General features: G+C 39.9%; 4 protein-coding genes across 6 annotated transcripts; 3 read left to right on the top strand and 1 right to left on the bottom strand.

The window, feature by feature from the left end:
* The first annotated feature begins 56,615 nt into the window (after positions 1-56,615).
* Positions 56,616-62,033, top strand: LOC119695394 (molybdopterin synthase sulfur carrier subunit-like). Its single transcript, XM_038123799.1, has 6 exons — positions 56,616-56,771; positions 57,111-57,232; positions 59,759-59,905; positions 60,005-60,080; positions 61,013-61,148; positions 62,010-62,033. The coding sequence occupies exons 1-3, from the start codon at positions 56,760-56,762 to the stop codon at positions 59,883-59,885; spliced, it is 261 nt and encodes an 86-aa protein (XP_037979727.1). The 5' UTR covers positions 56,616-56,759; the 3' UTR covers positions 59,886-59,905; positions 60,005-60,080; positions 61,013-61,148; positions 62,010-62,033.
* On the top strand, positions 56,692-64,914 carry LOC119695393 (molybdopterin synthase catalytic subunit). Its single transcript, XM_038123798.1, has 8 exons — positions 56,692-56,771; positions 57,111-57,232; positions 59,759-59,905; positions 60,005-60,080; positions 61,013-61,148; positions 62,010-62,163; positions 63,559-63,682; positions 64,797-64,914. Exons 5-8 carry the CDS (start codon positions 61,028-61,030, stop codon positions 64,857-64,859), a joined length of 462 nt encoding a protein of 153 aa, XP_037979726.1. The 5' UTR covers positions 56,692-56,771; positions 57,111-57,232; positions 59,759-59,905; positions 60,005-60,080; positions 61,013-61,027; the 3' UTR covers positions 64,860-64,914.
* A 6,581-nt stretch (positions 64,915-71,495) lies between these two features.
* ITGA2 (integrin subunit alpha 2) lies at positions 71,496-139,431 on the bottom strand. 3 transcript variants are annotated; one of them, XM_038123794.1, is made up of 30 exons: positions 139,285-139,431; positions 120,473-120,596; positions 112,435-112,544; positions 111,418-111,509; positions 107,386-107,500; positions 106,862-106,989; positions 105,570-105,718; positions 104,414-104,564; positions 103,817-103,982; positions 102,415-102,488; positions 100,950-101,088; positions 98,212-98,357; positions 97,378-97,521; positions 95,290-95,493; positions 94,374-94,510; positions 92,795-92,934; positions 91,686-91,837; positions 90,531-90,641; positions 89,877-89,959; positions 88,938-89,079; positions 87,226-87,318; positions 86,121-86,197; positions 85,939-86,022; positions 82,978-83,080; positions 82,044-82,154; positions 81,477-81,581; positions 81,053-81,166; positions 78,661-78,750; positions 75,229-75,345; positions 71,496-74,481 (listed from the first exon to the last, which is right to left on the bottom strand). In XM_038123794.1, exons 1-30 carry the CDS (start codon positions 139,319-139,321, stop codon positions 74,392-74,394), a joined length of 3,528 nt encoding a protein of 1,175 aa, XP_037979722.1. In that variant the 5' UTR covers positions 139,322-139,431; the 3' UTR covers positions 71,496-74,391. The 3 variants fall into 3 exon arrangements, with proteins under 3 accessions (XP_037979722.1, XP_037979723.1, XP_037979724.1); XM_038123795.1 differs by lacking the exons at positions 106,862-106,989; positions 107,386-107,500; positions 111,418-111,509; ... (1 more) ...; positions 120,473-120,596; positions 139,285-139,431 and adding an exon at positions 106,246-106,834; XM_038123796.1 differs by lacking the exons at positions 71,496-74,481; positions 75,229-75,345; positions 78,661-78,750; ... (1 more) ...; positions 81,477-81,581; positions 82,978-83,080.
* LOC119695392 (translation initiation factor IF-2-like) lies at positions 107,532-118,729 on the top strand. The gene is made up of 2 exons (XM_038123797.1): positions 107,532-108,852; positions 114,533-118,729. Exon 1 carries the CDS (start codon positions 107,622-107,624, stop codon positions 108,213-108,215), a length of 594 nt encoding a protein of 197 aa, XP_037979725.1. The 5' UTR covers positions 107,532-107,621; the 3' UTR covers positions 108,216-108,852; positions 114,533-118,729.
* Positions 139,432-144,179: the final 4,748 nt, after the last annotated feature.

Genomic DNA, 144,179 nt, shown 5'->3' with positions numbered 1-144,179 from the left:
CAGTAATAGATCTGTTGTCAAGTTCTAACATCCCTATTTTTTTTTCTAAGTTGTTGTGCCTGAAACCAACAAATTCAAAAAAAAAAAAAAAAAAAAAAAAAAAAAAAAATCCAAGTAGGATAATATATAACTTTATTTAAATTATTCAAAATAATTCTTTGGAAAGCTTCACCCTAGACATTCTTAATTTAAGCAGACAACTAGGAGAAAAAAGAAAAGAAAAAAAAAAAAAGAGAAGTGTCTACATAAGGCTCTCCTGTTCTTAATTTTGGTTGAAACCATGCATACCCCTTTGAAGTATTGGCTGTAGTAATACACACCTTATTCCTCTCTGTGCCAGCCATATGAACCTATTTACATTGTAAGATTCAGCCAGAGGCCAGGAAAGAGATATGTACTGTAATTCCAAACACAGTCTATAAGGAAGTGCCTCAAAGATTTTCATAAAAGTCAGTGACACCTATCAAATGGCATTAAAAACATGTAAGCAGGCATGGCCATGATTACCTCAAACTGACATGATAGTACCTGTCTTAAAGAAATTGCACTTTATTGAATTGTCTTTAAACATTTATATAAAGTAACAAAGCCAGTGAAGTAGTTTAAACTTCCACCAAAACAGATGTCTAAGAGTGACTGTGCTTTGAAATATAAATGAAGTCAAGGGTCTTCTGTTGCTTTTGAGTAAGACAAGCTGACTGAAAAGCAAAACAATTTAAATGAAAAACATTGTTTTTCTGTTGTGGTAGTTTTAGCCATAACTATCTGTCTGTCTGTCTGTCTGTCTGCCTATGTAATAAAAGTAATCTGTGCTCTTAGAGGTAAAGAAACAACATTGAAAATGCACTCCAAAGACAGCCTCTAGTTCTTTGGAATTACCGGAGTTATCATTTTCCATCTCTGGATCCTTCTGCAGTACCAGGAACCACATACCCTTATGAGGAATAACATAAATTTCAGCAAAACTCACTGAGTACCATCAACACTTATTCTAGGTATGATGCTAAATATTTTGGAGATTACTTCAGCTACCTAACTAGAAAGAATGACAGTCTGGTGTATGTCATGAATCTACAGTAAATCATAAATCTGACACAAATTATCATAGTAGAAGGGAAACTGAGATAAAGCCATACACTTTCAGTGGTAACAGCTTTGGATCACCACAGAACATATGTGTGTGTTTGACTTTAAGTATTGAAACCATCTACATTCTTCAAGGGAAATATGTGCTTGAGGGACGTTTTTGCTTATATTATCAAACCTTTGGAAAGGTTTTCCAAAAAACCTGTGTTTTTTGCAATTTTCCAGGATAGAATTTTCTGAGACTGAATTTTCTGGTAGGATTTTTTTTTTTCACAGTATACAATATTGACAGCATTTGTCACTCTGTCATTGTCAACAACTGATTGGGCGTAGATCCCTGGATACTCACACTGCAGCACTTTTCTATCGTGATCTCAGTCTGTGTACGAGCATGTGTTGAACACATTAAAATGAATCATCAAAAGGCACCAGGTGCATGGAGTGAACAGAGACATATAAAAAAGCACGAAAGTCATAAGTAAGTGCTATCATGCCTTGTTTTCCATGGAACAAACAAGGGAATGCTGCACCATTCCATATTTATTATGGCTAACGGTTTATTTAGCTCCCATAGTAATCCAGACCATCCATAGGTCAAAGAGCTTCATGTACTTAGGTGGGAGAGATGATGGAATTAACTTCAAAAGTACTAAATATCTGTCAAATAGTTTTGCTGTTGGCTATGTCCTCATGCACTTTGTAACACTTTCCCAAATGCCAGAATTATTTAATAGTGTTTCTGCTTACACTATAATGTCTCCAATTGAGATGACAATTTTTGCTCTGAACCTTGATCTCTGGTGTTTGGTGATATTTGGGTTTTCCAAGGTTGATGCTGTTACCCAAATTCTGGCATTCCTGAACATTTATATGGAACTGAATTTGCTAGACTTCAAATTCCAGCCAGGGTGTCGCTTGGTTTTGCTCTGTGTATTTCGCTGTGTCACAAAGAAGTATACAGGGCTCTTGGGTCCTTCTCTGGATCTCCATTCTTGTCTGTTCAGCCTCACCTTTGGATTTAATCTGTGAAGTGATTGTGGTGAGAGGATGCTTTGTGGATTCTCTACAGTCCTGGCCAAACCTCTGTCCTTTCACAGGGGCAGATGACCTCCCTCTGGTACCTCACCTTGTCTAATGCTGGTATCTCATGTAGAAGAGACATCAGGCTCTGTGCTAACTTTGTGCCAGAAGCTCTGGAACTGGTTTTCAAGTGGTTTCTTAATAACTTTCCTGTTTACTACTTCCAGCATTACTAAGAGGTCTCAAATGCCTAATCAAAGTCAAAATTAGAAGTGCAAGGTTATTTGCTTTCTGAACCTATTCTCCAAGTGTAAATAGTAAAGCATTTGGGAATGAACAGCAGATTGGCCTCCCATTTGCATTAAGTTAATATGCAAAACTGCTAAAAGCAACCAAAGAAAATGTTCCAGCATTACTTCTGGAAGATTAGGTCATATCCTATTCACTTTGTTGAAGGCACAGTGAAAATCTCTGTATCTTCACACCGAGCAGTGGTTCTGAGAATTCTGTTGGAAGAAATACTGTTCTTTAGTATTACCATATTATTCCTACTGTTCATGCAAGATGTTGTCATTGATAGCTGATACCATGGGCCTACCATCCAAGCTCAGAGTATCAATTCCAGAACACAGAAGTGGCCAATACACTTCTGGAAATTCCCTCAAAGTGTCCACTTTTCACATATACACTCGCCACAGAGGAACTGTGTTGGTGGTCTCCAGCCTGAAATGAGCTGGATGGTGTGCCACCCTTGCTGGAGAGATGGGCAGCAAATACCAGCTGGAAATTCACATATCAGCCACTCCTATCAAGAGCTTTTCTGGAGCTACGTCTTGTCTACATCATTCCTTTTTCTCTTTCCAGCTTTATGCTGCCAGGTTATGCTGTTACTGAAATGTTGTCAGTGTGGTGGATTTGCTGGGAAATGCTTTAAAAAAGTTAACCAAGTCATGCTCCCACAAAGTGGTACCTGAAATCCTAGAAGTTAGAAGTCTTGCCTTTCTGCTGGCAGGCAAGCTAAGGTCCCAGCCCTGGGGCAGGAAGGGCAGTGGCCATCATCCTAGTGTTGTGGTAGCATAGCCAGCTTCTTGCCAACCTCCTTGCCAGCCTCTCAAGCTTTGTGTGCCCCATGCAATGGAGGGATTTGGCAGCCCTGTCTCGTCTATCCACTCCTCCAGTGCCACATTGAGAGGATAACAAACAGCCTTAGGAATGAGGCACTAGCTGAAAATACAAGGTTTCAGTTTACCACTGCAAAGGGCTGACAACAATCCTGTGTACATCACTAACCGTATTTTTGACACTTCAATTTTTTTTTATGTCCCTGCTGGCAGAAATCTATTGTTCTGACCCTTCTCCTTTGCTATGGATTGCACAAGATCATCCCACCCACTGTGGGGAGCAGGTCCCAAGTGTGACATATCTAGTCCTTGGCCCCATTGCTTCTCAGAAGGAATCAGCCAAATTCAGAGCTCTGCTTGCTCCATGCACATTAACAGATGGGGTCTAAATGGAAACATCCGGATAGAGATGTGGCTGTGTCACAAACAGCCCTACAAACTAGCAGTATATTCTGGGTCCAAGACCTGAAAGTGGTAGGATGCCAAGGAAAAAAGCCTTCTTTTGCTTTCCTCTGTAGGGCTGTATTGTGTTCTGTGTGATGCATCTTCATATCTGGGATTTCAGGGGACAACATTTGTAATCTGATGAAAGAAGAATAATAATAGACTGCAATTGTAATGGACCACTGTTGCACAGCAGTCTTTCCCCAGATCTGAACCAATTTTCTTAAAGCTTAAGCAAGTCAGCAATCATAAAAATTAGCTCATTAAAAAATGGCTTCAAAATCAGACAGGGAACTGCACAAATCTGTGGCCGCTAGACACTATCTCTGCATGATCCCATCAGATGGCAGGCAAGGCTGAAGCAAGCTTGCTACAGCCCAATGTTAAACAAAAAAAGAAATAGTTTTGTTGCACTAGGGTGCACTTTGGAAAGAGAGAATGTGAAAAAGGAGTATTATTTGACATATTTCATTTAAACAGGCTTCAGTGGAAATTTAAAGAATTCCTTGCATGTCGGTGGCAGAAATATATGAGTGGTGTATTCAGTCATATACCTCTCATTACGTTTCTATTTTATTTCTATTCCTATCACTTCATTGTTTCTCAGACAAAGCATTAGCATTTCTTTCATTTGTGTAATAAGAAAATATGATATTTATTACTAAGAGGTAGAGACTAGAGACAGAAGGTGGGGAGCTTTCATCCAGGGAGACAAGTGCTCTGTATGAGTATTACTTAATGTGGAGCCATGACTCACACACAATGTCATTTTAACAACTTTCTGTATTTAATTTCCTTTTCTTTAACCAGTAGCCTAACAGAACAGCATTCCGACTGTGGTCTATGGACCACCAGTGGTTTGTAGGGCTCTCCCAGGTGGTCTCGGAAGTTCAGTGTTTTGGGAACTACACTACACCCAACAGATCTCAGGGAAAGGAACCAAGTGGTCCAAAAGGTGATTTCTTTCTTGCTGTGTGAACGGTCTCCAGAGGGAAAAAAAAAGCTGGAAGGCCATTGGCAGAGAGACCTCTTTAATTTTTGGGGGAAAATTGCTAACAGTTGAATTTTGGACACTGTCTTACATTCTTAGAGCCTATAGCAGTCAGAAAGTTTTAGACCTCTGCAAGTGGAGACAAAACAAAGCTGCAGATGATACAGAACAACATGGCCAAATTGCTGCAGAGAGTCCTGAAAGCCAGGGAAGTTTAATGCACCTGACATTTCAGGGAGATTTTGAACAGTTGAGTCTCATTACTTAGGCACAATTTAATTTGGCTTATATTTCCCAGGTCCTGCTAGGTCACAACATCCTCAAGGGAGAACTGCCCTGGGATTCCTCTCCCCCTGATCCTTAAGAGGTTTGTTTGGCAGGTGGCAGGTAGGAAGTGATGGAGCAGATGGTATTGTCATTTCTAAGGCCACATGGTGAATCTCTCCCAGAGGGATTGCATGGTAGCATGTGTCAGCGATTGTCCTGGTGCCTATGTGGGACTCAGCAGACATAAATGCTGACCATGTAAAATGGAGGGGACACTTGGCACTCTGCTCATGAGCTTCATGGACCTGTGGGGTGACTTGAACTTGGGTTGCACTTGTGGATCCATCCAGCACATGGCAGTGTTATTTTGGGGTGATCTCCAAAGCAAAGGATGCCACCTACTGAAATGATTCCTGCACCACCCAACCTCTGCATGGGCAGGAGACCCTCTCCAGTACTCGCTGACCTAGACTAACCCTGCCACAGCTTATGAGATCCAGTGAGCTCATTGCCTGAGGGGGGAGGCTGCAGGCCAGATGGGAGAAATGTAATACTGCATAGTGTGTGTGCTTCAGTGCTCAAAAATGCAACAGTTTCCAGAGGGTAGAGAGAATGGGGGAAAACTGAAAAGCTCTTTGCATGTCTCAAATTAGACCTTGCACTGGAAGAAAGGAGGACAGTATAACTAGTGTACAGGGAAAGAACACTTCCAGTAAGTATTGTTTAGCCTATTTCTAGCAATGAAGTATGTCCTGGGAAATTTCCATTGCATTATAATGGGCTTAATTAGAATTGTTATAATCAAATAAGTGCATTTGGCAGAGGAGTGGGAAAGGAGAACGCTACCATTGCAAGGTTAACTGTGTTGCCTGTCATTTGCTCATCTGCTCAAACGGTACCTGCTCAGATCCGGGGCTTCAATTTTCCTCAGGTACAAGTGCAGTGGTTTCCCAGGATCAGAATCAATTTGGGGATGCTCAGTTCTAAGCATTAATCCCAAATGACCAACATGTCCAAGTAGACCTGGGGCACGCAGGTGTTGTATAGACTCATTAGAGAAGAAATATTAAACACAGAAATACATTCTGGTTAAATTATTGGGTCATAGGAGCCTGTTATCTACAGTCTAAATATTTTTGCTGTCCCTAAATGCTAGATTGACTTCCATTAGTTTGGACCTAAATTACTTCAGTGGGATTAAATTTAAACCTCATGTAGCAATTTCAAGTCTTGCAGTACTCCTGGGAGTCTCACAACTGCTCAAAATTGCTAGATTAGATTCTGGTGTGATCCTATCTGGCATCCTCACTCTTGGTTTCTCTCTTGCTTCAGAGATATTTGGGGAATGCTGGAGATCAGAGGGAAGATTAAATGGGAGCTGCAGGAGGATGCCATAAAAGGGTTTAGTCTTTTTGAGAAGAAACCTTCACATGACTATTGTATAATACTATTTTGTCCTTCTATGTTATGTGAAGTTTGACAGGAGAGCTAAGGCTTTTTTTGACTCTTAGTCAAGTCTTCACTCTGAAAATATTTTTAGAGCCACAGATCCTATCTATATTACTGGCATGTTTTACCTGGAAATATGTACTAAAATATTAACTCTACTTTCACAAAACAATTTTTTGTAACATCTAAGAAATTCTTCATAAATTCTTCAGAATAATTTTCTTCTTCAAAGTGACTAAAGAATTGCACTCTGTAAGACATGAAAAGACCCCAAGGGAAAGAACCAAGGGCCAGTATTAGAAAATATACAAACATTAACGTATCAAAACAATCAGCTCTAAAAAAACTTCCCTAAAAATTAAATTTTGATATTTCTTGTAACTTGGCCCAGAGAAGTTCCAAAACTTGCAATAATTTTAGAGCAAAATTGGGCTAAAAAAGGACAGTTAGGAGCATGATATACCCCAGGGACTCAGGAAGTTCCAGTTTCCTTTCAATACAATATTTACCATACTTGCACTCATACTAAATGCCATGGATGCCTTCAGAATTTCAATCATTAGCAGTAAACCATTTAAATACAAAAATTACTTAAAAAAAAAATGTACCACAACATGAGAGCAAATTCATGCTTCTCTATAGTCAGGAGATTAGAAGATAACTAGCCAAGGAAACGTAGATATATATCACATTTGGCTTCTAGGCTGAGAACGAATACTTTTTTTTGCCAGATTTTAAACAATTTTATTGTAGTTATTAAAACAATACACCACTAAGACACCAAAATGATATTTTTGGAATAAAATGAACATTCAGTAGAATTTGATACTTCCAAAGTACTGTTTGTAGTCACTTGAGAGAGAAAATGTTGCTTTTTTTTTTTTTTTTTTTTTTTTTTTAAATCTTCCTGTGAAGTGAAAGGAATGTGCAAACCAGTATGGGCTAGTAAAGCATATGACACAAAGCTTGGCTGTACTGAAGTCATAATTGGATGAGACTATGATCCACCCACAGAAATAATACAAATCCTTTAACAAGAGACTTAAGAACTGTTAACTAAAGCCAACATAGCAACAAGCTTCCCCTGAAAACACACCTTATCTCAGGAAGTGAAAACTATTCACTGCCTAAATTTCAATTAACTTTGTCACGCTTTTCAGAACCACAGCAGTTCAAGCTTGATTCATGTTATGATGACTGATAATTGCTTTTACAGGTCTGATTTGGTGGAACTGTGGAAAATGTCTTGCCAAACTGTATTACATGGGTGAAAAACATTAAATAGACAGCTAACATGTCTCATATCTTCCTCTTCTCTCTTTTTCTTCCCAATATTTTGTAACCTCCCATGGAGGTTTATGTGTGTGCATCTGTGTGTGTCTTTGTGTCTGTGTCAGTAAAAGCCCAAACATTAGATCACAAGTTCTTGTTTATATAAGCTTCAATTTACCCTTCAGGCAGAAATTTAGAGATTTCCAAACACACAGATGCTTGCCACTATCCAAATTCAATTTGAAATGCTCTGCACAACGTCTCCTTTAACTTAACTAACCTTGTATTGTTCAAATACTTCATAATGGGGTTTGATTGCCAAATAGCATTACTAACTTTGCCATTGTTAACAAAGTTAATTGAAACACAAATAAATAGAATTCTATAAAATGTCAAATCTTCTGAAAAAAATTGTACTCATTTTATTAAACACACAAATCTCATTTTATTAAACACACAAATCTCATTTTACAAATAATTAGTGTGTTAAGTTATTATGGAAAGAGAAACTATCAAAAAAAAACCAAAAGAAAATGTTTCTACCTGGTATGATCTAGACCCTACGAAAGACCCTAGAGGACATGAAGGAATGGACCATTATCTGTCAAGATTCTCAGGAATACAACTCATTCATTTAAAGCAAATCTATGAAAGGGAGGCTGTAACACCAGGAAACAAAGCAAGGTTTTTAGAGAATAGGTGAAGAATGCTCCCCTTAGGGGAAGATTTGGAAGTCTCTGGAAGACAGAGCGAGAAGGGCCAAACCTAGCATGCTCTGGTAAAGACCACGACAAACTGCAGTTTCTTTTGATGAGCACAGTGTGAAGGGAGCAGTTCTGCACTATAGAAACTATGGAAATAGGAGAGATTCAGGAAGAGAGAATCAGTATCACTAACCTCCAAAAAAGCTCATGCTGAAAATAACACACAGAAGTCTTAAAGTTCTCACTCTTTATGGATTAATTTCAAGAGAATACACAAAATAATACACAAAGAAAATGTAACTTAGTTACAGACATCATTAATCTCCACTTTGCCCATGTTGCTGGAAAGTAATGCTGCTTTTAACTGCAGAGGTTTTTCCCAGACACGACATGAATTAGAAACTGGATACATATAACTCCCCTAAATATCATGAAAATCTGAGTCTGTAGCAATGTCACTGTCCGCTAGATTCATCCTGTGTTGAATCAGGAAGTGGTATTCTGCTTGAAGGTCCTTCTTCAGGAGGTTCTCCTGCTCCTGCTTCTCCCTAGTTGTCCTGTGTCTGCCAGAAAAGGAATGAGGGATCAAAGTCTGCAATTTCCATCCTATGAAACAGACATGGATGAACTCTTAATGACAATTAACTGACCCATTAATTTACTGTCTGTAATTTTTCCCTAATGAATGTGTTGCTGCAGACTAAATCTGCAGCAGGACTTGGAGCGGCTTGTAACTCTGCCACGTCTCCTCCCAGAGATGATGCTGTTTACATCCCAATGAAAGGCAGACAGGATGCTCTGGGCACAGTGCAAGGTACAGTAGGTAATAATGTGTGCATGGGATGATGTCTCAAACAGCTGAAATGCTGAAAGCTTACTTCCAAATTTAGTCAGTAGTAACTTGCTCATTTACCTATACACATTTGATGTGCATTGAAAATATATTGCTCATGCCCACAGGATATCCAAATACTGTCCTTTTCCTTATTGCTGAAATTGTTGGATAGTTTGAAAAATGTAAGCACAGCATGTTCTCCAAGATTCATAGCAGCATATGTCTGTGTATCTTGTTCAGAGTTATGCCTGAAAAATGTTAATGTTCATGTATAAGTAACAGCACGTAAAAAGGTTTTTGTTTTAGGCATGTTTTACCCCTGGATTTATATGGGCATGAGGTAACACCTACTTTTTTTTTTTCTTCAAAAGCTAATCCACATGCATAATTGAAACAAGTCCTTATTTTGCTCACGATAAATATGTACCATATGTATCTCTTATAAATGTTATATTTTGTAGCTTGGTGGGATTTGCTAGTACCTGTGAGTTATGTCAACCTTCATCCAAAGGAAAATAAAAATTAAGAACATTGCATTGTGTGATATTATGTGTCCTAGACATAGTCACAGGCAAGTCTATAAGTACAGTAAACAGCTACATTAGCACCCTATTGATTTACTTTGTTTAATATGATGGTTTGATTGCTGTAAACAGGAATCATGCCACTAAAACAACAAACAAAATTGATTGTACTGAAGCACACACATTGTAATTTCCACTGACTTTTAGGCTTGCTCTGGTATGCACCCACTGATTATGAGGTTATGATTAGCTGTTCTTCATAATCTAAGAAAAGAGTAAAGATGTGAAAATGCTGTGAATCCACTGCATTGCACCCTTAAGAATTAACTTTATGTATTGGGCTATTCACAGTTTGAAGGCTGTGAGTTTTAAAGAACTAATCACATGACAGCACCTTGGCTTTAGCTAAATAAACACTCTGGAACTTCCTTTAGAACCTTTCTGATACAATACAAGTTAACACTTTTAAAACCAGAGACATACCACAGAAGAAGGTGCTACTACTTTGGGTGCAATCTTATGTCTTTGAAAAATGCTATTACAGGATGTCAGATATGGGCCCCCTGCTCACTGGGTCCAAGTGACCCAATAAAAAGCCTTTCACCCATGTTCACCAGCAGAAAACCCTGTGTGTAGCCCTAGAGATATAAAACAAACTAGAAAAAAAAAACATAACACAGCTTCAAAGCTTTCTGAGATGTTTATCCTCTCATTTGTACATCTGCTTAAAGTCTCTGTTTTCATTTAATATATTAAAAAATACAACAACAACAACAAAAAATAGAAATGCAGCTTGTGAACCAATTACTAACGAGTAAAAGTATAACAGATGCAAACAAAGAACTGCAGTATTTTTCACCATATGTTTCAAATCAATCTTACTCCTTCATCAGTTGGAAACAAAGCATAATGTGGTTCTAACAGTAACTAACCTTGATCTATCAAACCATAGAAAAATTAGCAGTACTTTGACAAACCACTTGTTCTATTTATTGTAAATAGTTAATAGGATTAACTAAGATTCACTCTTCATTTAGAATTATATTATCTAACTACTCCCATTTCCACTCCTTTTCTAATTGCCCTCTTGTGTTCAAATTCCTTTATTGCTCATTTACTAGTTTCTGTTCTATTCAGTTGGCATTTTGTTTAACGACCTCAAGTCTGGAATTTCAGGTACAGAGGTCTGGAAGCGAATGGGGTGGTGATGGAGAGGAAGACCTGGGGAAAGGGCTGTGCAGGACTGCAGCTGCTTCCCCCTCACATGCCACAGACGGTGCAGAGCACTGGGGAGCACCAATGCTGTGGCTACAGTCCCTGACGTCCTCCTGAGAAATCCACCCACACATAGAGGCACCTGCACAACATGGTGTTTTTACTGTCTTTAAAACAAGCCATTCATCTTGAGGTTAATGGCAAAAAAGCTCCACGCATTCCAGTTGCAACATGACTACCCATGGACTTTGACATGTGTTGTAAAAAAGAGGCTCTTTCCTGACTTTCCTGACTTCTCTTTTCTTCTCTCCCTTTTTTTTTTCATTTAAGCTTTTATTTGACTTTTGTATTATAGAGCCCAAAATGCTCCACATCTTTGAATCTGTCAGCACGCAAGGGGCCTGAGAAGACAGTGAGGCACTGAAAAGAACCCCACAGTTTCAAGCTTCAGGTGGGAGGCATGACTGAAAAATCTCTAGAGATCCCTTCCCACTGCTGTTTCTGTCATTCTCACTTGGAACTTCCCTGTAAATGCACAGAGATATGTTAGTAAGGACTGCAGATGCATTTTTGTCACCTGTCTCCAATGTGTGCTGCAGTGGCTAACATTGCGTAAAGGTGCTTTCAGCATGGATGTCAGGGTCTCTTTCACCACCTGTAAGCAATCAGCCACAGTGCCAGGATATTACATGCTGTGCTCACAAACAACTTGCAGGCTTGTTAAGTACAGCTCCCTGTGCACACGGTGCTTTAAGCAGTGCTAGCAGGGGGATCTTCACAATGTCACAGCTTTTACAGGCACAATGGTACCAGATCAGACTCTCTGCTCTCTCCCAGCCTACTGCACTGAGCGCTAGTGAGGCTGGTGCCTGGGAGGGTAAATTTAATCTCTCTTGCTTTGAGGATGTAGAATCTGAATGCTGTAGGTCTGCCAGATTCCCAGCTCTCTGAACCACCTTTTCTTGTGTTTGCCAAACTTTCAGGATCACTGGCTTATATTCATGAACTCAGTGAACTTTGCACCTAAAAGCAAGATGAGAAAGCAGTGATTTTTAATGTAAATGCTGTATTCAGATCTACACAGGGTTTTGGGCCAGGTTCAAAAGAGGACTTAAGCACTTGATTTGGGATGTAGAAGCTAGAAGTCCAAAACATTATACTGGAATTGCCTGCCTATCCCTGAAGACACCTGGGTTTAATAGGAGTTAACCTTTGTCAGCTTAAATTTTCCTCCAGAGTTGCTTAGTTTGTTTATCTAAATGTATCCACCTTGGCATAGTCAACCAAATTTAGTTCCCTCTTTTTTTATGAGATGATTCAGAGTTATATGTCCTCCCTTTGAGAGACATGTCCTGCTACCAGACTAAACCAATCTGGGTAAATGTACAATGCACTGATAAGACTTCAAAGTTCATGGAGCGAAACACAGTTCAGTAGTTGAAGTGGGTAAGTGGCTTAGCTTGGTAGGAGTTCTGAGTTCTGGATTTTGCTCCCATTACAGTATCTGTATTTTAGGTGACATAGCTAAAATGCTGGAATGACCATGGAAACTGGCGCCTAAACAGTGTCTCTCAGCCCTAAGCCTAACCACTAGACCAGGAACTCATGCTCTGCCTCTGTCACTCAGTCTTTCATGTTTTGTGCATAGCAGCCCCATTTTCCCAAAGGGGTGAGAAGAGTCCTCTTCTACTTCCCAAAAAAGCCTATGAGGAATAGGCCTCCTCCTGCTGATCGCCATCTTCTGAAAAGCAGTAAAAGGGGGATTAAAATATTCTGAGATGAGGAAAGAATTGAGTCTGTTTCCTCTTGAACATTCTCACTACTTTTGAAGGGGGTGGAACTTGTTCTAACAATATTTTTAAAGAAACAAGTGAGCTCTGCCTAGCTCTTTAGGAACATATATCTTCCAGAAAGAGTCCTGGCTGTATATATCAGGTGTGTAAAAGCAATTTTTTTGCAGCCTGTAGCAAAGGCTAAGATCTAAGACAAACGATATCCTTGGAGTTTATTTTTTGTCTAGCTCCTTGCAGCTGTGTGCTCACTGACATAAGGTAGCTCCTGGCTTAGTTTGCTCTCAGGTTTTAGATTTGGGCATTCTAATGTACATAATTATGCATGGACCATTTATAGACAAGTAATTTTGGGGCCTAGTTTTCATGTGGAGGTACCAGACATCTGAATGAGTTTGAAAACTTGACTGGGTATGTAAAATGAATTAATTCTATAGGATGGGAGTAGTAAAATTTTGTGTGTTTTCAGCCTTTCCTGTCCCTCCCCTGCCATGTGGCAATGAGAGAGATACATAGGCAAGGCCATGGCTCCAGAATTAGTCCCTTGGTCTCTGCCCCATTACTTTAGCCTTCATTTTCATGTTTATCTTCTCCCTTCCTCCCAGGTAGAGCAGCTGAGATCATGTCATCTGAGGAAAACCCCCTTTCTCTTCTCCTCATTTACCCTTCCCACTGATTAAAATACAATGGTGCCACAATGACGTCACCCAGACAAGGTCCCAGCCTCACTGGATGCGTGCATTGGCTGGTGCAGAGCCAGAGCCTTTGTTATAGTAAATATCCACAGACAGATGGATTTGCTGTGCCTGCCCTTGCAGACAGCAGCAGCACTCATGCCTTGATTCTTGTGGCCAAGACTTACTAGAAAAGCCCTTTGCCCCTGTTCAGCTGAATAGTGAAGGGGCAGAGAGACACAATGAACTGAAATGAAACTGGTCAATACATGCATGGGGAGAGTCTGAATTACAACCTTCTTTTCCTTTTGCTGTCAAGCCAGTATTAGCTACGCAAAGGTCCAGCAAGAGTGCCATATCTAATTACTGATTATGAAATGGGGTAACAGAGCATTTCTGACTCTACCTACTGGCATACTCTGTGAACTGAGGGCCAACATAATATTTTACATTTAAAAAATCCAGTAGCAGTATTGTCTATGTCTGGGTTTCTTTTCTTATGTAAACGCAAAAGGAGGGGACATTATAATAATCCCACTTGTGACTGTACATAACTACTTGCTTAAGTTGAAAATGGGGCACATATTCATAATTTTTGCTCCTGCTAAATGCATGGATATTCCTTCCAAGGAGAGAATGCTGGAGCTTAACTCCATATGCCTACTCCATGCTGCTCTTATCCAGTGGACTTATTACTTCAAATTCTCTTCTGATTCAGCAAGATGTAACCAGGCCTCCAATACTTAGTTTCCTTCATGGCATTGGTTTTCCTGAAATAAAAATCCCAAATGTAATAACACGGCAGGAGTTATTGTCTCTTACACTAATTTTGACAGACAGTGTTATGGACAGCTGTCAGGGTTTAACCCCATGACAGCTAAGCCCCATGCAGCCACTCACTCACTCCTCCCATGCTGGACTAAAAGTAGGTTTTGATACAAGGAATTAATTCACTGCTTCCCATGGGCAGCCAGGTGTTCAGTCACTCACAGGAAAGCAGAGCTCCACTATGTGCAGCAGTGGCTTGGAAAGACAAATGCCATTAACCACCAACATCCTCCCCATTCCTCTTTCTTCCCCCAGCTTTACATGCTGAGCTTGATGCCATATGGGGTGGAATATTGTTGTGGTCAGCTGAAAGCGGCTGCCCTGGCTGCGTACCCTCATGACTCCTTGTGCCATCCCAGCCTCCTTGCTGTTGGGGTTCAGTGAGGAACTCAAGATGATGTGTGGGTGTTGCTCAGTGATAGGTAAAACATCCCTGTGTTATCAATATTGTTTCCAGCATAAATTCAAAACACATCCCCATGTCAATGAAGAAAACTAACTCTACCCCAGCTAAAACCAGCTCAACAGTTCACAGAATAGTGTCACTATCTTTGAATGTCTGGTCTGCCTTGATTCTCTCACTGATTATTAATTACAGGCTGTGACACTGTTTTTATGAAACAGAGATCTCCATAGTCAAACGAAGGACAGTGCCAGGTCAAAAAGGTTTTGACTTTTTTTTCCACATGAAATGATCTTACACACATAGAAGTTGTCCATTCTCAAAGCACTTCACTTGACTTTCTCTCTGATTTAATATTCCCATGTTTAGCACAATTCATGTGGTACAAAAAAGAGCATACGTCCTACAGTGTATTCAGAGGAAAAGTACCCCAGCCAAGGGACCTGCACCCCACCTCTGAGTGGCCAAATCCTGCACAGAACTCTGGGAGTCGACCCTGGATAGATGCCAGACATCCACAGAAGCATGTCCATCAGTCCTCTCCATAGCTAGACAGGGGAGAAAGAAGGATTCATGGGTTGAGATAAGGTCCAGGACAAATCACTCCCCAAGTACCAACTTGAATTAGAGATATTAATTGAATTTATTATCAACAAAATCAGAGCAGGATAATGACAAGTAAAATAAGACCTTAAAAAAACCTTCCCCACCCCCCTCCACCTTCCCAGCTGTACCTCATCCCTCATAGCAGCTCAGGGAAACAAGGGAATGGGGATTACATGTTCATCGCATGTTGCTCCTGCCACTACTCAGGAAGAGGAGTTGTTCTCCCTGTTCCAGCACATGGTCTCTCACGCAGGAGAAAACCCTCTATGAACTTCTCCAGTGTGAGTATATCCCACGGGCAACAGTTCTGCACAAACTGCTGCAAGGTAGGACACTTTTCCATGGGGTGCAGTCCTTCAGGCAGTTTGCTCTAGCGTGGGTCCCTCCAGCAAACCTGCTCCAAGCATGGGCTCCTCTTTGCACAGGTCTACCTGGAGCCTGCTCCAGATTGGACCTCCCACAGGTTCACAGTCTTGTTTCAGGCATGCCCCTGCTCCAGCCATGGGCTCCTCCGTGAGCTGCAGGTGGATCTCTACATCCCTGTGGTCTTCCACGAGCTGCAGGGGCATAGCTGCCTCACCACGGACTCACCACAGGTTGCAGGGGAATCTCAGCTCCAGTACCTGAAGCACCTCCTGCCCCTCATTCTCCATCGACCTTGGTGTCTGCAGAGCTGTTCCTGTCTATATTCTCACCCCACTCTTCTCTGGCTGCAACTGTGCAATAACTTTTCTTCTTTAATATATTATCATAGAAGTGTTACCACCACTTCTGATTGGCCCAGCCTTGACCAGCAGCACATCCATCTTGGAGGCTTCTGGAATTGGCTCTGTTGGACATGGGGGAGCTCCTGGCAGCCTCTCAAAGAAACCATCCCTGTAGCCTCATAGCTACCAAAACTTGGTCATGCAAACTCAATATATACAAAGATTAGGGTGATGGCTGCAGGCAAAAAAAATTATATAGACGAAGTAGTCATTTTCAAAAATGGGTTTGGAGTCAAGTTATTCTTACCTATCACCTTGCTATAACATAGTAAAAGCCATGCTATGACTTTAATGAAGAAAAGGAATAATTTTTGAACATAATGGGCGTTGAAGATACAAAATCATGCACTATCCCAGAGTAATGGATAGGCAATTTCCCACTTAATTTAGAAGATAATAATTTGTATTGGTCATTCCTTGTAGCCATGCAGGATATATTGTACTCATTAAATATGCTGCTGTCCTGACATCATACTGCCAAGAAGTTATAGCTGTTGAGAAAGGGTAAAGCCCACAAACAGTGATCAGAACACATATTCCAGGCAGCAACATAGCCACATATTAAAGCAACATTATATGGATGGTTTAAAGCAGAAATGGCAGTAGCCAATGTATGGTTTCACTTCTAGAACTTCACTTCTAGTGGTGGGAATTGATATTTATAGTGTCATTTTCAAATACTGCCTACAGACAGCATGGCTTCACAATGTCTGAAATCTTGCTTGTTAAACCTCATTTCTTTTTATAAAAAGGTAACCTATCCAGCTGATCAAGGGATGCCAATTGGTGTGATCTTTTTGGATTTCAGTAAAGCTTCCATTGCTCTCTCACTCTATTCTTCTGGACAAAATGTCCAGCTCACAGCTGGACAAACACACCATGGGATGGGTGAGACCTGGCTCATGGGCAGGTTTTACTGAAGGGGGTGACATCAGACTGGGGGCCTGTCACTAGGGGGGTTCTATAGGTCTCTATCCTTGGTCCAGTGCCCTTCAACATCTTCATTAACCACTTCAATGCAGAAGTCTAAGGAATGCTAAGTGCATTTGCCAACAACATTAAACTAGGAAGAGCTGTTGACTCCCTTGAAGACAGGAAGGTCCTGCAGAAAGACCTAAACAAATTGGAGGGCCACAATCAACAACAGTATAAAGTTTAACAAGGGACAGTGGTGGATCCTGCACCTGGATGGGGCAACCCTGAGTGTATGGACAGAATTAAGAATGAGAGGCTGGACAGCAGTGCCATGGAAAGGGCCCTGGGGCTCTGGTCCATGGCAAGTTGAACATGAGCCAGCAGTGCCCTGGCAGTCAGGAGGGCCAAGCGTGTCCTGGGGGCATCAGGGACAGCATCACCAGCTGGGCAAGGGAGGGGATTGTCCTGCTCTGCTCCGAACTGGGGCAGCCTCACCTCGAGTGCTGGGGGCACTTTTGGGAGCCCCAATATAAAAAAAGACATTTAACTATAAGAGTCTGTCCAAAGGAAGGCCATGAGTGTGGTGAAAGTTCTGGAGGAAAGGCTTTATGAGGAATAGATGAAGTCACTTGGTCTGTTCAGCCTGGAGAAGAGAGACTGAGGGGAGACCTCCTTGTGGCCTTCAACATCTTCATGAGGGGAAGTACAGGGGCAGGTACTGATGCCTTCACTCTCTTGACCAGCAACAGGACCCAAAGGAATGACCTAAAGTTGTGTCAGGGAGGGTGAAGATCTGATATCAGTGTTTTTCACCCAGAGATTGGTTGGGCAAAGTGGTCACAGCAGCAAGCCTGATAGAGTTTGGACTGAGCTTGGACAACACTCTCAGACACGTGGTGTGATTATTGGGGATGTCCCGTGCAGGGCCAGGAGTTGGACTTGATGATCCTGGCTGGTCCCTCCCATCTCAGCATATTTTATAATTCTATGATAATAATTTCAGAATTACAAGGAAAACTGAAGCACAAGCACAAGCCCAGATTGTCCCACTGTAGGTGAGAAGACATCAATTTCCTGAAAACATAAATATTTTTTACTTTCTGTGTTTCCTTCAAGGTAAAGGTCTGTAGCTTTTGTATCCTTTGGACAAGAATCATGTTACTTAGAGATACTTGTGCCTCAATTCAGCAAATAGTAGATGCACACTGGAATTACTATTCTCATTAATAAACTCATTAATTTGAAAAACCGTGGAGGTTTAGGCTTTTTAAAAAAAAACACCCTAGTTCATTTTCTCCATTCAGCAGCATAAAAAGAACAAAAACTTCTAGGAAAAGTCTGTACCACTGCAAAGGTAGAAAATGGTTATATGGTGCTTCTCTATTATGAAAATTGTTTTGTTCTTAACTGTTAACACTACCACAACACAAAAATCTTAGTGAAGAAAAGGCAGAATATAGTTTTCACACACTTTGGGAGGCCCTGCAGATAGGAGGAAAATGTGAGGCCATAGGTAAGCTACCTCGTGCTAGGAACAGAAGCATAGCTGTCTTCAGCAGGGTTTTATTCCATGTTTTTTCCAGTTCATGCCAGAGAAGCAAGTCACTGCAGGCATGGTATAGGCATAGGGCTGCTTGTGAAAACTATCCTGGTGTCTTTTTTTCATGGAATTGACTCCTTCATGGCAGCAGGAGTAGCATAGTCTGTACTTTCTACAGAATATGATATGCAAGGAACAAATACAGAGCAATCAAGTTAATGCATGGCTATTTGGTAACAAGTTTGTGTGATAAAGTCCTAGCATAGATGAACTCAGTGAACTTGGATCCTTCCTAATGAAGACAAAGCAACTGCCTAAGTGCACAGCACGTCTATCCATCTTCCAGGATGACTTTCCTGCCACAAATCACTCCTGTGACTGAAGGACATGCCCACTAAGCAATCAGACACCACCTTTTACAAACAGTATCTCATTATATCAATGCCTGCTACATGGCTTATCTTCCTTTTAACTGTTGAAACTGTAAACTTAAAGAAACTTTCCTTAGCCAGTGAAGTCTTCTTATTTTAGGAGATATAGGAGAGGTCTTTTACAGCTGCTGAGGGTGAGAAGAAGGTGGCAGCTCCACCTCTTCTACTGTTGAGATTTTCACTGAAATCTCACAAGCCTTACCTGATTTAGAGAAAATTGGATATTCGCAGTCGCAGGAATAAGTACTTGCAGGTAACACTCAAACACTGTGACTACTGCTAATAATGTTTTTTCAAAATCTTTTCAGAAAATATCAGTCAATTTTCAAGTATACTTCCTACTCCTTAGTTCAAATCATGTTGTTACTGGAAAAAGCTATGCTTTAAATTAATGTTTTAATTCTAAAGTGAATTCAGTGGTGTTCTCAGTGTAATACAATAATTGGATGCCAAAGCAAGAAGGATATTAATGGTATGACTCAGAAACTAATAAATACTCTAACCCAAAGGATTGCTGCTTCTATATTTCTGACCATGGTATGACATTGTAATATTTTACATAGTTTGGTTCTTTAATTTCCAGAACCCAAAACTCAGGCATAGTGTCACTTGTTTCCTGTGGACAGGTGTTTTGAGGTTTTATAGATGTCCTATACTGAAAAAAATATAAGCACTATAAAATGTAGGAAGATGGACTGTCAAACCAAAGAAGATCAAATCAAACTGCCCATTCTCTTTCAAGAATTAAGGATGCCAACAGCTACTGCAAACTACAGTGCAACTGTAGCTCTTGTTAAAAATGGAAGGACTTCCAAAGTTAAGACTGCTAATTCAGATTACAGTTTTCAAATTCATAGAGACTTGAAAATGCAGAGATTATATTATCAAATTTTTATATAGATACACATTGCTATGCATAAATATTTAGATACATATGTGATCAATAATTTGTGCATTTTGCACCTCCATGTCCCTATTTCAGAAATTCTCTTTCCTCCAGGATTGCTTTGCAGGTGGATGTAGCCTTCTTGAGAGCAGACAGTAACATTATTACAAGCACACTGCATGATGGTTAGCTTGAAGCTGGACTGATGTTCACCACTGAAGCTCTGAAGCATCCTTCTGCCCTTCCATCCTGTCATTACTTTTACAGGTCTCGTCCTTGGGCCCTTTCTAGGATCCTTTCCTGGTTTCAGCTTGCACTAATGAGCTTTTTTATACACAAGTTTATTCTACTGCAGATGGTATTTGTCCACAGCCAGAAACACTTCCCAAGAAGCATCACAGCTCAATAAATAAGTTCAAAAAACATCTTAGTGAAAATAAACAGTCCAATGAAATATTGCTCGTATCAAAACAGAGATTAGCAAGTATCGACCCCTATGAGCACCATAGCTGATTCCTTTACGTGTCCCTCCTCGTAATTTTAACAGTCTGATCTAGCACACTAGTATTGGAAATAGAAATTAATATATATATATATATATATATATATATATATATGAGATTTAATGAGACTTAATATTTTGATCTGCCAACACCTGTGCTGCATTAAAAACAAGATATTGTGTGCTTCTCTAAACTGTACCAGACAGAACTGTTCATTCAGAGTGTAGTGTACTTTGCACTGCAGGAGTGTGGTAACACATGCCTTCTACCTCAGAAAGTCCTGGACATGTTTTTTTATCATATAGCTGGAATTTATTCTTTCTGTGCAGGCTGTTAATTTTATTTATTTTGTCTTCATTTTAATTTCCATGTAAGTGAAAAAAGCAATCCTGGCATACTGTTGATATTTCATTATAAGCATAATTTCTGAGAAAATATGTCACACGTAGAAGAAACAATGGTAGGAAGCAAAAGGAACAGTTTTGTCATAGGTGAAGACTTACTATGAAATGTTAATGAGCACCATTTTCTTCATATCAATACCTGTTTCTCTTAGTGAGCTTTAAGAACCGGCATTCACCCCTCAGCATTGCAGACTTTATATGAAGATTTGGCTCCTGCACTTGACACATTTGAGACGAACAAATTTGAGATAAAACCATAATGAATAATACATTATCATCCAAAAAGTGAGGCTAACATGTACTGCCACCAAATGGTCAACTAAATGAAAAGCACATTTCTCCTATACACCAGACAAAATTACTTTATAAGTATACACCAGAAATTACTTATGTTGTCTGTTCAAAAAACATGGCTTTATTTATAAAATAATAAAATTTTTACAGTACTTAGTATTTCAAGAACAGAAAATAGAAAGATAGGTTTTTCAGATCCAAAGGGAAATTATTATTGTATTAAATAAAAATACCTAACTTTTTGTAATCCCTTTCGTCTTCTTCATTCTCTCTGTCCCAGCCTTTATTACATCATTTTCTCACTGAGGTTTGACCATCACCCCTCTGTACTGAGATTCGTCTCTTCACTGCTGCATGAGGGAGCCTTTTTTCCCCTTTAGTACTTTTCTACAGCTTTTGTTCCACAAGCCTACACATCATTATCTTGTCAGGGATTTGCTGTCCCCTCATTGGGACAATAAAGTAAAAAACCTAACCATGCCACATGTTCCCCCATCACTCTGCGTGGTTTTGTATACTAAATTCATCTTATTGGCTTCAAGTTCTGTTCCAGGACTTGCTCCTAACACCATCTGATGGCTGATGACAGAGCCACAGTGGGTCAGTGGCCAGTGCTGTCTAACGCCATAGAAGTCCCAGTGCATGATGTAGCACTGTTCTTCGGTGACCTGTACCAGCCTACAGCAACTAGTCACCCTGATGCCTATCTCACCTTGTTTACAATGCTACATTTGTTTCCTAAATTAAATTTTAAGTTTTCCAGAGCAAAGCCTGTTTCTTCTTATATGTTTCTATGGTGTTGAACACAGCAGGACCCTGACTGGGACATCTGGCTACTATTATAAAACAAAAAATGAATCATGCCAATAGTAGCTGGGACTTGAAGAAAAGGCAGCAAAACTTACAGTCAGATTTTAGTGTTTGCAGCATAGGAATGTAAAACAGGCATCTCCTTTCTCCTGGTCTCAGGCACTGTCCTAATAATGGTACTCGGGCTAAAATAAAAATAAAATCAACAAAAAACCAAAGTGATGTATTTGGGGTGAGGACTACTCTAGTGCAGTACTTAGTACATGGGAACTCAGGAGGACTTTCAGACATTGTCCTAGTACACAAGTGCTACCCTAGCTTTAACTCCACGATGAGATGGAAATGTCAATCCTTATCCAAGATACCATTTTGCAACAGATGTCGAAGTGGGTGCTGAGCAGTGTGGAAGAGCAGCATGACCCAACTAGAAAAACAGTTAAAGCCTTTAGTCTGTGTAGTCCTTGGGGCAGCACTGTGCCTTCCATCTGCCTGAAGAGGTTTATTTATTTACCAGCACCCACATTTGTGCTAGAGATAGAGCTGAGGGAGAAAGCTGACTCTGACACGAACCTCTCCCTCTCTGAGTTTCAATGGGATGAGACAAAAAAAGGAGAAGTAGAAGCTGTGAATTAACAAAATATGAAGGACAAGATAAAGTGCTGAGACGGGTGGTAGTTACAGAAGGCATGTGACCAGCTTGGGATAACATATTTTTTATTTCCCAGCCCTAGTCTTTACAGAAATAAAGTTGTCTCTCTAGTCCAAGTTTCTTGGCCTGAGAGACCCAATGTTAAGGACAAAAAAAGGCATAGTGGAGGAAAAGGTGCAGGTGAAATCTGAAACAATGTGTAAAAGTACATTTGTGAGACAAATGGGGCATTGAAGCTGTAATTGCAAGAATGATAGAGATATAGAAATGCCAAAAGAGCAAATTTAAGTGCTCAACAGATGATTAAAATGGCAAGAATACAAGAAAGTATTTATAAATCCTGTTAGTCATTATGCACAAAATAATTTGTAAATATTAAGCTAATTTTTTATTGAAAGAGGTACTAGAATATAAGCACCTGCAGCCAGAAGACGTGCTCCAGTACACCAAACCAAGCCCTGGTATGCTCTTCTAGACAGCACAGTCACAAAACTAGACTGGGTTAACACAATGTTAATGCTTGTATTTAGGCATCTGAGTATACCTTATATTTTGTAGACTTATAAAGGAAAGTTAATTCCATTCAATTAAAGATAGTTAGGAAAAATTATATCCTGTAGGGCAAGACATAACAAATACAGAGATCTTATCCTATGCTTGTCTGTGGCAACAGCTTGGGCTCAAAAAAGAAATAAAGTAAAGGAGAGACATTAAAAAACCATGGAAAAATCAGTCTCAGTTCACATATCCTCTGGAAAATGTGTCACTGTGATGGTTCAGGATTAATTAGAGTTCTGACTCTGCTTTAAGGATAGAAAGCCAAGTATCAGCCACAATAAAACAATACGCATTGTACATAATGTGATTACCTCAAATACTCACAACTACTGTAATGTTCTGAGAGGACTCTTCCAGACTTTTGGTAACTATCCTACTACACATATAACCCCTCTGCAACTGTAGCTAGCAACAGAGGCTTGAGCACCAGGACTTCCAGTCCATACTGATTTATGGGACAAAGAAGTGTTGCCTAAAAAGCTCGGGAAATAAAGCCTCCCAGAGAGGACAATAGGTTTTCTTTACAAAACATATGTGCTGCATTTCCATGTTTTTACTCTTCTCTGTGGGTCTACTCAAGATGTATTGAAAGTTAATCACTTTATCATTTTTCACATATGAATATCAACCATTCTGGAAAAGAATATCTTCTAGATTTCTTGTAATAACAATGTGCTTTTGCCCTAATTGAAAGGGAGGAGACAGGGGGTGGGGAACAGGAGAATAAAAAAAGAAGCCTGAAAATGAAAGACTTGTGCCAGACATGCTGGATCTGTATTTGCAATACCCTTGCTTCAGGGTATTTGGATGTATCCTGAATTTTGATTCAGACCATTAGAGAGACAGAATCCAACTGCAAAAGTCTGAGATCTGAGCTTAGCATGTGTTTGGATGTAGAGTTTTGGCTGACCTATTTAAAGGATGATGTTGTGCAACATACAGATTACTCCATAATCTAGGCAAGTGCCAAGACGTATTTAATAGTAAAAAAGTAGCCAAGACCTAAAAGTTTTCTCCTTTTTATTTTTTAAATAAAAACTGAAAAAAAACCAAGTATATATCACACTGTAGAGTTTCACAGATATTTTCCTGTAGAAGAAGTCAACATTTCTCCTAGATGAAAACAGTGTTCAAATTAAAAAGGGACAATTTAGCCTTATTTCTGTAAAATAAGACAGATTTGCTGGGGTTATGAAACAACTGTGAGGTTTCTTTTCCAGTAAATTGGAAGAGGTTAGTTAGCTACCACCTAGTGCCATCGGTTTGGGCAGCCTTACCTAACAATCTTCAAAACCAAGCCCCATTCCCACAGCTGTACTTTATTTCAGCTCTTCTCTTGGACTGCACAAAACCCAAGAGGGTTCAGCCACTATTACTGTCATTTCTATGTTTTTCTGAAACACTGGATCAAAATATGAGTGTTCTAAGAAGCACTGTGTTGAGTTAGTGTGCTGAACAGCAGGGGAACTTTGCAAGAGAAACGCATCATCTTAATAATGGACAAGGAGTCAGGATTTTAATCTGTTTTCTGCTAATGATTTCTTTGTGGCCTGGAGGAATATTATGTATTCCATCAGCCTTTGCTTCCACATGTGAGCAGCCCAGTAAGCGGATAATGATCTAAAAGCTTGCTTTAAGAATTAGTTAATAAGGGTGTTGACAATGTCAACTAGCAGTTTTGTGTAACAAGAACGTGATCTTGAGCCTGAATGAGTCTTTTCCTGATGAAAAGCTGATGTACAAAACCCTGATTTAATCAAGAAAAAAAATGTCTTTTGGTTAAACCTGGGTGTTGAAAACATAGAAAGTCTACTACTGAAAAAAGCATCTCCAGGTTAGAAATGCAGACAGAGTATTCACCACTAAAAAGCAAGGCCCTATTTGTAAATATTTGTAAATATTTACACCATACCCAAATTTACTGAAATACAGATGCTGTGTAGTCACAAAAAACAGGTCAAGTTTATAGATGTAGTAGCTAACGTACAGAGAAACACTACCACACACAGAGTATTACTGATAAAATACATTAGGTGGGCTGGCTGATGCTGAGATTCTTCTTGTTGAGTGATGACATATTCACTAAATTCCATCCATATTTGCAACAGCTTGATAGTAACGGGTTCACTTTGGTTTCTCTTCTGAGAAAAACATCCCATCATTTCTGTTGGGGTATTCACCTCTCTAGTGAGCCTCAGAGCATACCTCAAAACATCAAACAATTAAAAAAAAAAGTGGGGAGTAAAACAATGAACTGAACAACATCTATCAAAACCCACTAAATGTGGACATCAGAGTTGCACAGATGGTGGAGAGCTGGGAGGCTGGTCCTGGGGGATGCTGTGTGCTGCTTGCCCTGCTGCAGTGCCACAATGCCCACCTTCTATTAAACTCTCCTCCTGATGGGGTGGGAATTCTTATGCTCCTAAACCACTTACGGACAATTTATAGGAATAAGGGAAATTTAATTAATTGAATAAAATATGTGCTGTAAGTTAGGCAATTGTGTCTAGCATGTTCTCTGAAAGATTTTTGCACTCAATTTCAAATTATTCCGAAGTCAGAGACAAGGATATGATTTTTGAATTTCTCTGGCTCTCAGGACTTTAATGTCTAAGTACTTTACCATCTGTGGCATATTTACTCTTACAAGACTCCTATGATATATAAAGGGACTATTAAATCCATTTTAAGAATGAGAAATGAGAGCCAGAACAACTCTGGGATCAAACTGGTGACTCAGGCCTCAGTAGGGTATGAACTGAAGCCTTCCTTATCATTAACTAAAGCCTTAATTACTGCATGCTCCACCCTCCCAGTATTACCTTTGCTGTGACCTTTTTCAGGCTGGGGAATTCTGTGGAGTTGGCAAACATTCTATGAAAATTATTTATTTCCCTTTTTTAAAATCTGGACGGATTTTCCTAGAATGAAGGATATTGGAATGAGAGTGAAATCTGAGATAAGGGATCTAGATTTACAATCATAACTTGAAGGTAAATTTTGTGATATCAGTGAGATAGTTATTCAAGTGAGGCCTGGAGGAGGGAGGTAATGGGAGAATTCCCTTGTAGAACTGAGAAAAAAAATACATAAAAGCAATACCTTACACTTTCTAGATGGGTACAAAACTTAAGAGCCCTACATGGCTCTTACCTAGCAGTGCTGGTTCCCTTGTCAGAACTGCAGATAGGTTTAATTTTCCAAGCTGACTTGTAACTCCACCCCTGCTACCCCTTACTGCCTTTTCCTATGTGTGTTGAGCCCTGAAACATACCTTTTAGGCACTAGATGATATTACAGATGTCTAAACTGCTGTCCATCATTATTACCTTTCATTCTTCTGATATCCACAAGTTCTAGATTCTTTAGTTACATTAGGGTGCATTTTTTCGTACTGAATCACAGTATAATACTTCCAATTCATATTCTTTACCTTTAAGTGTGAACTTTAATATTACTTCTGGCCTTCTTCATGTTTATTTCATTTTCCAAACCTCATTGCTGTAGTTTTGATATCCTTTTCCACTGAATCAATAATTACATGCAATGAGACTTATCCCTATGATACTGTATGGATAATTCACCACCAGCTTAACCTGCTGTCTTGAACTGTTATTTTCATTTTTAACCCTTCAGCTCACTCTCTTCCAGTGAATTTACTATAATTTTTTAAGTTTTTGAGAAGCATCAAGAAAATTCCTCTCTTACATTTGGCTAGATTTCCAATATATACAATGTCATAAATGTCACTGATGCTGATTTACATGCTGCAATGAGTATCAAGAAAAAGAGGATGCTATGATGCTATCTCTCTCTATCTTGATATGATAATTTCTATTTTTTGTAATTGTTTGCTGCAAAAACAATGATCAGGCTGCTGAGCTTATTGATGGTGAGTGCTGTTAGCCCAAAGGAAATAGACTTAATGTTTAAAGGAAAATGTTTGTTCTTTTCCATGACTTCGTAACTAGTAAAGGCTAAAAACCCCACACAGCTACCACACATTGAATAACTTATGACGTTTTTATTGCATTTTAAAATCAAGAGTCATAAATCTGCATTGTAAATGCTTATGGCTCACAGTTACATTTCCTCTGATATTCCCAGTATCAATATATTCATGTTGTATCATGAACCATTGAGAGCAAACATAGCACCAGTCTTGCCATTGCCAGTATTGTATTGCACTGAATGGCACTGGAACTCAGATTCTGGTATGACAGAATTCTAGCTGGATATACCTGTGAGAGACTGTTAAGGTTAACTGTTAAAGGTTAACAACTCAAAACTTTTCCCCAATTTGTGGAGATGCCAGGGTGCTTTGCTGAGGTGGAGGAGGTGAGCTTTTGGGTGTACAGTGGCTAAACCTGCAATGTGAAAAGACAGAGGGTGAAGGATGGGCTATGAGTGAGACAGGAGAGGGTCCTGTGGAGTCAGGCAGCTTGCCTCTTAGCAAGCTCCGTTGTCCTGCCTTGCACAAAACACTGCTATGGGGCTCCCTCCCCTCCCCTCCCCACCCCACCCCACCCCAGGGAAGTACTGGGACATTGGCTGTGGCCTGAGAGTGTTCATCTTGTTAATGGCCATAATGGGCCATAATTGACTCCATTGTGCAGGTGTGATGGCAGCTCTGCTGTCTTAGAAGGTGTCAGGGACTCCCAAAGTGTCCCCACCCCAGGGGAGGTACCTGGGCATTCCCACCTGAACCAGAGTGGATATACACCCAGTGGATTTTGTGTTTCATGGATTTCCCTAGGGATTTCTCCCCACTACATCTTTGGGACTTCACCCATGACCCAACGGATTCAGTTTTAACCAAGACTGTGAAGCAACCAAGTCTCGTTGTGGAGCCTACAGGTGGTGAGATCTTCATTCTCTTGTCCTTTCTCTCTCTTTCTTTTGCCTTGTGCATGTTCTTGGGAGATGTTGTGCTTTCATATTGAAATGCTTTCAGATTGTTGTATTACTGATAGGAAAGATGGATCTCTAATGTCTTTACTCGGCTGGTGAGGGCCTTTAGGAGAAAAGGGTATTAATGTCTTTGAAATGGGTCTTAATGTCTCTGTCAACCTCAAGCCATGCAAGATTTTACAGAAATCAGACAGTTTGACTACAGTTTGAACTACTGAACTTTGGGGCAATAGACAAACTGGTCTGCACTAAGTCCATTGCAGGACCCAGATAGCCTGGATTTCTGACCTTTGGAGGAAAATGTCTTGTTCAAGGGGGAAATATATGGTAGGCAGTTTGGGAAGGTTGTACCTTCCTCAGCCAATTGGGAAAGGAAAAGGGCAACACGTGGCCAGGAGTTTAGGATCAAAGGAGGCTGCGTCCTCCAAAACCTTGAGAAACTGCATGAGTGTATGCCCTAGTGGACTCGCCTTTTATTCAAATAAAGTTGCAGGACTCCTCTGTCTCCTTTATGGACACCGGCTTTTCATAGCATGATTTTGTGCACATAACTATATGCAATAATAACCAAAATGCCTACATACCTGCTTTTCTTTGCAACCCAGTTTTTCCATAATAAACCCTACACGTGTATATTTACGAACACAAATCATTCAGTGTTGCTCACTCTAATCTGCCCCAAGGGATCTACTAAAAAAACCTGGGTTACCCTTATGTTCTGCAGCAGCTCACAACAATACCCAAAATGGTTTTTTTTGTTGAATTACACCTCATGGAAGAATTAGAATTGCCCAGTATTTTGTGCAAAAATTTGAACATTTTCGAGCCAACTTTTCATGACTAACTGCCATTTCCTTCTTTGAGTAAATTTTGAAGCAATTCTTAAATATATGTGGTTTTTTCTTCCTTTTTTGCTGCTTAAGGTGCTGTTTCTGAGAAAAGGCAAAATAAAGTCACAAGAATTTGCGGCAAATTAAATATTTACGGATATCCCTATTCCTATTACTGATTAATGTATTTACAAGAAGTTCTTTAAACACGTTGACCAAATGCAAATGCTAGTAATTAGATCCAGCGTCCCTAAGCATTCCCATTATTGTTTCATATGAAGACATTTTTCTTAATTTCCCTTACTCGAAAAAGCTGTTATTCCTGGCATGGCATGGTTACCCTATTCTTCTGTAACAGTAACTGCATTTCAGTGGTGGGTGAAGAATGATTTTTATATGTACAGTCTAAGTAAAACGTTTTGCGATCTGTCATGATGAAAGGTGCTCTGTGTACAGCACTATTATTAACTTACTGTATTTCATCAGGTTATTCTATTTCACATCATGCTACTCTAGTGAAAAAGGCTTGACAAAAATAAATGTTGTGCAATGTCATCAATTGAGAAAACAGACTCCTTCAAGAGGCAATGTAGCATGGAGATAGCAGGCATCCCCACCAGCTGAAGCTGCCATTGCTGGAGTGTGCAGGGATGCCTGTGGTTTCAGTGTGTTTTAGATGTAAGACATGGTGTTCTTTATGTGAAATGAGATGTAAAATAGGAACAGAATTAGATTTTGAAGAATGATTAGTACATCAGCTTTTGAAGTAATACCTTTTCAGAACTACTGAAAACAAATATTTTATTAGTCATTGCAGTTGGATGTAATTTGACAAATTATGCAACATTTTTTAAAGCATTTTAGCAGTCCTAATAAAAAACATCTGAGTTCTAAAATAGAAAACTTCCATTAAATTATTAATTACTTCAAGAGATAAAGTAAATACTTCCATTTATTTTACTGGAAAGTCAGTGCCTATTCCTTTAATAATCCTTCTTTCTTTTTTCCCCTAGCTAGATCTTTGTAATAATATAAATTTTAGCATGGGGTTTTTAAAAAATGTATAGATTACTATTGTAGCTAAAGAAGAAATATAACAAAAATTAAACTTAAAATCTGCTGATAACTCCTGAAATCCTAATCACATTCAACCAGTTCATGACTCCTAGATGTATTCTATAACAGCTCATTTTAATGAAAACTAGACTCAGAACAATATCTAATGGATTTTGAAGTAAAAAAAAAAAATCACATAAACACTTTATTACTTGTTTTGCAAACCTTTATAAAAACAAACAAGTACTACTGTGATTAATTCATTGTATTCCCAAGGCCTCATAAATCTACAGGCATTCTGTGACAATATAATAAAAGTTTTGTTTTGAAGGTTGTAGCTAATACTCTAGCTAACAAACTTGTCTTTCCTTAAGGCTGAATAGCAGATTTGTTCCAAGCCTGGAGGAGGAGGCAGATCATTGTGCTCTGCCACCAGCAAAGACCAGGGCTGTGCTCCAGTTTTGGGAACCACTGTCTGCTTTGGCCACCTCAGTGAGATGATGAGCCAGTGATTACACCAGGTCTCTGCCCTTTAAAGGGTGTGTTTCAAGGGAGACCAGCCAGCACAGCATGCTTTGCACTTCCACACTTCCAAGCTATCAGATAACACTAAAATAATTTTCTTATTTTATTGAAAAGAAAAAAAATTGTTAAAGATGGATCAGGTTCTCTGGTAAACAAACACTGTTCTTAAACAGGAGAGTTAAAAATGAGCAAAGATGATTTTTCTCTTCACCTTCCTAATTCTGCCCTATACCAGAAAGTCTTTCTTTAGCACAACTTAAAACAGCCTGAACATCGCTCAGAATTAGACTAGACTGAAATAGATCTTCATAGGCTGCATTCTGGTAAAAGAACTAACTAGTACCATGCCATAACCATGGCCATAACTTCAGCATAATGCACCATAATGCACCATAATGCACCATGGCCATAACTTCTGCATCCATGGCCCCTCATCACCTGCACTGGAATAAGTGGTATCCAGGTTACAACTAACTTTGCAGTATGCTAAGGAATAGTCTGCACTTCATCCACAGCACTTCTTTAAATGCACAATGATGCAGTGTCAACACAGAAATAAAAACCTATGTCCAAGTAGGTAGTATAAATTAAAGTAAAAACTAAGGTCTCTCATTTCAGAAAGACAGGCAGCTATACCAGAATATTTTTACCACACTTCTGGTAAAATCTCATAGGGTACTATTCTCAGCCCCCTGTGGCTGTAAGCACAATGGGTGGACTAAGCATTCGCCCTGCATATGCTGCTTGGCATTAAGTCAGACTTCTTAACAGTATCTCAGTGGCATTTTCCCCAGGCCAATTTCCTTTGTTGGGTTTTCTTTTCTTTTTTCTTTTTTTTTTCTTTTTAACAGGAAAAAATATATGTCACTGAGGAACCACATGAGAAACAGTCTTAAAATTCTGACATATCCTTCATCTCAATGGAAATACCCCCAATGTTTCATCCTAATGAAATTATTGTAGGGTTGCATAAAAATGTAACTTCTTAATAGTAAATGCAAGCAAAACAAGAAAAAATATACTTGCTACCCTAGAGTGTATAGGGTATATTAAACTCCACTGCATCAATTTGTTAGAAATGACTGATGAAAGAGAAGAATATCAGCCATGTAAAACATCAAGGATGAAGATGAGGAGGTTTCAGCAGGAGGGAGAAGGAAGTGCTGGAAGAGGTTGGGGAACAGCTGCCTGCCCAAAGGCCTTGGAATTAAATAAAGGTGGATTTAAGGTATCTGTCCATTCAAGTCCAGTGAAAGAAAAATCATGTATGGTACAATTCAGCAGCCTTATGTCTAACCCAAAAAGTTGCATTAAGCTAACACAACACAAGGTTTTGCAAATTGCTCTGACTGGGATTGTTTTGGCAAAAATTTGGGTTCTACAGCATTGCAGAACTGCCATAGAAGTTAACAAACATTTTACCTTCAAATAAAATGAATCTACAAGTAACTGATACTTAGTAAATATAACTGGTTGGTAAAGAGAATGCATAATTGCAATAAATGCTAAATAAATTCCATGCATTTCATATATATTCCATATAAAGAGCCTCTCTCAGGCCTTGAATACACTCTTAGCTTAAGGCTTTCATACTCCACCTACTTCCTACAACACTCTAATCTTCCATTAATGGTCAAAAGTTTATTTTTTTATTACAATTACATGGTTTTTATGGGTCAAGCACGAGGCCTTAGGAAAAATGCTGGGATAGAAAGGAGGGGAAAGCAGTTTGAATGCTGATGAAGAATTAATTTAGCAGTTCATCCAGGCTTTTAAGGATGTTTTCTTTCTGGAAAGACATTAGAGGTATTCAATTCATGTGACCTCCATGCCATTTAGGACAATGCTTTGATTTTTTTTTTTTTTTTACTATGCTTTCTGTTTTATCTTTTTTATTTGTTTAATTTAGAGCTCTTTGTTACTTATCAGATGTAATGTTTAAACTCTGCTGTAATTACTGGCTTTTCTTCTTTCTCACATTTAGTTTATTAATGTTGTTACTTAGAGCAGATTGTTAAAATATTTTGAGAACCCTTCAGGGATTGATAAAGGGCAATTAATATCAACTGTTGATATTGTCTTTTCTTTTTCCTGTGCTCCCTAGATCTTATCTTCAATTTAGATCAAAGGGAGGAGAGAAGGAAAGGAATTCTAGTCATTTGGACCAGGATTTAGAATGTAAATGTCTTCAAAGTTGTGCTCAGCTGCTTTGGCTTAGCCTTCTGCAATGACAGGGACCATCTGAGGACTTTGGACTTGAATCCAGGTTTGGATTCCTTGGAAATGAACCTCATACACAGAGGCAAAGATAAACACACAAACATACACACAAATGTTCAGGCTGAACTGGGCCCACCTCTAATTGCATATTTATAAAATTATTCTGGTATCATAACAAGGTTTGTAGTAGAATAATCATACATAAAGACAGATGGTCAGAGAAAAACTGGGAAACCCCTAAGACAAAAAATGAAACACCCTTATTTGCTAGACACCCTTCCCTCTTCTGTTTGCCAGTCTGGCATATAAATCCAGGCTATTAATTCCTTGCATATTATGAATGAAGTAAAATATTTTTTAGAAAACACAGAAATTTTAAATGCTAAAATATTCTATGTGTCTAATGATACACAAAATGTCTCCAAATGTTGGCTCAGCAGTGAAAATGAGTGCACCAGATCTACTGCCCTTACTCATGCACACAAGCTTCAGTGAGATAGAAGGAGTCCCAAACCACTGCAGGACATGCTTTGCAGCAGATTGAAGTCTTTTCCCAGAAAAAAAGTGGGTAACAACTGAGAAAACTGAAAGGAGGCAGAGAAAGCTCTCTGATCCCAGAAGTGTGGCAGGCTAGCAAGATGCACCTGATATTGACTAGTGGACAATTATTGAGTATTTACAAAATGACAGCTAGATATACAAACTGGAAATATTTAACCAATAGAGGAAAAAGAAATTGCTACAGAATCTAAGCATTTCAGCCATAATTCACCTTTCTGATTTTAGCCAGCTTTGCATTTCTCCTTTCTTTTAAGTTTCTATTTTTTTTTCTGTACTTCCAAACTACCTTGTCACTTCATATTTGCAGGGCAGAATAAAATCCAAATCAGACTCTGAATCTCTTGGATGATTTTTCAACTACTGCTGGATTCCATTCTGTAACAGGGTGGACGGGCTGGAGTACAGGGTGATATGGAGATCAACTTACTTGCACCAAGGCAGACTTCACATAGCTCTGGACTTTGCCCGGAATTAGGGGTTCCACATTTCTCGCAAAGACCCAGATGTATAGTCTCATAACTGAAGACTTTCTATCAGCCCTCATCTTCCTCTCTTCTTCCTATCTTTCACCTCCTCAGTTCAGCATCTCTTTTTTTCTCTTCTCTGTCTGTCTGTTGTTCTGCCGCCAAAAACTGTTCCATGCATCTGTTCATCTGAGGTCCATGGCTCCTGCCTGTGGGCAGGTTTGGACCTTGAGACATGCCAGGTAGCTTGCTATTGTTAACTTCTGCGCGAAAGAAAAATTAATTAGTGTGAAGTAGGAACCCACACATTGCTAGTAAGAACAATGTCACTGACATATGAAAATTGAAGGACAGAAGCACAGAAAAAAAGGTTAAACAGGCTGGGTCTGTGTGACTCCTAGGAAAATTAAACTGTGGATTCAGACTGTTTGGATTAGGGCTGGCCTTGTTAGCATTTGTCCTCTGTCTGGTTTCATCCCGCCTAACTCTGGATAGCTAGCCAGGTACCTTAATCAGGAATGTATTCATTATTAGCTCCCTCTTGAAGGAGAGGGGGATGTGTCCTATTCAACTCAACCCTAACACTCCCTGAAAAAGCCTGTTTCTTAACAGACTACTATGATAGCCTAGTGCAAATATGATCCTAATTTCAGTCCCTCAAACCAAGAGAATTAGATCTTTGCATTCAGTTATGCCCTACTAACTTTAACTCTGAATGGATCAAATTGAGGAAGAATGAGAATGTAGACCTGCAGGCAAGAAAGTGGTGCAGCTGAATCCTGTGTGACACTTCTATTCAGCCAGTAGCATGGCGCATGTCATTGCATCATCTGGCACTCCACATTTGCTTTTTGGGACATACGGTAACCAGAGAAGCCACAGCGCTGTTCAGCGCTAAAGGCATACAAACGTGCCGGTCTTTGTTTCTTATATCCCCAGAGACTCAGCCAGCAAGAAACAAATGTTGAGAGGTCTGAAAGAAACCCACAAAAATGAGTCAAATAACGGAACCAGGTCTCCTACTCTCCAAGGAATATACACAAACAATGACATTTTCTGCAATTTAGCAGTTTACAACCCAATGGGTTGAGAAAAAAATCTGGATAGGAAGAGTCCTACAGGTTGGGCTAGTTCTTTCTGTGGATCACCATTTTGTGGTCCAAATCCATTACCTGAACAGAATGAAAGATAGAGACCATGCTTCAACTAAAGAAAAAACATGAACTTTTTTGGGTATTTTTTCTATATCAGGGCTGATTTCAAATTTCTGATACCTCTGGCCATGTGAAATTGTAGTCAGAACAGTGAGTACACAAAATTATTTTGGCATTAAAGACAATGCTATTAAGAGACAATGGCCAGCTTTTGCTTTCAAGAGTATGTAGATCAGGGCTAACCCTTTTCAAGAAACTTGTGTTAGGCTGCTATAAAAGTAGTTTTTTGTAAAAAGAATTTAATTACTAATTAATTAATTAATTAATTAATTAAATTTAATTAATCTTAGTTATTATTCATAATTAAGATTATTCAGTACTTACCTAAGGTCAAAAGAAAATTGCCACACTTTTAAAATCACATTTATTTCATAAAAATCCTCATTTCCTCCTTCTCAGTCAGCTATTTTATTTTACTAATTAATAAAGGCCCAAGTCTGAGTAGACAATAAATGTCCCTGAGCACAGGTATCTGCTGTCAATTGAAGTGCGGGAGTTGAAGAAGTTAGCACTTTCTGTGAGTGTGCTCATCTTGAGATGTGAGTCCTCAAAATAGTTGGCTAATAGAACTGAATTTAGAACGGAGAATGGGATATCACCCAATCCAAGAACCTGCTCAGAGCAGGACTACCTGCAACATCAGCTCAGGCTGCTTAATGCCTTGCTCAGATGAGCTGAATGGAGGCTGCACATCCCTTGTGGCAGCCTGTTCTAGTGCCTGCTTGATCCCACTTGGAAAATATTTTCCTTAGCATCTTGAAGGGGTAATTCCCAGAGTAACAGCAGGTATCCAATTATCTTGAACTGATGAAAATGTTTGCATTACAAAAAACATTTCCTGGAAGAGATAAAAAAAGTAGTTTGTCTCTGGAAACTGTAAAAATTCATGTTACAGATATATTGTTTTTCCATTTATCCCTTAAGAAAATTGTTCTTGGAAGAATAGCCCCTTCAGAAATTGTTATAGCTGGAAACCCTGGAGATGCTATAGAAAAATGAAAATAAATGGGGCAGATAACGGAGTTACTAAGATTTTTATTTTCTTTTCATAAATCTGTCACAGAGTAACCTATACTTTTCTGCCTTATACTCAGTGGAATTAGAAAAACATCGAAAGAGATGTCATTGACATCTACAAATACACTTCTGGCAGTTCATTCTATTTCAATGCTGACTAAATTTCAGTGTCTCAAAAACAAACAGGAAAAAACACCCGATTACTTTAATGGGCCCTGGCTGCAGAGTCCCGTAATGATACCACTTCATTGTCAGGGTCAGTTTAAATCAATTATGCCCTTGATCCCTGTTTTGAGAGACTGTTTACAACAACTTCTTTCCCCATGACTAAATGTAACACTGATGTAATGACCAATACCGTTGATAAATGCCAAGAGCCAAAGGCCAGTCACATGAGAATTACCTAGTTGCAAATTTTCCTTCAGGAAAGGTACCAAACATGGAATAGTTGCAAAGTTTATAATGTATAATTGCATACTGTCAATTTCTAACAGTTTCCTGTTACATACTCTGTAAATTTGTCTGTCTCACCAGAAGTATTCTAGCTGCCTGGGATTGCAGGGTAAAATAAAGCTGAGGAGCTCCACAGTCATGGCCCGCTCTGGGGATGTGTACTGAATTCCCAGCACATCAGTGACCCATCCTCCCTTATACAAACTGCCTCAGCTGTAAAACCTCCCACCCATGAAGGCCACATCCATGGGACATGCACATGGATGAGGGGCACTGAGGAGGTGTCATAATCCACGAAAGATCCACGAAGCTCTCCCCAGACTCATTGCTGAGGCCTTGTAGCAGAACACTGCACATGATACAAAGTGATGCAACAGATTCAGAGAGATCTACAAGAGACCATGTCAAACTTGTCCCCCTCCCCTGGGGAGGTACCTAGGCCTTCCCACGCAGCCCAAGTGTATATCAATCCACTGAACGATGTTTCTTTTCACCATCAAGAAGCCCTCATGGAGACCGTCAACGGGACATCATTGGGATCAACAGTGTGGTGATATTTTCTACTTAATCTGTTTCTGTCAGTCTCTTTCTTGCCCCCACCTCTTTTCTTTCTCTTTCTTTATTTCTCTCTCTCTGTCTCTCTCTGTCTCTCTCTGCCTTTCTCTCTCTCTCATTTACTGTTAAGTAAAACCCACACTATTCACTTTGGCATATGGTGTCATTTGCACCTTATTTCAGGCAGAGGCATTTCTGAAAATTTTAATAGCTGGTATTTTAATAGTTATGAGGGGGCTAGAAACCCACATAGAACCCAGTTCCAGCAAGTTCGGCTGTTGAAGAGGTGCGGGATGTGGCCCTTTGTGACACAGGACACAGGTGTGTTGTGTCAGGACCCTCAGTGACTTGGGAACATTGTGGTGCCCAGAGGTTCTTGTGATGCAGCAGAGCCCCGCCCTGCCAGGGGGGTATCTCAGGAGGAAGCAGCTCCCAGGATCCCCCTGCATTAAAGGACATCTGAGATGGAAGAGGACAAGGTACACCCCAGCTCCCAGCCCCCAAGTCCCTTGACCAGGTTTCAGGAAGACCAGGCCCTCAGCAGGCAGTGGCTGGGAGCAGAGGGCAGCTCAGTCCTGCCTGTGTCAGAGACTGAGAAGGAGGGGGCCTTTGTCAACGTGGATGAAGAGCGGAAAGATGATGCAGGTCAAGAACTTTCCCCAAGGGGGAATATCAGTGGCCGAGAGCTTTGTCTGTGGGAAGAAGTGACAGTCCAAGAATTTTACCAACAGCAAGAAGAAATGACATTCCAGTGTGAGGTAGGTGTGACAGTGCAGTGGGGAGATGGAACACAGCAAGGGCTGTACCACTGGGAAGAAAACATGTACCCATGTCCGGTCCAGTACCCATGGCATGAAGATGATGACAGATGCCAAGAGTGCTCCCAGTGGGAAGAAGATCCAACATACCAAGAGCTGTCCCAGCATGAAGAAAAGGGATACCAGGATCTGTCTCTTTTGCAAGATGTGCAAGGCCATCCACACATGTACCAGTTGGAATTGGACAAGAGAGACCCAGAGTTATCCCAAGTAGGAGACAACAGTGACAAGGAGTTATCCCAAGGAAAAGGCTACAATGTCGAAGAGCTGACCCAATGGGAAAAAAACAAGAGTGACCAAAGGCAGTCCCAACAGGAAGAAAGTGTGAGCAGCCAGAGGCTGTCCCAATGGGAAGAAGGAGTCAGATACAAGACCTGGGACAAACCCTTGCACACAAATGCCCAAATTTGTGCCCAGCAGAGGCAAAGCTCTTCTGGCAGCATAGACACTAAGGTATCAGGAGAGGCAGCCTGTGAGCTGCCCAGCACTTCTCCTGCCCTGGGAAGTCCCACAGAGGCTGAGCCAGCAGCTGTTGCTGTTGTGGCTGGAGATGCTGAGGAGAAGCCCCCTGAGCCTCTGGCTCCCCAGGAGGAAAAAGCACCAGATTCTCCTGTACTCAGTGATGAGGTGCCATTGTCAGGGACAGAGAGACCAGAGACAGAGACAGAAAGCCCAGAGAGCCCAGGGACAGAGAGCCCTGCCTCACACAGCACCTCAGACTGCAGCCAGGCTCTGCTGGACTTAGCAGGGCACATCAGCTCTGAGGTGGTGTGTAAGGCTGTGCTTGAGGTCCAGGCATCTGGCCAGCAGCCAGAGGAACAGAGGGACCTGGAGCAAAGCATGGCTTCAGAACGGGAAGCAGCAGCTCCAGCAGAAAGGAAAGAGAGACTGATCTCTGCCCCACTCAGCCCCTGCTGCCTGTCCAGCCCCTCACCCAGATTGCTGGGAGCCCAGGCACTCAGTAAGCAGGAAGAAGAGGCAGACAGGGAGTCATCCCTGTCAGGACAGGGATTGCAAGGTGGAGAGGAGAGAGAGAAGAGCACCTTAGCTGGGGAGCTTGAGCTTTTCCAGTATGATGATGAAGAAGACCCAGAGCTCTCCCAAGGAGAAATGAACAAACACCAAGAAGTGTCCCAAGGGCAAGCCTGCACGGAGCATGAGCTGTCCCCAGGAGAAGCTGGTAGCGACAGAGAATTGTCCCCAGGGGAAGCCTGCACAGAGCAAGAGCTATCCCCAGGAGAAATTGGTAGCAACAGGGAATTGTCCCCAGGGGAAGCCTGCACAGAGCAAGAGCTGTCCCCAGGAGAAATTGGTAGCTACCAGGAATTGTCTACCTACCAAGGGGAAGACTGCATAGAACAAGAGATGTACCCAGAAGAATTCAGGAGCTACCTAAAATTTTCTGATTGGGAAGAATGTACAGAGAAAGGGCTTTCCCAAGAAGTTGGGAACTCCCAAAAACTGTCTAACTGCGAAGAATACAGCGAGCAAGAGCTGTCCCCCCAAGTCAGTAGCTACCAAGAACTCTCTGACTGGGAAGAGTCCATTGGCCAAGAACTTTCAGAAGAGGAAGATTCCATTGACCAGAAGGCGTCCAAAGGGAATATTAACAGATCTTCCATGCAGTCCAACTGGGAAAATGACAGTGATAAAGAGCTCATGCAGGACAGCTGGGAACACACGAGTGTTCACAGCACTGGGGTTAAGCCCTTGCTGCAGAACAAGGATGAGTGGGACAATCTGAGCGTCCTTGAGCTGTCTGAAGAAGAAGACAGAGACAGAAGACTGGGACACTTTGCAGGGGACGGGCTCCCAGTGCCTGTCCCTCAGGAGGCTTGGGTTGAGCCATGCCCCCAAGTGCCACTCCGTACCTTGCCTCCCCATGTGAAAGCCCAAGCCCCCAGAAGATCTGCAGTTTTTCCTGCCTTCAAGAAGCAGGTGCCAGAGACAGGCCCTGCTCCATGCAGCTTCCCCAGCTGCTCAGGTCCCCAGCTGGGAGCCCAAGCCTTCAGGTGGCAGCCAGCTCCCCACAAGAAACATCCCTCCTATCTCAGACCGGCGCTGTGGGTGCTGTGCAGGCAGTTTTGCTGCCCCTGCATGGCACCGCAGCCTGAGGATTAGGGCCCCCTGTTGATGCCGGCCTGGGCCCCACAAGTGGCAGCAGGCACACAACCTGTCCCATGTCCTGAGGGAGCCACATGGTCTGCTGCTGCCTCCCAAGACATGGAAGGGGATGCTGAGGCAGGGATGTCCTGGGAAGAGGCACCCTTTTAAGTTAGAGTGACACAAATAAATGTTCTGCCACAGTTCCTTGTGCCTTTATATTAATAAGCCAAGTTACATCACCTCTTTTCCTCTCCCCAGTTCTAGAATGTTCCTCACTTCTGCTATTCCTATTGGTCCTCATTCCTTACAGCTCCTCCCCTGAATCCTGGTTGGTTGTTACCCTCTAATCCCTCCTCTGTACCACCCCTATTCCCTCAACCTATTGGCCCTCAGACCTGAGGCTCCACCTCCCTTGTCCCATATATGACCCTGGACCCTCTTTTGTTCTTGGTTCTTTGTCCCTGGTTCCCTTTAGTGTGCTGCTAATAAAAGCCACTGGAATACCACAAAAAGAACCCCTTCTGTCTGCTTTTCTCTCTGTTGACCTTTGAGTGACAACGTGTGGTGTGAGTGTCTGGTGCGCAGAGATAGCCCTTCTTGAAGAGGACGCTCTCATGAAGGCAGTAGTTTCGGCAGCTCCTGCCACACCGCCGCAGGTAGCAGCCAGCTCCCCACAAGAAACATCCCTCCAGTCTCAGACAGGCGCTGTGGGTGCTGTGCAGACAGTTCTGCTGCCCCTGCCTGGCGCCACAACCTGAGGATTAGGGCGTGCTGCTGAGCCCAGCCCGGGCCTTGCAAGTGGTGGCTGGTGCGCAGCCTGCCCCACATCCTGAGGGAGACACGCGAGCTACCTTTGCCTGGACATGGCCCTGCAACCTCAGCAGTACCCAGCTGCTTTGGAGCATCCCAAGTGAGTGTTCTGAAGACCAAATATTACTAGTGTGGCCAGCCACAAACCAGCACGCCTGTGGGACATTTGGTGGCAGGTGGCTCAGCGATGAATCACAGAGAATCATCAAGATGGGAAGAGATCTTGAAAGTCACCCAGTCCCATCATCACCCTGAAACCATGTCCCCAAGTGCCACATTTGGACAACTCTTGAACGCTTCCAGAGACAGTGACTCTACCACCTCCCTGAGCAACTTCTTCCAATGCCTGACAACTCTGTCAGGGAAAAATTGTTTCTAATATTTAATCTGAACCTTCCCTGGTGGAACCTTCCCTGAAGGAAAGGCTGTTTTCTCTCATCTTGAAAGGATTACCTGCTGATCCTTTGGGATTTTATCCATGAAGAATGGGCACAGACAGGAGGCATTGCTCTCAGGGCTTCACTGCACACTGCTAGATTGCACCACACACGGCTCATTCAAAACAAATGAAAGGTGGGTTTAAGAAATTGTAGTAGTAAAAAAAAGAAAACTCACACCAAAAAACCCCACACAAAAAAACCACAGAGAAAGAATAGGAATAGAAATAGAAATAGAAATAGAAATAGAAATAGAAATAGAAATAGAAATAGAAATAGAAATAGAAATAGAAATAGAAATAAAATAGGATGAAGAAGATGAAGAATTACTAGTACTAAATAATAATAATAATAATAATAATAATAATAATAAGAAGAAGAAGAAGAAGAAGAAGGATAGGAATAAGAAGAATAGGATGATGGAAAAGTAGAAATAGTAATAGTAGTAAAAATAATAATAAGGAAAAGAAGAAAAATAATAAGAATAATAAGATGAAGAAATAGTAGAAGTAAATAATAATTATTATTGATTATAATATTCTATGTATGATAACAATTATATTGGTGATAATAATAATATCAAGTTAAAATACACATATTCTGGAATTACAGAATGCTTTGGATTGGGAAGGGCCTTCAAGATCCTCTAATTCCATCTGATTATCTTCTACTCTCTTTCTCTTGAGACCTCTTTCCTATTTCTTTCTATCCCTCTGCTTCACATTTCTTGTAAAATAAAATCCATGTTAAATAAAATCTGCATGTTGTTGTCTGCATATGGTCTCATTTGTGTGCCTTGGTTCGGGCAGAGGCAGATCCCCCAGTTGGATTGGAACATATTCTCTGCTCCACCTGTCATAAAAGCAGAGGTGCTCCAGCTCTCTGAGGACCTCCATCACTCTCCTCTGAACTCTATTCTGTTCTATTCTATTCTATTCTATTCTGTTCTATTTGACATCCTTCTTATGCTTGGGCCCCCAGACACAGATGTAGTGTTCCAGGTTGGGTCTCACAAAAATGGACTAGAGGACAACAATCACCTCCCTTGACCTGCTGCTCTTCGCTCCTTTCCTTGCAGCCCAGCATGTGGCCGACTTTCTGGGCTATGAGCGCTGATTGCCAGCTCATGCTGAGCTTCTCCTCCATCTGCATCCCTAAGTCCTTCTCCTCAGCCTCTGCCCCACTCAGCTGCCTGTCCACTGCAAACCCTGTGCTGAGGGTAAGGTCCATACAATCTCTGTGTCATTGGCAAAACCACTAAAGAGCCCTTGTACCAAGGCAGAGCCCTGAGGGACACCTCTCATTCTTCATCTCCACCTGGACATGGAGCCACTGACCAAAATTCCCTGCCAGCATCCATCTACCCAACTTTCCATGCCCTGTATAGTCCACCCTCCAAAGCCAGACGTCTGCACTGTGGGGCTTGGGGTGTCATGTGGCACTGTGTCCAAAGCCTCACAGTGGCTCTGGGTATACCAGTGATGTCAGAGACTGAAATGCTATGGGTAATGGCTTAAGCATTGCTATGAAGCAAGCATTTTCCCATTACAGCAAAACTGTATAAAGAAGCTATGACCACCAAGTTCCACCCATCCTTGACGTGACTGGAGCTTTGGACTGTGATTTAAGCTGCCCAACAAAACTTGAGACACAATAGTGACACTACTGTTTAATTACCTGAGGATGAGGGACAAGTAAACAAGACTGAGGGAGAAGAATGTATCCACAAGAAAGCTGCAGCTGTCCTGAAAATTACCTCTGGCTGGGTTTGGACTGGAGGAGGCCAGAGCCCACAGGCTCATCTGCTGAGACCAGGTTTGCACACACTCCTCACCAACTAAAAAAGAAGGAGAAAAGTTTTGGGGGTGTGGCATAACCTCGGGTCCAAGGCAGTAACCAAGATGCACCAGTTCTGGGAGACATCCGTGACAAGCATACATCAGTGAACATCCATCTATATTTCTCATCTAGCGAGAGAGAGTGGTGCTAGGTTTCTCCTGTATATATATATATATATATATATATATATATATATATATATATATATATAAATATATAAAATATGTGTGTATATAAATGTGCGTATATATATTTATATATGTAGTATCCCTTAGTATCACACCCTCCATGAATGTTAAGAGGTTCTGTTAGGATCTTTGTGCTCTTTCCATCTTGACATGTGTTTAAGATTGTGGTGATCTAGGCTGCTTTCGTCTGCATGACAGTGAAATTAAATAAACAGGTCTTAAAAAGGATACTGAATTGCATAATTTTACTGGATGATATTTGAATTTTCCTCTTGGGGTAGCACCACTGTGAAAACCCTTATAGCCTGGGAAATATCATAGTTTTAAAGGTTTTTACTGCACTTTAGCTCCTAAAGAATGATATTCAATGTGTACTTCATATTTTACACTATTTTCTCCCAATATATGCTTATAACTAAAGCTGTGACATTTTCTTCTGCATTTACTAAACTGTAGCAAAATCTCTGAAGCACCAGTAGTCTGACTTTAACAATAGAATGTCTTTGACAGTGGTGAAGCTAGAACTGAAGAAGCTCCAAGATCAAAATTTAGAAACAGTAGTTATGTAAAGTCTTTGAGAGAAAGATATTCTACTTTTCCTTTCCAGCACTTCTTGACAGTGTTGCTCTGTCTCATTCATGTGATGGAAATATGTGGCTCATCTATATACAGTCCTTTCAAATATTGGCCTTTGAATGTGAGGAACATTAATTTTCTGTCATAGCTGCCAAAACCAATGTGCTATAATTTGCTCTATCCACATGAAAGAACTGTAAAAAAAAGAAAAAGAGAAAAAAAAAAAAAAGAAAAAAAAAGAAAAAAAAAAGTTAAAAAAAATAAAAAAGAAAGAAAATAGATTCTTTGTTGGAAGAGACAGAAGACAAATCTCAACCAGAAACATACAAATACAACACCCAGGTGAAAATTTTTCACAGTTTTCATGTGTATCTGAAGTGGTGCTGTGCTCTGCATAAAGTATTACATTTTCTTATCTGTGCTGTTGTTCCTTTTAAAGGGAATTGTGACAGGCTGAAACAGGTACAGAAGGTATAAATAATATTGAGACTCATCAGAAATAACTTAAATTTAATTAATGTCCTGTTACTTTCAGTTTCTCAGTCTCTGACATGGCAAGAGAATTTACAAGCCAGGATTACCACATATCAACAGAGAGAAAAATAGACAACACAGTAATAGTGATTCACAAAGTGCTGCTGCTCATGTACACTATATGACTTGTCACATATATGTTGTATTATAAACTCAAGTCTTTTAACTAACAACTCCTGCTCATCTTGCTGCAAAGAAAAAGCATCACTAAACTGAGCAACAACTTTTTGAAAAAGAAAAACCAAACATCTCCATTCTATATGTATTTGAATGCAAAAGAAAGATCTACAGTAAAAAAAAAATAGGTTTTTAAGGTACAGGCTTCCACTAAACATTTTCATTTATGTGTGGATAACTGTGTGCATTATTCAGTCTTAGTAATAAAGAGGCTACAACTGCACATGACCAGTTTTAAATTGGTCTAATGCCAGTGCTGTGTGCAAATAAGATAGGAGCTTAGAAGGTACTGTCTAAAAAGAGACATTTTCCCCTCAGTCCTGAGAAGCATTCTCAAGATGTAGCAACAGAAGCACTGAGGAAAAGAATAATTACCTTGGGGTCACTGGAGGAGGCTGTGTAGTATTTGACCTCCTATTAGGTTTGTTACAGATCACATTTATTTCCCAGGTGTGAGATCTGAGTACTGAGCCCAAAGGAAATTCCATATCATTTTCTACTTTGGAGAGTTTAATTTTACAGAGAAAGCTTTATCCCAGATTAGTTGAGTAATCCATAGTCTCTAGTGTAATGCTAGGAGCTTACTTAATACTCTAGCAATTTCTCATTGTAACTTCAAATATATATATATATATATATATATATATATATATATATATATATATATATATATATATTAGTTTAGCTAATCACTTGTGAGTCTTTAATTTGACAAACCAATCACAGAGTCACAGAGTCTAGATTTATTCTTAAAATATAGGGCCATTTTACTTTTCAGGAACCTCTCCTAGGTCTGCACAAAACCATGACCTGTGTCTTGGAGCTACCAGCAGCCTGATTCCAGCTGCACAGGGCAGCTGATGATGTGCATGGACAGCAAAATGAAAGGCACTCAACTCCATTAATTTAAACCTTCATTTCTTTGAGAACAGCATGCCCATCTTCATGCACAAGTTTCTGACCAGTTTCTTCTTTGAAATTATTTTGAGAGAATGATTACATTCTGGTGTCAGACATCTGGAGTTCTTTTTAAATCTGGGTTCAGTTTTCTATTCTTAAATTTATGGATGACTAACAAAAGACTTTATCAGTAGTGAGTTTCAACTTACATATCATTGTTATTTGGTAACCCTTAGTTTGCAGACCCATCAGCAGTTTATTTTGGCATATACAGATGAAATAAATGATTCTACTTTCCAGCTGCTAGTTCCTACCCATACCTTCTCTCTGGAGCTGGCATCAATGTCCATGCAGCTGCACGGTGAACTGATACACTTTCTCTGCAAAGTTTCTTTTGGCAGAGCCTAGACATCTTTCAGCAGTTACCACATTTGATCATGACGCTGGCCACCAACCAGAAGTACTCCCAGAATTAAAAATGCTACATGTGTATCTACTCTGTGTTAGAGAGTATCTACTCCAGCAACAAATGCTTTAGTTAGTCTCTTAATACAAGGCCAGTAATCATTAGCATCAGGTTGAACGAAGTGTATCAGTGCATTATCACAAAAAGGGGTAATTACTAGCAGGTTATCTACAATACTTTCAGGGTATTCTGAATTTTGAAAAGACTTGTAGGTTAAAATTCTTCAAAAGAGACATTAAATGTCCTTGTTGCAGAAAGCACACAAAGGCGTGCGAAACTCAAGCCCACAGATACCATGCTGCATAAAACAAGCTGTGTGTATGTTCTTGCTGTTTAGATGTGTAAGCTTAAGAGGAAGTGACAAAATTATTCTTAAGATTAGCTGTAAATTCTGGCCAGCCAGGAAAAAAAAAAAAAAAAAAGAAATTCAGTAGTAGTTTTACTTTTGGAAAGGCAAAGAGACATTATTTTAATTTAATCAATATTTACTTGCCATTGCTACTAGTCCTGCAGAATTTGACTGAGGGTCACGAGGTCTTTATAAAAGAGCAGGTTTTGCAGTTCCCAGAGCCCTATAAAACTGCTGTACATGAGCACAGAGTAAGCTTCTCTCAGGCTGCTACAGGTACCATTTTTTGCACACACTTGAAACATTCTGTAGCAGATCCACACTCTGCAAAGGTGGGGAAAAACGGGCTACTGCCATCTGTCCTTCAAAGCAAACACCAGCCAGAAGCAAGTATTGTTCAGGTCCTGCTGCTGCCTGGAAAAAGAGGTTGCACGTCCCTGACAGTGTATATATTTATTAAATACAACTGCTTAAATATTAATAAAAAGTAAAAAATATGAGGTGTCCAGGAGAAGTCCAGACTGAGGAAGTGGACACCAAAAGTCTGCCTTGAAGCTGTGCTGGGGAAAAAATGTGGGACATTAAAAAAAAAAAAAAAGGTAGCAGAGCACCATAATTCTACTGGAATACTTAGATATAACTTATACTAGCAAATGTTTGCTCTAGCAGGCAGTTTGATAAAAGTTGCTTTACCAATCATACCAGTACCTTACCTGATCTCCATGGTAGGGATATCTGGTAAATCAATCAGAGTTAACCCATGGAAAACATGTTAGGGCTTTTGCTCATAGAAAGATTACTCTTTTAATTAACATACTGTTGAGTTTGGGGGTTTTTCTATTAATTTTAATATTAATAATTATTTCCAATATGACACTGGAAAATCAGAAGCCTTTTAGGAAACTTTAGTTCCTTTATCACAGAATCTTCATGTTGTTAGAACAGTTGGATTTAGTCTGGGAAATAAACTATTTGAACCCACTTACTGTTATTTGGGTATCGATGTGCCAAGGAAGAGGAGCTCTTAAGTATACAGAAAGATCCATGCTCTCATTGAATACTTATTGGCAAAAGAGAAGAGTAGAGGAAAACACCACACATGATTCCTATCATTACTTCTAAATTTTTTGAAAGGTGCCATTTCCCAGTACAAGGGTGTCTTGTGTCTTCAAAACCTACATGAATCTGGACTCCTGTCTACATCGCCTCTTTCTCCTGTGCCACACTGGTGTCATTATTTGTGTGTTCCTTTTAGCACCTGGGTCTTCACATACCAAATAGGAAACAGGTCAACTATTGTTTCTTATGTAGAATTACAAGTCATGTAGCAGGTGGGTCCTGCTTCATTGACCTCTACAGCCTTTCCCTCATCCACAAGTGGGTCACCTTGTTAGAGAAGGAGATGTCCAATGTCTAGATATGGCACCTGGGGACATGGTCTAGCAGTGAAAATGTCACTATTAGGTTAATTGTTGCTGTCAATGGTTTGAGAGGTATCTTCCAATCTTAATGATTCTATGATTCTGTGCAGAAGACATCATTACTCAGACACTAGTTATAAATGTGCACCACCACTTAGAAATCAATGGGACTATTTCAATTAACTTTGTCTGTCTAAAAGTTTTGTGTCTAATCTTGTCCCAGATGATCCTTCTACAGTCAGTGAAACTGTGCAGTTGCCTATAGAAAAGCAGATATCTTACTCAGGATAAGTATTTAAAGTTAGATTGATATAAAAAAGCTGAACTGTTACCTGCAGGTATCTCTATCTCTTCAGCAACTGTAAGAAAAACCTAGGCAACAAATTAAGGCTCATTATAGTGGACAGCTAAAAGTATATCACACTACTCCTAAATTTTCTGACACATCCCTGCTCAGAACCTTCCTACAGAAAGCACTGCTACACTAGCCAGAGTTGCTAATGCTCTGTGCTACAGCTTCAGTTTACAGTCTTTTGTTTTTCATCTTTTTCTTAGTTCTTGTTATTCCTGCAATGACTTTGAAAGTTTCTCTAAGTTGTTTGTACCACTCAGGTGCAAGAGGCTGTGACTCACATGTGCCAAAAATCCTGGCACACAGGTATTATCAGCTTTACGATTCCCCTCAGGTATGAACATTCCCACAGTGCTACTGACCCTCTCAGGGTTTTACTCATCAATAAAGCTACATTTTCTGCCTTATTCCTCTTGGCTCAGTGTGCATGCTGAAATCTCAGGTCCTCTCTTACGCATCATTAGATTTGTCTTCTTCTCTAAGGACATAGAATTTTTCTCCTGTATTATCAGCTACATTGAGATAAATTAACGTCAGACTTCTGCTAAAAGTGATCCAGAATCTTAGAAATCTTCTGGTGTTTCCAAGGCATCAGGCTTTTCAGATAATGAATATATATTCAGCTAATCCAGACTTCTAGATAGTTGATCAACTATGTTATGGATCAAGCAGAACTTTTTCTATTGTAACACTTGAAACACTTACTGGCTATTTTTTTCCTTTTAGTTTTTTAGAAAAAAAAAATAGACTATTAAGGCAACATTTTGCATCGGGATTTTCAGCAGATTCACATTTTCTCAATTTTTTAGTACCTGTTCCCATGCTCAGTTTACTTCTCATGCTACAAAACACGCTTGTGTCTGTATCTGTGCTTCAATAAAGACTGAGGGTAGTTTAACACCTTCTCTGATTATTCCAGTCCTATGGGGTTTCTGCTGAGAAGAAATTTTCCTAGGCTTTCTCCACTCCACTCAGAGAACTTTGCTCTACCATGATCACTTTAATATCTAAAAAATGGCATTTTGTTTCTCTGGGGAGTATATATACCAGGGGAGTATATTCCCCAAGAACAAGATCAGCCCCAAAACCCTGTTTTCTCCAGTTCACACCAACAGTCAATGGAGAAACAGGCTTAGCCAGGGGAAACCAAGAGAAATCAAAATCAGTCTTTGGAAAAGCCTGTGTGTTTCCACTTTCTTAGAGTCTAGAAAGATTAGCTTCTCTAAGCTAAAACATTTTGTAAATGTTTTGAAGTCCCTGACTTCAAAAGAAAAAGGAAATTTTTCTTCAAAAAGCTGTCAAATTGTTTTCAAAGAAACATAGCCTTTGCATATCTTCATGTTGTGTTCACTTGTCTCTATCAAATAACCCTGCAGCCTGCTTGGGTACCCTTCCCTAAGTAGGTAACAGGCTGATACCTCCTCCTTACAGCATGCAGTCTGCTGGTCCCTGAAGAAAGCCTCAGGCCTTTGTGGTTTTGATTGCCTGAAACTTTAGGAGATGAGAGAGGAGATGAGATTGTTCCTGTAGTATATATTGGTCAATGTTCTTAATATTCAGCAGGGAAAGGAAGTGGACAAGCTTAGTCTTGGATCCTCAGCCTAACCCAGAGTACAGTCATTGGTACTCTGTACATGTACAGAGTACATTACTCTTTGCTTTTTTTAAGATTGTATAACTTTTATTATATATAAAAATAAAATAGTAAAAATAACCTGATCACATGCTTGTCTACATGCTTGTCTAAATGGAATGGGTTGTGGTGGGTTTAATAAGAATGAAGCAAAACTTTGGGATATTTATTCTGTTTCCAAAGCTAAGAAATACTATAGTTTACCAATTTTAATGAATGTTCCCTCAGATTCTATTATTATAAACAAATTAAAAAATAATTTTGATTTTATTTATTTTAAAAACTTAACATCCCCACATCTCTATGTGATCATAGTACATTTCAAGATTTCTGTTGCATGTAGAGTTTAGGGAAAATGAAAATGTTGCTGCCCTAAGAATGGAAAAAAACAAACCAAAAATTGGAGAACTGTAACATTTAACAGCTTAATATTTACACCAGCTCTGTAAAGATGGAACAGCCATTGATAAACATGATCATTTCAGAAACAGATTTCACACCAGTCTGAGAATAAGATGTCAGATGGTGCCCTCATGTGGATAAGTGTGCCATTATATATAATAGAAAATGAAACTTTTAGTCAAAACAAAGCCATGGAAACTTTAACATCTCAGATTTGTACACAGAATTTGGACTGATGGTTTAAGAGTCTTTCATTATCCACTTGCAGTGCAGGCAATGACATTTACTTAGGTGTAAGCAGAATTTGTTACCTGGATGCCAGTGTACAGCACAGCTCTAAATGTAAATTTTAAGTATGAAACTGAACTCATTCTTATCTGCAGAACCACAATCTCTCTCTCTCAAAAAAACCCTATGGATTCATACTAAAATGTAAAAGTGTCAAGAGACTGGCTTTCAGAACTAACCACACCACCCTTTTCCAGGGTTTGGAAAAAATTTCAACAGAATATAATATTTTAAAGAAACGCTTTTCCTATTTACAAAGGAAGCATTCCAGTTGTCAGCCATCACAGAGAAGACTTGAATATGACCAGGGCATATGGGCTGGTAGAAATAATGCCTTTCTGATCAGCCTCATTGGAAGACACTATCAGTCAAGATCTAGGCGTGATTTCCTGGAAGTGTGCAAAACAGGTGAGTGAAAAGCATAGCTCCCTCTCAATAAGAATACTGATTCAGTTTCATACATGGACTGTGTGGTGATGAACATCTGCAGACTGTCAGCAGGGATCCTGTGGATGGCAAGTAGGCAGGTATGAGAGCAGGCAGGATGCAAGCAACAGCCCCACCCACCCCACCCCCCCCCCCCGCTGAAGCCAGAGCAGGTACACTTCTACTGTTTACTGTACAACTGTTCCTTTAGAGTGCTTATAAAAGTGTATGCATTTTTAACTCTATTACTTGAAAATATTAAACTCTATGTGTAGAATTAATCAAGTTGTGCAGCATTTTACAGAATCAGTTATATGATATTTACATCTTAAAATGTAAGGGAAAGATTGAAGGCAAACCTTCTACAATACATTAACAGATATCAAAAGAATCACCATGTAATATAGCCAGAATCTAAACCAAAGACAGACTGCCATTTGCAGAATATTCTATTACAATTGTGCTGTGTGTGCCCCCAGTGGCAGCTGAAGACGCTGACTTGCAATAAAGATACTAAACTAAAATACTAATATGAAATAATAGTAAGTAAAAACTTAATCAAAACTTCCCCATTCAAGCTGAGTAAAGCAGCTACAATGATTATAAAGAATGGAAAGACAAGGTAACTGTGATCTGTAATTTGACATTACAAATTATGAACTGGTAGAGGTTGTCTTCATTTTCATTGTCACCCACAGATCTGAGTAGTTCCTGGGGAATTCTACTTCCTTCAGAAAACTGGATATTCTGAAATGCTTCTTACTTTGTACAGTGTTTCAAATTCTTACACATTATGATAATTAGAGTGCTATCAATGTAATCTGGGAATGCAAACCAACAACTACTATTTATCTGCCAGCCTTTTATGCCTCCCTGTTCTAGGTGCTTTACAAAAGGACAGAAGGGCATGCAAGCCTACTGAAATATAAGAGCAATTTTACCTTTCGAAACATTATTTCAGACATCTAATTTGATAGTATTCCAAATTCCTTGCTCTATAACCACTTTGTTACACAAATCCAAGACCTTTGCAGGAAGCAGTGCATTTTTGACAACATATTTTTTTTTCTAAGGCAAACAACACATTTAATCTTTTAAATATTTAGGTAATCCAAATCAAATATTATCTAGGCAGTTCACTGCAAAGCAGTTTCGAATATAAGGTTCTATGGGTTAAAACTTGCACTTTCCTTTGGCATTGAAGTTTGCAGAAACAGATTTTATGCTAGCATCAACCCTGAATGCCCTAATACCCATTCCCATCATTCTTCAGAGCATGTGTTATATGACTTAATAATCATCAAAAACTCCATAACTGGCTTTACTTGAATGATGATTGAGTGCCTTCTAGTTTAATACAACCTCAAGCTACCTTTTTGGGCAAAGGACATTATAAAAATGAAAGAAGAATATTCTTCTCTCTAAGAATACTGCAGTTGCCAACAGAAAAGAAAAATACTTTATACAACCCCTGAAAACTTGTGGATTTTAAAAATCTCATTGAAGAAGTTACACATTTCACTTACTGCTGTTGCTCAATAAAAATAAATTCTTGTAGAAAAGACTTGCCCATAAATGAGACAGTTGAACAGAAAGACTTGTGTGCCTATGAATTATAGTTCCAGACTTCTTATACTCTGCCTTAAAGCTGTGTATTCTTTCTCTGTACTTGTGCAATGCAATTATATTAGAAGGCCCTCTTAAAACTGGGTGATCTATTGGTTTAGGAGCTAAAGATTGATTCCAGATGTAGTCATGCTCTTCTAGCCCTTCAAAAAGTAACTACTGCACCATCTGTTTTGAAATAGAGAATTTCAAAGAGTGCCAAGGGAAATGCTAAATACATTGGTCAAACGGCCACATATACCTCACACACAGGAATCCTAGAGGTCACAGTATCTCAGACAGAATCGTATTTTCAAGTTTTTCTCTCAAATGTTCCACTATGGAAACTCAAGGAACAGCTCTCCTTCCTTCCAAAATAGGAAGATGTTTTCCAGATTATTACCAGTGTTGACATGGATGATGCCAAATTCAGACCTGAATTCAGCGGAATTACAGGAATTCACCGTGACATGTCTCCTATACCTGCCTGACTTCTGACTTCTGAATCCTTGTGGATCCAGTAGCCATTCCAAATGGTTTTTGGGGTTGTTTGGGTTAGGTTGTTTGTTTGTTTGTTTGTTTTTTTGAGGGGTTGGAGTGTTTGTTTTTCCCTTCTTTTCCTCTGTGTTCTTTTTTCTTTTTTTTTTTTTTTTCAAATAAACTTGGTAGCAAAAAATGTAACGCTAAAATGACTTCCGATTTGGCTGGTTGCCCAAGGAATATGAAAGGTGTGTGAGGTAAAGAAGGGTTATTCCATGTCATGAGTGATAATTTTTTCTTTTCCCTAGTTATTTCAGGAAGCTTGAAGTAAAGGAATTTTCTTTGTTCTTCTAAATAAAATCTTATGCATCAACATCTCAAAAAAAAAAAAAAAAAGCACTCAAGTCTGACATCAACATGGCCTAAATTCTTCAACACAACAAAAGTGGAGTAAAAAATATTCTCTGAAGATTTCCCAAGTATAAATCTGAACTTCAGAGCAGCAACTCATGATTTATACCAAACTGTCCTGAGAAAATGTTTAAAATGAAAACAAAAGGAAACAGAAAATCTGCTAGAAATTGCACAATCACAATCTTGTGCAGTCCTAGAGAGACTTTTTTTTTCTGCAGCGACCTTAGGTAAATCATTGGCAAAAAGAATTAAAGATTAACAACATGTCTCCAGTTCAATCCTCTTTGGTTTTCCCAGTGAACCCAGTCATATTTTGTACCAATTCTTGTAATAAGTTGTTACAAAATTAGCTTAGGACTAGCAGACAGACTACTATACCTATTTAAGTATTGCTGACTTTGCTGTGGCTCTCTCTACTCACCATCACATGAAGAATCAGTGCTTTAGACTGTAAGCATAGTGTCTGGGCATACACCAGCTACATCTAAAAGTTCAAAGTTTCCTGGTAAGTAAGAAAGAAGTTAGTAAGTAAAACATCCCTATCTAGAATACTCTTTAGAACTGAACTTCTTTAAGCTGCTATTTGGGAAGCATAAGGATATCCCACATATACAGGAAAATTTGCATTTTCAGTATTAAACACTGTTAAAACAAAGAAAGGTTGTGAAGTGGAATAGGAAACACTTGTTTTGGAGGACTTCATAACGTAACTTTTTTGAAATTGAAGACACCTGAAAAAAATAAATTCTGAAAATGTACATACACTACATTCTGGCTAAAGTACATATTGGCATGGGAGAATACATTCACACCTTTCTACTACAGCAATGGCTCCCTTACTTAGGACAAGATTTAATTGAAAGTAATGGACTTAAGAAGTAACAGAACTAGATATTATAAATTTCAGATACCCATATTCCAACCCAAAAGCTCCAAGAAGAAAATAGTGCCTGAAAGAAGGAAACAGAACAGGAAATATTTTAAGGGAACATCATATACAGGTAGTCTATATAATACTGGATATTTTTGAATCCTGGTCTCTACAGAGCTAACATATCTCCTCCAGAGCTATAAAATTATCTCATTAAATCTTAGGTATGTATCTATACTCTCCCCTCCAAAAACACCAAACAAGCCAAAAAACCAAACAATCAAACAAAATCAATCTGGAAAAAACTCATTCTTGCAAACCAAGCAGTGCACTTGTCCCATCTCTTGCAGAGGCTGATGTTCCTGGAAGATAAGACTTCTAGAATAAAGAGGTATTTAGGAAGAATTTTGTTTTAGCCACTAATACTATGCCTCATCTTAATTCCTGGTTTTGATTAAGAACTTTTAACTACTTCTTAGCTGTTCAAGAACATAGATAATGGATCATAAGAGTCACAAATCATACTCTATTCCTCTGCTTTCTGGGCACATAATCTGCCTTTAACTAAATCATTCAATGCAGAGCTGAAGACTGATCCATCCTTTCAAAAATACTCAAGAATTGGTTTAGGTGAGTTATTTCTTGGAGGTCAAAGAAAGAAAATCCAGAAATTCACTGTCAGTGACCCATCTCTCCTTATTCCATAGTTGTTTCCTAAATGTACAGATAAATTCTTTAAAGCTCACTGTTTTCTGGGCTGAGAGGCTAATTTTCTCCAGCTGAGGCCAGTACTCCTCCACTTTACTCTAAGAACACCTATGATGATACACCTTTTGCATGGGAAAAATGTGCCAGCCACTTGCTAGCTACTGGCTGGGTCATACCCACCATGTCAAAGTGATCTATTCCATCTAAGATGTATAGATCCAAAATTACTCAGCCTGGAGAAAAAAAGAAAGCAATTATTTTATTCACTTGACACATGCTGTGTTTAGGAGAGTTCAATTTGTAACACTAGTTAATCATTCACAAAAGAACAGTTTTAAAAAGTAACTTATTTGTTCCTCGCAGCAGAGGATTAAGACACAATGTACTGAATAACTGGTGCAATACAATTGCTCTGCAGAAATGATTGTGTTTCTATCACACTCTTTTTGGAAAACGTAATCACTTTAACTTTCATTGTGTTTGTAACTCAGAGGCAAGAATTATTATGCAAAAAAGTCTGCTTCCTTTCTCAGCCATCTTTTTAGTTTTTTTAGTTCTTGGAGGCCCTTAGTTTTTTTGTTGATGGTGGATTTTTGGGTTTTGTTTTGTTTTTGTTTTTGTTTTTACTGACAGTGTTGCATCCAGCAAGGATTGATGTTCTTGTACAGAGAAAGGCAACAGAGCTGCTGATGGGTCTGGAGCACAAGTCCTGTGAGGAGCAGCTGAGAGAGCTGGGGGTGTTTATCCTGGGGAAAGGGAGGCTCAGGGGTGACCTTATCACTCTCTACAACTGCCTGAAAGGAGGCTGTGGCCAGGTGGGAGTCAGTCTCTTCTCCCAAGTAACAAGCAACAGAACAAGAGCAAATAGCCTGAAGCTGCACCAGAAGAGGTTTAGCTTGCATACGAGGAACAATTACTTTACTGAAAGGGTGTTCAGGCATTGGAACAGGCTGCTTAGGAATGTGGTAGAATCACTGGCCCTGGAAGGGTTAAAAAAACCTGTGGATATGGCACCCAGGGATATGGTCTAGTAGTGAACACAGTGGTGCTGGGCTAACAACTGGACTTAATGATCTTAGAAGTCTTTTCTAGCCTTAACAATTCAATGACCACCAGCCCAAATCACAATTACTGATAGTGCCATAAACTCTTTGGCACTGATGATAGGAGAAATGGGTGTGCACACCTTTACAAACAGCTAGATAACCTGAAAGAACCAATCAGGGTCTGGAAGAATGGGTGTGGGGGTATATGCTGAATGGATATGTAGTATGCGGATCTCTGAAAGGCTGTATCTTCCTAGTACCTCTCCCTATGGGAGGAGTGTGCTTAGAATAAATGGAGGCTGTGTCTGCTAAAAACTGGAGATATTCCAGATGGTTATGCCCCAGTGGGATCTCTCTAGTTTTCAGTAAAGTTGATTTTTGCAGGACTCCTCTGTCTCATTGTGGACCCTGAGCTTTGGCAGCATGATTTTCTGCACACTGTTAATGGCTGTGGATTTGCCCTCGGTTTGTCTGCCTGGAGGAGCTCCTCCATTACTGTTGTGAGGTTACGAGTGTCACCAGACAAACACCACGGATATAACCCTGGCCACCCACAAGGAGTAGTTCTGGCGCACAGTTATCTCGTGAGGAGCAACTGCTGTGGGTCTCTCGGCAGAACTTTCTACACACTCTGGTGAGAGCCAGCTCTCTCCCACCCTGCTGTCCTTCCATGCTCAGTTGCTGCAGGCAGAAGTGAAACAGGCCCTAACCCTGAAGTCCTTTGTTAGCATTGAAACAGATCCGTGGCTTTTACACGCCAACTATACCTGTTCTGTGCATTTAGTGCATGTTTAACACGTAAGGCTGTGGACGCGTAATGTTTGCGAACATCTGCAATCCCGATATGCGCGAGGCTGCGAGTCCCCCTGAAAATCCGGCTTGTAAAGTGCCGTCCCCAAAACTGTACCCTGAGTTTTGGGACAAAGCCGCGACATCTCCCACTTTCCCCAGCACCCGTGAGAGGAAGGAACCGGCGGTGCTCGGCCCCACAGCGGGAGCCGGCCCGCGGCGCTCCCGGCCAGGCCGCAGGGGGCGGTCCGGGCCCGGCGCCTCTCGCCCCGGCGCAGGCGCCGCCGTGGGCCGCGGCGGAGGGCAGCTCGCCCTGGGACGGCGGCTTCATGCGCTGCCAGGTAGGTGCCACCAGCTGGCGACCCCAGCGCCGGTCCGGCCGGAGGCTCGGCCGGTGCCGGGCAGGGCGGCGGGGCTCCCGCTGCCCCTGGCCCCGATGGGCAGCGGGAGAGGCCTGGGCGGCGGGCGCGGGGCGCGGATCCGCTGCCGCTCACCGCCCTTCCGCCTTTCCCCGGCTGTCCTGACAGCCGGGGCAGGAGAGACGCGGCTGAGCCGGTTGGCATCGAGACAAGCTTGGGAAAGCTTTTCTTGGCGCTCTGGTTGCGGTTGTGTGCTGGTGTTTTGGGAGCGGATTTCTGGGCAGGCCCCGCGGCCCTGAGCGCTGTTTGTTCCCCGGGCAGGTGTCGGTGCTGTATTTCGCCAGGAGCGCAGAGCTGGCGGGGCTGCGCTGCGAGACCCTCTCGGTGCCGCGGGAGATCACCTCTCTGCAGCTCTGGGAGGAGATCGTCAAGGTCCACCCCAGGTATGCAGCAAGTTACCCTTGAGATGCACAAAGAGACGTGGATTTAAAAAATAAAAATTTGTAATACTGATTCGGTGTTTAGCATTGGGCTGGAACATATAGTAGTACTTCAACATCACAAAACCAGTGGTGTTACCTTATTTTGGTAACCCTAAGCACTTAATGTTTTCTGTTTTGCACAGCTAGAAGTGTTGTAGCTTTTTATACAGACAAGGAAAACCCAGGTGCAGGAGATGTACCCAAAACTGGGCCTGAGAGTACACGTGGCCCATTGTCCAGGAGGGCTGTGGTGTGGTAACCTGAAAACTACCATGTTATTAGTCTGCGGAGAAGGTGAGATGTTGCAAGGAGGGATCAAGCACAGCCAGGGCAACAAATAAGAAATAAATGATAATATGTGGGTGTTTCCAATGGCTTAGGTTAGACATTAGGAAGAAGTTCTTCATTGAAAGGATGCAAAGACATTGGAGTCGGCTGCCCAGGGAGGTAGTGGAGTCACTGTCCTTAAAGGTTTTTAAGGAAAGATTGGACTTTGTGCCATGGTCACAGAGTGCTTCTGAAAGTTAATTAATTTTGTGATTAAGTGTACTGTGAGCCATTGGTCTGAGCCTATGGCATTCTCTGCAAGGCAGGTCAGGAAGGGAACTGAAGCCCCCACAGGCTTCCAGCCACTCAGCCCTGACACAGCAAATATGGTCAGCTACTTCAACGCTCTGAGAAAGACCTACACCACTGCTGTTTGCATTTCATAAGGAGTCTGGTCCTGAGAAAGTGTGTATGCTGTAGGGATCTCAGCAGCATTGGTGCTCTTGGGGGTGTTAATAGAAACGTCCCCTCTGTTTAAAGCTGAGGGAGCTGAGCAAAGGTGCTCAGTCCTGTCAGGAATGAGTCTGATGGACAAAGGTGCAACACCATTTTGGAGGGATAGAAGGGAGTGAAAAAAAAAGTAAGGTATAAAAGAGGTTGTGGTCCTCAGGATTTAGCGCTTAGTGCTCTGGAATTTCCATAACTTTGGACTTGGGTGTCCAAGTCTTTCTTTAGGCACAAGCTTTCTTTAGTAAAATGCTCTCAAACACTGTGAAAAAAATGAACTATTTCACATTGGTATCTGTTTCCAAGTGAGAAACTCTTCACAAAACACTGGACCAGGGACCTTTTCTTCACAGAGAATTGAAATAAAGTGTGTTTGGGTGCTAGAGGCAGTAGGGAACACGTATATTTTACTTTGCAGCCTTTTCGTCTATGTCAGAAGCAGCAGCAGCACTATTGGTCGTTTTGATGTAATTTGTCAACTTTGTCCTTTTATAAATGATGACTTGGGGCAGTAGAGTTTTCTGGAAAAACTCAATATAATTGTAGGGCATTGACCACAGACTTCTATTCACATTGCTAATGGATATTCAAATTGCAGCTTGAGCGTACTTGACAGTGCTTTTCTGTTCCACACATTTTCCCCAACTAATTAGCTTGCAAGGGACTTTAATTAGAACCCATCCATCTAATGGGCATTTCAGTTTCATGGTAGTGCACAGTTCTTTAGTGACTGCTTTGCTTTCGTACAATCCCTCCCTTCAGTCTGTTCTCTGAATCAGTGCTACTGTGTTTTGCTCAGCCTGTGCCTTGACTACTTTTGTCTGTCTGGTTGGTAGGAAACAAGATAATTTTTACTTGTACTCCTTTGGTCTGCTTACTTGTTTCTAGGCAATACAGCTGAGCTGATTATGCCAGATTTTGTAGTCTCAAAGAAGAGCTGTTATCATGGCTGTGCTGTCTGAAGTAAAATGCAATTCTTTTTTCTCCTGTCTTGCTGCTAGGCCCTCATGCTTGCTATGTAATTGCACCTAGTCATAGAAATTATTCCCTGCCTCATGATATCCAGAGCTATGGGCTTTTACAGCAGTATCTTACATAAGAAATATGTAGAAGATCTGCCAGAACACACATCACATTTGCTGTCTTAGTTCTGTGGCCACTCCTTATCACTAGCAGATTTCAGACCTGTAAGTATAAAAGACCCAAAGCCTCACAAAGTCTGAGCACACACAACAAGAGCAACACTCTGACTACTGAATCTTCATGAGATCTCATGAACAGCATGCCACTATGCTTCTTGATGTGTAAGAAAATTGCTCCAGTTCTGCCAGACTGCATTAAGACAATATTTCCTTCTAATCCCAAATTGGATAGTTGCTGCCTCTTGAGTTACCAGCTTTTTTATTGTAAGCGTCTGAAGTGGGTCTGGTATGGTATTGGTTTGTTCTGTCATAGGCCTAAGACAAATCCAATTCCTGATTTCTGAAAATTATCTAATTTCTGATCTAATTTCTTCTTAGCCATTACAAGAAAATCCAAGATTAGGAGGTGTGTGTTTGTTGTTTTTTTGACAGTGTCTTGGAAGTGGTAAGTCTCAGTGATTTTTACCTCAGCTGCCCTATATTCTGCATCAGTTTGCTGTTTAATTAAATCTCATGGTTAAATGCAAACATTGTTTGGAAACCTATTTGTGCTCTTGCCAATCCCCCTCAGGCTTGCTCTCATCCGGGATCAAGTGATATTTGCCGTTCGGCAGGAGTACGTGCTTCTTGGAGATCAGCTCCTGGTCCTGCAGCCTGGAGACGAGGTTGCCATCATCCCACCAATTAGTGGAGGCTGATGCTGCCCAGGTTCTGTTAGGTAGGTATCACTTGCTGCCTAGTTTCCTGTGGAGTGTAATTCTGTGCTAAAATACCTCATGAGTTCTGTCTGATGTTACAAGAACCCTTTCTTGTTTAGGTCTGAAGATGTGATTGCAATTCTCTCCCTCCACCCCAGTATTCTTTTGTGAAAACTCAACTTGTGTTTCTGTCTGGTGAGTGCAGTTGTGCTGAGCAGAAACTATAAACCAGTGCACCAGTAAATGATTAACATGTATGCAGTAAATGGAAGACACTTGCCAGAAAGGTCAGGCATTGCTTTGAATCTGGGTTTTAGGTCTTGTTACTCTTTCCTGGTTGTTTCTTCCTACCAGTGGAAACTTGGCTTGCTTAAACAAGATAATAATGAAAAATTTCCTGCCACTTTTTAACAGAAAAAATAATAAAGTAAAAATAATTGACTGCTGCTTAGAAATTTTGTTAGTTTGTTGCTGTTAAAAAGGTGTCCTTAGAATAGCTTCATTTCTTTGCTTGCTTCCAAGTGCCAGTCCATCTGTGCACTGCAGCTTGTTCCATTGCCGCTGATCAAATTACTTCTCATTCTTAGGTGGTCTGATGACTGGCTTCTACTCAGAAAAGTTAGAACTGTCTCCTGTGTGTCTGTAACAGACTGATAGTATGAGGTCCTGAATGTCCTGGAGAGCATACTCAACTTCAGGATTAGAACTCTAATCCATGTTCATCAGAAATCTCTGTTTTAAACTGTTTGATTTGATGAGTAGGAGGGATTGACAATATCACCACAGATTTACCAGCACTACACAGTGGTTTGTGCTGGTTGAATGTACTGTTAAACCAGGGCCTTGGGCTAATTATGGTTTCATCCCACTGTACCAGACTTTGCTATCAGAAAGAAATATGTATGCAATAAAACCAAGTAATTGCTTGTTATTTGCAGTTAATATTCTTTCAGTGAGGGAGAAGTGAATTCACTTCTGCTGAGAAGTGAATTTCACATGTAGACTAGTCTCTTGGGCAGATAGACAGTGCCTGTGTTGTACATAAACTGGGGCATGAGCACTGGATAAAAAGCAGTTGGCTGATGCCAGTATCTCCAGGAACAACAACAGAGTCTGTTTGGTTTCAGTTTTTCTATTGTGATATGGAAGAAAACGAAGATGTGCCAAAAGATTTTATCAAGCTCAAGTCTGAAAAGCTCTCTGTAGATGAAGTGTCAGAACTGGTTGTTTCACCATACTGTGGGGCAGTGTCTCTGTTCATTGGTGAGTTTAATATCTGTGAGCTACGTCACTAGAAATGTTTCTAGTCTATAATAAATGTAACTTAGGTTGTCCTTATCCCAGACTTGTAGTTCTCAAATAAATCACTTCCTGGTCTGAGTTCATTATGTTTAGAAAACAGGTTCTGAATTATTAGAGCAAGACCATGGCAGCTCTTAAATAGCTGCCATGGGCTAAAGTGGTGTGGACCTTTCTGGCTGGTATGGCTATCATATGACTAAACAGAGCAGTAGCTCTGGAGTGGAGAACTGCCTGGGAGTTAGTTCCCCTGTCCCTTGGGATACAACTTGTTCAGGGTGGGAAATGGTGGGAATATTGTGGCTGTGACAACCACATGTACACACACCTGTATGTGAGGTTCTGTAACTCAGGTCTTAGTTGAAAGTGAAGTACTATTCTACCAGTGGGCTGGTGAAGGTCAGGCTGGTAGCTCTGTATAGTGCTTAATGTACATGGCACACATATGAAACTGCTTTGTGCTTAAACCTTAGTGCTACTAGGCCCTAAATACTGGGAATTTTAAAATTACATGGGCAAATGCCATTATAACCTTATATAACCTTACCATTGAAGTTGTCCCAGCCTTGGGCATTGTGGGCTGCAGATCTGTGTAATGTCTAAACTGAATTCTCCCTTTTATAGTAAAGATTTATCTTGTTCAAATAATCTGATTATGCAGCCATGGTTAGGGAGGTTGTTTATATTTGCACAGTGCTGACCTTGACCATAGCAAAGGATTCTGGCTTTTTACTCTGTATTAATATAGTATATAATGTGTATTATAAAGATACAATATATATTCATCTACTGTGTGCTTTTAGTTGATAAATCATTTTTGTTTAGGTACTACAAGAAATAATTTTGAAGGAAAAAAAGTGATTCACTTAGAATATGAAGCGTATACTTCAATGGCAGAGACTGAAATAAAGAAAATCTGCAGAGATGTTAGACAGAAATGGCCTTCAGTCAAACATATTGCAGTGCACCATAGACTTGGGTATGTATGTCCAGATCCCATTCTTCTGCAACTGGAATATCCTTGTCTGCTGCATGGCTGTGCTTATGTAGTTGCAGAACCCGCAGGAGTGTTTAGAAACCATAGTGCAGCAAAGCTGGCTGCAGGATCAAGCTCTTGCTCTGGAGCGAAGTTTCAAAAACTTTGTTTTCAAAAATGTGTTTATCGGTAGGGTTTACTGGAGTCCACACTTAGCCTGGCAGGATCTTTGATGCTGATGTGATGTTTTGAAACTGGGGAGATAGATCACTCCAGGGAAGGGGAGGCTATTGATTTATTTTGTTCTTTATTTTTTAAAGGTGTGAAGTTGGCAGCACTTTATTTTTTTTCTTCTCTCTCCTGTTGAGGGGCTGCAGAATGTTCCTATTGTCAGATTTTAGTCTATTTATGCTATAAAAAGTCTGGAAGCTTAGGCTGTGTGGCATAGTAATTGCCAGCCATGCTTGTGGGAGAGCCTCCTGTGGTTCCTTGAGTCTTGGATAAGCATTTTCCTTTTGATTCCAAACGTGGAATACTAATGTCTGACATATTCTGGGACCTTCCCAGTTCAGGGAAGATTTCTCACTGAAACTAGCAGGATTTGCAGAAATCCTGAAGGAACCTGGAATGTGATTGCAAAGGGTAAGTAAGATAAAAGGCCTGAGGGGTAGTTTCTCTGGATTTCCTCTATAGTCAACAGAGAGGGTGGCTGTCATGAGGGCAGCTCAAAGCATTTAGGCTGAGATTTCTTCCTATGGACTGTGCTGAAGGAGTCTTACTATAGAGGGAGGATTGGGAGGCAGATTTTGGGAGTGCTACAACTGCAAGGAGAAACACAGAACCATGTGCTTCTTTAACACAGTTTTCCAAGTAGGAAACTTGAGAATCTAAAATCAGAATTCATTAAAAAATTTGGTTTAATTGCAAAATCTGCATAGTGTGAGGTAATTATTTTCTTCTTTCACAAATTCTTGTGCAAACTGAGATGCTTTCTTAGGTTTTTAGGTAAGAACTGGCTGTTCTAACTTGTTATTGTTCATTATTGAGCCAGCTTCCAGTGAGTTTCCTATGCATTGTTACAAGTTAACAATTTCCCTCTCTTAATTCCATAGGCTTAATTAAAAAAAAAAAAAAAAGAAAGAATGGAAGAAAAAAGCCTATGTCTGGTGGGTTTATTTATTCTAAAGTGTGGAATTCCAGCATCTGGTACTGATTTTGGTTGTGGTTTTCTTTCTTTTAAAAAGTGTATAATCTTTTGGATGTGGTTTGACACTTGCTTAGTGTGAATGAGTCAGGAGAGCATGTGGCCAGAATACTGACGTGACATGGCTACAACTTTTGGGTGCTCTTGATGTTAAGTGTTAGCTAAAGCTGCTGTTGTTCCTCTTCTCTCCCTAGTGTGGTTCCAATAACTGAAGCAAGTGTAATTATTGCAGTCTCCTCTCCACACAGAGCAGAATCCCTTGAAGCTGTAATGTACTGCATCAATACCTTAAAAGCTTCTGTCCCAATATGGAAAAAGGTACGTTTGGGGACAAAATCAAATTTAGGCTATGCTAGTCTTAGACTTCTGGGCTGCCTTAGCAGCATTCCAGGCAGTAGCAGCTGCTCCTGATGGGATGTCAGTGTCTAGCACTAGGTTCCTCTACTGCAGCCAGGCCCCTATGTGGCAGGTAGAGCGTCTGGAGGTTCTGTACCTGTACCATCTAGCTCCTCTTTATTTTGAAGCCATCCTAGGGTGAAAGCAAAGGAGGCCTGAGCTGTCCTCTTTTGAGTAGCAAAACTCAGTTCTGCACAGGCTTGTGGAAGAATTTGCGTCAGCTTTGCTTTGGACAGCATTGCATTTTGGAAGTAACAGGAGCATTTATTGCCTGTGTCTTTCCCCGTCATTGCTGTGGCCATGAGAAAGCACAAAGCACTAAGCAACAGTGGACAATGAAGGGATGAGCAGAAGTCCCAAAGCTACTATAGGCACACAACAGTGTGTGGAGAAACCAACCCCGAGTCTAGAAAGAGCCTCATTGTATAAGCTCAGTGATGCATGCAATTAATGAGCATTATCTCTGCCTCCTCTCCCTGGCAGAACTTGGCATGTGGTTAACAGTGATATTCCCCACATTACTTCACTTTTCTGATACCTCCTTGAGGAGATGGAAGTTCTCTCAGAATAAATAATCAGGGACTCAGAATTTGCTGCTTAGGACTGGACTGCAGCTGGGTAATCCAGTCTGTTGTTAAGATCTATTAGTACTGTATTTAGTGTATCAATGTAATTTTTATTGTAATATTGACATTTTGTTACATCTAAATTCTTGTCTCAAAACCATGGTACAGTAGGTTAATGTAGCAGCATGAATGCCATGTATCTACAGCTATTACATAATTTCTTCTAGATCTCTTTGTTGAATTGACTTCAGCATAGGTAAGCCCTTTTAAATTCAGTGAGGATCAGCCTGGGGTTCAGCCAAGTCCCTGTGTTCTAGGGGTGTTGCGCTCTCTTCTGCTTGCCAGCCAAGTGCTGTGCAGTCCTGATGTGATCGGTAAATAATCGTGGGATGGCTATTGAGTTGTTTGGCCTGGTTTGTAGCTGTATGTATTAGACTCACAACATTTCCCATTCTTTGTTTGTATTACAGGAGATTTATGAGGATGAATATTCTTGGAAAGAAAACAAAGAATGCTTTTGGGCAAATTCATAAAATTAATTGTACTCTTTTGAAAATAAAGTGTTACTCTTCCTAATGAGCATATCTACCTTTGAGTTTTTACAGACAATCTCTATGTTTCTAAACGTTTCTAACAGATATTTCAATTTCAATAATTTAGTTTTGACTGAGTGAAATGAATGAGGATTAATTAGGGGTTTTAGGTGTCTTGACTCTCCTTTGGAATTGCCTTTTTGTGCATTTTTAACATGGAGTCAGTTTTTAAAAGATCTTCCCTAAAATTCTTTGTTACAAGGTTAGACTACTTTGTGATATATACTGTTCTAATTCTTTCACCTTGGTAATCTGTGTTCTCTTGTCTGCATGGGAGGTCACCACAGGACAACTGCATTTTTTTAAATCTAAAAGTTCAGAGATGTTTAATTTTATATGACTGCAGACTTAGTTTGCAAGCTTTATGGTATTATGACATTCTTGTATCATGATAGCTACTTGAAGTAGATGAACTATTTTAGTGCAGACAGAGAAGAAAATGCAAACTATACCCCAGAGTTATTAACTTTTTAGTAGTGCTTATGTTCCAGTAGCTCTTTCCCACAGAAAGATTTTTACTGTGCAGCTAATATTACGAGTCCATTGCATTAAAAAAATATGGATATTGATTCAAAGTTAAAGCTAGTACTCTACCACAAAAAGAATTGCCTTAGCAGTAACATGCCAATGTGTAACTACTTAATGATGTCTAGACAAAATTTTGAAGGTGACTTTTTGGTTGAGTAGTTGTGTGGTGCTGCAGGAAGAAAAACCCAAACCAGCTATAATTACAGATACACAACTGTAGTGTAATTAGGTTCAGTAATTTGACTTCATATGTGTGGGGATTAAAAGTCATCAAATTGAATAGTTTTTCAAAGAAAGGGGAGTTTATCTAACTTACTGCAATTCATATATGCATTTATATTCACATTTAAGGTTTAATCTTATTACAGCTTTTCTCTTGTTACTGTTTTGAAAACTAGTTAAATGAATGGACATAATATGCCTGGGTTTCACAGGAAATATTGGGTTACCTGTCCAAGCAAGGTAATTTTGTTATTCTGCTGTGCCATGGTAGTATTTATATGCTGAGTTTGAAGTTGCATTGTGTATGGCATTTCTGCTAATGCTGGGAGGCAGTGTTACCTAGTCATCATTATCTGTGTAGACAAGGTACAAGTGAAGGAAAATAAGGTAATGCAGAATTATTTGCTCAGTTGCTCATATATATGTTCCTACATCATATATAGTTATTTATAATCCAGGTGCAAGGTCATACTCCTGTGTCAGGGCAATCCCAATCACAGGTACAAGCTGGAGGGAGAATAGATCAAGACTAGCACTGGGGAGAAACACTTGAGGGTATTTGTGAACAAAAAGCTCAATATGAGCTGGCAATGTGCACTTGCAGCCCAGAAATCTGGCTGTGTCCTGGGCTGCATCAAAAGCAGTAGGGCCAGCAGGTCAAAGGGTTTGATTCTGCTCCTCTGCTGTGCCTTCAAGAGACCCCACTGGAGCACTGCATCTGGTTCTGGAGCCCCCAGTCTAAGAAGTTTTGTTGGAATGAGTCCAGAGGAGGACCACTAAGTTCATCAGAGGACTAGAATACCTTTCCTGTGAAGACAGGCTGAGAGCTGGTGTTTTTCAGCTTGCAGAAGGCTCCAGGGAAACTTATATCACCTTTCAGTACCTAAACGGGGCTTACGAGAAGTTGGGAGGGGGAATTTTCACAACAACATGTAGTGATAGGACAAGGGGGAATGGCTTTAAGCTGAAATGACGGTAGGTTTAGATCAGATAATAGGTAGAAATTCTTTGCTGTGAGGGTGGTGAGGCACTGGCACAGTTTGCCCAGATGAGCTGTGGATGCCCCATCCCTGGAAGTATTCAGGGTCAGGCTGGACAGGGCTCTGAGTAACTTAGTCTAGTGGAAGGTGTCCCAGCCTATATCAGGATGGCTGCAACTAGATGATCTGTAAGGTCCCTTCCAACCCAAACCAGTCTTTGATTCTGTAATCATTACATCACACACTAGTGAAGCCTCAGCTGTATATTCTATTTTATTGTGTCTGCAAAAATCTACTAACAATTTCTAGCTGCATGAAGTAAAATGAGGAAAATAGGTGATTATATTTTTTTTTTTCCCAGGGATTTTAATCACTTTTAATACTTAGTTACTGTATCTGAATTAAATAAATTGTAAGGAAACATACAGCTTCAGGCAGAAACATCATTAAACTATGCTTATTAAATTATTGATGTACTTTCCCAGTGGAAGTCAGTCCTTCATCTGCAGGACAGCAGTTGCTCCTTGCGTGTTTACAGATACACTCTACAAACCATGTGGGCCCTATTATCTAGGCAGAGCTGGTCAAGTACAAGACTGAGTTTTCCTTTTTTTTTGGAGATTGGAGAGAAGCCCTCTGCTGTTTGAATGTAATTTTTCCTGGGAATTGTACAGAATAATGAGCACAATCACTTGCTTTTTGAAAGAATTATTTTTTCACTTTAGAAGGGGAATGAACTTTTTCATATTTGGTGTTCATTTTTCCATGTTTATGTTTGCTGTTACCGTGCAACTAATTAGTGTATTAATTTCACAAAAATAAATGTTTAGCTTGTTTTTCAGTAGATATTTTATGAATGAAGTAAAACTTATGCAGTGGTTACGTACTAGTGTTGTGCTCTGATACAGAAAATCAATGGTATATCTTAGTTACCATTGTTAAATTTTACTTGGGACCCCATGATCAGGGGCAATTCCTGAGTTTCAGTAGTGTCTCTTTAGTGCCTTTCTAGCACTGGAGTCTCCTGGAAGATTTTTCCAGGGTGACCTTAAGTGCACCTTCCCCATCAGCAATGCAGCTGGGAAGGAGGGTGCAGAAAAGAAGAGAGAATAATTGTGTACTTCCCCACAGTGACCAGGAACAATGAATGGAAGAGATGTTGTACTGAGTCACAGCTGAGTGTTACAATGTGTGTATGCTGCCATGGTAAAGACAATGAAATGTCATTTTTTGTCCCTAGCTGTGCATGAGGCAAGTACTGCTTTGTTCTGGAACAATGATATATCAGTCTTGTGTAACTTTGGGTTCTTCATCTGGCATGTAAAAGAGAAATGGAAATGTTTCTGGGAGGGATGGTGTGCTAATTAGAGGTAAAATGTATCTCACTGAAATTTAAGTCCATGCTCTGAACTCAGTATTCTGTCTCCCTCTGTAGGGCTACCCTCTCTGCTAGGGCAGTAAGTATTATCATAAGAGGGCAGATAACTGTGTTCTAAGATAAATGCTTAAGCTGTGTCTGAAGTGACCCAGAAGCATTTCCAAATTGCCAGGTCAGGGGATGAATCCCAGCAGTGTCTCAGTGTGTGTTAGGAAAGGATGTGTTTGCACTTCTTGCTGTCTACACATCTGGAACTACAGTGCTGGATCAGGGCTACTCTGTGTTATGGTGAGGTCCATTGAGTGGGATGATAGACAGTTGCAGATTTGTCCATCTACAAGGAAAACCCAGCTTTCTGGAGTGAGTCCAGGTGTTTCTCTTCCTTGTCCATAGTGAAGGCTAATCCCACCTCTCCATGAGAGCAGCTGTATTGAGTTGGTGGCTCTGGTACATAGAGCAATGTTCCCAGACACAAATGCTGCAGACCCAGAGGGTCACCATGTGATTCCTGTAGAGATCTGCCAGATGAGGGCTGTCTGTGGAAGTGCATGTCTTCAGAGCGATAATTTGTCCTTCTGGAAAGATGCTTTAGTCTTGGCTGGCAAAACTTGAATACACTGATCCATCCCTTTGTCTGGCCAAACATCCATATACCAGCACTGATTGATTTTAAGAGTTTCCTTTCCTGATTTTGAGCATTGTGCTCTGTTCTCAAGAGAAACTCAGCCTGATGCATACGATGAAAACAGCAACTGATGGATTGTTATGGAATAACCGGGCAGGGGAGGAAGGGTATTGTTTTATGAGGGGCCTACCCAGGAGATGGCAGCCGAGAGATGGCTGAGCAGGAGCAGTGGCTCCTGGCCTGCTGCTCAGGTGATGGCTGTGCTGGGAAATACAGGCCCTCTCTTTGGCTGTTGCTTGTGAAAGTGGCACTGCTGCACTCAGGAATGAAGCCTTTAGATTGCTCAACTTTGAAATAGATTTTTGGCCTTTCTCTCTGCTCACTTTATGCACAGCTATTCCAAGTAAGTTGTAGTTTTATAGGGTAACACATTAATTTGTTGCTTCAGAAGCATTAAAAAGAAAGAACTGCTAAATCTAATTATTAACAAATTGTATGTTAAAGCAGACAGTGCTGCCCTTTCCCTTTTAAAATGCTGTGAAAAATAGTCTTGAGCATTAAGTGCCATTAAGTACTGTAGCAGGCACAGGCCCTGCAAACCTGCCTTGGCGTTCTGAGGCCTAGGACAGGCAAAATGCTGAGTCATGACAACCAGATGTTAGGAGCCCCTCTCTCCTGCTCTCGGACCCTTGCTTATCTCTCTGTAAGGCTATAGGTCACTTTCCTTTAACCCTTATCACTGGACAATTCTCAATCCCCTCTTGCCCTGTATAAACCCCTGTTCCTGCCCGGCTCATCAGAGAAGAGCTGTCACTGAACCCCTTCGCAGAAAGATGATAATAAAGGACATCACTGCAGAATATTTCACACAGCCTCTCTCCTCTCTTTCCTGGTCTTCCGAATGCCTGCTGCATGCCCCAGCCGAGCCTAGCAAGCCCAAGAGTTGAAATCATGAGCTGAGAATCACTAAAGCTGAATATCACTAAAGGCTTGCTAAGGTGCAGGCTGGAGGCGCTGCTAGAGGTTGGGCTGAATAGCCCCCCTCAGAGTTGAGCTATCTGGCTTTGATGCAGCTCCTGGGTACACCCGTAGCCCAGCCAGCGGCATTAAAGTACAATTAACTGTCCTGTGGAGGTGATTGAAAAGTGTTCAGAATAGATTGATGACTATAAATTACCAGTTTCTTTGAGTATCTTAGGCCAGTTTTTTGAAAAACGCACCATTAAGTTTGATCGTATCAACTTACCAAAAATTAGCATCCTGATGTATCTTTATAGCAGTTCTTTTTATAAAAAGTTCCATTTTGACTATTTTAAGAGGCAAGTACATTTTAAAAACTGCTAGCATACTAAAACCTGTGATTGCATACAAATAATTGACCAATTAACTGCGAACAGAAAGATTTACTTTAAAATGTAGGACTCAAGTTTTCTAAAGCTGTGAAAATGTACACTTTATTTACTTTCACGGGCAGTAAAAAAATTGAAGTAATTAGCTATAGATTTTGAGATGCATTTTCATACCTTTATTTTTCTAGTCTTTAATTTGCAGGCTTTTGTTGTAGTTCAGTTTTGGATGTGCTTTAACCCCAGTCAGCAACTCAGCCCCACCGAGCCATTCACTCACTCTGCCACTTGTGGAATGGGGGAGAGAATAGGAAAAGTGAGAAGTCTTGTGGGTTGAGATGGAAGACAGTTTAATAGGGAAAGTAAAAACTGCTCTTGCAAGCAAAGTGAAACAAGGAATGCATTCACCACTTCCCATTGGCAGGCAGGTTGAGTCAACCCCAGGAAAGCAGAGCTCCATTGCATGTGACAGTGGCTTGGGAAGACAAACACCAAACACTCCGAATGCCTGTGGTCAGTTGTGGGCAGTTGTCACATCTCTGTCCCTTTCCTTCTTTCCTATGCACCCCCATCCTCCTTGCTTGGTGAGATGGGGTGAAGAGCAGCAAAGGCCTTGAACCTGTGAGCGCTGCTTAGTGCCAGATAAAACATCCCTGAGTTATCAACAGTTTCCAGCACAAATCCAAAACACAGCCCCATACTAGCTACTGTCAAGAAATGTATCTCTGCCCCAGTCAAAACCAGCACATACATAAGTCAGTACTATAAGGAATCTGGCTTGTAATTCTGCAAAACACTTAAGACTTGCTGAAAGACAGAACTTTGTGCCTTAAGATTAGGTTCATCTGATATTGTGTGACGGAAGTGTTAAAATTGGTAGCCTACCTGAATGTTTATGTACCACTGTTAAAAGTATGGAGAAATTGAAAGTGGAAATTAAAAGCTCTGTGAAAGTGTGTAGTGTTCAGGTGGTATTTTCTGACAATAGTCTTCCTGTCATCTTTCTGTTCGTAGCCAAGTTCCTCCCTCTCTTCTTTTGCCACATTGTTCCTCCTGAAAAGTTGAACTCAGCTTTTCCAACATATGGTGGGGTGTAGCCAGAGCCAGAGTCATGACATGCTACTGCTGACCAATTCTGTAAATAGATAAAGTGCGGAGACTAGCAGAATGGGATGTAATTTTAGATAGCAGTGATGATAAGCCCATGTTAATAGGAAGGCCTGGCCATGGTAATGTTTTAACACCATCTACTCAGCTAGAGCTTTCCAAATATTTTGCATTTACGTGAGCTGGGTTATGGTACAGTACAGCTTACTGGCTATGTTATACTCTGGACTGTGATCTGGAAGACGTCAGGTGCGGTGTCTTTTTCTACCTACCCTTAGGTTATCACTGTGTACTATTGGTACAAAGCCACATTTGGCCTCATTTTATGCAGTGCTTTTTCAGTAGCATTGCTTCTCTTAAGGGTGCTGTCTAAAAATAAATGAGTCTGCATTCAGCAGTAGTCTTGGGTTTTATTGCAGTAATGCTGTTAGGCCCTCAGACAGGCCACCACAGTGATACAGTCCCTGCTCCCATAGAGCTTACATGCTAGCTTTTAGAAGTCAATTGTATTATAAACGCTTTTGTATAGTCCAAGTTTATACATAGGCTCATATGAAACCAACTCAGATTTTGGACTTGATTCTAGTACGTCAGGAAATCAGCAGCTAGATTTCAAGACCAGAATCAGATATAGCTTGAGTTTGCTGAAGGTATTGCTGACTTTTCTTGCTGCAAGCACAAACAGAAGTACATGCTGATGCTCAAAATTTCAGGGTACTTAAAACATGCTGCTTTAAAAAAGTAAAAGTAAAAGAAAAATAAACAAACCAAACCCTTGCACACAATACAAAATATACATAATATTTCCAGTATTATTTGCAGCTGTGCCAACTTAAAAGTGCAATAGACTTACCCATTACAAAAACTGAATTATCCATTTAAGTATTAATTGTAAAAGAAAAATGAACTAATAACTTGAAGTGGTTAGGATACAAAAACCTTACCCATTGCTATGTCTCCCCTTTATTTTGGAAAAACAGTATTGTATCCAGGCTGGGAAGGAGAATTACATTGTCCATGTCAAAATATAACCCAGTGAAGGCTAGTGAATTGAATCATTGCTACCTGATTGATAAACTGTTAAATCCCCAAAGAAGTTGCATATTGGATATTGACCTGTACCTCCCACTGAAGGTGGAAGAAGGAAATCTGGGTCAAGGCCTGAATTGCCTGGTAGGCAGCACCAGAAATTGAAAATTCAACCATCTGGTGTATTGTGAAATTCCCCCTCTGCTCTGGAGTGCATGACCCTGATTATGTAGGAGCTTCCCACATACATGGCTGTAGGGGTTATTTTTTTCTGCACAAGTTTATATGAGAATTGAGGCAGACAAATTTTTTCTTTCTACTCTCAGAGCATTTGCCCTCAAAGTTTATAATTACAAATCAGGAGCTTATTCTTTAGATTTATGCAATTGCTATTTTTTTCCCCGCTTTTAAAATATTTTTTTTTGGTCACAGACTCAGCTGATGGCAAGAATCTTGTTTGATAATTGATATAAGAATCTGAATTGTTTTTCAGAATGTTAGAAAAACCGCAACAAAATGTCCCAAAACATAACATTTCATAGATACAAAATAAATTCAAAACACATATAAAACTACACTGAGCATAATCCAGCTGTTGCTGCAAATGAAGCTGTTATTTGCCAAAGAGATGGCTGGCTTTTGACTGATTAGCTATTATAAAAGACCGAGTAAAACTTTCAAACGTGCTTAAGCCTAGTCCCTCAGAAAATAATGGAAAAGTGCCTAAGCATAATTACAATCCAGCTTTGGGGGGAAGAAACCATGACTTTGTGTTCTCAATCAGGCACATTTGCATGTTTTACTCTTCAAGTAAATTACCTCAAGTTGGAAACAATCTCACTTGCATGGCAGCCTACATACGAAAAACGCAAACATCTTCTCTCACAATCAATTGTAAGTGTAACTGCCAGGCATGAGAGAGAAAGGCAGCCAAAAGGCCAATTCCCCTGACTGTTACCAGTCTTACAGCACGGGCCTTTGTAAGACGGAGCTTTCATTATAACCAGGCATCATAACAGCATGTGATAAACTTGAGGTGTGTAACCAACACAAAGTCAACCAAGTGTTGTGCTTAGAGCTCATTCCAGAGCACGACAGTACTTCACCATATAAAACATAAATTAACTTCGTCAAGACATGAACAGGTAGGACCAAAAAAAACCGTGACAGGTAAGGAGGTTGTACTGAACTTTGGTCTCCTGGAGGGCACTGAGATGCTAAAGAAGTAAGTGCAGTAAACTTTTTACAGAGCTTAGATCTTCATTATCCCCTTTTGTAACGTGCATAATTCCTCAGTCAGCTATCCCCTTTAGTTCACTCTATGCTCTTAGTCTTGCAAAATCTTTCAGGACAGAATTAAAGGCAAGATCTTGACTGTCTTTTCTATTTATATCAAAAGACAAACTGATATCGGAGGGACCGAGAGTATAAAGGCCAGAATAACAGTAGTAGTGCTTCTCAAGATGAAAATGAGTAATAACGTTGCAGAGAACATGCTGTAAGTGATTATGAAATTCATATTTTCTTCTCAGGGAGAAAGTATGCAGAAGACAGTTATACATACCATTTGACAACACTTCCCCAAAACAATATCCTTCAGTAATTTAGTTGTGACCTTAGTGCAAGAAATATGGTGAACTTTTGGAAGACTTTGCCCAACCAGTTGTCCTGTAGCATCCAGACAGACATCTTCATACACAGTTCCCAGTTTATAGATTAGTTAAAGCAAAGGTTTGCTGGTGGAAATTATTTTTCTAAAACAATAAGGATGGAGCTAGTCAATGAAAAAATGACTTTTCTTCTCCCAGTCTGGAAGCAGTATTCACCACACATTCATCATCAACTTAATAGAAAATGTCCTTTAACACATGTGGTACTTGTCAACTGAATTACCAACCAATGCTGTTCCACAATAATCTGAAATAAATTCTTCTGTTTCACTCTGCAGTGGATCAAGAGAAGGGCTGCTGGAACAGTATGTTACTGTATACTCCGGACCTGCCAGTTCTAAGGGTTAAGTTTGTTTGAAAGGCAAAAATTTACAAGAAAAGGCATTATAAATCATTTCTGAAAAAACCAAACTGTCCTGCAGTTACTCTTACAATAGAGTAGAATCTGTAAAATATTTCATCTATAAAGACACTTTCATTAAAAATGTTTAAATGTTACTAAGCTTTAAGGCACTCCAGCTGAAGAACTGACTGATCACAACTAGTATTGGTGGCTCAGATCTCCTCTTTATCCATGTAACTCATCTTCAGTCTTTGTCCTTTGTGAGTTCTGCAATTTCATCAACATCTTCTATATCCTGTGTCATTTTCTCATACTGTCTCTTGAAGAAGCCAAGCTGTGAGAAGTATTAAAATAACACCACATTGCAGTCAGTCATTGACAATTCATTACTCAGCAAAACTAAACACTGTGATGGTAAAAATGCACATACATGTAGGTATACACTATAGAGTTTGATTTGTACACAATTCCTGCCTCTAAAATGAAAGGAGGTGGGCCCTAAATCCTATCTGGTGCAACTGAATGTTAGAGCAGCAGTGCTGATTAGTCAGTTTTCTCCATCCTGAGATATAGACATTTCCATGATCCTTTGGTATGCCAAGGAGCACTTCAAACACCGATGCCCTGGCACACAGAAAAACTTTCCTCTTTTTCTATGTAACCTTTGTAATTTACTTTTTGTCCCTGCCCTTTCTTTTGTCTGTTTTTGTCCAATATATATCCTCTCACACCCTGTTTGTAATCCCCACTCTTGTCCACAGGGAATATCATGGGCATTCAGAGCCCAGACAGGATATTATGGAAGGAGGCAGACAGTCTTGAAAAGAAGAAAAAGTAAATGCCACAGCCCCTGTTTTGAATGATTGGCAGCTCATTTAACATCTTCATCTTGCCGGTTTCTATAAGGACTCATTTCATAAACCCTTCTAAAATATGTCAAGAGTGTAATGTCAATGCAATATTGTTCATACCACCAAACTGCAGATGTGGTTTTGTTTCACAATAGAGAAGAGATATTTCAATGAAAATAGCCCACATATATTTATCTCTTTCTGGTTTTAAGATATAAATACCTACTTACTTTCCACAAAACAGCAACCAGTACCAACAGCAAGAGGAGTCCAGCCAATATGCTTCCAATCACAACACCTACTGGAACCTCAGCTTTCTCATCCGGCTTCATTATTGTAACTGGGATCTGAAAGCAGAGAGATTGTGTCTCAGGGGCTAATATCAACTGCAAATAAGGTAGGATTTGTAAACCAAAGATCAAGAGTGTCTGGACTGCACATATTCCAGGACCAATGACTGGAAAACCCCAAGCAATTACAGCCCTGTCACTGTGTCCATGGGTGCCTGATTGCACTGTGGCACACGGCAGTGCCAGCTAAGGACTAGAGGCCCTCATCACCCTTGGTCATGCATAACAGACAGAGGACCAATCTCTCCTGCCAGCTGCCTCTCCATTAACAGCAGCCTTTCAGAGGCTCCACACACCATCACTGTGTAAACCAGCCATGTTTACATGAAGGTGGGGAATAGCCTAGTGTACAGCCCCAAAACAGACTGCTGGAGAAGCACTCCTTTTCACCAAGTGTTGTCAGAGCCTGTTATCTGTGCTCAGCCGCTGTAGGAGGCAGTACTAATCACTGAGGGCAGACACCATCACATCTGCTGAAATTCCAATCCTCCTGCTGGGCAGGTGCCTCAGTCTCCTTTGCCTGCTGTTCCTACCTTCTATGAAACCACTAATAACTTGACAGATCTCATGGTGATCGGTGTTCTCCTAGGTCAACTGCATGAATTTGCTGCAAGATGTATAGGTCAAACAGGAGCACCTCTAGCACACCTACATCTCCTGAACCACAAGCAATACCAGAGAGCTCCCAGAAGAGCATAGAGTGTCTGGAAGTTAAGTTTTCAGGTGATACCCTATGTATCCGTATTAGGTATAACTAAATATATAATTACATATAACAGAATTTCTTGGGGAGACATTACTGTAATATTTATGAACTGTCAAATTTTTGGACTTAATCTTGGAACGACATGCAGTTAGCTGAAAGATTTTTCTTTCCTGAAACATGATAAAACAAGTCACACTGGTTTATTTTCTTGGGGTGGTTGTTCAGTGCATTTGTCTGGAGTAATTTAATCTTAAGCTTTCTGGGAAAATTGCACTGGACTGACATTTCAGTGATTTAAGTAATTTCTGTTGGAAGGCTCCAGTGTTGTGCTAGGTGTGGTTATGCGTATTCATTTCACCAAGGCAGGATGGCCTTGTGTATTTTCTAACTGAATGGCCACAGTGATGATTCTAGCAGGTTAACATTCTGGCCTCCAGCTGGCAGTCCTTCCAAACTTGGAAAAAATGTGAAAGCTTTTACGTAAAAATACCAGAGCAGCTTCCCCACATAGCATCACAAGGCAATATTTATTTATTTGGCTAAACAACAACCCAGTTCATCCAATGTAAAAAGCCAATTTCATATATGCAGTTTGCCTAGTAATGCATTCTGCATTAGATTAACAGTGAAGTGGCACTATTGGAAAGGAAAACTGATCCCTAAGAACAAATTATCTTTCCTGAAGTTAAACTGTGGTCAATAAGACACCATGAGACTGGGATTCAATTCATCAGGTGTTTATCGACAACACGGTTCCTTGACTCCCAAAGGAGGATACGCTTTTTTAAGAGCCTAATTCACGCTAGTTATTTTCAGGATCAAATTTAGGATGAGATGAACTGCATTTCAGAAATACCTGTTCTTCCCAGGGACTAGGTATATAGAATATGGATGACTAATGCAGATATTAAATTGGTTGAATCCTACCACATCCATCTAAATTAACTGGGTAAATAGGGAAATAAGCTCTGTTTGCTTCTGTACTGTCCTGTTCCCAAGGAAGTGTGAAGTGCAGACTGGGTATCCCTGTTGGCCTGACAGGAAGTACAGTGCTAGGTACTGACTCCAAGTGTCAAACTGTCTGCTCTAGGGAGAATGTACCTCCACAACCTGGCACATTTACCAAGACTTCTCACAGGGCAATAGGTCGTTGAGTAAAGGTCTGGCTGGAAGTCACCAAAAGCCATTTTGTTTCCAAGGAACCCTGTGGATAACTTTCAGGGTCTGTTCAGCTACTGCCTCAAAGGTGTAGAAGTCCAAGCTGCACATGTGCCAATGGCTGGGGGAAGAAGTGACTTTCATTTGTCAACTATCATTTGAAAAATTAAATTCTAGTTCTCCTGAAATTGCCAGAAGAACTTCTGGTAATGTAGATTTGGCAGTACCATGCTTCAAATGTGGAAAAATACTTACTAATACATGGTTTATGAGTTACCTAAAAAGCCTTTTCAATTACCTGGAATATTTGCATTGTATAGTAATGAGCTTCATCTCCTAATAAAAATAATAGCACGCCAAACTGAAGCACTTAGAATGCTTCAAATACTAGCATGTAATTTTTCTGTGAAAACATAATCCCTTTGTTCTTCAGGCACTGGAGGTTTTACTGATTACAAAATGGCTTACTTAGAGGTTCTTCACAAAAAATAGAGTGATCCATGAGAAACCAATGATTAAAAATGGTACTGGATGATGATCGTATCACACAGAGAGAGAGACCAATCTGTAACTGCTTTTATATACATTTAGTTGAATTCACTATTGCCTGTGAATGGGCTATGCTGCACATTCTTACAGATATTTGACTCATTTACTAATTTGCATTTTGCTTTTTAATGGTTTTGTTCATTTTATGGATAAAACAGGCTATTAAGTCCTGTAAAAATAAATCTGAAATTAGTACTGCAAATGGAAGAGTGTTTGTCTCAAGACAGACAAAGAGAATAAGGTGTCCTCTTTTATTACAACAGTACCACATACTACTATATTCTTCCAGAGTTTTTTGTGTTTGTGTACAGCAAATAGAAAGCTTGGAAGAAGAATTCAGTACTAATAAAACAGTGGTATGGAGACTTCTCTTGAGATTAACTGTGTCCACATTGTCCATATGACAGCTATTCCAAATGCTAAAAATATTCCACATTCCTTTACAAATGAGATTATTTTCTGGAGACCTTTGCCAAACATTTATGTAGAAACCTCAAACCATACTCTTATAGAAGTAAGTAAGACTATAAGTCAGATTTGTGAACATGTTTCCCAGAGCTCATTTATCTATAAAAATTAATTCCATTGCAGCAAGAAAGCCAAATCTTGACCTTTTCATGAACAGAAAGCTATCTGAATTTCAGAAGTTTCTAGCTGATTTTTTTCTCCAAGTTCTACAATTTATTTGAGACCTACAGGTTTTAACTATGTCTGGTTTATATAACAGTGGGCTGAAATAAAAACATTTTAATAATGCAAGGGACTTGTATATAGTCAAATGATACATTATTTCAACATAATCAAGTTGCTATGTACTCCTAAAGGACACTGAAAATGAAATACTATCATTTTAATACAGTCAAAGAGAAGTTGAAAAAATATACTTGACTATCACTTACAGTTAGGGTATTCTCTCCGATGATAAATAACTCAGGGTTATTTGTATCAATTTTTGCTTCTGCAGAGAGTTGTAATGTCTGGAAAATTAACTGAAAGAGAAGATTGAAAGAACTGTAAAGCTCTGTTATATGGCAACTCAATTAAAATGTAGATATTCTAAAAGTCCTTAAAGTCTGAAGTCCTTGAAATCAGGACTTCACAGCCAGAAAAGAAAATCATGGTATTAAGTAAATTAAAATTATTTTAATATTTTTCCCCAGCCAACATATCAATCAAGTAATAATATATCAGTAATCCACTTAGCAATGACATTGAGGAACTGTTTTTTCTTTTTCTTTTTGTTTAATGTACAGTTCAAGCAAAACAGAAGGAAATATTTATGTAACCCTTTTTATAGTTACTTCAAAGCTGCCACTGCTGCTAGCAGGGAAGAGATGGGGGAAATAGCAGTGAGAAAAGGAGACACAGCAACAAAAGACAGATGGGAATATATCTCTGGCCTTTGAAAGAAATGGAAACTGGACGTTCTTTTACTTCCCCCCGCCCTCACTTCTATCCAATGCTTCTGTTTTTCCCCATTTATTTTTTCCTTTCACTATGTGTTCCTCTCCACGTCTCAAATTCTGACATAGCTCTCTCAGCTTAAACAGAGAAGATGACAAAAATCTTAAGCCAATTCCTATTTGAAAAGGGACCTAGTGCCAGATCCCACTTCTCTCTGTGGATGTACTTGGAGGAAAGGTGCCTGGCTGTGTAGATGCTGACAGTTCACTGCTGCTCTTCCACAGCACCACAAGGAATAGCCTCAGGTTCATGGGAGCACAGGACCACTCTCTCCAGCTGACCCAAAGGCAACGCCTGCTCTGCCATTTTGCCTTCTCAGTCATTTCTCTGTGGCAGGGCCAGGTACCCTGGGGAGCTGTGGATCTGCAGTGGCCAACACCAAACTGACTGACACTGCAGTGTGAGTTATTGCATCCCTGCACTGTGGCCATCTGCCCAAGTGGTGTGTCCTGCACACCTAAAGGTTTAGAAACACACCTGAGCACTATTCAAAGCACCTCAATTCCTAAACACATAATTTCTTTGCTTAGCAGGTACTGGCAAGCCTGCCATGCCCTTCTGGGACAATGACTGATTGCCACTAAATAAAAAAGTTGATAATGTCCATAACTGAGTGAGTGCTTGCAAGATTATTTGTGCTGAATATTGACAACCAAATAGAAAATTACACAATGGGAGATGCGAGGAGAACTGTGGCATATGAACTTTTCTTCCCATCAGCCAGTGATGGTAAACAAACCATTTCCACTCACTTTTTTGTGAGGATAGTAACCTTTTGTTCAGGTTTTCACCTTCTGCGTACCTAACAGCACTAACAAATGGTCTCGACCCAGCTGATTAGAAAAATACAAACGCTAAAGACAGACAGATGCTTTTTGTCGCACACTTCCATAACACATTTAACAATATCAACCTGACCTTTTGCTTTTAAGAGTTGAATGCTGGAGCTGACAACAGCCCTGCTGTTAAATGTCAGTACCTGCCAGAAGAATCACTAGACACACTAAGGGGACTGCGTCATGTTCCTGAGCGTTAGGCAAACCCAGGACTCCAAGATCATTTGGTTGGTTGCCTAGCTATGAAGTAAACATGGTCCAACTTCAAAAGTCTGGTAACTCATGATGAGGTATATCCTGGAGGACACATGGTGATTGAAAATAGGCTGAGATATTGATGGTTTTTTTTAAGCATCCTGTAAGTCTCTAAGCAAGGACTGTTTCTTTGACACCTACTCTAATAAACACAAAAAATCAATTAAAGATGTTTTCCACACTTCCTCTATCAAATAAAACTGGCAGCATTAACAGGGTTTTGGTATTTTGATGTGATCTAAAATGATCATGATGTAGGCTGTGATGTTCAAAAGCTAAAAAGCATGATTATTTTACAGGCTATGATGATACTGTGCTCTGCTGTCCTATGATGAGTTTTGTGGAAACTGTAGTTCCCCAAGACTGAATCTAACAGATGTAGGAAACATTTTTTTCAGCTGTGAATGTTGCATTATCATAGCATTTTCTTAGATTCTGTGCTGGACTGGAGTTTTATCAGCTCCATTATGTGGCCTCATTACTTTCAGGTTCAAGTTTTCAATCTGGAAAAATACAAACCAATATAAAGAAAAGGAAGGTCTTTCTAGACTGAGGTCTCTGTACTCAGTAAGTACTCAGAGTACTTTGAGAGTACTCTGTACTCTCTCAGTAAGGTCTCTGCACTGGACTTTGAAAAATATCAGGAGTTTGAAAATACTTGAGCAGTATATATACATATATATATATATACATATAAATATATATATATATATATAAAGATGCAGCTGATACTCACAGCAGCAAAGGTTCCGTTCCAGATCTGGGTGGACACATTCACAAAGTACTCTGCCTTCAGTGCAATGTCTTCCAGTTTGCATGTGATGGTACTGCACTTCATGTTCTTACAGTTCTTCCAGGGGAAACAGCAAGAAGAGGCAATAGCATGCATTAAAAATACACTTTAAAAAGTATTCTTGCAACATCCAGAATTTTTGCCCTTGCCTTTGCCATTCTGTGCATACAAATTAAGTGCTTGCAGGCTCTGCTAAAGCAGATGCAGTATCTGTGAGAAACATCCATAGGCTAAGCTCCTGATCTGTAAATGAGGAATGCCACCCCATCACAGCTTTCCTCACAAGTACAGCAATGGGCTCAGAAGGCCAGCTCTGCTTCCCTCAGCTCAGAAGGTCCTGCTTACTGCAGCCCTGGGTTTTACTCACCAGTTCTTTGGAAGCCCTGAAGTTCTCTTTCATGAAAGATGGAGAATAAGGTCTTTTCCCTATTTGCAGTGGATTTACCTGAGCATCACAAGTAACACCTCTGACCTAGAAAGGATGGCAGGAATGAGACTGGATGACATGCTACTCAGGAGTTTATACTCATCGTAATAATATATTTTTCTGGGCTTAGATGGGGGCTGTTAAATGCTGAAGTGTGAACACTGCATTCTTCAGGAAACTAGGAGCATGTGGTTTTGGTGAGAAGTAAATAATTCTTATGACACTTCCTTTTTTGTCCCTAGATTGACCGGAAGGGTTTTTCCTCATCTAAAAATTTCATTTTTACAATAACTTTCTCAGGAACTTGGAGAAGGACCTAATTGAAGAGATCCAGATACTCCACATCTGCCAAGTAATAGCCTAGTGTACTGCTGGCATTGTGGTTCCCCCTTTATGAGGAAGGGACAAGGAGAAAGAGCATGGGTTTTCTTAAACTAAGCCATAATATTGGGGAGATAGTTGATATTTATAGTACTGATAAGCCCCCAAGACAGTTCAGTTCTGTACCTCATCTGTGGTGACTGCAGTTAGGTACATCAGTGGGTTGCCTTTGCTGGTCAGTTCAGGAAGATTGATTGTTACAGATGCCATCTTTACTGGAATATTTCCTGTTGTTACCTGCAAAGCAAAAAACACAAGAGTTAAATCAGGTAGCTATGCATAAATTATTTGATACAGCAAGAAAATTAGAAATAATGGATGAGTATGGAAGAACTGGACTTCTTTTTTCAAAATCTTTTTTTTTTTTTTTTTTTTTTTTTTTTTTTTTTTTTTACTAAAACACTGGGGTAGTAATTTTGTGAATAGTAAAGCAAAAAGTATATTGTATAGCTCCAGGTTCCTGTCTGTTTTCTTAGCAAAGTTCATATTAACTGCATGAAATACGTTTTGAAAAGCAAATATTCTGCCACAGCCAATAGGCCTGTTTAGTCCTTTGGAGTAGCAGTCACAGGAATGGAAATGGAACATAATTTAACTTTCTTCCACGTCGCATATTTGGATCTAAATTTTTTTCTGTGTTATGTAATAAGCACTGTGATTTGGCTAGTTCTTGCATCAGGTTTGAGCCCTTAACCCTTGCCAAACTTCAAGTTTCAAGGTCCAAGCCTGCAAACACTTGTTTTTCTTTATCAAGTTGTCAGGAAACTCTGTGAAAAAACAGTCTAAGTTGGCCTAAAGTTAAGCATTAACCATCTCTTAAATATGTACACAGTGCAGGACCAATCCCTCCCCCATTCTACTTGTGCAAATGTCATCCTTAACCTTATTAAGACTCCAAGAACTTAGGCTATTTGCAATTTTTTTTTTCTTACTTGATCTATTCAAAAGCCTCAAAATCAGACAATGAAAGCAGGAGTGTTTTTTTAAACAAGGTTTTGGGAGCAGGCTACACAGGGAGCTAAGGCAACTTCTTGAACCAGAACAAAACAGACTTACTAACCTTAACTGAGAAGTTGAACATGGGGCCAATATCTTCAAAATTATTCACAGTGGAAGGAATGTTATGACCAGAGTATACTTCATAAAAGTTGATATTGGCAAGCCTGGTTAACAACCATAAAACAATACATTTCAATTTGGCAGCTGCTTTGAAAACATATGTTACTGGATATGTCTTTGTGAAACAGGTCAGAAGTACAGAGAGAAGTCAGTCACTTAGATTGTTGTTTGAATTTTACAAAGTTGGTTAAGAAAATGGTGTGCTGAAGCTCAGAGCTGGAACAAACGTGAAATTAAGACAAGAGAATGGTACAGGATACAGGTTCTCTCAGGCTTCTAGACCCTGCATTTTTTAAGGGCCATACTGCAAACTCCTTCTCTGAGCATAAACTGCAACATTCACTCTTGCGGTCACCTTTTTACTCAGGAAGGGCCTTCCTGGCTATCTTCGTTGGTGCATCTGTAACTGGCTGGGTGTGGAAACACAGGCATCGCCCTGCTTATGTAGATGGTACATATTGCATAGCCCTCATAGTCCTCCTTGGGTCACATTGTTTAGGAATTCTGGGGTTTAAAATCCAGAATTTCTGAAGTAACACATGGGTGGTTTCAACCCACTGCAGCATGGAATGGCAGGTGTGTGACAGAAGGGCACGGTGCAAGGAACTGTGGGTGCTTGAGGAGCTCAGTTAGTTGGAATCATGCTCAAAGGCAAGGAAAACATCCCTGTGCAGTGCATCACACCCACTACTTGCTACCTGTTAGCAGCTCCTCTACTAAACCATGGCAGAACTGTGTCTGCTCTTCATCATTAGCTTTCATTAGAAGGCTAATTTATGCAGTTGGAAAGCAAGCTGGTGAGTGAGTTAACAAGAAATAGAGGCTACATCAGCTACATCCTACATCAGCTCTTCCTCTGTTCTCTTCCACAAGGAATCTATCATCTTTACCGCTCTCCCTGTTTAAACTGGGTAACATCTGTGGGTACCATCCCAACTTAATGTTTGTGCAGTTTCATAGATGCGCTTCCTGATCAGTGGTGGTCCTCCATACTGCACTGTGGAACCTTTTTGAACCTCCATACTTTCTCCCATGGGCCCTTTCTTTGAAGGACTTGCTCACAAAGACTCCAAGGAAAACACACATGACATATTTTCTGCTTTCTTATTCCTGAAGAATCCAGTCCTTCCAAGATGTGGAGTATCAGCTTCCTTGTCCTTTCAAAAGTCTCTGGGACGACATAGTGCTACATCTTCTCCTAGAAACTCAGGAAATTATCCCTAGGAAGACTTCACTTCAGCAAAACAATACTCTTGTATTTTAAGGGATTACTTCTTGGATGCATTACCTGCCTCAGGAAAGAACTAATTCCAGGTAAATACTTCCTAAGCCAAGTTATGCCATGGCTTAATATGCATTTTATTTAATTCTTTTAAATTTATTATCTCCAAGAATAACTAACCATTTTCTGGCAGTAGGTGTGAATTTTCTAAGAAGCTAGCCCTCCACACAGATGCTCCTGCAGTCTCTGCTGCTGCTGGCAAGGTCTCATGAAACTTTCTCAAGGAGCTGAAAGAACTTGCACCACTGACTTAAATGCTTTTCAGCACTTAAATTTATCTCAGAAATTCTGCATGACTCCAGGACTGGTGCACCTATTCATGATGCAGGGCCTCAAATATTTTGAAACCGCTTCTGCAAAGAAGATTGTCACACTAATCTTCTGTACTGTGGTCCCTAGTTCACCTCATCCTACACAGCAGCCAACAGTTCTTGTAGCTATGGTGATCTCTGAATATTAATGTCCTGGACCCTGTGCATTTTGAAGCAGCTCCCTCTTTTTAAAGTTTCTGTTATTCTCTGAATATCTCCTGGATTTTTTATATCCATTTATATTTACTAATTTTTGAACACTTTGGGATGCAAAAGCATTTTTTCACCAAGAATTGGTGACCAAGTGCATGAAGTGTAATTACATGTTGATCCTAGAAATTCAGTATTTGGGGGAGATAATTAAATCTATTCTTTGATGAAAATTCAAATATCCTAACTTGATCTGAGAGTGATACTCATGTATTTTTGTTTCAGTTGCAATCTAAGTTAAACTGCAACTGAAATCATTCTTGTTTGGAACAGTAACAGACTAATTACTGTTTGAGTGCATCCCAAATCACCAAGTGTTTCCAGGGCTCAAGATAAGGACTTTTAAGAGCACTATATGAAGATAAAAGGTCTTAAAAGGCTTTTTGTTGGTCTCTCTCCCCCTGCCTGCCCAGCTGCCTCTCTTTACCTTCCCAGGGTAAAGGTCTCTCTTGCAACAGCCCTGACTTGCCTTCTACATGGAGAAGAAAGGGCTGGCACCAGGTAGGTTTGAGCCAGAATCTGGATGGGTGCATGGGAAAGCAAGGTGTCTGCTTCCAGTGCCAGTGCAGCTGCAGCAAGGTGTACCTCAGGTTTCAGTTCAAACCATTATCTCAAACTGCTAAAAATTTTATATTCTTGCTCCAGGTTCAGCAGATACGTCCATAATTTTTTTCTTTTTTTTCTTTCCCTCCTTTACTGGGGGGGGCATATTTTTCCTTTTGTTTAGTTTTGATCACTGTAACTCCAGATTTGATCCCATGTTATTACATCTGAGCCAAAAAGCCCAATGTAATTATTATACAGTATATACTATTTATGTTATCAAAACCACATACACTGTTTGGCCTTTATATCACTTCTGTTCACAGGAGCATCTGTAACAAGCGTTTGGAGGTAAACACGGGTCCACAATTTTTCTAGTTTTTTACATATAAGTTTGGTTGGAAGGATGGACAAATCTGCTACTAGTGATGAAGAGGGAATTTCTTATGACTTCCAAACCAAAAGCAAAGCTTCACTATATTTTAGTGGCCTTTCAAGACTGTTACTTCAAGTAGCTTGGCAAAATGACCATGTCTGTTTACATAAATCAGCATACCTTGTGAAGTGAATTTCTGCATCATATCGCAAAGGAATTGATAAGGTGACCTGGTTGTCCGAGTCTTGCTGTTCCTTACTTTCACTGTTCATCAAAACACATTTGAGTCAGGTGTAATAATATTGTTTTATACAAATAAACTTTTAATACCTAACTTGCTTTCATATCATTATGTACTTTACCTCCATGCATGAAAACTTAGAACTGCCACATTCTGAAGATTTTTAAGGTTAAAATCAAAGCTTATATCAAAGGATACCTATGGAAGAGACACGGAACACATAGTAAACAAGTTGGTACAACATCCCATAAGACATTATTCATGTGTGTAACAATCTAGAACTGCCCTCTGTATCTGAATTCTCTACAGATTTCTGTGTAATATTTCAGTAATTTCTTAATACTCAGAATTAATTTGTTCTTACATTCCCCTACAAGTTGGCATTCTTACATAAACATAAGTTATTTGCATTTTAAAATTGTGTACAGCTAGCTGTAAGCTGCAACAAAAGGTGCTCACAATTCCTTCATTTTAAACTCTAGCATTGACACAAGCTTTGTATTCACTCTTTTCTTCCATTTGTTCCAGCAGGTCCACTTTGAGCAATTTCATTAACATTCAGAACAAGTAAGCTTAACTTTCTATATATATTTTTTTTTATTATTCTACATGTCCCGCCACAGGACATCATGTTTCTGCTCTTTCAAGCAAGTTTCTTATTGCTCTAGCTGATTATGTTAGAGCTAGAACACTGTTTCTGCTCTGCTCTTGAGGAATAAGAGATTTCATGAAACTGGGGATATCCTGAGGTTTATGGTATATATGAAAAAAAAAGGTATACAATTAATCTTAGGGCTGCGTGGGCTTCCCATCTCCCATCTCCTCCCAAAACAATACTGCTTTCTTGGAGAGATGAGATTCACAGAGCAGGTGAGGGACTTACCCCAGGTTCATACTTCAGGAGGGATTTGATGGAAATTGTGCTCAGTTCTTAGGAGTCTGCACATGATGCTCTATGCTTCTCTGCCCCCAGCTTTCACTCTCCAAAAGTTACATAACTGCAGCAGCATTTGGAAGCTGTGGGTTATGACAAATGAGCTTTGAGAGCCCTTTGTCCTTTAATCTAACAGGAAGTCACATATTTTAAGCCCTAGTTTGCTTATTTTAATGCCTCTGTTGTAAAATCTAAGAAACCTTTATCAGCAATAAAAGCAGAGTTAGGAAAAAAACAACAGCAGAAAAGGTTTTGGGTATCATTCAAGGTTATTTAAGCATGCTAGCTGTACCTGTTGTCCTGTTCTGAAAACAGGATAGCTTATTTGGCAAATGACTGTACTTAGTGCTGTTCCTGTTTGACAGGAGACTTCAGTCCCATCACTCTGCAAAGAAAACAGACAGAAACACCAGGTTTTGATAAGGCAGAGAGGTGTGTACCTTCAACAGCATATGTATTATAATAAGGAGGAGTGAAAATAGGTGTTGTGGCAGTAAATCCTAGAGATGAAGCAGACAGGTGGGCATAGGCAGGGCCAGGAGGAAGTCACAAGGAAGGTGGGACAAGGACCATTCCCACTTGATTTCTTGTGGGCTGCAATGATCTTATAGAACTTTGTGCTCAGCTTGGAAGAAGGAATACAGGCCAGAGAGTAGAGGTCAGCTCTACCACTAACTTCTGTAAGTCCTTTTTTTACAGAATTTTTACAGAACTTTTGCAGACATATTTACACAGTCTTAGAGCTGGAAGAAATGAAGCTTTCTGTAGGAAAATCTGCCATACATAATAGTTTGTTTACTACTTTCCAGAATATTGGCTTGTCATCATCCTTGATTCAAAGACAAATTCACAGACCAGAGCCAGTTATCAACCCTTGGAGAATAATTTATTAAAAAGTACTGTCTTTTGTAAAAAACATTCCTACTAGACATTTACCATTCATGAATTGTGCTAAAAAAAAAAAAAAAAAAAAAAAAAACCAAAACAAAAAAAACCACAAACCAAACCTCAAAACAAGACCTCCAAAAAAGACCCATACATACTCAGTTTATGTTTTCCTTCCTGCCTTGAAGCAGGCACATTTTTGGTCCAAGCTTCACTTGCAGGCTGAAGTGCTTCTAAGCAAAAGGGCTTTTAAAGCAAAAGAAAATTCTAGCTCCAGTGTGGTCTTTTGGCAGGAGTGAAATGAACAATCTTGCAGCACAACAGGATGGGGAGGTAGAGGGGCACCCCCAGCGCTGTGTGCAGTACTTTTGCCAATTCATTGTTCAGAATAATGCTGCTGTTGGGCAGGAATGAATGCTATCCCTACTCTCACTTCAGTACAGGGATTGCTCTGGATTTCACCCCCAGGATTATCACGCACCTCTCCAGTAGGAGCCTGACAATATAAGCCAAGCACTGCAATCTGCATTTCATTCTTCGTGAATTGGGAGCAACAATTTGAATTATAGGTATACTGCATTCCCCAGAATAGTATGCATATTTCCTCTCTTTTGCTTTCTCTAAGATAAAATTTGTTGGAAGAAGAGCTTTTGGTATAGCCATCATGTCAATCTGATTAACTGTCTAGCAGGAACACATGGCCTTGGAAGTAACACCATTTCTAGATCCAAAGTCTGTGCTTTAAGGATTCATCATCAGTGCTGCATGTCTGATTTATCAAATACAAACTCCCTGTGGCACAGCAACTGCTTCAGGCATGCTGCTGGGAGTTAAGAAGATGTGGGTGCCAAGGCCTAAAGTGAGGAAAAGATATCTGAGGTGAGGTCAAACTCAAAAAGTTGCCAGCTTTTATGCTGAGTTGGAAATATCTCTCCTTGACCTAAATAAACTGATCTGCTAGGGGAATAATTCTGGTATCCAAGAAAACAAATTGTAGAGAGTTTTGTACACACATTCTTTTCTGGAATAGGCACTTCTAGAAAGGAAAAAAGAAAATTCCTCTGAGAACCTCAAAAATCAGGGGCAATAACAGAAACAGAGAAGTTGGGTATTACGCACCGGTAAAGAAGATGAAGCAAAAAACAAGTTGTCTGAAAATGTAGCCTGGATTCTGGTGTTATATGCATTTTCCTTTTTATTTCTCAATTTCACATTGAATGTTAGTCTTCTGTTTTTGCTGCTGACAATAAACTGTTGTTTGCTGTTGGAAAATAAAGTCCATTGTTGTAAATAGAGGTACTAGAACAGCTGTGGATCAGGAAAATGTGTTGCCTGAAGCCAACAACAAATAACAAGCACAGCGAGACATTTCCTACATTGTACACACTTAAACACTCTGCTTTCTAAACCCTTTGGCATAAGAAATTCTGTGATGGTGTTTCCTAAAACCAGATAGAATTATTGTATTCCAAAAGTGCAGGACTTTGATTATGTGTTGTCAGAATGACTGCTGAATTTTCAAGGGGTCTACCCTGGTGGGAAGATGGACAGAGTGGGCAGCACACATGGGCAGCCTTATCTCTGTGATGCATATATATGCATATACATCTGACATGGACTTAGAATACGTGCTGCCCAAATAGCTGACCACAGCTCCCCACTGGCACAGCTCCTGCAGAATCCTCGCTGTTCCCTGTAGGAGGGATGAAGACAGCTGCTGCAGCTGCTGCTGCTCTCCCATTGTGCTCCCCTTCCCAACAGCAGCCAGTCAGACACAATTTGTCCAAATACTCACTCACGATGTCCTCATCTCTAAGGTACCAAAACTTGGGTCGGTCTAAGCTGACAAGAGTCCTACTTCTGTGTTTATGTCCCTATCCTACCTCTTTTTCCTTGATTAAATTTAGATTAAAATGCCATTGCTTTTTTTATCCATGTTGTTTCTAAGTAGAGGTTGAACTGGAAAGACATTCTCCTCTAGAAATTAATCCAAAGCCCACAGACAAACCAACTGTTGAAAACATTAGGCCTTAACAGTTCCACTGATTCAGCTCTTACCCGTCTTCTGCCTTCTGCTGAACATTTAGAACAAGATCACAAATACAAAGTTCATCTTCACCACAGTCTTTAATAAAAGGAATCTAGGAAAAACAAAAACATTTCCTGAATGACAAGGCTCAACCTTTAACATGATCTGAAGACACTAGAGTACAAACACTTCAAGCTGAAGCACATTCTTGGTTTGCTGACAAGAAAATCCCTCTGAAGGACATTAAAAATCTTGACAAGTGAACGAGTGAACTGAATAATGTGTTGCTACATGTCAACTGATCCAAGAACAGTACAGCCAGGTTACTCTTCAATGACAACAAAGGTGATGTAGTCAAATTAGTTCCGTCTCTCTTCTGTGCACCTTTTTACTGTAGAATAAACTGAAAGAATTAATCTTTGCCATCAACTAAAAGTTCACATCAATGGTGACATGGCTGAACTAACATGGTTGTTATGTGCTACGGTGGCTGATGTGTGTGTGTGTGTGAGCAAGCTCACATAATACAGGCAGAGGTATGAAAGGAACCAGGGGACACCCCTCCATGTGACTTACATGGAGCACTAGTTTTCACTTGCATGTACCTCTTTGGTGTTTGTGGGGGCCATGAATTATGGTTGTGCATGTCCATGCATTTCTGAATAGTAAAGCTGCATACTTACGCTATAGGCCACAGATGCTGGAGAAGATATGTCCAGGACAGGGCTCGAGCCAGGATTTGCAAGGCCAATATCAATGCGCAAACTAAGGGAATTCACGGCATCTGAAGGCTCCTGTAAAACACATATGATTCAGATGATGGCTGCCAGCACAGAAAACAGAGTAAAACTGGTAATTTCTTTTGTGAATTGAGAATGTACAGTAAAATAATACTTGCTCTTAACAAGGAGAAGCAACAGTTCAAAGCTTCATTTCTTAAAGAAAATAATTTTGTGATATTGACTAGTGTGGGCTCCTCTAGATTAACAGATTTCAGTGCGATTTCCATGATAAAACTGATTTTCCTAGGATTCCTGGAGACTGTGCACATCACAGTAACTACCAGGGCTAAGGAACATGCAGATTGTCTGCAGCTGTAGGAGCTGGTCCTCAAAGCTATCACCAGGTAGCTTTCATTATCATCTAGCTGCAGAAGTCAAATTCCTATTCCACTCTGCCTTACCATCACAAAGATCATCTGAGTGACACTAAAACACAGTAATGCCATGTTTCCTCTTTTTTCAGTCCTGGAAGAATCACCTTCTTGCTCTGTAGCTCACTGCTCCACATGGCACTAAATGTGATCAGTAGGTCACTGCAAACCAGAGCAGGGACTGAAGTCCTCTACCTGACCTAGTATCATGCAACAGAGCTTAAGGCAAGTCTCAGGGTCTGTTCAGTCATTGGTTCTGGAGAAAAATGGAGACCTGCTTATTTTTATTTACTTCCTTGGTGTGTACCAGGGGTTAGGATGCATGCAAATTCTGCCTGAATGTTAGTTTGAAGAAAACATTTGCATGTATGTTTTAGTTCTTACAAAACAGTCTGCTCAGAGGGAAATTAAAATCTATTTAAACTATAGACCATGGGCTCCATATTACACCAAAGCTGAATAACACAATTAAGAACCCTCTTTCCTATCCTAAAAATCTGTACTGAATGTGACAGTTACTAGTTTCTATGAAATCATAATCTTACTAAGTATTTTTCAGCTGGGGGGATTTGGGAAGCATAAATAATTCAGTACACCATGTATAAAATTCACATTATGGACAAAAAATTAATCCATGCCTTCCTCTGATCTTTTGTTATGCAAGAGTACTTGCAATTGCACTTACTTGTACAATGAAGACATCATGAACACAATTCTCTTTATGATGCACCACAAGGTCCCTCTGCATGTATCTTTCATTATTTTCTTTGAAAAATCCTCTAGAAGTCACTCTGGAGGACTGGAGATCTGCATCCAGTGTTGCATTGTACTTTATAGCTACAAGAAGAATAACAGTACATTTTTTGACTGAGCATGGTTACCTGTGATCTCATTACTATGCTCAATATTATAGGGACCAGGCTTTCCAAACCACACTAAGTATTTAATGTTTTTCACAGCTAAACACAGAGCAGATTCAAAATGAAAATACTTTCTCTTGTGCTTTCCAAAGCAGTCAAACAGGTTTAGGTCCTGATCTGCAAGGGGCACATTAAATGGCAATCAATCCAGCCTCCACTGCAGATGTCTGAGCCTGCAGCTCAGGCAGGAAGCCAGTCAGCAGGGCCAGGGTTACTCTAGGTAAAGGGGCCTAACAACAATATCACTGAACTCAGAGGTGACTTTAAACAATCTGCATCTTCTCTTCAATCACATAATAATTTCTGCCACCTCCTATTTGTTTTATGACTATTCTATTGTGAAAGTTCATTGTTATTTTATAGCTTAAAATCATGAGCTCCTAAAGGCACTTTATGTAGCATTGAAGCAGTCCAACTGGTGTTGTCTGTGAGACTGAACTTAAAAACTTCATGGGAGCCCACTGCTGGTCACAGAAATATTCATTGTGCTCTGAAAAGAAGAGCTTCCTCCCACTAAAAACTGCTCTGACCCTCTGAAAACTATTTAATTTTCTTTTTCTGAAGAGGAAAAGTATGCAGTCTGCTGTTGAAAACAGAAGGTTGGATGAACCTAGCTCCTAATGAATTACCTTTTTGGGCATTATTGAACAACAAGGACACAGCTGCCCTCTATACTGTTAATTCCCCACTTTTCAAAGAGTATGGAGCCAGTGATGAAGTAGGTCTTAAAAACACTTTCTCAAGCACTTAAGTTTTACATTGATTTTGTGATTCTTGACATTCAATCTAATACATATTTAGACTTTCCATTACTCATTTAAATAGCGGACTTTTGCAGAAATTAATAGAAGACAAATCACTGAAATACTCTTACCCACTTGATTATTTTTCTTAGCAGGTCTAAATGAAGCCTGAAAACATATTTTGACAGTTATATCTGTGTTCTTGTTCAGCAGACTGATTTTCTCAGGTTTAAATGAAGCAGTTATGGACACATTTGCAATGCCTCTTGACCTGAAAAATATATTTTAAAAGTTACGTGGGGTTTTGAAGAACACTAGGTAACACAGAAGCTGTTGTATAATACATCTGTAAATGTTAGTATTGATTTGTTTTGGTTCCCAACGTAAACTTCATTTAATGGCATTGGTAAAATTATTTTTCCTTATACATCTATTTGTTGATATCATTGCTTACAGCAATAACAATATGTATTTTCATGTCAAATTAATGGCTGCTTGATGGCTTCATCCTATGATCTAATCAATCCCTCAAGGTATCAGAGAATGAAGCTCTTGGCCTATTTTCCAAATAAGTAAACTTCTACTCCTTTGGAGCTCTTCTGGGAAGGTGAGGATAGGTAATTCTTCATTTTATTTATTAATCTAATTTTTCTGAAAAACAACTGTGATGTAATTAATCAAAATTTTGAAGAAGACTTTCAAAGGAACCCTACATGTAAAAACAAACACTTCAATCAAAATAAAATGCATTAATCAGCCCAAATGTCAGAGTGAAAGAAGAATGAGTATCTTCATTAATCAAATCTAAATAAATGCTGGTACTTCAAGGAGCATAATTTTCTTTAATGAAATTCCCAGCAGCAGCAGCAGCAGTCAAAGGTCCAAACTGACCATTCATTTTTAATTATCTTGATATTTTTCTTACAATGCGAAGCCTCAGGCATGAAGACATGTGAAAGATAGGAAGGGAAACAGCATTTGAATTTAGATTCTCAAGCAAGGAGTGGAAATCACAGCCCACTTAGGCAGGCAGATTATTTGGGTTTTGTGAAACCTTTTTATATATGTTATGAAAGTACTCTGACTTCTGTGGCAAAGGCTGTGTGCCATTAAAAACATGTTTCTTGCCAGAACTAGCTGTCAACTCTCTGTTACTGCTCTCTGTCCTTACCCTGCAGGATAACACTGCTCCCATACCAGCCTATCAGCCAGTAAATGTCATGCAGGTTGAGTGAGACGTGGTTTCATCTGTCTCAGGCTCAGCTATCAAAATTATACTGTGGCTACTGAGGTACATAGCCTGCTGTTACAAACATCCTCCATCAAGCCCAATTCCCTGCTGCTGTCCCTTCCCTCCGGACCACGTGTCTGCACAGCAGTAGCAGGAAGATGTCTCCTGGCCCTCTCATTCCTCGTCAGGTCCCTCCCACGCAGGCTCTGCCACCTGGCTTCCTCCCACATGCCCTGGCTCTGCCCTGTGTACTGCCTTGGCTTTCTGTGGTTTAATGATAAATGGCTAAAAGAGATTTAGTCTAATGCTCTTTTTTTAGCTAGTTTTTATAGCAGTGATTAGGCAGTAAGTGTGCTAGCATTGAACACGTGGAACAAAAGAGCTTTTTAATTTGCTTATTTTTTTGTTTAATTAACTTCATGTTCAACTGCTGCATCTGAAGCACTAACTGCTTCCTTTCTGAGAAAGAGTATACTAACCATAGCACAGCCACATTTCCATCAGCACCAACTGATACGTCAGTAATGCCATCGTCATCTAAGTCTCTATGGCCATCTACTGATCTTCCAAAGAACTGGAGCTTTTTTCCAAAAGCAGAATCCGATCCTAAGATTTTCTGGGAAAGAGAGTTTGGTTACTGAGTTTGTCAAAGCATGCTTAAGTCTCTAGATAGTAGTCTGATTAATAGATTTTCACTGATACTCCCTGTATATGCAATGTATTGTTTAAACAAAATGCATTTGTGGGTGTTTTCTCAGATGCTTTTGAAGCACTTCTTTCTCCTCTATTGGAGCAGACAAAAGACTAGATTTTTTCTGTCTTGGGAGCAGATCAACTAACTGACTGCTGTATGCCAGATACAGCTGGAAACTTTTTCCATCTCACATTGAGCAACCCAAAGACTATGAAGCTTAATATGAGTTCTAACAAATACTTGCTGCAACCAGAAAATCTGCATAGAAAGTGACAATAAGATTACCATTATAGTATATATGAAGACCAGTGAAAGACTTCCCCTTTAATACTATGTATTTGTAATTTGCAGAGCTTGGATTTATCTAATCTTCATTGCTGTACATCAACACCAAAAACCTGAAAAAATTGGGTGCCAGTTTTAGAATAGTAGTTGACTTTACACTCAGGCATCAAAAATGGCTCAGAATGAGCATCCTGCACATCCTTTTCCCCTATATGGTTCATTTATAAGCACCACAACATCAGCGTGGATATGCTGACAGCTGAAAGGAGAGGCTCAAAATGTGAAATAAACCATGAGAATAACAGTAGTCCTTTAAGAGGTTGAAACAGTAGCCAATTAAAGCACAGAAAACCTTCTGTTTTCCTCTAGCAGATTTAAAGGCGCCAAGTACAGCATTACGCAACACAGTTATTTACCTGAGAATATTTGGTACGTATAGTCTTTTGAAATCCATTATAAATGTAAATTGCTCCTGAGTTTTGGTTTTCCAGTGGTGCACCTATCACAACATCATTAGAACCATCCAAATCAATGTCTGCAAGTGCTGCAATTGCTGATCCAAAGCGTGCATTTTCTGACCCCTGTGGACCTTCCAAGAGTTCTTGTTGATCCAAGATTCTCTTTAAAAATTGAAAAATAAGAAAAAGCAGAAACACAGCTATCATTGCACCAGATTAGACCTAGGAGCAGTATCTATGTGCATTGTTTTTTGTTTCTGTTTTCCAGTACATTCCCCTCAGATAGCTCAACACTGAATTCCTTCCCTATTGTATTGCCCATTCAGTTTGCATTATGTCTCAAAGTCTTGGCAAGAATTACACAGCAAAATCAAAGCATGCTATGCAAAGTACTAACAGCAAATATAACCATATGTACAAAGCTTAAATGCCCTCTCTGTCCTCATCTGACTGTTCTGAAGTTTCACAATACATTGAAAAATACAGTTTCCAGTTTTGGATTACTGGTTTTTATGCAGAGGGAATGGAAATTATGTAACTGGACATAATTCTTTGAAACAGAAATGGAATTTCCTTACTAAACTAATGCAAAAAACATGTGTCCAAATGGTAAACTCCTGACCTCTCCAATGCCAATGAAGAAAGGAAGACTAGAGACCTTCATAGTTAAATAATCCCATTTACACTAGATTAAATGCAACTCTAGCAAATAGCATTCTCACCTTTAACTTCAGTTACCATACTGTTCTTAAAATTTTAGAAATAACAGCCAAGTTATTTGTTAAAAATGACTAGAAAAGTATTACTTGCGCAACAGGGACAACTTGCACAAATCCAGATTATTTTAAAAAAATTAAAAGTACCTTTCATTATTCTTTCTTATTTAAAATTTAAACCCAACATTTGACAACAACTAAAAATTGTAACATAGTCATCCAATTTATTTGGTTTTCAAAAGCAAAAAAAAAAACCAAAAAAACCTTTCATATTTTTTTTTCTTTCATGTCTCATGTGTGATACCACGGGCAGAAAGACCAATGTCAGCTGCCAAGTTTCAGCTCCTCCATCTATGGTGAAATTGTTTTAGGGTAGTTTCTTGTTGCATCGGGATACTCTGACTGAGGTCCTGCTGAGGAGCATGGTCCTTCCTCTCTATTTATTTGGTTGCAATTTACCAAGTAAAGAGACCATTTTCTGTTTTCTCTGATGGACGTCAGATATTAATTTACTTTGCAGACATCCAGTGAATGAAAGACTGTTCAAAAATGCCAGAAGGGTCAGTATGGTTGATACATATATTCTGAAAACTCCTACTACGGGTCTGAATAAAAAGCAGTCAGTCAAGCATCAGACAAATAATGAAGCTTTACTGAACAGAGGGGACAACAAGAGTTATGGTAACCATCCAGTGTTAGAGTCTATGAAACAATGCAGAAAGCTGGTAGAAGAGCATTTCTTAGAACTGCTTTGGGAATGCTGTCAGGCATTGAATACATTCACCAAAAACAAATGGCAAATTACTTAGCAAAAGCCTTGAGCTAGGTTTTTCAGAGATACAGCCAGCCCATGCTATATTAGCATGAAGCACACTGCCTGGCAGCAGGACCAGGGAGACACTGAGAGCACCAGGCCCCTGACCACTAACAGCGCTTAGCTACTGCCTTGCTCATTGGCTCCATTTTGGTCTGTTCCAGCTGCCTAATTCCCAGATTACATGCACAGGCAGTTCTGGGGCAAGTTTGCAGCTGCTACTGAAAAGCAGAACATGTAAGGCAGCATTGGAAAGGCCTCCACACACAACCCTCTAACCAGGAAGGCACGGCACCCTTCATCCCCATCCTTATACCACATCCCACGGTAAGCATGCACTCTGTTTCTTGTTTAAAAAAAAAAAAAAGGCACTTGAAATATTTCTAATGCTTTGAAAAGATTCACTAAATAGTGACTTCAAGGATCTGGAGAGGCCAAAGGCCTTTTAGCATCCATGTGGCCAATCTGATTTGAAGGAAATTAGCCCTAAGTAATGCTGGCTTGAGCCATTTTTACCTTTGTGATGGAAAACATGTATACTCTCCCTTCTTCCTTCTTCAGGTCATTCATAAACATTGGTGCACCCACAAGCAGCACATCTGTCACAGAATCCCTGTCGACATCTACTGAACACACCACACTGCCAAAGTAGGAGCCAATCTGAAATCAGACGCAAATGGGTCAATGCTGTATATGATTTTTGTAAATCATGTTTTAGCACCTGATTCAGAAAACTTATATCCAGTAATATTCCAATGCTACTGAATGTTGATGAATTAAATTGCTCTGTAGCATGCTCCATTGTTGGAAGAATCATATCCTTACACATATTTCACTATTTCTGTCCCATAGTCGCTGCTATGGCTTTACCACTCAGCAATATAAATGCCAACAGAAAGTAAGATATAGGAGGTATATATTTTTTATCACTGGACATGAAACTACCCAGCCTCTGATCTACTCTCAGATTTGTCTTACAGGTGATACTAAAACCAGCTAAAACCAAATGGAGAAAAAGAGATTGAGCTTCCATATCTGTCTTCTGATGTCATCTACTTCATAACTACTCAGGCAGAGCAGCGTTTACTGTCTCCTGATTTGAATTGTTGACAGAAGGATACATTAGTTAGATTTGTATATTATCTTTTGACACTAATTGGATGACTTCCTAAAATACTGTTTAAGAGTAACAGCTAACCTCATTGAAATAGTCTAGTGGCAGAGAAAAGTTCAAGTGGATTCTAAATGCTTTGAGACAAAGAGGAATTTTCAAAACCAATTGCAATTTACTGCTGGGTCAATAAAAAAAAGATCCCTGAAAGTCTGTATTCATGACCAAAACATACTTGCCTGCTCGCCTCTCTGTGACTGCACAATTGCAACATTACCATCACTGTCAACATTATAAACCACCACTCTGCCAGTGTAGTTGGATCTTGGTGCGCCAGCAACAAAATAGACAGAGCTCACAGTTGAGAGAACAGCAACAGAATAGCCTGGGTATAGAAGTAAATATTTCACATATGTGAGAGACCTTTAATCACAACTTATCAGTTGGTTATCCATAAAGGCACAGAGGAGGAGTCAATCTGGTATGTTAATTGCACAGAGTGATGATTCCAGATGGGAAGTTATGCTGTCACATATGCATAAAATTTGCAATATTCTCCTAGAGAGAACAATGACACACAGATCAAGTTGAAGCAGGTTTACAGAACAACACAATAGCTTAGCCTATTCAGTAAAATGTAGACCACAAAAATGTGATGCTTGTGGAGGAAACAGGAAAAAAAAACAAAAACAAAACGTGCAAAGAGTATCCTTGGAAAGAAGAAATAAAGAGAAATATGAGATGAACGTTTGAACCAGTCTTCAGACTAGGGAGGAACACCTAGCTTCTGCAAAGTTTACAGTGCATTTTCCCACAGCTCACTAAACCACAGACCAGTGGTTTGTCTGAATAGAAGAGGCTACACTAACAGCTTGTCAGCTGAAGGGTTGATTGAACTTCTCTGAACATTTTATTCTCCATGACCATTATTCTAGCATTTATTTGCTTTCAGGAAATGTCATTTAATACCTGCAAAAATGTAAACATGCATTAGCAGTATAAATCTAGCATTAGTACATACTTTAGATTTCTGTGGTTTAGTTCCAGCAAATTTATTTTAAGCAAAGAAAACAAAGTCATCTTTTATAAAGTCTATAGCTAAACTCAATAAGAAAATGCCAGTGATGGGACAGAATACGTAGATCTTTAGCAAGCTGCAGAACAATATGAGGAGCACAGTCTAATAGGATTATGCCTTGATCTTTACATCACACCAGTCTAATTCAGATTTTTTGTTCAGATACAGAGTGAGAACAACTTTTGTGACTGGGGGTTCAATGAGCAACAAAATGAGATTTTATTTTGCAAGTTAAGTACACACGTTACTAATCAATACAGAATACAATAATTTGAAGTGAGTGGGTGGCGTGCAGAGGAAAGTTGCAGAACTATTGAGCAGCCTGTGATGTTCCAGCAGCTCTTTAACTTATGCTCTCCCAAGCTGGTGAGAAAGAGCTGGTATGGGGAGCTCCTACTGGAGGACAGAAAGTGGAAGGGAAAGAAAGGGACAGAAAAGGCAACAACATTAAAGTAAATACAATGAAAGTGCCTTGTAGAGAAAGGAAATTACCTGAGTTTTTAAAAATTATTAAGAAAATGAAGTAAGAGGAAGTCCGGAGAGGTCATACATGCAAAAGAGCTACTGCTCATTTGCTTGGGTTTAGATTTATTCATTTTGTTGGATCTAAGTAATGCTGAGCCGTAGGGGGAAAAAAAGAGTATGTTAGTTGCAAAGAGACCATATTTTTAAATACCTTTAAGAATGAGAAAGTCATGGATGCTTAATGTAGTAGCATTATTCAGGGATGAAACAGCAGAGCAGGCATGTTGAAGGTTTACAGAAGCAGTTCAATAAACTGAGAATACAGACTGGCTTTACTGGGTCACAAAAGCATGTCAAAAGTATATATGAAGTTTATAAGTAGACTCTCTATTAAGTGGTAGTAATATTCAAAATCTATGAACTGAACTGGAAAAGGCTAAGAAAACAGCAGGCACATATGAAACAATAGAAAGTCAACCAGCTTCTCATCCACATCGAACTGCGGAAGAACACTCAAATATTGGAACAGAAGCAACTTATAATGATCAGTATGATTCACTAAGCAGCCTTTTCAAATCCCATTATTTATTATGTCTTTGTGACTGCGCTGGTTTTGGCTGGAATACAGTTAATTTTCTTCACAGCAGCTGCTGTGGAGCTGTGATTTGGATTTATGCTGGAAACAGTGTTGATAACACAGGGATGTTTCAGATACTACTGAGCAGTGCTCACACAGTGTCAAGGCCTTTTCTGCTCCTCACTGCGTCCCACCAGCGAGGAGGCTGGGAGGGGTCACAGGGAGCTGGGAGGGGACACAGCCAGGGCAGCTGCCCAAGAATGACTACAGGGGTGTCCCATTCCATATGGTGGCATGCTCAGCAAATAAAGCTGCAGGAGGAAGGAGGAAGGAGGGGATGTTCAGAGTGATGGCATTTGTCTTCCCAAGTCAGAGTTGTGTGTGCTGGAGCTCTGCTGTCCTGGGGATGGCTGAACACACCTGTCTGCCCATGGAAAGTGGTGAATAAATCCTTTTATTTGCTTTGCTTGAATGACTGACTTCCACTTTTCTCTGTCTGTTTCTCAGCCCAAGAGTTCATTCACTTTGACCCTTCCGACTCTCCTGCGTTCTCACTCCCCTTCAGAGGACTGACTGAGTGGCTGCTTAGCTGCCAGCTGGGGTTAAACCACAGCAGTGACAAAGACTGACTTTTTTTCAGCTTACTACTTTGATATTACTAGAATTAAAAAAAAAAAAATCAGGTTTTTATTCAATGAACCATTGACTAGTAAAAAAAAATCTTTTTTGATCAAGAATTCTTTTCACATTCTCAAATAATTTCTTAACACAAATCTGGCTAGGGGAGAACTTTCCAACTTCTTTAATATCTTAATCAAGGTTTCATGCATTTCCAGATTTGTATTACAGCCCCTTACCTAGATATGAGCTATGATTTCTGTCCTGTAGAATCTTCTCAAACACATGGCTTGGAAAGGTGGTGGCTCTGTCTGATGACTCCTGAACTACTGTTCCGCTCCAGTCATAGGCCCCAACTGCACCCAGCAGCAGAACATCCTTTATAAAATAAAAGTCTACGTTTTAGAACTACCCGATTTAGGAAAACTGTGAACAAAGCTGAAGGTCCCATGCATAATTTCACATCACTGTGTTTAAGGCAGTGATGCAGACTAAAGCCTGCAGGCAGCTGACTGGAGCTGCTCATAGTTGCTCCTTAGGTGCAGGACTTTACTGCCCCATTAAAAGGGATTATCACCCTTCGACTGCAAGAGGACTGCTTTAGTTTCTGTGGCACTGCAACTCATGATAAAATGGGTTTATTTAAATACTTGCATAATTTCCTGTGTCTGTCCACGCTGGGGTTGGGCTTGCTAAGTCCATGCTTTTATGCACCCATGATCCTCAGAAGGCTGAGGATCACACAAATGCAGCTGTACAAAAAAGCTAAACCCTTTTCTCAACAACAAAAAGTGCCAATGACAGCACACAAAAGCTGATGTGAATAGATAGAGTTTAATTTTTTACGTAAGGAGGTGTTCTTGCAAGAAGAGTTAAAACTAAAATCCAAATTAGCATGGCTCATTATGCAGAATACTTCATACAGAAACACTTAATCCTATACTTGTACATAGAAAACAAATTTAGTTTAGTTTATTCAAGTTATTAAAATTCTTCACTAACCTGACATACTGTTACAGAAAACTGCAAAAAAATTGAACGTGCAATTTTCCTGAAAAAATGCCCATATGTTTCTCATTTTTTGCCATTTCTTAGCATTCACTGCTTCATAATTTAAAACTTCAATTTGTGCAAATACAAAGCACGTATAAAAACTTATTTCATTAATCATTAAGGGTTATGAGAAAGAAACAATCTTCTTGTATTTTCAGTTGAAAGCTGATTGAACCACATTTGGATTTTACAAGGACAACTTATTTGATAATCTTAAAATTTATTAGCACTAAAATGTATCTGATTTTTTGCTTTAATTTTTAAGTGAAATATGCTTTAAACAAATATAATTAATTTTATAATTTATAGAGAAATTATTTCCAGATTTGATTTATTTATATTTTGGTGGCTGCCTACCAGCTTTACAATGTAGCTAGTCACAAACAAGGAGGAAATAAGTTTTTCCTTCTAAGTGAAGTCAGAAATCACTGAAATCATTGTATTAACACATCTCAAAATCAGTACATGAAACAAACTATAATAAGATTATACTTATTTATATATATTCAAGTAAAAAATTAAAAGGATAATTTGATATTTTGCTTGTAAAAAGTTCTTAAAATTGGACATTGTGGTTTTATTTCTCTTTTCTTACACTCATGTGTACATATGTACACGTATTTGTACCATTAAATAATTAAACTCACATACCTTTTTTTGTGAGTAATATGCACTGAAGCCAACCTGTGACATTTCCATTTGGAAAGTATCACCTTGATCAGTACCTGGTAAAACAGATATGCATATATGGTTATCTCTACACAAAAACACACAAAAATCCAGTCTTGTTGCCTCTGAGTTTAGCTATACAGGGGCTGTGTATATCCACCAATTTGGCTAAAGCATTTACAAGCAATGGAAATCAGAGCTGGTAAACTGTAGAAAATTTGGAGGATTAAATGGCAAATTGATAAGATGGAGCCAAGAGTCATGCTTTAAGTCTTCCAAAAAAAGGGCAGAAGATGACGGTCAAGATGGTTTGAATCAGTTTGCACAGTCTTGCTATTGTGGCTGTTCTCTTTTTGTGTTTCCTAGGAAGCATTAATACCCTGAAACTAACAACTTTAATGACTGTATATTCATAAGTTCCAAACAGTATAGAAATTTTTATTTTTGTATAGGACTCCTAAAAACTGTTGTAATTGTCTTGAAAAATACTGTGAGATCCATTTCCTAAGCTAGATGGATAGGAATTCAGTGGGAGTGCTCAGTAAAAAGACCTATTCCCTTGCTTTGAGTAGCCGTATGGGCCTAGCAAAGAATAAATGAAGGTGAAAGAGAAGGAAAGATTTCTCCCTGAGCACAGGAAAGTGGCAGATATAAGCTTCTTAGGGAGTCGGGAGCAGGCTACACATCTCCAAGGCAAGGTCTGAATTTAACTTAAATTTAAAAGCTGGCTTTAGAGCCAGCCAAAGTATCTCTGTGCCATCTCTGCAACAACTTCCTCTGAGCAATACAAATGAGTATGGGTGGTGCTAGAGAGTGGGCCTGATAGACACCACACTGAAAATTGCATTTTCAGTTCTGTAATCAATAACCTAGTGTGTTCTGGTTTGCTTTGTTTGGGTTATGGGTTTGGTTTTTTGGTTGGGTTTTTTGTTTGTTTTGGGGTTTGTTTGGTTTTTTGTTTGTTTGTTTGTTTGGTTTTGGTTTTGTTTTTTTTTTAATTTAAAAATAGCTTACAATTCACACAGGTGAAGCTTACAAGCATAAGGGTACCTTTATTCTTCTGGTGGTGACAAATAGATTTAGTTGCATATGGAAAATCCCCCAAGCCTGAAGCCCATGACATGATAGACTTTTCCATTAGCTGGGGAATGTTTTCCCCAAAATGCATAAATTAACTTAAACCTCAGGCTAATTAGGGGTGGAGTAGCTGGGGGAACACCTGTGAAAACCAGAGTCCACCTGAGCAGGGAGGAGCAGGGAGAAGTGTGCAGCTCCAGCTACCCCTCATTTTTACAATACTGCACCAAACTGAAGCTAAATAAAATCCTAAGCTCATCAGCTGGGAGAATCTGACCTATTTTTTCAAAGGCATTGAGTATTTTACCTTCTATACTAAAAATGCGTTCTCCAAGTGTTCCTGCTTCTTCCAGCAGTGCAGCCTCAGACGACACATTGAAGAAATACTTCTCTGTGGGGTGACTAGCAATTCCCTTGATTTCTTTAATTAAGTTTTTAGTATCAAGTTCATGCCTTATTAAGTATCCCAAAACCTTATGTAAAGAAACAGACAAACAAACAGCAAATTAAGAAGAGAGAGAAATCATCATGCTACTTCATTTCTTCCTGTATTATTTTAGCAAATATTGTACATAGTTAAAAAAATTTTACTTTTGTTCATATTACTGAATTGCTTATTAGAGTTCATTCCTATGCAAGGAACCATTCATACAGGAAAAGCACATAAGGCCGAGCAAGGGGGAAAACCACTGAAGTTGATAAGGCAATTCTAGTCTTGCTTTTTCAGCCAGTGAAAAGGCCAGTATTTCCCTCAGTTCAGACGATTAATTTGGTTTTGCTTCAGTCTCACCAGTGTAACAATGTGTGCATTACACACCACTTTTGTATACAACATATACTTTTATACATACATAACAAAAAATCCTTCAAACATGCAGTAATGTATAATTTCAGTATTACTTACAGCAATGCCAAATCTGGTTATATTGTCTTCATTGCATTTACCTATCACTGCTTTCAAGTTGGAGCCATCATGTGATTCACCGTCTGTCACAACAACCATGACTTTTGTGGCTGTTGGGCGTCCTCCCGACTCAGCTGAGAAGGCATACTGTCTGTTATAAAACATTGGGTTTATCAAACATCAATCCATCATGGATGGAATCCAGCACATACACTGAATTAGAACAAGTTGCTTCTGTAGTGCATAAGAAATGTAACCAAAGAAGCAGAAAAAAAAATAAATATGTAGGACTGGAAGGACTGGATGGTGTTTCTGATAAAAATGTGAATTCCAGGAAAAACAGTATTTTTTTTTTTTGTACAAAAATTTCTAAATGAAAAGGGGGTTGTATCAGAAGTATTAAAGTTTTAAGACACCAGGAATGGGCATCATCAAGCTCATACAAAATGGGACAGAATTATAATAGACTTCTCAATACTACTGCAAATATTGACTCCATTGATAGCTGAGCCTGTTCCTAAACCAAATTCTCAAGTTCATTTGATTCAGCATGTATTTTGGCCTAGAGTTCTGTACTTGATAAAATTTCAAACCAGCATCTTCTTGTTGAGAAATGGACCTGGTTTGTATATGTGATCCGAGTCATAAAACATTGGTTTAAATTTTCCCTATTTTTTCACACTCATGGCACTGCAGTGATAAACTGACAACAGACAAGATGTTTATATTTTCTCTGCAATCAACCAAAGCCTTATCTGCAATCACAAATGTTACTGGGCCCACTGAATCCCTGGATAAACTTTGCTTCTTTCAGTGGTTTTGTATCTTTCCTAAAACCTTGTCCACTCTGTTTGATGCACTGTCATGTTTAGAGATCTGTCATATAACAAGAAATTCTGCTGGCTACCAGAACTCATTTACAGTAGAGTTCAACCCAATGGTTAACAATATGCTTTTCAGCAATTCTAGTTTACATATTCCTGTACCAATCTGCACAAGACACTGTAAATGCACCTAAAGAATTCTGCCTAGTGCTGAGAACCTACTCCAGAGGCCCCGGGTGTATGGTCCTCCAGTGGAACAAAATCCATTATGTTCTCATTGCCACATAAGGTAGGTTACAACAGTTGCACAGTAAATCATCAATGCATCTCACCTTGCATTGTCAATGGCTTTGAAAGTATTAGTGAGATCTCCTCCCTTCTGAGATGTGTTCTCCATTGCTTTAACAACCTCATCCTTGGTTTGATATGTATTCAAGTTGAAGACTACTCGGGGATCATTAGCGTACTGAATTAAACCCACCTATGCAACAAAAAAATGGTGTTAGACTATGATGCTTTACAATTAGTTACATAGAGTCATGATGCTTACTTATGCGTCAGGTTGGTGTAAAAGTCTGCAAATGCATAGTTCTCTTTCAAAACATATAAAACCAATTAATATTAACACATTTGAAAAGCAAAGAAAGCTAAAATGCTCTTGCACTTTGTATCATTTGTTATGGACTACAGTATGTTACTGCAAATGATCTGAAAGAGTGGACATTAAATGTTTGCTTGGTTACTTCTGGAAGGGCTGATGGATAGCAATAATACAAGGAGCTCTGGGAAAAAAAGAGAAAATAGCAATAGTTCTACAAGCTGACAGCACCTCAGTCTGATCTCTTCTAAGAAAGTCCTAAAGGTTAGTTACTTCACAGCACTGCTAACCCTTCTTGTTTTTAATATAGGTAAAGCTAAAGATGTAAGATAAGATGTGCATTTAAAAAAGAGAAGATGCTAAAGGTGAGGTTCAGAAAGAACTGAGCAGGAAGCCTAGCTTTTAAGCACCTCACTTCCAAAGTAGCCCAAGGAAGAAGGCAGCCTTTGGGAGAGAGATTTCCAATGCCCCAGTCTTTGTTCTCAGAACTGTTTAGGGAAAATGGACAACTGTAAAGACAGAAGATGTTTAAAACAAAAAAACCAAAAAAAACAACAAAAAAAAAAGGCAATAAAATTTTCCTTACCATCATCAAATCAAAAGGAAAAAAACCCCTCAAAGATCAGTGAGTAAACCAGCAGGAAAAGTTCCTGTTTTAAAGATGCAGCAGTTGGAAAGTAAGAGTTGTATGAAAAGTCCATTAAAAGTCTGTTCTACTTTTATCACATCCCCAAAGGCTATTTTCAACTACTTTTACATCTAATGCATGAAAGAGATCTGACTCCCCTAGATACAACATAGACTTCTATTTTAGTTAATTTCTATTTTGGATCAAATTACTAATCCCTTTTGAAATAGGATAACCATGAGATAAAATCCCCAACACTGAGTAGGATAACTGTGTAATCTGTGGCTTTGAGTGAGGTAATGTAGTTACACAAAATCATACTTGGTTTCCTTTAAAATTGATTGGTTTAGGTTTTGTTTGGGTTTTTTTGGTCTTTCTCAAATATGTCTTTGACTTACCTGGGTCTTGTTAAGGCCTATGTCTAAGCCTTGTACAAATTTTTTCAAAAATGCCCGCACTGCATCCCAGGGATAAATGCTGTTTGACTCATCACAAACCACCACAACATCTATAACAGAGGAACACTCTAAAACAAAAATAAGAAGTGGACATTAAATGCATTTGCAGTCTCAATATACTCCTCAGCTAAATCCAGAGGTGCATATTTAGGTCTCATACAGGCAACACTTCAGATCAGGAGGCTTTGCTAGAATGAGAACTCAATAAGAGGATATGTAGGTCTTAAGCCTGTGCTGGTGCAATGCCTCTGAATATAGAGAATTAAGACCATATATACATCAGCATTGGATCACAACTCGTCAGACTTTACATAGAAATCCCAGGACTTTGCTTTTGGCACATTTTTTTTTTTTTAAAGAAATCAAAATTAACCGTCCCCAACATAGTATCTCCTGATTTTGTTTGATATATTTTCGGTTTTTTTTTTTTTTTAATTGAATAGATTTTGCACATGTTGCCTTACTTTGAACAGCTGGAGAAAAGCTTCTTAAGATCTCAAAACTTGGACTGATTTCAGAACAAACTCCTGTTGCATAGTACTGTCTTCCACACTGCTGTGCCCACAAGGGACCACAAGTCTTAAAAAATAACAAAAAAAGAAACGATAAAAATAACAAATACTTGTCTCATCATATCTACACACAAAACCACCACAAGCAGGACGACAGGCGTATAGGATCAGCGAAGCTCTCTCGGGTTATGGGGCCAGCCAGCGCCGCCTCCCTCACGCAATTCCTCAGGGAGAGGAATTCCCGCCGGCGCGGCCCCACGCCCATCCCGCGCACCCCGCGCTGCAGCGCCAACGGCGGCCGCCAGGTGGCGGCAGCGCTCCGCGCAGGCGGCCCGGGGGACGCGCGGCAGCGCCGAGCGGGGCGGGCAGGGAGCCGAGCCGGGAACAGGGACCCGAGCCGGGAGCCGAGCCGGGAACAGGGATCCGAGCCGGGAACAGGGACCCGAGCCGGGAACCGCGACCCGAGCCGGGAGCCGGGAGCCGGGAGCCGACCAGGAACAGGAACCCGAGAGGGGCGGGCAGGGACCCGAGCCGGGAGCCGGGACCCGAGCCGGGAGCCGGGACCCGAGCCGGGAGCCGGGACCCGAGCCGGCAACAGGGACCCGAGCCGGGAACAGGGACCCGAGCCGGAAGCCGAGCCGGGAACAGGGACCCGAGCCAGGAACAGGAATCCGAGAGGGGCGGGCAGGGACCCGAGCCGGGAACCGGGACGGGGGACCGACAGCTCGGACCCCTCCGAAGGCCTCGTCCCAAGGGGAATTCACCTCGCATTTACAGCGTGAATTGCACCACCTCCCGCCTCGCGGTGAGCACTCGGCTGCACCGGCGGGAGAGGTTTGCCCCTGGCTGCTCATGCCCCCCGGCTACGTGTGTCGTTGGCTTCGGGGGAAAATGACCCTGCTTCGCTGCTGGAAACTATCTCTGTAAACAGAAGTATTTTCAGCTGCATCATCCTGCTGTCATTCACGTCTTTCAGCATCTCTATATGTCCTGATATCAACCACGTATTAATACAGTATCTTGCCGTGAGAATATAGGGGGAGTTGAGTGTGTGTGTGTGTGTGTGTGTGTTTCGAGGTGGCAAGTCAGTGGGTGTATTTCCTTCTTAAAAGAAAACATTATACACTAGAGGAAATAAATATAACCTCTACATAACCTCTCCAACTGTTTCGTGAGAAATTGTAGTTTCCTTAAATATACACTCTGGTTGCACCCACCTTTATTTAGGAAAAGAGGGTCTTTTCTCAAGAATACTAGAGGGTAGAAAAAGTAATTAAATTCAAAAGTAAGTCGAAAATGAGCTAAATCCCCTATTTGATTTCCCAGTGAGAAACAACATCAAAGTATCCTAAGATATTTGACCAGATGGTGGATTTTGTAGATGAGAAAGGAAGTATATCCACATTATCTGATCTTGAGGTAAGTGCTTTTTTTTAGCTGCTACACAAGGCATGGCTAGTTCTTACTGAAAAAGACAGATTTTTAGAGAGGTGAAAGGTAGAAAATAAATCATCTCTATGGAGCTGGAGGAGGGTTACTGACCTTTAAAATTAATTTTAAGTTCTTTTTAGATCACTCTTATTTGCCCATTTTCTAACTTTTTTTTCTGTATTGGTGGTAGTTCAAAACTGTGATGTTAACCTTGGAGCAAAAATCAAAAATGTTCTAATAATTTCTGTTGATCTTCAGAGGAACAAAAACAGGGGAAAATTAATGTTCTAGCATAGCTTAAGTCAGAAATTTAAGATGCATCATTACTGAAGAGGAGATCACATATGAACTGAAAGGCAAGGAGACAGATGAACTTGAAAGGCAAAAAGTTACAAAGGGGTGGAGACTTGCCCTTCAGGACTAACATTAAGAAATGTGGACATAAACTGGAAGTCATTGAATGGAAGGGAGAGAAGCAGATGGACTGGGCACTGGGTGACTGCAGGGTGTCTGCAAGCATGCAGCCAGCAAAACAAATATGACTTAAAGATGTGTGACAAGAAGCTGTTGAGTTGGAGAAATACCAAATACACTGCATAGTGCCTGGGAAAGACTCACATGGAATACAGCAGAAACCTGTATGTCACTGATGTTTGAGAGAGACATATTTTAAAAACAACATTTCAGCCAAAAAAACTCTGTATTTGTTTAGCAAGGCAAAGGAGAAAGGTGGTTGTGAGCTGTCAAATAGAGAAGGGAGATTTCACATGCAGGGAGATGGGAGCTGCTTCTTGAAACTAAATGCACAACACTGCCCAGTAAACAAACTGATAAAAATTTAGGTGGGAAATTCATAAACACCATGTTAACTGTCAGTGAAATTATTCAGCACCTCTCCAACAAGACTAAGCATGCCTCAGAAAAATGTAATGAGTGTGTGGGAAACGACTGCCCTGTGCTTGGAATACCTGTGGGAAGCAATCCCCTGGCATCAAACAGCCGAAGCAGCAGGACTGGGAGCTGTAGCACAGACATGCCAGCCTGAGTCACACTCCCAAGCCAAACAGTCCAGGGACTGAGCATGCAGCACAGACTGGCACAGGCAGATGGAAGCTGAGAGAGACCACAGGAGGAAGGAGAACAGTGAGCTGGGAGGAGGAAACCCTGAAATAACCCACGGAGCCCATCACAGAGGCCAGCTGCAACAGAGAGAGTCTTGGAGCAAAGTCCCAGCTGGAAGCAGCTTGCAAATATGAGCAGGCTGTCCACGCATGGGGTTCAATACCTGCCACAACTAAACCCTGGGGCTTTTGGTATATGTGGAGGCTGAGTAACAGATAACCACCTGTCTTCAGAACCTCGTTCTCCTTATGTCAAAAAAGAACTCTTGTTGATGAAGATGAGACTGTTTATGTCTTAGAATTCAACATGGCTTTTTTGAGTTTTTTTTTTTTCTTTTTTAAATTTAAGGAGAATGAATCAATAACATGTGGAACAGGAAATACTTTTTAACTGAGAGAAGTTCAAATATTATTAGAAAATACAAATTTCCCTGCATGAGATATTTTATAACACTCTGGTTACTCATACTGACTAAAAGTGCGGATGCATAGGACATTAACATTAAATTAAAGTATTATTCAAGAGAGAGAATAAGTTTTTTTAATCAAGGCCTTTACAAGCCACAAGTCAAGAAAATTACTGTTGCTATATTTTGAAGTCATGAATAATTTTACTAGTTCCATGAGGACTGCTGGAAAGGTTGGAATTAGGCATACTTCTAAGTACTTCATGTACTACTTGTAACTACATGTTAATGAATATAATAAATACTTGAATAGTTTTGTGATTACTAGGAAGATGCAACAAAAAACCACAAAGTTTAAGGACAGCCTAGAGTTCTTCTCTCTCTACTTTATTGTTTTACTTACATACTGCGCATGGCTACATCAAACTGAAATACACCTACACACCAAGAGTTTTCATGCTTATGATTAGGATCATAAAAAAGTATATTCAACAGGCAAGTACTTCCTTTCAAGTAAGAATTATATTTTGCAGGCTCCAAAGACAGTGGTTTATGAAATATACTGAGAAATATACTGAGGAAATGCATCCTCTTCCAAGCTCACTAACCAAATAAAAGGGGCTAGGAATACTGATATCTCAGGAAAACAGTGCCTGTGCAAATGTGAATGATAGAGGAGAGACTGTATAAAGTCAATTGAAAGAACAATCAGAACTATACAAGATTGCATTAAATAGTTTAATGGTGGAAATATTCTTGCCTATATTGTCTGACTTAAATTACTGAGACATTAATTGGGATAAGATGTTTAGATAAACAACAAAGGAGAGACCTCACAATTTTTCCTGCATTAATGATACATTTCACAATTGATTTTGGGCCCTAGGTAATTGCAGTGGGATGTACTAATCCATGCTGCATAATAAAATACACTTAGCCTGGACTTATGAAAAAATGTAGAGAATTCTGGTTTCCTGATCTCTTCAGAAGGTTCTGTGTGTACTGCATATGATCTTGATACATACCAAAAATCCTCCAGTTTTTGAGTTCTGTATCAGAGTCAAGCCAAGGTTCATGTCCTCCTTAATTTCAGTCACATTTGGAATATTTATTAAAGCTGAAATAAAATTAGATTAAGAATGACAGAATAATAAATAAGATGCAGAAGTAATTTACTAAGTTATAATTTGTTTCAAAAACTTTCATAAGATTAGATTTTTTATAATCTAAGGTGCCTTTTCCAAATGGCTGCATACAATTCTGAGACAAAAGAAATAAAAGCCAATCTTTGGGGAAAAAAATTGCTAACCATCAAATATAGACATCAATTAAATATGAACATTTAGACTATCTGCCCACAAGAGAGCTAAAGGCAAAAGAGAGGAAGAAAAAAATCTACCTATTGCATGTTTTTGGCTGGCTGAATAGCTGCAGCTGAGTAGCTACTGTTACATTCCTCAGGACACCAGACTCCTCTGATCCAGTATCAGGCTTTAGACAAAAAACTGGAAGGGGCAGTAGAGGGCAGAAATTATCTGCACCACAAATAAACACAAAGGAGGCATCTCTGCACACCCTGCTGCCTCATATTTTCACTGTCTCCAAACCTGAACTCCATTTTATAGCTAGTTTGCAAGCACAGACACACACCCCTCCCTGGTTTAGGGAGGACAGGGACAGGCACCTGCCCCTGGATGCCAGCATGGAGCCCTGCGCCCACCAGCCACTGGCTTTGGGACCCACAGTGCTCCTGCTCCTTGGCTGTAGGGTAAAGACCCCAGGTGCTCCAGTGGGTGAAACTGGAGCCTCAGTGCCTCCAGCAGCTGGCACCACCTGGCCTGAGTCCAGTGGCAGGCACCAATTTTTGCTCAGACAGACAGATGTCTCATCAGCACTGAGGCCCTGCAGCACACACAGAATCTGAGATTATGCGGACAGCTAGTTAAGAAAAGTTTAATAAGGTAGATTGGCCTTGTAGATTGTGGTACAAGCACAAGGGAAAACTGAACAAGTGCAGCAAGACACTGTTAGTTAGAACGTACCTTGTAAATTCAATTTTTTGCATGTGTTTTTGGACACACCAACAGGACATGCATATATATCTCCAGTTCTGTTCACGGGATAGCCACTCCAGGGTGAACCAACCAACACCCTGAAGGAAAAGGAACTTCATTATGTCCATAAAGATACTGAAAAAGTTCAGCAGCAGCATTGATGGCAGACTATAGGTAACAGGTAGAGAGGCTTTCACGAGCACCCAAAGCATTCAGGTGTAGGAGTCTTCTGCAGAACTGTTCAAAAGCTTTACTTGCATGTCAATACACTGCACTGGATTCACCAGAGGCAGCTTTGGTGGAGAAGAAGAATGGGAGAGCCTTTGGGAATTCATCTGCCTCCAACACATGTACCATTTTTAATGTGACATTATGTCATAGGTCAGAAGAAATACAGTGAAGGTACTAATATATATAGACAGATAAAAATGTAGAAATGTATATGTTGGGGATCAAGATACATATTATTTATTTTTCTATCAGTTAATAGTTAACTGATTCCTTTTGGGTTATTCTTTTAACTGATAAGAAGCATTTTCTACAGGATCTGCTCAGTAACAATAAAACACTTATGTCTGAGCTTGAGCACTACCACACCTTGATAACCCTGAGTCAGAAAGAAAATACTGCAGGTGGTAACAATCTGATGCATAAAGTCTGTAATCCTGAACAAGAAATTTAATACTTATGATAATATTACCTGCAACACAAAGTGATTCATGTTGTCTGATTAATTTGTTTATCTGCCATAAGGTTTCCCCCCAACATCTGCCCCTCAAGACTCTTTATTTTTATCTGAAAGCCTTCACAAAAGTTTAGTTCACCTTCTTGGAATACTGCTTAAGAACACCTATCTTTCATCAAAAGTCTCTAAATGATGATCTCAAGGGTTATTAAAAATAAAGCAGATTATTGAAAATCGGGGACTGTGGGTATTTGCTCCAGCAGCAATATGACTTTTTTTTCAAACTGAACAATCCATGGTAGTAAGTAATACATTTTGGAGACTGTAGGAGGACAAGCAAAGGGGCCCCAATACAGAATATTGAATTCAATTAGAAATAATCTTTTTTTAGTCCGTCAATAGGTTGTTTAGAGCAAAATTGCTATTCTCTAAAATTTTATAGGTAGCTAACCTATACTTTTATACCTTGTGCTATTAAAAAAAAAGTGAAATTATTATATTTTAAGGCAATTTCTATATATATCATATTAACTTCCTAGGGATCATCTGATTTTACTGCTGTGATGTTAGTTTGAATAAAATGGTTATGACAAAAAGGAGTTTTACATGCACAAGAAAGAATTTTAGACCTTTCTAGTTTGCTCAGAGAAAATACTGCTAAACTGCAGTTTCTTTTTTAAGTTTATTTCACCTTGATTAAATGCAAATAACATTATTTTATCGGTTCAGCCAGGGGTTTGGTTTCAGATTCTCTTTCTTATGTGTCTGGATATTTTAAGAATGCCTAACTTCTTCTCAATTACCTTGTTGGAAAAAGGTGATCATGCAGGCAGCAGGAACAGGATTTCTATCTGTACTTCTATCATCTCTAAATATGCAACTTAGCTTCATACAAACACCTCTCTCTATCAAAACAATTGCAGTAGCTGTGAGGAGGCCTCTGATTTTCTTGGTTTTTTAATGAATGTTTCTAAGCCTTTTCAGCACAGTGGAAACAAGAACTGCCACAGCTCAGGACCAAGTAAATAGAGCTCATAAGCAGCTACTGCACTGGCCATGTGCCAACAGATAACATAATCTGCAAATACTTGCAGTGACACAGAGGGCTGGAGCTGGTCAATAGTGGGAGGAAGAAGGAGGAAGAACAGGAGGAAGACATGGTATTACACTCTCCCACCTTGCTAGGTATTAATGAGTTGGGTACAAGCATATAAAATGCTAACTGGGCTGATGGGAGAGAAAGTTTAAGAGTTTTTGTGGAAAGAGGAAACAGCTTTAAAGTCAATGGCAACACTGCATGTGCAATATCTGAAACTGGAACAGCTTTCCAGCATTAACTGTCAAACTGAACATTGCACTGTGTACATTTATAAACACTTGCATTTTCTTCTACTTTCCCAGAAGACAAACATATTTCAGAGTCCTTGCAGGATGACAGCTACTGTTCAGAGAATGGCCTTGTATCTTGGAAATACCCACTGCAACTACTCCCATCTAGTCATGAAACTCACTGTGAATCTCTGTGTTGTGCTGGCACAGCTCTGCAGCCACAGGTTTTCCTGAGAGCCCAGAGCACACAGTTTCACCCAAAAGAGTGAGTGAGAAGGAGAAAAGGAACAGAAGCATGCTTGAGCACCAGCTGACCCCAAATCCAAGCCTAACTCCAAACTACCTCCATGCTCCACCCCTGCTATTGGCAAAGAGACAAACATCATCCCTGCTCTAGCATTTGCTAAAAGCTGTTCTCTCCTTTTCAGCATGCATGCTTTTGCTCATTCCATGGGCATTATATGCCTCCTATTTTCCCTGCCCTCAACATTAACTGCAATCCAGACATCCACTTATACCAAGGAACTATCACTTCTAAAACTTGATATTCACAAGATAATTTTGCTTTTGCTACCCCTGAAACTAACATTGGGGTTACTGCTTGGTGCAAACAGGAAAATGTAAGACAAAACAAGATGAACTTTTCTCATTTTAAATCCAGATTTAAATCTATGCCAAATAAAGAAATTTAATTTTGTCTTTCATTTGTCTTGCACTCCCTCACAGTTTACTGGGACTTTTTTTATTAATTTATTTTTCTGTATCCCTTGTAGATTTGTAGAGTCTGTAAATCTCAATGTCATACCTATATTGCAGGCCAAAAAATGCCACTCCATACACAGAATTCACACATAGAACTGACTGTTACTGATGGTGATTTTCAGAAATGAGCAGAGTGATTAAACCCATTGCTTTATTTGACTTAAGTAGTCTAACCTGTCATCAATACGTGCCTGAGAAAAAATTATTTACTGACTTAGGCCAAGCTTAGCCCCCTACTTTTGCCAACCTTAAAGGCTCTAGGAAATAACATAATTTCTATTTCTTTTGTATTTTTTGCCTTACTTAATATTTAATACCAGCCTTAATCTATGTTAGAAATCAGAAAGTCCTACTTGCCTTTCAAAATTAACATAAACCATTACAGTAGGGAGTTACACAACACTGCTCTGGGAAAATGCATGTGTATCTTTCTGAAACATCAGAAGTGAAGACAGCAAGGGTGTATCTGGTTAGCATCCTGCTAACTAAATTTTTTTTTTTTTTACTGTAATTAGACAGGATACATGAGACAAAGCGAAACGGAATATATCAAGAAAGAATGCAAGAAAGCAGTACTAAAATATTTGAAAATGCTTGTTTCCAAATAAACTGTATCATGTATAATGTATTAATTAAGGCTCTTTTTCAGCCATGAGTTAAATATTTATTTTTACAAAACCTCTTTATGCATCCTTGCAGACCGTCTTTACAAAACACCATAGTGAGTATAATGTAATATTCTACTGATGTTATTATTCATCTCCCTAATCATTCTCCAAGGCGGTATACAAAGCAATGGCACTAGGAAGTCAAATGAAGTTCAGCAGCAATGCCTTACCACACAAGCTGCAGGAGTGGCAGATCAAAGTGCAACAGGAATTATTTCTGGGAAATTACACCATGACAAAGCTAGTAATCAGCAAACTGTGATGCAGCAGAAAGCAAAATCAGAATTCATAGTAAAGGGCTGAATTCCCAGCTGTTGTCTGAGCATGTTTTGTATTTCCTGTTTTCTTTATTTTTTTCCTCTCTTCTCATGTATTTGCTTTTTATTGTGTTGTGTTGTGTTTTGTTTTCTAAACATGAGGATGGCTAATAGGAAAATAAGAGTAGAAATAACCTTTTAGATTATCTGGCCTTTTTCCTACAATTACAGGAAGTGGTGAGTAGATATGAAGACCAGAAAACCCTTCACGCTCATAGATGCTTCTCTGCACACACTAAAGCATTTCACACCATCTAAAACTTTTGATCCTTTCAACAAGAATCAGAAGTTCCAAAACTACAGTGAGCTATGGCAAGATAGTTCGAGTAACAAACTCAGAAGTCCTAGAAAAAAGCAGCCAGAGCTTCCCCAAGCAGAAAAAGGGCAAACTGTGGTGCATGCAGTCAGGGAAAACAAAACTGGGTAAAGAACTCAGCATTAGCAGTGGTTCTGGCACTGAAAAGACAGAGCTGCAACAATGGCAGCTTCTGTTAGGAGAAAAAAAAAAAAAAACAACCAAAAAATTATCCTCCTCAAAAGAAACAGCCTTTCTCATTAAAATCAGAAAGCTTTGAAAATGTACTGATTTCAATAGGAGTTCATACAAAAATGTGTCTTTCTGGCAAAATATCTTATTGGTCTGAAGATGCTGCACAGGTCATCAGGAGAAAGGCCACTATATTTGGCAACCAGTGAGAAGTACGTAATGATTTTTAAAACTACTTTTGGTAGTGCAATAATTATGAGACACATAAATAACTGCACTGTATATTGTGTCATTACTGACATGTGAGATGAAACAAAATGTTTTAAGACAAAAATCCCACAATAGTAATTCAAAACCAAAAAAATTTTAAAAATTGCAAATTCTAAGCACTCAGGCACAGCTGAGCATGTGTCTGAAGACACGTGTGTGTAGAAAAAAGCATTTCACAGCTATCTACAACTATTTCAATCTTCCTCACCTGAGACAGCTATAAAACCAATTCTCAGCATGGAGTAAATATGGTTATCTCTGAGGAATATACTGTCAGCTGCTGTTCAGGGAATGCACATTCAAGATGAACTTGATAGGGTACAATCTGGCTTTCTAAAAGATTATATTTATAAAATAACAGAAATTTTAGTTTCAATTTAAGACTCAAATGTAGATTATCTCTTGACAGGGAGAACCACAGCATAAACTGAATTATGTTTCTGGTGGCTAATTACTTGTGTGGCCAACTGCTTTTCTAATTGATGAATTTCATTGGTATTTGCAATTTTCCTCAAGTTCATGGAAGAGACCCTGTGTTAAAATCCCAACCAAAAACTCTGAAAAACTTGAGCTGGGCTTGACTTGTAAGTTTGTCCTTATTTATGAGGCTCATCAATGCACAGCAGATTAGTGCCCAATTATCCTGGATCATCTGTCTTTAACACCGTCTTACTTGGTGGTTTGGGCCACAGTGTCCCAACATGTACCAGACTCTTCAATAGTCCTGCATTCCTTTTTGGACTGTTTTCCCTCTTCTCTCTGAACTCATCTCCAAGCAAAAGTGAAAACCAGTAACAGTTCTGCAAAGATTCTCTCTTTATCATTTCTTTAGTTCTTACTGCCTTAGGAGATGCAACTCCTGGAAATACTGCTGAATAACATAACTGGCTTTTGCTGTATTTCTGTAAGTCTCCTTTCTACTCTTTGAGTACAGGAGGTTTTTTAAAGCTGTATTTTATATAGCACCATGTGAACTTATTAAGCAAAGTCTGGGAAGTGATAAAATTTCTGGTGGACCTCAGATTCTGGATAACCTCATCTGGGGAGAGATGGTACCCCAGCAGCCCATGATGTGGTGAGCAGCCTCATTCTCTGTCCCTGAACAGAGTTTTCTGATATATCACATTCTTGCTCACAGTGACGCTCTCTCCACAAAAGCATATGATGATAAATGCTCCCCTCAGACAGAAAAATCACCCTGATCTTATCTCAGACTGTTTATCTTGTTCCCAATTCAGCCATGTCAACAAGAACTCTGCGCATGGATTGTAGCCTCCTCATGGCTCATAGGAGAGGACAACTCTACTGAGCAACTTGAAAGGGATTGAATGTTCTGTTTGTTTAGGTTGGGGTTTATTTTTTGTCTGCTTGGTTGGGTTTTTTGGTTTGGGTTTTAATTTTTTTGTTTGTTTGTTTGTTTGTTTTTAATAATGCATGCAAGATAAAGCTCTATTGTCCCAAGAAAAAGATAATAGCCTAGAAATTAAGAGAACAAGACAGTAGAACATGACTCACTTTTTTTTTAAGCTTGCCTAATGATTTTTTTGAGTGGAAGACTTAAATGACTTTTCTTCACTGAAGAGTTTCTAACAAATCCTAGTTGCAAGGACAAAAGCTGGTAAAATTTCCCTGATTTTTGGAGATAACATCAGACACCATGCTGTGAAAGATCTAATGGTGAAGTGCCTACATACAGAAAAATTTACCAGATTCAAAATATTCATATACTTAGGAGCAGATTGGTTGAACTCCATGGTCATAAAGGTCATTTCCAACCCAAATGATTCCATGATTCTGTAAGGTAGGACAAGTTAAACCATAGTTACTTTATTTTCTTTCTATCCAGCACACATTATTCAAGAAAGTGGCAGTGCAGGAGTTTTTATATTTGAAGCAAAACTAAAAGAGGGAACTATAAAACATAAATAGCTTGAATGGATCAGGCATCTATTGCTTCTTCTGCAAGCTTTCAGAAAAGCTCACTAGAAGTATAAAACACAACAATTTCTCCATATATGAGGGAAAAATGTTCAATTCAGTACTGGCACACATTCTTGTTCTCCTTCAATGGCTTTACAGAGAAGTTGGGGGGTTTTTTTGGTTGCTTTTTTTTTTTTTTTAAGAGATCTCTGATCTATGGGTGACTAAACACATAATTAAAGCAGGCAGAAATGTGGTGAGAAGCCACCACAGCATCAGATGAAGAGTGGGGGTAGGTTGGAAGCCTGCTCAGCTGAGGGAGAGAAAATGCCAAGGTTTTAATTCAGAGGCTGCAGCTCTGCTCTCCTCTCGCTGTGTCTCCTGGTCCCTGGAAGCAAACACTGCTGAGAAGTGGGGGCTGTATGTTTGTGCGTGCAGCTGACGACAGCAGCGCCGTGCCTCTGAGCAGCGCCGGCACAAACCTCTCACTGCCTCAGTGACTCTGTGCTGCTTTTCCAAACTTATAAACTTATAAAAAACTGCAAAATACATTTTCACATGTGACATCTTACTTTCTCTTTACTGAAAAAAGTGCAGTTAGTGAGTGGGTTGTCACAAAAGCAGAACTGCTGGTTTTTGGCTATTTGGGTTCTGACACAGTTCCTGTCCATGGAGGATGACCGGTCTGAAGTGTCTCAGTGTACTGTAATATGCACAGTCTCGTGTGGCTTTCTGCTCTAGACTTAAACAAATAGCCACTGAAGAGTTCAGTAGTTCTCAACTGCTTTCAAAGACTTGCAGTCCTTACACATAAAGACATCTTAAGATTTGTGCCTATTGAGGCTGCAGAAGAGGAAACAACATGTCTTCCACTAAATTCACTTACTCCCAATAATATGTTATAGTTCTTCTTGAAACCAACATTACTAGAAAAAATATTTTACTAATTGCTCATCAATCCCAATGTTGTGGCAACAGAGGATTTCAGGTCAAATTTTGTGGCTGAAGAGATGTAGTAAACACAATACTCTGCTATGATTGTGTTTTCATAAACATCCAAATACACTATCCCTTGCAAAGCCAATAGTTATTCCTGTATCAGACACAAAATTATATACATTTAGTTTAATTTTAATAATTAGAACTCGCTAGACCTAATAATTGGTTTTGACCTTAACAATGTTAAAATGGAAAAATATCCCACATATATGTAAAGAGTAACAAAGATGCTCTGGGTACACAAAGGAATGAAGTGCTGGTTAAAATTCTAGAGAAACTGTAAGCCTAAGGAAATTATAATATTGGAGATAAACTCAAAGATTACCATAAGAAAGACCTCGGGTTAAGGAAAGACATGATGTTAAGGAAAAAAGCGTGAACCATCACATGCACAAACTTTTAGAATATCTCAACTTTTGGTTTAATAACATTAAGTATTTATTTGTAAATAGATAGCTGTAATATAAAAACAAATTAGCCAGAATCCCTTTAAATGAGATGTGGAATTGTAAAAGAAATTTTAAGAGTTGCAACATTTTTTTACTCAACCTTTTAGTTGGACATAAACCAACCCATTCAAACTGCTTACCATTTGCCTTGTTCATTTATAAACTGTTGAACTGCATATCCAAACTGCTCTCTTGGTGGACCAGAAAATATTTTTGCTTCAAGGAGCCCAACATTGTAGGCTTCACAACAGTTATGAAGAATGCCTGTTAATAGAAAGATTATGATTATAACAGAAGCAATTAAAGAAAAATTTTGATCCCAGTGAAAAAGGCTCTCCATCTGCGATAACTCCCCCAACAGAAGAAAATAAATACAGCCTTTGACACATGCTTGAAAAAACAGTGATTTTGCCACAGTACCCTGGCCATGCGAAATGCCTCTCTAGCACTCTTTATGTGTGTTGTATTACTGTGGGCAGAGATCAGTGACTCATTCACTGTTTGCCTTAACAAAAGTTCCAGCATTACTAATGGGAACGTTTTAGCTGAAATGATTCAGAGGTCTGTTATCCTCCTTTACCTTCAGGCATAAATTAGGCTTACAGCACAGCAAATGCATCAACAGCCTGGTGAGGTACACTAGAATCACAGAATCTTTTAGGTTGAAAGAACCTTACTCAACCACTGTGAAATCCACCAATAAACCAGGTCCCCAAGTGCTACAACTACACATCTTTTGAAAACTTGCAGGGATGGTGATTCCACCACTTCCCTGGGAAGAGTGCTTCCATACTTGACAGCCTTTTCCAGGAAGAAATTTTTCCTAATGCTCAGGTTAAACCTTCCCCGGGGCAACTTGAGCTCATTTCTGCTCATGCTATTGGTTGTTACCTGGGAAAAGACACTGACCCCCACCTGGGCACAGCCTCCTTTCAGGTAGTGGTGGAGAGTGATAAGGTCTCCCCTGAGCCTCCTTTTCTCCAGGATAAACACCCCCAGCTCCCTCAGCTGCTCCTCACAGGACCTGTGCTCCAGACCCTGCCCCAGCTCCATTGCCCTTCTCTGCACTCTCTCCAGCTCCTCGGTGTCTTTCCTGCAGTGAGGGCCCAGAGCTGGACACAGCACTCGAGGTGTGGCCTCACCAGTGCCCAGCACAGGGGGACAATCCCTGCCCTGCTCCTGCTGGCCACACCATTGCTGATCCAGGCCAGGATGCCATTGCCCTTCTTGGCCACCTGGGCACACCCTGGCTCATGTTCAGCTGCTGTCACCAGCACCCCCAGGTCCTTTCCAGCCACTCTGCCCCAGCCTGTGGCACTGCCTGGGGTTGTTGTCACCCAAGGGCAGGACCTGGCACTTGACCTTGTTGAACCTCACCCCATTGGCCTCAGGCCACGATGCAGCCTGTCCAGAACCCTCTGCAGAGCCTTGCTGCTCTCCAGCAGATCAACACTCTCACCACCCAACTGGATGTCACCCGAAATCTGACTGAGCATGCACTCGATCCTCTCATCCAGGCAATGGAGATATCAAAGCAAAACTGAGCCTTGGAACACTGCTTGCGACCATCCACCAGCTGGGTGCAACTCCATTCACCTCAACTTTTCATGCTCAAATGAATGTACCTGCTAATACTGTTTATATTTGAGTTTGTGGCACTGGAATAAAAATGAGACTATCTGTTGCATCAGAAAACCTAAATTTCTGAGTCATTTCATTATCATGCCAGAAGCCTTTGTTTTCAGTCCAAACAGTCTGAACAGTTGTCCAAACAGGAAAACTTAGAACTACAAACATACAAGGTAGAACAGCATTAATGAATTGTGACAGTTAACATTGAATTCTACTTAGCTGTGGTTTTGTTCTTAATTGCTTTTCCTTGGGCACTTATGTGCCTGGGAATAATGGCGCACCATTCCATGCCATTTTGGAAGGAACCAACAATGTGGACTGGGGACAGAGTTGATTTTGTAGAACATGGGGGTCCACTCCTCATCCATCAAGGGTCTGATTTTTTTCAGATCAAGAACTGTAGGTGGATACCTAGGAGAATATGCACTGGGAAAGCTGCAGGAAAAAGACCAGACTCTCCTGAGGGACTCTGCTGTGCATATATAACTCCTTCCCCAGTATGGAGGTGGGAGGACTGAGATAACAGTGGGATTCCAGCAATAAGTTACAGCTCAGCTAAGGAACACCTTAGAGCTCCTGAAAAGCCTCCAAAAATGACAATGATGGAAGAAATCATGACTTGTGGTTGCACTGTGCAGCTACTCCCTGAGGTTCCCAGATGAGGCAGGTTCACAGAGCTGCTCATGGGTTAAACAACATCCCTCATGTTTCCCCTCCCTTCCTGTGTGCCCAGACAGAATGAGTTTTATCTGCTTTACACACAAATATGCCTGACCACAATTATTTAGTATGAGTCATTCTGTAGTAAAGAAGCAGCCTTTTCAATAATCCCTTACAACAAGGATACTTTATGAAGAGATGTCATCTTAAAAATATAATCTCAAATTCTAATAATTTCTCTAGTTTTGATGGGCAGAGAGCTTACTGCTGGTATCGCTTTCTCCCAGGTCCCAGGAGCAGCTTTGGAAGAGAGGTTAACAGTGTTTATATCAGCATGAAACAGCCTATCACAGTAGCTGAATTATAATAGTAATAATGATAATAAAATCATAGTGAAAATATTAAAATCACTACCACAGGTTTGCAGGCAAAGTTCACGACCTGTAAAAAGTGTCAAAGTATTTTGTACCCTTGCCCACAGAATTCAAAACAGGAATATCACTAGCAGAAGACTAAATACAACTCTAAAGGAGTTACTACTTTTTTACCACAAATCCAAACAGGAAATCATATATTAGTTATCTCAAACAACCACATCTACAGTCAGCCTCTGGAAAGCAAGAAGTCACCCACAGCTAGAGGTATAGTTTCTTGAGAAACATCCTTAGAGATAAATAAACTTCTTGAGTCAAGCTATTTAAGACTGGAGAAGCGAATGTGTACAGACTCATTGCCCTGTGTTTTGCAAGCCTTTTGACACTAAACACGACCTCATATAATCACAGTTTATGTCTGGGTTTTGAGGACAAGGAAACGGTGTATTGAGATAGTAATCGACAATTGCCAGTAATTCCTTTGTGTTCTAATATACTTGTATTTTATAAAAACATTTTTTTCATGTCATATCCTGAGGGTTTTTTTGGCATCTGTTGTTAAATTGTATTATCAGTCAGAAATCAAGCATGATTTAGCAGTTTTCCATTCTCAAGAGGCCAAAGGAGACTACAGCACAGCACCATCCTGCATGTAAATACTGAAGAACCCTCCACATTATATGTTGCACATGAAAATAAACCCTGGCTTTCAAACTTAAGAGACAAAAACAATCTAGAATAATAAATAGTTCCAGTCTGACCCAAAATCCAGTGACATTTAGAGAAAAACTCGTGACTCTCTGGATTGTTACACACTCATTAGCAAATCACACTGCAAGCAAAATTGCTGAGTGCATTGGACAACTTTGGTGCAAATACATGGAAGATGTTTCTAATTTGTGTCCAAGGTGAGAGTTTTGTTAAATGCTACAGGCAGGGCAAAAATTTCCTCCAGAAGTGGGTGAAAGTACAGGGAGCAGGTATGACAGCCAACAGCCTGAAGGAAAGTCCCCGTGGTTCAAATTCCCCTGGGGTGCTGTGACAAGTCAGATGAACAGCAAAATGTGTGGTATGTTGCGTGTTGGCTGTTCATCTCCACCCTTGACCTCACACCAGTGGGTAGCAGCTATCCCTGAACCTCCCAGGGCCACTCTCTGTAGTCCTATTTTCTCCAAGATGGGGGCTTATTCCGAGGAGTAAGGACATTGCCTGTCCCTTCACTGGGAAGCTTCAACTCCTTGTAGCTCCCCTGGGCTTCACCACAGCTTACAGAAGCAATGTCCTTTTTCTCTTCCCATGGTGTGACACAGGCCTTCTTCTCTCTGAACCATTTCACCCATCCTTCCCATTTACCACTGGGGCTTGATTTTATTCTTTTTAATCATTTGCACAAGTGCAGCATCAGAGTACTGCTCTTTGAGAGCAAAAATGTACAGCTGGAATAATGGAGAGGTGTCTGCCAGATCACAGGTCTCTTTAAATTTGCCTCTATCATGTTCACTTTCTGGACAGGCAGCCAGTCAAGGACAGTGAGAACAGAAGAGCAAAAAAGCAATCATAAAACCCAGCCTCTGAAGACACCCTGTTGGTCTGCAGTGTTCTTACAGATCAGTTTTGCCTCTTACCCACAACTGCTTTGCAAAAATCAAAGTATAAATGCTGGAAAACAATCGGACTCAGCACAACCATTTTCAAAAGAACTTAGTTTCAGCATATTTCAGTCACATTTTAAATTCCACATTTTTATATAATTGTCAGCAGATTTTTTAGATCTACTCCACACAAATCTTAGTTGGCTTGGGCCTAGCAAGTTTATACTGGCAATAATATAGCAGGCATTTTCCCTGCCATTTTCTTCCATCTTATATAGTGCTTACACTATAAGGACATCTTTTATACATTTTGTACATCTATCTTAATGTAGTATCCATAAAAAGAAACTCAAGCATTTGGAGCCAAAGAAGAGAAAATTCTAAGTTTCCTTTAGACCTATTTTAAGCCTGTGCAAAATAAGAGGGTCTCTTATGCATTAAAAGGGTGCCAATCATTGAAGTATCTAGGTTCAAAGTACTGTATATTCCAGGCTGGAACGATTCAGTATCTGTTGCTGCCTTCAGGCAATGAACTTTGATAATTTAAGAATCTTGAAATGAAGAAAACTAATTCACTATCTGGATTTTAATAGCTTTTGGTGACAGACTTCTACTTTGTGACCTAATGATCATGATGAGAGATTGGTCGGGCAAGTAAAAATCTGCTTCCTAACTTCTGTCTGTAAATGGCACTTTATTTACAGCCAAGTAAACAGACTCCATGGAACAAAGGAAGCTAGATACGAGCCTAAAGCTTCTAAAAGCCCCTCTGCGGACTTCAAAAGCAGCAGTTCCTCTCCTCTGGGAAAATTGCTAAGGCAGTTCAGTTTAAAGGGAACACCTTCACTAAGTAGAGTAGTCCCAACATCTAGCTTCAGAAAGGAAGTGCAAGAAAAGAAATCCTAAAGGGATAACAGAAACTCTAAGCTTTCTAATAAACTCCAGTATCTCTCTGCATGGTATTTTTTTCCCCTGGTAATTCCCATATGTAAGCAACCGCATTATTGCAGTGCGAGCCATGGGAACTGCAGTGTGGTTATATAGCTGGTTTTATAATTTAACAACAGGATTTTTTTTTCTCCGAGCAGGATGAAAAATAATGCATGTTATGACTGGACACTTTTAAGCCTCAACGTGTGGGAATTCCTTTGTAACTATAAATGACATATCTAATGATAGCTCTAACGCCTTCTGTTTACACTACAAGCTGAAGCAAGTTTTAATGAAGCAAAAGCTCTTATTAGGTACACCCAATTCATAATTGTTTTGATTTTGTCAGCAAAGTTCACAGCTTAAAGTGATCAAGCAAAAAATGTCTGTTGATGTCAAGATTATAATAGCTGTTTTATTGAAGTCCCTTATTCAGATTAACATCGAGCATAAAAACATCAACAGGATAAAAAATGAAATTTGATTTTTATGTATTTGATTATTTCATCTAGTAGAACAACTTTATACAGCTCTAATAGAATGTACTGAATGTATTATTAGCCTGTATTTTGTATCATAGGTATCATAATAAATGTGTCATTTTATTTTCACTCTAAATAGTGGAGATTGACTTTTCAAACATGTTTTACTACATTGAAAAGGTGATGTGCCAATTTTAGATGGCAATACATTACAAAATACCATAATTAGACTCAGTTATGCCAAGTCTCACCTCTTATTAAAATATCCAGTCAGAGGCATTCTCTGCTGTTGTTATTTATAGCTCTCCATCAAACAGGTCTAGCAAAGACAGTATCAAGAAAAAAAAAAGAGACAATGGACTTTGACCACTAAGTCTGTAAGGATCCACCACAGACTAAGTTTTAAATTTGTCTAATATTAACCTTGCCAGTAGGAAAGTTTGCCTTTTTTCCTTAATGTCACGGTGTTCACTTCTTTGAACAACTACTAGCTATAAACCAGAGAAAATTTGTTATATAACCCAGCTAAGTGACCCTTTGTCTTTGTGAGTGAGCATTTGTGTCAGTCACAATGCCAGGAGAGCATCCTTGGCAGCTCCGCTCTGCTGGGTAGCACAGCCACAGATATAACCACTGCCCCCTCTGCCAGATCCAGCAGGGCAGCCGACCCCGAGAAACCCAAAATCAAGGTCAGCAGCATGCTGAGGGATTTGGGGGTGGAAGGGGTAAGCATGTAGTCACCAAGGAAAAGCAGGGCCATGACCTGGCATTATGCTAAAAACATCCACTACGGTTTTCCATCTATAAGTTATTTTGGGTGGAAAAATGAATTAAGAATATCCCACTGGATTGGTTGCTTCCTGAATTAGTTTCTTAGATTGGAAGCCACTAATATGTGTGCTGCTGACATTGCCTTAATTGCTCAGTCTGGCCTTTTTAACAATATCTATTCATTACAGGAGAGGGCTTTGCTTTGCCCTTTTATGTTATACTGCTCCAAGAGAGCCACTACAAATTCCACAAAGAAAATTTTTCTGTTGGTCTCAAAGATTTCTACTTCCAAAGAGCACACATCAGCAGGGCCCTGAAGCCTGTCAGACCCTGCTGAGGACAGAGAAAAGAAAGGGGTGGGAGGGAGGAGAGAACTTCTAGCTGTTGTTTTTCACTGACTTCGTCTCACAGTGGATGCACACTCTGGTTCAAGCTTTCTCCATGACTGAAATATTTCTAAGGGCTCTCTTTGGGGTAGATTTTCAGCTATTTTCTATTGTGCAAAGTCACACTGGATCTCCTTAGTTGTCAGGGAACTTGAAAAAGCACTTTTGTCTCCGTCTGATACCCAGCTGGTTATTTTTTTATTCCCTCTGCAAAAGTTTGCTGAAGTTGGCTCACAGATTCCAGAGTTAGAGAGGGAGTACAGTGACCTACAGACCCCCTTCACATTATAATCACCTACTGTCCTTGCAATATTAGCCAGAAGGTGGAATGAAGGCAGGAAGGGGGAGCAATAAAGTTATGAAAGAGGGTAGTCAAGTAGTATTTGCTTTATATTAAATATATTAAGTCTTGCTTTACTGTTTGAACAACATTTTGGTTTAAGAGTAATGTTACTCCCTTATTATTCAGAACATATATTATCAGAGCAATAATCCAACTGGAATTAGTCAAGTATTCTTACAGAAAGAACTACCCAGCTTTCATAATATGTTGTGCTTTGAATGCTTTATTGACAAGACTGTGGAAACACAAAGGAAAAACCAATCAGCTTGCAGTTACTTTAGTCTATTGAATTGCAATATTGGTGTTCTTCATTGCGGCTTTCAGAAGCCACTGAGCAATTCTCACTGCAATGAGCAAAATCTTCACAAAAAAAGAAACTCTTTTTTCCTTTTGTAATGTACTAGTCCAACTATACTGGTTTCAGTGTTTGGGACTTTCCTACAAATTACCATAAATATAAAATAACTTTTTTATCTGTCTTCAGAATACTCACAAATGGCTACATGGAATCCAACCCAACATGCACGGAAAATAAAGCACTATTTATAATCCAATCTGGAAAGGTGTATTAGCCTTTACCCAGTATGGTCAACATAACTGAAAAAAAAAAAAATTCTCATTAGTTTTCTCTTTTATATTTACTTTTTTTACTTTCTGTAATAATTTTTTCTTCAACATGCACATCCACAGCAGTAGATACAATAGCTTGTAGATGCCTTCAGCTCATATACTAAAACAGCAGTTTTATAATCACATTTAATCTGGTTTTATTTAAAACTGAACACACTTCTTATAGAGAACAACCTCACAAATAGAGACTATGTGAACCTCTACAAGAATAAAAAAGAATAAAGAAAGCAATTGGCAAGACACTGCTTTTTATACTAGCAGTTGAAACACTGTATAATCCTCACTTCAGTTTCTTTGTCACTATTTCATGTGTTTACAGAAGCTTGAAAAAGGCAAGTCTTTATTTTACTACTTCATCTAACTGTTTTACTATCTGCTGTCTTGAGACCAACTTTTTCTTCACAACAGCCACAATATCCCAGGCTTCTTAATAATTAACAGAAATCATAACATTTAGAGTAGAAATAAATTATAGGCAAAAAAAGCCTCCCCCAAATCCACCACTTGGAACAAAAGAGAAACAATGCCTCATTTAGTAACAATCCTCCCACCCTTCTTTTCAGCAAGTTTTCTTGTCTTAGTTGGCTGACTGCTTCTTCCTGGAAATAGGTCAGCTTCCAGCCTGAGAGCCTCTGTGTGCGAGAAAGCCTGAGACACTGCCTTTCTCTTGCAATGGTTCAGAATGCAAAAGCTGCACTGAGGAGTTATCAATAGCCTCCTATAAAAGCAGCCTGAACCTGATAGGACATGAACTGTGACTGAAAAGTTGCAGAGACTGTGATAACACAACTAGGAGCTGTCTATTTTGCTGTTCTGACACTGCTGCAGAATAAGAGATCAAATTAAATTTATCCACAACTTCTTTAGTTAGTCTACAAGGCTTGTCTTTCTCCTGGTAACTCCCTACTTGTGCCCCAGATATTGCCCTCCTTGGCTTCCAGAGCAGACAAAAAAAACCACTCTTCATCTATAGTTAAGAAATCTAGACAGCCTACTATACACACAAAGAATGGTTCCAAATAAATGCTTACGATCAGCTCCTGCAGGACTGACAACTTCCTATGACCTTTTAATATAGATAGTAAGTATTCAAGCCTACTAAAATTTATTATCTTGGCATGTTTCCATCCATGTTTTCAGTGGGGAAAAGCTTTATTTTACAGAAAATTCACTTAAATTCTATCTTTTTGTTATGACGTGCAGTTTTTCTTTTATCTTGGTACTAACAGGATTTTTCAACTTTGTCCTTAGAATACCAAATTTTTTTTCAACACCACAAACAGATTAAAAGTATGTGGGGGTAACAAGCTGTACACATATATATGTTATTTATGCAGTTGTCACTGGCCTTCACAAGTAATGATGATAAAACAAAAAACCTTGCATGCTTCCCTATGATAAAAACTGACTTTCCAAGTGGCATTTCACTCCGGCAGTTTCTCTTCCCTTGTGTCCACATTATCAGTGGTTGTGTTTTCTCTTTTTTAAACCAGGAATATTTCCAAATATAGTCAGAGAAGCATGAGCCACACTACAACTGTAAGAGAGGAAATGCATGTCACCACACTGAAAGCATTGTGACTATCTATACACCCTATATGCCACATTTGCTCATCTCAGCTGCTATGAAAACATGATTGCACAAAGCAAAAATGCTGGTTTTCATACAAATATCAAGGGAAAGCAAGCACAGGTATCTGTACTTCCCTACCCATATCACACTCTAGCCTATATGCAAATCACAGTGTATTACAACATATTATGCTGTGTGTTATATCATATTATATCACTGTTAAATGTGGCCTGAAATGCTAGACTAGAAAAAAGCTGAGGGACTTGCCATCACCATCCACCCCTCTGCCACTTCAGTGTCACAGCCTAGAGCACGAGGGCTGCAATGGGTCCAGTGACTATTCCATCATACCATTTTTAGGACAGCATCTTTAAGACCCTGTTCCTCCCTCACAGCTTCTGAAGCTAACTGGAAGCTTAGCTCTGTACACTGTACACAGACAGACACAGAAATAACAGCAGCTTCAGCTGTAAAAAGTTTGCTACATCAGCTTCCTGCAAGAAGAAAAACTCCGAAGCACCACAGGATATATAACACAATACTTGGAAGAGCTATAATTATCATAACATTTGTTCTCCTATGCCAGAAGTAATGACTACTTCTCTCCTTTGATTTTAATGGGAGCTCATGGCTGGGCATCCTGAATGGTAGGCAGGTGGTCCCAATCACTCACCTGAAATTGCACCTTAATGCACCTTGAAATGATCAATTCTGGCACCAGATGGTGTCTAGGCAGAATTTAGGCACATTAAAATCAGGAAGCCTAGACTTCAGCAGCTGGCTAACCAACAATGAACCTTAAATAACCTGTCACTTAGGTGTCATTACACAAAGTTGCACAAAAGTTTAGAATATGAATCAGGTGTAGAAGCAGCCCTGTCTGAGAGCAAAGTATTCTACCCTACTGTTAACACACTCTGATACAACAGTAAGAGGAAATGAAGGGTTTTCATCTTAATTATTTTGACTCGTAATAATTAAATTATTTAGCTAAATAGCTATGCAACTTTCTATGCACAACTAAATTACTGAATGTAAATTGTATGGGTAGTTGCCCCCAAAAAGCCAACTCAGAACTCCTTCCAGCTAAGTGCCCAGAAATCAGGCCACAGGCAAGATGTATCTTTGCCAGTCTGGAAACATGAATACACATCCTGGGATGAGCTGTGACCTTGTTTCAATATATGGGAGAGAGACTGCTTGTCTGACTGCTTCGTTGCCAGGTAGCAAAGATGCTTCTGGAAAACACTGAAAGGTGAATCTACATCACCATGAGCCTCAAGGGAGAACTAGACCCGTATTTCCTAGGCGACTATTACCATTACTTCTGAAGCAGCTACCTCTCGAAAAAAGCTGAATTGGACACCTGTCTCCCAAAATTCTACCCCATCACTGACCTCAGTAGCAGGAGGCACCTCATGCTGGTGCCTGAGAAGGATGAAGTTCAAACACCCTTGATCCACCTCTTAGCTGCAGGAGTCTTCCGGCTTTGCAAGAAGCTGGCTTTTTGTGCATTTTAAAGTGCTGAGTCCAAGGCACCTAACCCTGCACTCTGGGGCAGGGAAACCATGGTGTAGGTGAAGTGGGCAGTGCAGCAGGCACTCTCCCAGCCCTCAGCCCACACACCACATGGGGTCTACCCAGATGCCAGTGCTCAGGTTGGTGACAGGATACTGTAGTTAGAGTTCAAAAAGAAGTTATCTTCTTTTTTGTTTTTTTTTGGTTTTTTTTTTTTGTAAAATAAAGCCATTGTATATTTTGGGGTCAGAGAGAAGGGCCCATGTACATTTAAGAAGAGTTTTCTGGAGATAATACTTGCTTCTACAAAAGCAGAACAGTTGCTTTTTTGTCTTCACAGAACCAAAGTCTATTGTAGCTGTCAGCTTCTCAGAAGGAAAACTCCAGAGACTCAAGCACTTTTTCACTGTTCAATATGATGAACTGGCTTTTGGCAGCTTGGAAGGGAAAACAAAAAAATAAAAAAAAATGCGTACCAATCCCCATCCCCCCCACCCAAAAAATAAAAAAAGAAAAAAAAAGTGAAAAAAAAAAAAGTGAGTAGAGACAATGAAACAAAAGGATATTTGGCTAGAGTTAAATGGATAACTATTATTAGCAGAAGGACTATGTGAGTAGTACTGCTGGATTTTTTCTCAGTTTATTGTTTTGCCCGTCTTCCTAAGATTTCCTTCTTTGTAATTTCTGCTATTTTTTATTTGACCTACATATATTTCAGGCATGTTTAAAAGGGAACTTTATTTGGTGAGCACAACTAAAAAAGTGTTATGTCACTTAAATTTTTTTATGCAGAAAAGGTTGGCTAAATTATCATTTGAGGAATTTCAGCCAAATCTGAGTTTAATACTTTAAATTCAATCCGTTCTATGTGCATCTAAAGTATTGCATATAAAGACAGCTGAATTTTATACTACACAGTAAGAATACTGGATAAAATAGTTTTAAAATTCATTATTATACACTGCTGTCATTGTCTTATTAGAATTCACTGTTAAGAAAATTGAATCACAGAAAAGTTATTTAATAAAATGCTTTGCTATTCTTTAGGTAGTAATTAATATTCTCTTCAAACAGAAAATTCAAATAAGAATACAGGCACAGAGACATTTGAGACACACACCCTGCTCTGCAGTGATATTTGGTAACTATCTAGGATGCACTAGTTGTCTCAGGATATAATACTCCACTTGCTGCTGCTTTGGGCAGGTGCCTCAAGGAGATTCTTTTGTGTTTTTACTCTCCTTATTGTAGCATGTTGCTTTAAAGAAACCAGGAAACAAATTCTTGATATGAGTTGCCTGATTTGACACCTATGCAGACATCTAGTCAACTAAGAATGGGTCCAGTCAAGAATAAATTTAGGCCTGAATTGCAGTATTTTACTGTTTTGTTCTTTTAGCTGAATATATAATGAAGTAGAATTTCTCAGCCAGTGGGCTTTCATAGCTGAAGGGAAACTTGAACACAACAGTCACAGAAACTGAGGAATTATGAGAAGCAACTGCTGTGCATGTGGAAATTTTGACACACGGATAGCTAAATCCTCTGATGTACCTGTGTGCAGTTGTCTACTGCAGGCAGCAGTATGGCACAGGTATATCCCCCAGAAGTGCTGGATTGACAGCTTCTAGTAACAGCATCCTTAACTGCACTAAGCACGCAGACCTAGCACAAGGCAGCTACTCCTCAGTCACGTAAGAACACTGATCTTGCAGCTGGCTGAGGTAGGTGTTTACCAGGTAATCCACTGGGTGAAGCAGCCTGGTCCTCTGCAGTCTTATCATCACACACAGCTTTGTATTGCAGTCCTAACACAGCATCAACCACTGCCAGCTTTTCTTGTTTAAGGTCTCTTATGTTTGAGGCAAATAGCTAGACATATAGATGAAAGGTAAAAATTTAGTTCAATCCTTCACACCTATCCACCCCTCCCTCACCTCTCCGTCCTCAAACTCCACTATTTCCTTAGGTATTTCTACTGTGCAATAAGCTTCCCCCTGGAAGGCTGCTGTTGACAGTAATTTCTCCCAAGATTTCTTTACTGTCTGTCCTTTAGGAATAACCAACCATGTCATGCAAGGAGATTCGTGTAATTAGGAAAAAAAAAAAAAGTCATGCAAGTGTATGATATAAGGGAAGAATGATAAACTTGGAAGCAGGTTGCAAACGGCAAAATAAACGAAGAATAAGGCAAGAGTTCCATCAGGTCTGTGCAAACCTTCCAAGCCCTTCACCCTGTCTAACAGCAGTTTGAAAGGGACAAAAGAATCTGTGACATTCATCATGTGTGACATTCAACCATGCACATGCCATTCAGTTGCACACAAAATGTCTTTGCTCATCCTCCATTCAAAGAGTCTGTGTTGATCCTTCTTCTCTGCCTGCTCTTTTAAGTCCTGAATAATATGCAAGTCTTACTATATTTTTACAGCATGTGCATCTCCAGGAGAAAATAAAATTTTCTCCTCTGGGGATCCTGAAATGCTGCTCAGGGTATAATTCAAAATAACGATTACCAACACTCAGAATATTGAGTTTATTTGGCAATTCAGAAATCACAGCCTTATTTGGAAGTGATGGAAATGCTTATGTTGACACCACTAAATGCCTTTAGTATCCACCACCTCCAGAAAATAAATTGCAGTATGAGCAAGAAGAAGATTATTGCATATTGCTTCACAAAGACACATACTCACACAGACAGAAGACATCATTTATCCTGTGCAATCCACACTCACTTATTTTTATTATCCTTTTATCAGTGCCTTAAGAAGGGGTATGTTCCCATAACTATTTAGCACAGATATTTGTCAGTCTTCCACCTAAGGGTTTAGAAATAAAAATCCTTTTGTGTTATCGCTTCTAAAGAGAAAAGAAAACTAAAGCTCAGACAGTTCTCTGATGTCCTTGAGTAATTTAAATTGGAACAGTAGAGCCAAATCATTTACACAAAAAAAATAAGCTTATCAACTTGTTCTGTCTTGCTGCACAGGGTCTGAAATCTCAACACTGAGTAGTATCCCAGGGCCAGAGATCACTATGGGATCTAAAAGCTCTAGCGAGAAGAAGCTTTAAACATTAAAATTGCTAATGGAAATGTCCTAAGCCAAGCAGATAACATGTGTTGGTATGCAAGTGCATGGCTATGCCGATGAGAATCCAGTCTGTGTCTTGTCTGCATTTCAGCATGGTCACCATGGAAATGGGAACCAGCCTGCACAGAGCCTAACAAAGGAAACCTTTAAATGAAAATAACAACACTGGATAGAGGCTGCTCAAGATTTCTGCTGGGGAAAATGACTTGTTTTACTCATCTGGAGATGCATAAACCCCCTTTTACCTGCATTAATCCTAAAGAAAAGTACTTTATTCACACTTAGCTGTTTTGACATTAAGCCATTACACTGGTAGTTCCAGTTATTAGCCCTCATGAAAATATATCACATGAAGTACATACAAACCCCACTTTCATTCATTCAAAATTACAATAGTGAAGAAAGACCACAATGAATAATATTTATATAGTGGCTAGGAAACACAATGAAAAAAAGGAGTAGCTGTACTTCTACTTTAAGTTCTTAAATTAAAGTGGTGTGATACTGAATCAAAAAACCAAAGAACAATTCACATGTTGTTCCAGAGGAGGCAGCACACAGTTAAAACTTGTTGGTAGGATCTCATGTTGACTTTGACCAAATTATGCACAAATAAATATTAACTGTTAATGCGTTTAGGTGTCTGATGGTAATAGCCTGCATGCTTTCTAAAATAAACATAATACAAAATACAAGTCCTGTATTTTGCAGGACTTGAATGCAGTATGAATGAAGCCTTACTTCAATCTGCAATGCTGTGAGAGGCAAAACTCCAAGAATAATACATAGTAGTGCTGCTACTTTGTGCTACCTCAGAAAGAAGGAAAAACTAGAGAAAGGGTTTATTTTAAGAAGAGTTCATGTTTAGGTCCTCCTTTCAAGCCATCTCCAGATTAAAGAATAATTTTTAACATTAACATTACTCACAAATATGATAATAAAACATTAAGGTATCAAAAGATGATCATAAAGAGGGAGAAAGGCAGAAATCAAAATAGGTTGTACAGATTTAACTTGGTGTGCATGATTGCACACTAAAAGCATTTTCATCTAAACTTTTAGCTTCATTTATTGCACCAAATGTTCAATTTCCATTTGCTATTCAGTTATCAGTTTAGTCCATTCTGCTTTGTACATTGCCGTGTCCTTTTATGTATATGATTTTAATTTTAGCAGCTTCCTTGTTGATTATTGCCTACATACATTCAAAATAAACATTTAAGTATTTGCATGTGACAGAGGATTTATTTTCCAACACTCAAGTGAAATGAGAGATCATCCTTCCTCCATAAAAAAAAAAGTACTAACCACTTTTGGCTATCTAGTGATACAGCTAAACCCTTATTTTTTTCACATTTAAAATACAATTTCCATTTAAGTCAGTCACAGCTGTGAATACAGAGCAGTTTTGCACATCAAAATGCACTTGCACAACCAGCCAGTGGAAGTGACAGTTACCAGTGAAAGAGACTTTTCCAGCTTTCCTCCCTCCTCTGGCCACAAGTTCTGACTGTACCCTGTGCCAGCACTAACAAATAAATTGCTTAAGTGAGCAGGATCAGTTTAGCTCATCTCCAAAACTAACCTGGCTCAAAAGGGGGAAAAACTTATTCAAGCAAATGGGTCCCCGACCTGTTCCTGAGACTAAGCCATAGTGATAGCACAGGGAAACTGGTGGAAACATGCAAACAGGAGTGGATGAAATGTCCTTGCAGTGTCAGCTCCACATTCAGGTCAGCTTAACCAGGTCGTGAAAACGCAGCTTCAGTTTTGAGAACCCCTGGCTGAGCAAAGAGAAAGAGAAGAACACAAAAGCTCCAACCACATGTCAAAGATTTGATTTAAATGACTCATCTGAAATTGTACTCAGCTTTTGCGGGAAAAAAAAAAAAGAGACAGTGAGAAAGAATCCACTTTTGTTAGGAAAAAAGAGAAATTTATTTCTCTTAATCCTACATTTCATCCTCCTACATTAGACCGCTTTCTAATTTCAAAAACTAAGCAAGGCTCATTATCTGACCACACCATCTTTCTCTGTACATAGGCGGTGACAGCATGATATACTGATGTGCAAAAGAGACAAATCCAGGTGGCTAACTTACTCTGAGCACTTTCCAACCTTTGCATGTAAAATGCCATTATCACAGCTTACATCCCAGTTTAAACAAAAGCAAACTGAAGAAAAAGAGTCTGTAAGTAGGGTCTCCTATTCCTCTATAGGGCCTTACAGCCTATTACTTACAAGAATTTCCATAATTGGAAACTCGCTATTGTACACAGACACCCCAATTTCAGGTAAACCTGTTTTCTCCTTCAGTCTGCCTGGGTTCCACAGGGAGACTTGAGAATCCATGGCATCCATGTGGTAGACCTGTGCCCAAAAGGCATAACCCTTGTGCAGCTGCAAGTGTTCATTTCATAATTAAAGAGTTCAAGGGATGTGTACTTCACAGAGTGGAGATTTTATGAATGAACTAAGAGTTGTATCATTCACATCCTGGGTTGCTGGAGGAAGGTACATGTTAGGCTTCAACATGAAGGCTTGTTGAGATAGTATAGGCGAGGTCACACCAAATTTTACTTCCTCCCCTATGTATGGTCCTCCAACACTATCACTTGATAACTCACTCTGAAGTTAATATTATTCTTATAGAAAGGAGAACAGGCTGGTTCATCTGAAGCCCAGGAAGCAGTTAAGAGCATGAAGTACAGACAGGACGAGACCACCATCCAGAAACAAACTGGAAAGCAAAGTGACTAAAACAACGATGGATATTGCTTTAAAAATAACAAATAACATGAGAAGTCAAGAGAGAAATTTTTGGTATTTGCAGCTGTAAATCTAAGACCTCACACAAAAACATCTGACTAAGGTGCACAACAAGGTGGACATAAATTAACTTAGAATTTAGCTGATAAAAAGGCATTTCTTTCCGGAGGAATACAGTTTTGCACAGACTTGTTACCTGGCCAAATTTAGGTAGACAATGCAAATAGTGCCGCCCTGCCAAATTTCAAATATCTCCTCTGAAGCATGAGGGCACTAGAGCTTTCCAAAGAAAATGTTACTAGAACTGAGCCCAGGGAAGCTACTGTATTTTCCACTGGCTTCACTCTGAGAGAGCTGGGCTGTTTTGGCTCTGACTTTTAAGAACAGGATAAGGAAAAAAAATGCATACTTAAAATGTAAATTTAAAGAACTGGATGCAGCAAATCTATCAGCAGCAGGTAGAAACAGAAAATCTTCCAGCTTTGTTGCATAGGTGGCCCTGTTAATGCATCATTTATTCCTCTTAACATAATCTACTTCTCTATGCTATACGCTTTTTGGTCAACCATTAACAAGGTTGGTAGCAAAGTCACGCTATCAAAATGATAGTTCTGTTTCAGAACTCTTCTTCTTATAGCATCTACAAAGTCTTAATGACTTTCCAGACACATAAGTACACATCAGCGAAGAGTAACCCACTACTCCACTGTTGCACTATTTTTAGTTGAATGTAGAGATACAGCAAAGCACCCCATGTGACCAATTTAATACAGCTGATAATTCAGAAGTTAATATACTGACATAAAACCAAGTCTGGAATAATTTGGAATATTTTCTGGAAGTAAAGACAAATTCAGCCATGCTATCCCAATTAAATTTAAGAATATCACCTTTGACAGGAAACCAGTTCACTAGAATTCAAACGACATGAAAATTATTGTGGGAGAGCTACAAGAGTACCACCACAGCAGAACTCTAAAAACACTTAAGGAAAACTATCCTCTCCTGAAAATTTTGTTGCTACTCAAACAAGATCAAAAAAGCCTTAGCAAGTATTAACCCAGTAACTACATCCACTAACATCAAATGTCATGACACATCTGAAATCAAAATTATGACAGCTTCCAGATGTACAAATTGAGATAAATCATGGGTAGTGCCTGAACGAAGTAGACCTATCCCACTTCTGTCATTCAAAATGCCAGGGGAATTCTCTCACAGTCAGTACTTATCTTCTGCTTTCAGCACTGCTCCACAACCTTTGCAAGTCTTAAGACCCCCTGAATTACAGTGAATGCTAATAGTCCTGGTCTTCAGTACCTGTAACCAGGAGAATAAAGGATAGATTAAGCAAAGGTACAGGGTGCAATGTTTTGCCCACTGGTACTTTTCAGAATGTTTTCTTTTTTAAAAAAAAAAAAAAGCCAGTTGTTTTTGTTCTATATATCACATCATAGGTTAAAATTTTTGTATTTTATTTCATACCCTGCAGCCACACATTCCACTGCAGTGTTCGCTATAGTTACTGAAAGAACAAGTTAGAACAGCTCATCAGTGAAAACTCATTTTCATGCTGCCTCTTCGGTGACTTGCTAATTAAGGGTTTTTGAGAGTATACTGTAATATTAAAACTCTGAAACTGCCTGGGAATTTGCTCATGGCAAGTGAATAAGATTGCTTATAGTTCCCAGGAAAATAGATGTAATGGTAATTAAGCCATCCAAGAGAAGGAGGAGATGGTTTAAGTTTCCTTATCCTTGTCCAAGGAGCGACATCTGCCCAACAGTGTAGTAACAGACCTAGAGGACTCTTGCACATAGGAGCAGCATTCACAAAGAGAACATAATTTTCGCGCCTAAAAAGGTATAGCCATCATATAATCCTAAATTCACACATCAGACCGTTCCCGTTCCCTCCGCTCCAGCGCGCACACACAGAGTCCATTTACGGGAAAGTGAAATCCACGCCACTCCAGGAGTTTAACCTGCTTTAAAATCTCCGCCGATGCACCGCGCTCGCCCGCAGCCGCAGCCGCTCAGCTCGCAGCCGCGCACCTCCCGCGCGTCCCTGCCCGGCCCGGCGGCGCGGGAGGGGCCGCCTCCACTCCGCACCTCGCGCCGCTGGGGCATCTTCCCTCCCTCCCTCCCTCCCTCCTTCCTCTCTCGCTTCCCGGAGCGGCGGGACGGACAGACGTACCCAGCGCGAGGAGCAGCGGCGGCAGCGCGGAGCCCATGTCCGGCGCGGGGCGAGGTCGGGCCGGGGCCGCTCCGAGCTGGCCGCTTCCCAGGGCGACACTGAGCGCCACCTGCTCCGAGCCGCCTCCAAATACTCTTCCTCCTCCTCCTTCTTTTCCTCCTCCTCCTCCACGCCCCCTGCGGTCCACGGCCGCGGAGGGGCTGGAGGCAGCTCCTCCCGTCTCCCGCCCCTCGCTCCGCACCCGCGGCACAGCCGGCGGTGCTGTCCCCTGCAGGCTCTGCCGCCGGGTTGCCCCACTCTGTTCCCTCCTGGTTTTACTCCCTGGAGGAGAACCCCCCGCGCTCGGCCCGCCTGGCGCTGCCCAAGGCTGCGTGCCCTTGCCTCATGGCTGCGCTGGAAGCGGGGATCTGGGATCGGGACACCCACCACCCCCGCCCTGGGTACCCTGGGCAACAGTGGTTTGGAAGGCTGGGGACGCCTCTTTTTCTTATTGAATTGCACATATGATGACACTGAGTCTATATCGTCTTCTTTAAATTTCTTTAAATGAAATTTTTTCAGAATATGCCCCCAGCTATGCAGGAGTGAAACAAGATGCAGAAGCTTTGCCACACAACTGTCTCGAACTTGGCAATGACGGTAAAGATGTATTGTCTAGGTAAAATAACTGCCTGCGTTTCCTTAGATGCCAGGCCAATATCCAGGTAGACAAAGAGAATCAAAACCAGTAAAAATAGGGAGATGAGGACTTTGACTTCCTAAGAAATCAGAAAAAGTTCTTATGCAAGGTACTGAGAAGAGTTCAGTCTACCTAGCCTTGTCAGCACTGTTTGAACACTATATGTGCAGAGGATTTGAGAAACATGCATTTTCTCCATCCCACAGTTCCAGTAAATATCGAAATTTATGGCACTACCTTTTCATATGGAATGTATTTCATTTTGTACAATGAATTCTGCTGAACAATTTGAACTTCTTGGCACTAACATTGTGTAATGAAAAAGACAGTTGGCCTGGAAAATTGAAAAAAAAAGCTTCCTTCCTTCACCCTCCTTGCCATCTAGGTCATGGCCATTTAGGTGTGACACACTGTAGCTATTATTTAAGGAGCATATGTGTTCTCTCAGCTTCTTATTTGTTTTTGGAAATTGAGCTGTAAATTAAAACGAAGAAGTTTCTCAGCATTTGTCAGCAGGCGGTTTTCAACAGGATTTTTTGGACATGGGTTTTATATGGACATCATGCAGTCAAAAAAATCTCCACCAGGACCTTAAAATCCACTTGATGGAAGTGCCACAGGAACCTGTCTTTGTATAACTTACATTGGATTCTTTAATGTATTTATTTTATAGGACTCACAGGAGTGTTACCCAACCTAATGCAAGAGCTTGTACGTGGACTCGCTGGGAGCATTTCCCAAGACACTGTCTCTGCTGAACTCCAAAGCCCTTTCCAAGGTCCTTGGTCAGTCATCACCAGGGACAACTCACAGGTCTCTGGGAGCACTCTGTTTCCCTTGCACGCCCTCACAGAAGACCTGCAGACACCTCAAGCAGTATTGAAGTGCAGATATTGAAGCAGCAACAGCAGCTTCAGCACCCAGACTGGTCCAGTGACCAGTGGGAAAATTGTGATGGGAAGAGAAGCCATGGAAGCTTTTCTTTCCGTGCCACTCCATTTCTGTGCCACTCCAGGACAAGAAGGAAAATCTATACTTCCACAAGGAATAAGAAGAACATAATTAATAAATACTAATGAAAGGACAACAATTACAACAAGTAATAAATACTAATAAAAAACAACAAGCAAAAATCCACACCATAGAGAAAAATTGTTCTTAAAAATGGAATAAAACCTAGAATTCACCTCTGCCCCACCCTATTAGTCTCTGCAGATTAATGTCTCAGTTTCCTGAGAAACAATGTCTTTGATTCAGTTACATCATTCTAATTATAAATATATCCTTAGGATATGAAACTTTCTTTCTCACCCAGATACAATGTTGAAGAATAATTTCTCACGCACAAAGGCTGTCTCCCAGGGTGCTGCTTCTAAGACCAGCATTCTTCAGTGTTTACGAAGAATAGGCTGTAGGAGAATAAATACTGTGACAATTACTGTATTATTCAACAATACTCCCTTACATGAATGCTTTTGTTTTAAATTATTATAGGCCATTTGATAACAACCTTCTCATATAATCCTGAACTGTACTTTGCATATTATAGGAAACAAGAGTTTTTATATTGTGCGATATTTCACCTTTTTTGACTCACTTGAGAAATTTTATACATATATTGCACATATTCAGGGAAATTATTATTTACTATTGTTCACCTACACTGATAGAAAAATTACACAGAGAACAGTTTGGTTAGCGCTCCTTATCTCTGCTCTATAAAATGGGGTCTGATACACACCCTTTGCTGTACATATGTTTGTTGTTTAATGATGTTTTATAGCACCTTGTCATGTCTGCTAGTCATTGATCACAGGGACACTTGCCAAAACCACCGTATCTGCCTGAACTTATCTGCAAATTTTCAGGCTTGGTTCTATGCAAATACAGTGTGCACATTAGAATAAACCATTTTGTTATCAAGGGCCAAACAAACTTTCTTTTTCCCAGGGTGAAGCAGGTTGCTTGATCACTGTGAAAAGATCACTATAGTTTTTGCATTTTCAAGAAAAAAATAGAAGTTGCAGAGTGAAGATAATGAAGAAGTCTTGCTTTTGAAAGTTATTCTGGTGAACACATATTAATGATCAATTTTACAATTTACGCATGTTATTCTAGCTTTTTAATGTGATGAAAAATGTTCAAATTAATGCCAGCCTTCTCAGGGAAATATGCTGGTATTTCCATTTTTTTGTCATTTGCAAGGGCTGACCTGAGAATCAGAGTTTCTGTGGTATGCAAAACTTAGCAGGTATCTGTTAATGTGTTTCTGGGAGGAAATCTTGGAAAAGTGACTAATTTACACACAGCAGGCCAAGATGAGAGGCTCCAGGTCACTCTTTGATTTGTCTGGAGATGCTAGATTAAAGGGCTACAAATATTAGTTATGGTTTTTAGCAGAAACATGGTGTCTGTAACAGAAGTGTTACATTAACAGCTCCACTGAAGGAAGAAGAACAAACCACTAAAAAAAAAAACCAAAAAAAACCAAAAACAAACAAACCCCGAATCTTTAAAGGAAATGTTAAAATTAGCTGTGAGGATGTACTTTAGACATTAGTAATAATTCGGTTTTGAAATAAAACTGGAAAAGGTAAAAAATAAACTAATGGCATTTTAGGTATCACATAGAGAATAAGCAGAGGACAAACCAGCTCTTTGCTATGCTACTATGCAAACCACACATTCTCAATGCTTTTTGCAACTTTGGTTCAATCATTTCAAAGTGCTACACAGGAACTCTCCAGTCTCGGTGTTGATGTCCAGCACCACTTTCTACTCTGGAATACCAGCATACACTTACCTGTCTCCTGCTGTATTGACTGAACTGTGTTCTACCCAGTACAGAATATGTACACATATTTTTATCAATTCCCTTTTCAGGTAAGAAAAGCTTAAATCTGTCATGGGGAAATAATATGAATGGGATGTAATGAAGCCAGTGAAGAAGTGTTCCATCCACCTGTGATCTCAAAAGTGAGGTCCTATGGGAAAGCCTGCTAACACACCCTGCGTGATTTCAGGGATTCTGGAGGAGTTGATGTGCTACTCCAATTACCAAAGCATATAACCTTGATACAGCTCCAATAACCACATGAACTCTTAAAAATAGTGTTTATCTTTAAAATATTTATCAGGCAGGATTTAAAAGTACCCGACGAAAAGACAGGAGACTCTATTTCATTAGAATATGCCTTTGTTTACATTTCTGACCATTTCTATTTTGAAAACTTCATAATTGTGTGGATTCTTTTGGAATTAAGATCTATAAATTATTCCTTTTTATTTGCCTGCCATTAAAAGTTGCTCAAGAATTCAGTAGACATTTTTTTAGCAAACCTGGCTCCCTTAACAATTTCCACCGAATCCCACTGCATTTATAATTAATTATGTGGGAAATATTTTAGTCTTACTGCATTACTTTGTGATGGATTTTTCCCTCTTTTTTCCTTCTTAGATTGTTTGCAATTTAGATATGTGAAGCTAATGAAAATTAACACTGAATAGAAAAGAAATCTTTTAGTATATCTGTAACTGCTGAACTGGACCTATTCTCTCCTGGTTATTTGCTACATTTTGTAGCCTGAGCTACAAACCTTGAGTCAAAGATGAAACATCAGAAAGGTAGTGGAAAAAACATGTTAATGTGATCGTGTGTGGTCTAGTAGACTCTAAAAAAGTGTTCACATTATCACAGAATCAATTGGATTGGAAAATAATTCTGAGATCACTAAGCCCATTCCTATGTTTAATCATCCTTTCAGTGAAGAAATACCTCCTGATGTCCAATTTCAACCTCTCCTGGTGCAGCTTGAATTTATGTCCTCTCATCCTGTCACTGCTTGAATGGCAGAAGAGATTGGCGCCCATCTGGCCACAGCCTCCTTTCAGGGAGTGATAAGGTCACCCCTGAGCCTCCTTTTCTCCAGGATAAACACCCCCAGCTCCCTCAGCTGCTCCTCACAGGAACTGTGCTCCAGACCCTGCCCCAGCTCCATTGCCCTTCTCTGCACTCTCTCCAGCTCCTCAGTGTCTTTCCTGCAGTGAGGGCCCAGAGCTGGACACAGCACTCGAGGTGCGGCCTCACCAGTGCCCAGCACAGGGGGACAATCCCTGCCCTGCTCCTGCTGACCACACCATTGCTGATCCAGGCCAGGATGCCATTGCCCTTCTTGGCCACCTGGGCACACCCTGGCTCATGTTCAGCTGCTGTCAC

The sequence above is a fragment of the Motacilla alba genome, chromosome Z (assembly GCF_015832195.1).
Source record: "Motacilla alba alba isolate MOTALB_02 chromosome Z, Motacilla_alba_V1.0_pri, whole genome shotgun sequence".
NCBI lineage: Eukaryota > Metazoa > Chordata > Aves > Passeriformes > Motacillidae > Motacilla > Motacilla alba.
This window is presented reverse-complemented; position numbering and strand designations above follow the sequence as displayed.

Coding starts and splice junctions, on each gene's coding strand:
- LOC119695393 (XM_038123798.1), top strand. CDS start 61,028: ATGGAAGAAAACGAAGATGTGCCAAAAGATTTTATCAAGCTCAAGTCT. Junction 61,149..62,009: donor GGCAGTGTCTCTGTTCATTG/GTGAGTTTAATA, acceptor ATTTTTGTTTAG/GTACTACAAGAAATAATTTT. Junction 62,164..63,558: donor GCAGTGCACCATAGACTTGG/GTATGTATGTCC, acceptor TTCTCTCCCTAG/TGTGGTTCCAATAACTGAAG.
- ITGA2 (XM_038123794.1), bottom strand. CDS start 139,321: ATGGGCTCCGCGCTGCCGCCGCTGCTCCTCGCGCTGG. Junction 120,597..139,284: donor GCCGCTGCTCCTCGCGCTGG/GTACGTCTGTCC, acceptor TTCTATTAACAG/GCATTCTTCATAACTGTTGT. Junction 98,358..100,949: donor AAATCATAGCTCATATCTAG/GTAAGGGGCTGT, acceptor TTCTATACCCAG/GCTATTCTGTTGCTGTTCTC.
- LOC119695394 (XM_038123799.1), top strand. Junction 57,233..59,758: donor ATCGTCAAGGTCCACCCCAG/GTATGCAGCAAG, acceptor AATCCCCCTCAG/GCTTGCTCTCATCCGGGATC.
- LOC119695392 (XM_038123797.1), top strand. CDS start 107,622: ATGGGGCCAGCCAGCGCCGCCTCCCTCACGCAATTCCTCAGGGAGAGG.